Source organism: Onychostoma macrolepis, chromosome 09 (assembly GCF_012432095.1).
Source record: "Onychostoma macrolepis isolate SWU-2019 chromosome 09, ASM1243209v1, whole genome shotgun sequence".
Taxonomy (NCBI): domain Eukaryota; kingdom Metazoa; phylum Chordata; class Actinopteri; order Cypriniformes; family Cyprinidae; genus Onychostoma; species Onychostoma macrolepis.
In genome coordinates, this window is record NC_081163.1 from 21128085 (window position 1) to 21272263 (window position 144179).

General features: G+C 36.8%; 9 protein-coding genes and 1 long non-coding RNA gene across 21 annotated transcripts; 5 read left to right on the forward strand and 5 right to left on the reverse strand.

Moving 5' to 3' along the window:
- Positions 1-5189: 5189 nt before the first annotated feature.
- On the forward strand, positions 5190-11564 carry cmss1 (cms1 ribosomal small subunit homolog). The gene is made up of 9 exons (XM_058786916.1): positions 5190-5310; positions 6916-7049; positions 8469-8546; positions 8890-9025; positions 9112-9171; positions 10353-10455; positions 10540-10688; positions 10798-10886; positions 11323-11564. The coding sequence occupies exons 1-9, from the start codon at positions 5262-5264 to the stop codon at positions 11404-11406; spliced, it is 882 nt and encodes a 293-aa protein (XP_058642899.1). The 5' UTR covers positions 5190-5261; the 3' UTR covers positions 11407-11564.
- Positions 11565-11774: 210 nt separating this feature from the next.
- tmem30c (transmembrane protein 30C) lies at positions 11775-17368 on the forward strand. Its single transcript, XM_058786915.1, has 7 exons — positions 11775-12194; positions 13768-13884; positions 14859-14966; positions 15142-15232; positions 15858-16007; positions 16088-16300; positions 16821-17368. The coding sequence occupies exons 1-7, from the start codon at positions 11997-11999 to the stop codon at positions 17006-17008; spliced, it is 1065 nt and encodes a 354-aa protein (XP_058642898.1). The 5' UTR covers positions 11775-11996; the 3' UTR covers positions 17009-17368.
- Positions 17369-17523: 155 nt separating this feature from the next.
- Positions 17524-36802, reverse strand: dcbld2 (discoidin, CUB and LCCL domain containing 2). Of its 2 annotated transcripts, XM_058786914.1 has the most exons (15): positions 35949-36794; positions 33746-33970; positions 33011-33148; positions 30628-30679; positions 30464-30536; positions 26393-26526; positions 25255-25295; positions 24859-25074; positions 24648-24772; positions 23542-23689; positions 23332-23460; positions 22512-22605; positions 21879-21925; positions 21686-21799; positions 17524-21596 (listed from the first exon to the last, which is right to left on the reverse strand). In XM_058786914.1, the coding sequence occupies exons 1-15, from the start codon at positions 36052-36054 to the stop codon at positions 21223-21225; spliced, it is 2016 nt and encodes a 671-aa protein (XP_058642897.1). In that variant the 5' UTR covers positions 36055-36794; the 3' UTR covers positions 17524-21222. The 2 variants fall into 2 exon arrangements, with proteins under 2 accessions (XP_058642897.1, XP_058642896.1); XM_058786913.1 differs by having other exon boundaries at positions 23332-23689; positions 35949-36802.
- A 3422-nt stretch (positions 36803-40224) lies between these two features.
- jagn1a (jagunal homolog 1a) lies at positions 40225-63910 on the forward strand. Its single transcript, XM_058786058.1, has 7 exons — positions 40225-40358; positions 40453-40589; positions 41153-41230; positions 43851-43933; positions 48024-48136; positions 63099-63204; positions 63304-63910. The coding sequence occupies exons 5-7, from the start codon at positions 48028-48030 to the stop codon at positions 63764-63766; spliced, it is 678 nt and encodes a 225-aa protein (XP_058642041.1). The 5' UTR covers positions 40225-40358; positions 40453-40589; positions 41153-41230; positions 43851-43933; positions 48024-48027; the 3' UTR covers positions 63767-63910.
- On the forward strand, positions 58470-61748 carry col8a1a (collagen, type VIII, alpha 1a). Its single transcript, XM_058786057.1, has 2 exons — positions 58470-58725; positions 58817-61748. Exons 1-2 carry the CDS (start codon positions 58509-58511, stop codon positions 60739-60741), a joined length of 2142 nt encoding a protein of 713 aa, XP_058642040.1. The 5' UTR covers positions 58470-58508; the 3' UTR covers positions 60742-61748.
- Positions 63911-64806: 896 nt separating the features above from the next.
- Positions 64807-74974, forward strand: tfg (trafficking from ER to golgi regulator). 2 transcript variants are annotated; one of them, XM_058786184.1, is made up of 8 exons: positions 64807-64963; positions 66556-66743; positions 66946-67029; positions 70071-70217; positions 70733-70882; positions 71131-71286; positions 72735-72818; positions 74116-74974. In XM_058786184.1, the coding sequence occupies exons 2-8, from the start codon at positions 66560-66562 to the stop codon at positions 74499-74501; spliced, it is 1191 nt and encodes a 396-aa protein (XP_058642167.1). In that variant the 5' UTR covers positions 64807-64963; positions 66556-66559; the 3' UTR covers positions 74502-74974. The 2 variants fall into 2 exon arrangements, with proteins under 2 accessions (XP_058642167.1, XP_058642168.1); XM_058786185.1 differs by having other exon boundaries at positions 64816-64963; positions 66559-66743.
- A 137-nt stretch (positions 74975-75111) lies between these two features.
- LOC131546552 (target of Nesh-SH3) lies at positions 75112-95053 on the reverse strand. 4 transcript variants are annotated; one of them, XM_058786179.1, is made up of 22 exons: positions 95006-95053; positions 89542-89721; positions 89402-89470; positions 88937-89069; positions 87862-88043; positions 87668-87702; positions 87538-87583; positions 87370-87447; positions 84913-86118; positions 83950-84024; positions 83287-83454; positions 82055-82126; positions 80668-80709; positions 80426-80551; positions 80163-80252; positions 79840-80049; positions 78759-78864; positions 78497-78576; positions 76992-77021; positions 76730-76888; positions 76532-76654; positions 75112-76442 (listed from the first exon to the last, which is right to left on the reverse strand). In XM_058786179.1, the coding sequence occupies exons 2-22, from the start codon at positions 89705-89707 to the stop codon at positions 76327-76329; spliced, it is 3312 nt and encodes a 1103-aa protein (XP_058642162.1). In that variant the 5' UTR covers positions 89708-89721; positions 95006-95053; the 3' UTR covers positions 75112-76326. The 4 variants fall into 4 exon arrangements, with proteins under 4 accessions (XP_058642162.1, XP_058642161.1, XP_058642160.1 ...); XM_058786178.1 differs by lacking the exon at positions 95006-95053 and adding an exon at positions 92744-92998 and having other exon boundaries at positions 84913-86106; XM_058786177.1 differs by lacking the exon at positions 95006-95053 and adding an exon at positions 92744-92998.
- Positions 95054-99139: 4086 nt separating this feature from the next.
- On the reverse strand, positions 99140-128753 carry impg2a (interphotoreceptor matrix proteoglycan 2a). Of its 5 annotated transcripts, none has more exons than XM_058786172.1 (22): positions 126394-127298; positions 126088-126291; positions 122989-123155; positions 122824-122849; positions 122647-122673; positions 122455-122495; positions 120710-120840; positions 120384-120548; positions 115768-115826; positions 115401-115421; positions 115008-115198; positions 114868-114926; positions 114471-114576; positions 113144-114180; positions 112063-112282; positions 111724-111934; positions 111330-111518; positions 109488-109886; positions 108855-109056; positions 108629-108708; positions 108455-108539; positions 99140-100703 (listed from the first exon to the last, which is right to left on the reverse strand). In XM_058786172.1, the coding sequence occupies exons 1-21, from the start codon at positions 126470-126472 to the stop codon at positions 108497-108499; spliced, it is 3657 nt and encodes a 1218-aa protein (XP_058642155.1). In that variant the 5' UTR covers positions 126473-127298; the 3' UTR covers positions 99140-100703; positions 108455-108496. The 5 variants fall into 5 exon arrangements, with proteins under 5 accessions (XP_058642155.1, XP_058642156.1, XP_058642154.1 ...); XM_058786173.1 differs by lacking the exons at positions 99140-100703; positions 126394-127298 and adding exons at positions 107380-108271; positions 128617-128753; XM_058786171.1 differs by lacking the exon at positions 99140-100703 and adding an exon at positions 107380-108271 and having other exon boundaries at positions 126394-126525.
- Positions 128754-128935: 182 nt separating this feature from the next.
- senp7 (SUMO specific peptidase 7) lies at positions 128936-139688 on the reverse strand. Of its 3 annotated transcripts, none has more exons than XM_058786182.1 (21): positions 139541-139688; positions 138263-138374; positions 138054-138152; positions 137553-137626; positions 135694-136255; positions 135038-135326; positions 134656-134789; positions 134342-134416; positions 133725-133758; positions 133331-133528; positions 132942-133189; positions 132485-132621; positions 131954-132070; positions 131178-131297; positions 130980-131072; positions 130568-130731; positions 130413-130453; positions 130217-130260; positions 129741-129809; positions 129358-129508; positions 128936-129260 (listed from the first exon to the last, which is right to left on the reverse strand). In XM_058786182.1, the coding sequence occupies exons 2-21, from the start codon at positions 138371-138373 to the stop codon at positions 129081-129083; spliced, it is 2940 nt and encodes a 979-aa protein (XP_058642165.1). In that variant the 5' UTR covers position 138374; positions 139541-139688; the 3' UTR covers positions 128936-129080. The 3 variants fall into 3 exon arrangements, with proteins under 3 accessions (XP_058642165.1, XP_058642164.1, XP_058642166.1); XM_058786181.1 differs by lacking the exon at positions 139541-139688 and adding an exon at positions 138695-138848; XM_058786183.1 differs by lacking the exons at positions 137553-137626; positions 138054-138152; positions 138263-138374; positions 139541-139688 and adding an exon at positions 136358-136515.
- Positions 139689-141281: 1593 nt separating this feature from the next.
- On the reverse strand, positions 141282-143624 carry LOC131547200 (uncharacterized). Its single transcript, XR_009272869.1, has 3 exons — positions 143450-143624; positions 142457-142549; positions 141282-141878 (listed from the first exon to the last, which is right to left on the reverse strand). It is a non-coding gene; the product is annotated as an uncharacterized LOC131547200 (long non-coding RNA).
- Between the last annotated feature and the right edge of the window lie 555 nt (positions 143625-144179).

Sequence of the window (144179 nt, forward strand, 5' to 3'; positions counted from 1 at the left end):
CGGAACCTAACACTTATACCCCATAATCAGCACCTCCGTGTCAACCAATCGCTTATAGCCGCACAAATTGCCACCATTTGAGCTCCCACACAGTCTATATTGCAGATGCGTTTGAGTGTGTGTTTGCGTGTGTATCAACGCACACTGCCTCGCCACAATAGAGAGGTCAAATTCTCGGAAAAAAAGACGAGCAAAATAAGCGAGGATGATTAGAAAGAGAGATTAGATTGTTGCCTTTCAAAGCCGCATTAAATCACCTTTCTTCTTTCAAATGGGGACCCAGTAAATTGCCCTCTAATCTTCAAATCATCATCACAGGGAGGAGGACAAGCGGTGACAATGACAATTCAAAAAATGCAGAGGAGATTCTGTGCCTCGTGAACGCAATTGCGGCCGTTGTTTCCTACTTTTCTGCAGCGCTCAAATCTCCAGCCACAATAAACTCTTATCATTTCCAAGTGAGAAGCGCTGACCTGGATTTGTCAGCACTGCGTTTGAGTAAGGACTCTCAGCTCTGAACATAAACCGCATTCTTTTGTGCTGCTTAAATTGGGGCTCTCAACGCTCTGTTAGATACTCTAGCATGACCTATTCCTGTTATTTCTCAACCTTTGACGAAAAAACCCCTCTGCACCATCCGCTTGCAACTTCCAGCCAACTTAACAGCCCTGTCTCTCATAATGTTACATATGGCGCACATATATAAGAGATGCATCATATGCCATGCTGATATTAAATAGGCCACTGCAATGTAAAGTTCACATCCACACTGGGAGATGTATTTGTTATGCATATTTAGCCCATACTGAAACACAGATTGGTGCCATACCATGGAATGTATTAAATGAGATGCCTGGATTGAAGGAAGGGCCTGCTTGGGGCACAGAACAGTTAATATTAGCAGAAGAATAGCATGGCACCAACAAGGTTAATAGTATTCTTAAAGGAATAGTCTACCCAAAAATAGTCCTAAAAATTCTAGCATCACCTACTCACCCTCATGTTGTTCCATACAAGTATGACCTTCTCTCATCTGCGGAACACAAAAGAAGTTATTTTGTGGAACGTTGGGAACCAAACAACATTTGAGCTTCAGATCATAAATAGTCAAGGAAGGCACATTTCCGTTTACACCTGGTGTTTTAATTTGTCCACTTTCGACCACTTCTGTCCTCATTTTTTTAGGAGCGGGTAAATGCATGGCTTTTTCAGATCTTTTGATCTAATGGACGAAATACGCTTGCACAATTTACAAATGAACGCAAAGACAGAAAAAATAAGGAGAGCAGCAGCTTTCTATTCTGCTCTGATAGCCACAAAACCATGCCAAATGCTGTGGATGCATGTTAGAAATCAGGACTGGAGAAGAACATTGTGCTTCCTACATTTTTTCATCTTCAAACCAAACTTGCCATTTCAGCGTTTTCCATAATGTTTACATGTTAGGTAAGGCTGGCCACACACTAGACGATTTTCAAATCTTGAACGATTTTAAAACCATGGCAGACCACAGACATGAAGACAGTTCAACCGATTTTTAGTCTTATAATCCTCTGAACGCACACACTAGATGATTCGAGCGGACCGTGAGACCACACACTTGTCAATTGCAGGAACGATTTCACAGTGACACTTGAACAAACGTGACTAGAGAAGAAAAACAAATAGAGGACAATCAATGTTGTCATCTGGCTCTCCTGACACGCGTTCTGTTTCACAGTGACAAACAAAGTATAGAAAAGAATATGGGTGATGTTCTCTGCTTTCATGGCATGTTTGTGGCTGCCAAGTTTCAGCTGTAGAAGCATATCAACATCCAGAAGGTGACACTTGCTCGCTCTCATCGGCTACCATGGGTATCACGTCAGAGGCAGCCCGATCAAGAGGTGTAAATATCAAACATGTTTGATATTTACGATTGGAGTTCGGGGACGCTCCGTCTCGATCGGGACCAGATAAATAATTGTAAGGACACCATACAATAGAGGAATTTTTGGACAAAAAAATCATTTGCGACAAGCCTTGAATCGGGCCACAGCCCCCGATCGTTCGGGGATGCAAATCGGCCTTAAAATCGTCCAGCCTAAGTAGGTAGAGAGCAGAGACAGTCTTTTGTGGCTGTTCGAAGACATTTGACCACATAAGTATTTCTAAAGCAGTCCGGTCAAATGTAAGTGGTCAAAAGTGGACAAGCATATTTACGGTGCGTTCCAAACGGGATATATCGCCCTTCGAAGGGCACGTCGGAGTGAAAACAATCATGGCCGCCATATTGAAGGGTCGTTCCAAACCGAAGCGCTCAAAACTGGCCACTTCAAAGGAACCTTCAGAATGAAGGATTTCGAAGGGTACAACTGATGGACACTTCGGGCTCCCATGATCCTTTGCGCAGATTCTTTGCATGATGACGGCACCTCTGTGTGGGCACGGGATGATGACGCAGAAGGGCACTTCAAGAAACAGTTGTTTGGTCCCCTACACCCTTCAACCCTTTGAAGGGATTGGGGCATACACTATAAAAAGTGAAAGTTGACTTAACTTAAAAAAAATTAGGAAACCCGTTGCCTTAAGATTATAAAGTACATAATTTTTTTTTTTTTTGAAAATTTTGAAAAGTTAAGTCAACTTATCACTTTTTACAGTGTAGGGATGAGCCCTTCCGAATGGAATACAGGGTTAGTGTTGTTCTCTTGCAATCAGATCGATGAAAACACATCTTAATACCAGGCGTAAATGGGGCCTGAGACATTTCTCAAAATATCTTTAGAATTATGATGATGGCAGAAGTTTCACTTTGGATGAACTATCCCTTTAAGAAACCTGCAGGCTTTTTGGTGAAATTAGTTTTAACTGCTAACTGAGGTTTAGAGTAAAAATAAAAAATCAATCAATAAAAAAGTCAGTAAAAAAATGTGACGGTGTGTATATATATAAAACGTGGGGTCAGCAAAAACGTGACAGTAAAGACATTTATAATGGTTCAAAAGATTGTGATTTTAAATAAATGTTATTATTTTGAACTTTATATTCATCAAAGAATCCTGAAAAAATGTATCACTGTTTCTATAAAAATATTAAGCATTAACTGTTTTTTTTAACATTAATAATACGAAATGTTTCTTGAGTACCAAATAAGAATGATTACTTAAGGATCATGTGACACTGAAGACTGGAAATTCAGTGATGACTGTTATTTTTAACAATAATTGTTATTTACAATTATTTTTAATTGTGATAATATTTCACAATATTACTGTTTCTACTGAATTTATGATCAAATATGATCTTATTTAAAAAATATATATATTAAAAAGTCTTCACTACTCCAAAACTATATAATAGTTATATAATAATAGCTGTAAATATAAAAATATGCTTTTTGCAGCCATATGATTTAGTTTTGGGGGACAGTGGGTCATACTAACCAGCCAAGCCTTGAGCTCTTGGTTACAATAAACAGCTTATTTGCACTAATATTTTGTTTCACTACACTGGTGTAGCGGTCATATTATGCCTGAAATGTCAGTTACTTAGCTCATATATTTATAGAATTGTCGCAGGGAAAGAAATATCACACAAGCAAGAGCATTGTTGTACTGTAAACCTACGTTTAAATGAATCATGCACGTTCAAAGCCCACAATGGGGTGATCTATGAACTATAAGCATTGTGCTCTTGATCAAAGCACTCCACCTCAGGTTACTCCAGAGGGACTGACCCTGTAATAAGGTTAGGTACTGCAAGTCAGTTTGGATCAAAGCATCAGCAAAATTACAAATTGTAACATGCCAGTGACTACAATCTGCACTCAGTTTTAAGAATTTATTTGATTGCTGCATTACTCCATTGCGTTCCCGTGGGCCTTAAGTGTTGTTACCCGAAGGATAGCTCTTAATAACATGGAAAATCTACTGAAACAATGAATCCCATAATGCACTGAACGCATTCCACACTCCATCAGTCTTTTGACCACCACGGCTCGAATCCAACACAGCTTCACAGTCTATTTCAGAGCATGTTGCCATGACGAGAACCTACTTGTTACTAAGGATCACTCAGGGAGAGAAGAAAAGGAGGAAGAAAGAAAGAAAGAAAGAAAGAAGACAATGAGAGAGAATGGTTGTAATTAAGGGCAAATTACAATGTTGAGGGTCTTTTTCTCTCTTTCCTTTTTGTGTGTGAGTGTGCATGTAAATGTGTATTTAAAGGTTGCACTTGAAAGTCCAAGGCTGTAAAATATTCCTCCTTGTTTCATGGACCAAGTTGAAATTGCATAATCTTAATTCAATCACATAAAATGCAGCTGCACAACTGCAGTTCATGATAAGAACTTGGTCTTTACTGTAAAATTCAGAGAATCTTCAGCAGTATTTGGGACAACAGCATTAAAACAAACTGCTAGGCAACCTTCTCTCTGTTGCCAACTGCTCTTGAATAATTAGATATGGCTTTAGAGGATTTCTCTGCAAAATCATTTCCATCTTTGGTCAACTACAAGTGATCTCTGTGTTAGATGAACAGCCTGTGAAGTTGCTTTCAGTGCTGTACGCTGAAGGGAAACAGATTTTTAATTCATGTTTGTGATGAATAAATAATTGCGCGCGCGTTCTTGTGTGTGTGTGTGTGTGTGTGTGTGTGTCTGCGCGTGTGCGCTTGGAATGGCATGGAATGAGAAAGGAGGAATAGAGTTATGACCAGTCAAACAAGTGAGAGGGAAAGTGGAACAAACGAACGCACACACACACACACATTTTAAATGATCCTTCACCGTCCAACATTCACACACACATACTCTGAGTGAGTGAGCGAGCGAGCGAGAGAGAGAGAGTAAACACCCTGCATAGCGATAATTATAATTTTATAGGACTTAGCGCCGCCTAGTGGTTCAGACTTAGTTAATCTGAATACCGCATGTAATGAAACTACACGAAAATAAATAAATAATGAAAAAAACAAAAAAAAGACAATGTCTCACTTACTTTTAGACATACTTTGGGTTGAAAATTAAAATCCCAAATTAAGTCAACAATCAATCAAATAACTGAAATATAATAAATAATAAAGTACATATTTAGTAGTACTCGAATGTATTTTGTTTTTTGCTTCAAATTATATAAAAGTCGTATTATGAAAACCATTTTATTTGACGGTCGTTTTTTTCTTTTTCAATACTCTTGTTTTTGTCGGTAGATTCGCGAAGTTTTTCTACCTAGGCGAATCTGCTGTGCGCAAACTCCAGGCATGCGATTGCAGTTTGAGACATGGCTGATGATTTGGGAGACGAGTGGTGGACGCAGGGTGACAATTCAGGTAGCAAACATGTTCATTATGTGAAACTACATAGTCTTGTTTATTTCAGCTATACTTTGTAGCGTACTATTTGTATCATGTATTTTTTTGCTCTGCGTGTGTCGGTTTTAAACTGCCTGCTGTGCCAGTGCACACTTTGTAGTGCTGTAAAGCATTCTCCCTAACAGGGTTCTGTTAGATCTTTAAAAATTCAGCTGTAACTTACATGAAACTCCTGTCAGTAAACGAGCACCATTTGGAACTTGGTTAGTTGTGTATTCACAGATCTGTGGCTAAACATCTCTTACTAGATCCAGACTACTCAAAACACGTGTTTACCCTGCTCACAGAGCATCTTGGGATATGTAGTTTTCTTCCATGTAAATAATTGCAGTTCCTAATTTTTGTATTTTAGTTCCAGAACTGGGTAGATTACAAAGTATAGTCTGTTACTAATTCCAAATTGCGTGACAAAAATTGTAGTTAGTAATGTAATCTGTTGCATTACACACTTCAGACTACTTTTTGATTACTTTTGACCAAACTCATTTATCACATGGATTTAAACAGTATAATCTTGTACCATATTCATATAAAAATACAAAGATTAAGCAAATATATTTCATTGTTATTAACTGCATGAAGTGCATTAAACATTACATTACATCAAAGTTTCCCAAAATGAGGTTTGTAAGTTTAACGAAAAGCTAATAATGTTAAATTAAAATAAATCATTTTAAAATAACAGAAATCAAAACGCGTGCTAAAAAAAAATAAAAAAAATTTTTTATTTGTTTAATACCTCCATTTGACCATTAACCAATGTCCTGTAAACATACCAATATGGTACTTGTTTATTAAAATATTTATTTTAAAATCTCAGGTGGGGCTTCAAGTAAATATATTAGTTGAAATAGGTTCATATGACCAAGTTTGGGAATACCTGCATTGCATGAAAATAAGAAATAATGTGAATTTGTGCATTTTAACAAAGGCTAATGATACATGGGGCAACATTTTGAGCAATTTTTCCATACAACGTTTTCTGAGCAATGTTGCTTGGGCACTTTCCCATTGAGAATGGGTAACAAATTTCAATCTTGGTTGTGGGCCCTGTGTCTCACCTGGTTGCCCGTTGATGGCAAAAGCCTTCCAAAGACAAAGTAATACATGGTTAAAAAAACCTACTGAGTGATAATTTAAATAAAAAGTAACGTGTTTATCAGTTCTTGATACAATGTTTAAACACTTCTTAAACCTGAAATGCTTTTTGTAAGTCCAGTCGTCAAATGCTGTGTAGCCACCTGACTAATGACTGGACTTTGTGTTAATATCCACAAAACTGGAAGACTTTCTGAGTGTTTATAAGCATTAGGCTATTTTAGAAAGGAACATTTAAAAGATGTTTAAAAGAGGAATTAGGGAGAATCAATAAATTATAAATAATTTGTTATTTTATGAATAATATGTAATCAATAAAAAGTAACTATTGTCTGATTATGAGTATTTTAAAATGTAATTTAATCTAATTACAAGTACTTCATTTTTGGAACCTGATTACATAACCCAGCTCTGGTTAGTTCTTATATTAATTTGGTGTTATTTGCAAACGTTGATTTCTCACAGGTGTGTCAGAGGTAGAGGAGGACACACAGCCACTTGCAGAAGAACAACCAAAGAAATCTACGTCAAAGAAAAGGAAGGGTGAAAAACAGGTTCAAGACAACACCAAGAAAAAGAAGAGGAAGAAAACGGTTAAGGTAATGCAAACAAATTTACTGGTGGTGTTGATTGTGAAGCCATTCAAAATATTTTCTGTCATTTTCTGTTCATGTCAGTCTCCTTGTGCTTGCATTTTATATTTTGTTTTTAATTTGACTGTCACTTGCAATTGTAGTTTTTTCGCTTATTATAGCTGTTAAGTACACTTATTTTCAGATAAGTTTGTAATGTTTTGATTACCTCTTAGTTGGTTGGTATAGTAGTTTATGGCTAATAACCCCTTTAACCTTTTAACTTTTAAAAAAATCCTAATAGGAAAAATGAATGGGAAAATTCCAGAATCAAGACCACTGAAAAAGTGTGGCTTAACCAGTGGCGTTGGTTTGGGGTAGACAGAGCTTTCTATTTTGTTGTTGACAGATATGTAAATAATAATCATTTATACTACGGGGCCGTTGAATGCTTGAATCTGATTGGCTGCTGAACGTTCTGAGGTGTGCAATTATTTTCAGGGAAACGCGCGGTGAACGTAGTTCCAGGCAGCTCTTGACCGCATTACATGACCATATAAGTCCTCCAAATGATTTCTGTTATTTCAAAGGTCTTACAACAGCAAAATAACCGAAACCCACAACGACACTGGCCAAACAAATAAATATAGTAAACAAAAAATGTCATGTCCATGTTTTTGCCACAAAATTACGCTTTATTATGTACGGAAAGCACATACTCTATCTCTCCCACTCTCTCTCCCTCACAGACCGCACATACAGTTACAGTTTGCACACATCTTTGAAATGCCTCTCGGGCATCCAAGTGCAGCTCCTATCTCTTTGAATGGGGAAACATCAAATTCTCTAAAACGAAAAAACGATTTTTCTAATAATTCAACGGCCTGTCGTCAGATATTCCTTACATATTTTTTGCAGTTCTGTTTAGTGATACTAAACAGAGTTACAGAAATGACACATGAGTTAAAGATTCAAAATTCAAGCTTGCTTAAAATGGTTTTGCTTGTAGGCTGAAAATGGAGCATATTGCCAAATGAAAAGTCTCAAAAATGTTCAAATAAAAAGTGCTCACTTTGTCAAGCACTTAAGCTCTATGCAGATGACCAACCACAACAAAATGGACAAGCTGACCAATTAGAGCAGACTGGGTATTTTAGAAAGGCAGGCTTTAAAGAAACAGAAACTGAGAAAAACAATGTGTTTTTTTTTTTTACTTTAAATCATGTAAATGTATTCTATCAGACCCCAAAAATAAAATTATGAAGTTGTAAATGAGCATAACATGGCACTTCAAACCATGTAGAAACCTCGACTTTGTTAGTCATTTTTTCTTGGGTTCAGGCATTTAAGTTTTTCATCAAAGAAATGTCTTGGAGACAAAAGGTCTTGTGAACAAAAACAGAACCAGGGCATCTTTAAGTAAAGAGTGTCTTCCTTTCCCTGCAGAAAGAATGTTTCATCACACAGGAGGGATCAGAGGAAAAGGGCGATAAGGAGTCCAACAAAAACAAGAAGAGAAGAAAGGTAAGAATTATGATTCACATGTCAGTTAATGTTACTGTAGATGTCAAACTCTTTTGCCCAGTTCAGTATGCTGCTTCACAATAGTTTTTACTTTATGCTTGACAAAAAGACATGATAAAAAGAGCAATCTTTCTTCAGAAATGCTTTGATTTCACTAAACATAATTTGACTACTCATTTCTCATTTTGGTTAACATTTACTATGTAGAGAAACTCGCCTCTTAAATTATATTTGAGGACAAAGCTTATCTGAATTCATTCATTCCTTTTCTAGTCACTGTCTCTGCCCCTGATGTATGTGCTGTAAAACATGCTATTGTTGCATAATTCTCCTTTGTCTTTAGAAGAAGAAAACTATCACAGATGTGCTGACGAGCTCCGAGCCTGTGCCGGGCACTCCAGCTGACCTTATGAGCCTTTTGAAGAGTCACCACAGCCAGACCCGCTCTGTTATTGAGCAGGAGGAACTGGCGCTAAGCGGTGAGTCGATTAATGCATGTTTATGTGTGGTTTCATTTGAATCTGAATAAGGAAGTTGATTTTGTTTGTCGTCTTTTCTGTTTCAGAGTCTTGTTTCCTCAGCTCTAATGACCTTACACATAGCTTGTCTTCCTACCTCAAAGAAGGTGAAATGCCTTTTTATGCACTGTTTCAGTTTCTGTCCGCCCTCCAAAAAAAAAAAAAAAAAAAGATGTCCAACCAGGAGCATCTTGACTGTCATTTTGAATATGCACAGAGATTTCCTTATTGCAGAATTGACATTAAACATTTAAAAGTTTGGAGTCAGTGTTTTTGACTTACAAGACTGCATTTATTTGATTAAAAATACAGTAGAACACAAATATTGTTAAAAATAATAATAATAATAATAATGATGTTTTAAATGTAATTTATTCCTGTATTGACAGCTGAATTTTCATCAGATAATACTCCAGTCCTCCACGTCATATGATCCTTCAGAAATCATTGTAATATGCTGATTTGGAGCTCAAGGAACATTTTGGTAACACTTTATTTTAAGGTGTCCGTTACACGTTACATGTACTTACTATTATAATAACAGTTAATTATGCATAATTACATGCAAATAACCCTAACCATATATTAAGTACATTTAGGTAATTCATATTACTCAGTACTTAAATGTATAATTAAACTGTAACAAGGACACCTTAAAATAAAGTGTAATCAACATGTCATGTTGTAGATGGGATAGTTCACACAAAACTGAAAATTCTGTCATTGTTTACTCACTCTGTTGAACACAAAAGAAGATATTTTGATGAATGTTTTCAAACTGTTTCTGGTTAGCCATTGAATTCCATAGATTTTTTTTCTCAGCTTCTTTTATGTTCAGCTGACGAAAGAGACTCAGACAGGTTTGGGGCATCTTGATTGTGAGTAAATCATGACAGATTTTTCAGTTTTGAATGAACTATGCATTTAATATTTTTGTGGAAACTGATCAATTTTTTCAGGATTCGTTCATGAATAGCAAGTTCAGATGAACAGCATTTATTTATTTTACTGTCATTTATGATCAATTTAATTTATTCTTACTGAATAAAAGTAATTATTTCTTTTAGAAGAATCTGTCTGACCCCAAATTTTTAAATGATATTGTACAGACAACTCAGAGGGCTTTCTTGCATTATTTTTTGTAAAATGAGTCATTTTTTATTTATTTTTTGGTAATTAACACATTAATCAACAACTATAATATTAATATGACATTTGTTTTCTTATATGTTTGGCTTAAGATTTAAAAAAAAAAAAAATTTAAACATTTTTACTTAATATTTTTCAGTTTGTCCAAAGTGGGCAAAAATACAGAAGCAGCACACCCAGACCCGGTCAGTGGTGTTGCTCATCATTTGCGGATCTGCTCTAAGGACGATTGATCTCATTAAGTGAGTCTCAGATGTCCTGTTTTGAATAATACAGCGTTGCCTTCTCAACTGTTAGACTTTTTCCCCCCTCTCTTTGTGTTTAAGGCAGCTGATAGCTTTCAAAGGACAAGCTAAAGTGCTGAAGCTGTTCGCAAAACACATCAAGGTGGATGAACAGATAAAGTTACTGAGTAAAGGTGTGACCCATATTGCTGTTGGAACTCCTGGGAGAATTTGTGCTCTGTTAGAGAAAGGTTTGCTTTGATGCACATTTCTTGAAAATCTGTTATTTTAACCAACTTTTACAAGTTGTTTTTTATTTTTTATTATTGCTTGACTTGACTTGTGATCCATGTGCTCTAGAGGGTTTGACTACACAAGGACTAAGATATCTGGTTCTGGACTGGAACTACCGAGACCAGAAGCACAGGAGAATGGTGGATATACCAGAGGTAACATTGAAATGTGCTGCTTTCAGATGGGACTGACTTGTTTATAATTGAATTACAAAGATATTTTTAAAGAATTGTAATCCTGATAGCAATGAATGATCTAATAATGTAATGAGATCTAATGTAGATTTTGCCAAAATTATGGTTGATGGTGACAACACTGAATACAGTTTCTGTCCGGTGTCATCGTGTTTCTTGTTGAAACGGGACATATTGAATGACTTGGACTTTTGTCTTTTTTTTTGTCTTTTTTTTTTAAACACAAGGAAAAAATATGTTTTGCTTTTTGCTGTTGTTAGTCATGTGCAGAAGAATATACTTTTTTGTCAGTTTTCCAGGAAAAGAAAGACTTAACATTAAAATGTTCATATCTGAAAAACTAAACGTTTGCTAGAATTACTAAAATTGCTAGAATTATTTTTTGTTGTCATTTCAGGTGAAAGGAGACTTACTGAAAATGATGGACCATGGTCTAATTCAGAGCTGCAGGGAAGGAACAGTTAAAATAGGACTCTTTTAAACAGATACTCTGTTCTCTGTTATTTACGCATTCATGTTCATTTACTTGTTCAACGTGTAATAGAGCTATTACAATGTATTGTAGTTCCATATGTCTGCTGCAAGAAAAAATATTGTGTGAATGTTTTTTATGACTATAAATAAAAAAAAAAAAAATCAGATTGTTCAAAAACATATGTCCTTTTTTTTTTTTTGTCTTGTACACCAGGAGCCCCTCCCATGATAGACTGTTGATACTTTATTCAGGATACAAGCCTGCTGCTTATTGCAATACACAAACTCAGGCACAAAGCACACACACATTCACCCAGATGCTGCTCCCACACATTAAGGCAGAGTCCAGGAATGAGGAGAGACTCCGTTCTGATGGAAAAGAATGTGTGGAGTGCTGGGGAAGTTTAACAGTCAGAGCTAAGGACAGGGAGAGCAGCTCTGTGTGTGTATAAGGAGTGGTCGTAGTTAATAAGTAACAGTCACTTCAGGTTCAAAGGTTCAGTCACACTGGGAACTGGGAAAACTTCCTTCGGTGGCAGTTGAAGAAAACACTTGCTTATTTGAAGTTGTTTTATTAGTAGTTCTAGAGAATCTGAGATGGGAAAGAAGCAGACAGGTACAGGGCCACTGTCGAGGCGTCCGGATAACTCAGCGTTTAAACAGCAGAGGTTACCCGCCTGGTCTCCATCTCTCACGGCACAGACCGTGCTGCCAACCTTCTACATCCTCTCTCTCGTGTGCTTGTTACTGGGCATATGGCTCCTCATCACTGTTAAGAACACATACGAACTGAAGGTTAGACATGTTTTTATCATCTGCCAGTTTGCAAGACAGCAGGAAGTGGAGAAATAGACCAGGAAGATGTGTTCCTTTGTGGAAAACAACTCGACGCAACACACAAATCCATCAGAAGAGTGAAATAAGTGTGTTCTTAACATGTGTTGGTCAAGTTATTTTGCTATTTTTACTTGTAATAGACCTAACATATGTAATTTGATACATTTAACATCTTGGTTTCGATACTATTATATTTTTCATCAAGGCTGGTGGTCAAAATCCAAACTGTTCATATGGTTTTATACACTGATAAAGACCAAAGCGAGTTTGCAACTGAAATAATTTGATTTAGTTGTTTAATTTAAGTAGCTGACTCACTACAATGGACCATGATTCATTTGTATTGTTATTAGCACTGCTTGCTAGGGAAGCCATATGTAGAGACCAGGTCTGCGTTTCCCAAAAGCATCGTAAGCGTAAGCTGATCGTAGCTCCATTGGTTTCAGTGCGTCTATGATGTATTTAAGCTTACAATGCTTTTGGGAAACAGCCCAGAATTTCATAGCTTTGGGGTGAACTTTTTTTAAACAATCTTTATAAAAATACAAAAGATAACAAGAAATAGCCTATATATATATATATGTGTGTGTGTGTGTGTATATATATATATATATATATATATATATATATATATATATATATATATATACAGTCATGGCCAAAAATATCGGCACCCTTGGTAAATATGATCAAAGACGGCTGTGAAAATGAATCTGCATTGTTAATCCTTTTGATCTTTTTTTAAAAAAATTCACAAAAATCTAACCTTTCATTGGATAAGAATTTAAAATGGGGGGAAATATCATTATGAAATAAATGTTTTTCTCTAATACACGTTGGCCACAATTAACGGCACCCTTTTATTCAATACTTTTTGAGACCTCCATTTGCCAGTTTAACAGCTCTAAATTTTCTCCTATAATGCCTGATGAGGTTAGAGAACACCTGACAAGAGATCAGAGACCATTCCTTCATCCAGAATCACTCCAGACCCTTTAGATTCCCAGCTCCATGTTGGTGCTTCTTCTCTTCAGTTCACCCCATTCCAACGTGTATTTGAGAAAAACATTTATTTCATAATGATATTTCCCCCCATTTTAAATTTTTATTATCCAATGAAAGGTTATATTTTTGTGATTTTTTTAAATAAAAGATCAAAAGGATTAACAATGCAAATTCATTTTCACAGCCTTCTTTCATCATATTTACCAAGAGTGCTTATATTTTTGGCCATGACTGTATATATATATTGTATATATATATATATATATATATATATATATATATTACTTTTTATATCAAAATTGTTACACTGGTGAAAATAGGAAACCAACTCAATTGAAACCAGTAGTTGTTTTATTGAGAAATAATGTTGTTTTTACACTTTATTCCTGATGTGAAATATCCTAAGTTATAGAATGACCGAGGGCCACAGCTCAACATGCTGGAGTATGTGCTGCCACGACTTCAACCAGTCACATTTTACATTCATATTGTTTTTTTGTTTTGTTTTGTTTTTTTTGCTGCATAGGTGGACTACACCAATGCTGGAACATGTGAACGGTGCTTCAATTTGAGGAAGCATGCCATCGACTCCAGAACAGCCTGCACATGCTCAGTCAGCTTCTACGTTCCAGAAACCTTTCCGGTGGGTCTGACTGTATACAATACCTTTCAAAAGTTTTGGGTCAAGATTTTTTTTTAAAGAAATTAATACTTTTATTCAGCAAAGATAAACTTAATTTTCAAAAGTGAAAATAAAGACATCTATGCAACTAAACAGTTTTATTTAAAAAAAATAAATAAAACTGACTTTCTATTCATGAAATCATTCTGAAAAAAACAAACAAACATGTATCATGGTTTCCACAAAAATATTAAGCAGCACAACTGTTTTAACATTTATAATAATGTGTCTTGAGCACCAAAGCAGCACAATAGAATGATTTCTGAAGGATCGTGAAACACTGAAGACTGGAGTAATGGTGCTGAAAATTCAGCTTTGTCATCAGACGAATAAATTATATATTTTTAAATATCTTAAAATAGAAAACAGTTATTTAAAATTGTAATAATATTTCACAATATTAAATATATTTTATAAATAACTTTAAAAAATAATAATAATCTTACAGACCCCCAAATTTTGAAAGGTATATTGTTTGTAAAATAAAAAACGCATATAGGCCTACAAGTTACTATGAGATCTTGTCTGAGCAAAGCTAAACAGGCCTAAAATTTCATAACATAAGAAAGTGCGACAGATTTTTTTCTAGCAATCTGCCTAGTACAGTCCCACGGCTAAAAGCACGATTCACATAAATTCATGTAACACATTGTTTTATTATTGAATACAAAAGCTCTTAAATAAGAGCTGTATTCTGCCCAATAGATGTCCATTATAATTTTCGTATAAACGATTTCCAGCAATGGCAATTTTCTATCTTCAGTTTTTAGACCATTTAAAACACAGCTTTTTATAAAAAAAGAGAAGACGTCCTAGATTAAAGCCATTAAAAAAGTCTGTTGCCTAATTTAAACGAGACAACCTTGTGAACCTCATAATTTGTCATCAGCATGTTTCCTTTCAACGTGATGTAGTTCGCGCGCTGTCTCCCGCAGGGCGATGTGTTCTTTTACTACGGTCTGAGGAACTTTCATCAGAACCTGCGGAGGTACATGGACTCCCGCGATGATGCACAGATGGTGGGGAGGAAGAACAACCTGAAGGTGCTCGACGTCTCTTTCACTTTAACTCCCCTTCTGTTTGCACTCCTTTTTCACGCTCTTTCCTCATCCCTCCCACTCACTGATTAAAATAACGTCTGTCTTTATTTGATCTCTCACTACGCTTCACATTAGTAGCGCTGTTATCACATTCAAGATGTTGTTATTGCTCACGTAGGCACCGAGTTCATACTGCTCTCCGTTCGATTACTATGCAGACGGAATACCCATTGCCCCCTGCGGTGCCGTGGCCAACAGCATGTTCAATGGTAAAACCCATGTTACAATTATGCCGATATCATGCCGTCCGTTTTAATCGCTGTTTGTGCTTATACAGACACCTTCAACACTTCTCACGTTATCACAGTTTATTCGCTATAGTTTAGAAAATGGTAATAAAATATGACAAGAACTCATGAGTTAAACTTGATATTGTCAGATAACTTTGATAGAAGTAATGAATTAGGTTGAATAGCTGTCATCTGTTAAATTTAAGCACACAATTAGATAATATTACCAATTTAGGTCAACAATTACCAAGCAATGCTTAATTTTATTCAGTCTGTGGTGTAAAAAGGTCACATTTGCAATTAAAGAAAGTACACTTAAGCAAAACATGGTCAGGTTAGATGTCTGAATAATTTTTGGTCCCAAATTATTATCACTTTTACTGGTAGTCCACTGTATGAAGAATTTTTGAGTATAATATGTCACAGTTTATTTTGCTATCCTCACTTACATCAATGAAATATAGTGTCCTGCACCCACTAGTAAAAAAATAAATAAAACTTATATCTGGTGTCTGAATAATTTTTGGTTTGACTATATATATATATATATATATATATATATATATATATATATATATATTTATATATATATATATTTTTTTAGACTCATTAACAGTGATGTACAATCCAACGGATGTGTTAGAAATACAAGTTCCACTCTACAGGAAGGGTATTGCTTGGTATACAGACAAAAACGTCAAGTTCCGTAACCCTCCGACCAACAACACATTCACTCTCCAACAAGCCTTTGAAGGTAGGCTACACACCATACACCACACTTGTATGAACATATGTGTCCGTTTTTCTCATTGTTGTCTCTCTGTTTGTTCTCAGGCACGACTAGGCCTTTGTATTGGCAGCGTCCGGTTTATGAGCTGGATGACACAGACTCCAACAACAATGGCTTTATAAATGACGACTTGATTGTTTGGATGAGAGAGGCGGCCTTCCCTAATTTTAAAAAGCTTTATGGGGTTCTCAATCGTGCTCAAGGGCCTTTCACTGAAGGCCTGCCTGCCGGCAACTATACCCTCTCTATAAATTACAGTATCCTTGCTTGATGGAGAACAGAATTGGTTGTAAATGGAAGGAAATTGTTCAGCAGCACTGACAGGCTTTCAGTTTGGTGACAAAACCTATTTAAACAGCTGACAAATTTACATTTATTTTTTGCTTAAAGGGATGGTTCCTCAAAAAATTACAATTCTGTTATCATTTACTCACTTTCATATAATTTGAATCCTCTATGACTTATTTTACTCTGAAAAACACAAAATGTTTTGAAGTATATTGTTATGGTAACCAAACAGTTTTGGTGACCATTGACTTCTAATGCATGAAAAACAAAAAAAACAAAAACGGAGACATTTCTCAAAATATCTTCTTTACATATTGCAGAGAAAGTAAGTCACACATGGTTGGAACAACAAGAGTAAGTAAATGATGACAGGATTTTTTTTTTTTGGGTGAACTATCTCTTTAGGAGATTATGTTTATCAGTTAGGCTACATTTGTTTGTTTGTTTTTTCCCCCTGTAACTAGGTTTTGCCTTGACCAATAACTCCAGATTTTCCAGTCGAGCCCTTTAGAGGTCGGAAGGAGCTGGTGATCTCAATGGTGACCTGGTTTGGTGGGCAGAATTACTTCCTGCCCATAGCATACCTGGTGACCAGTGGACTGATCTTGGTGACGGCTGTTGTACTCACAACGGTGTATGTGAAAGTGGGCAAAAAGGGCAAGAACATGGAGGAATAAACCAAAAGATGGAAATGTCCATCAGAAAACAATGACGTAATCACTGCACTTAAGAGTCATTATTAGGCACACTGAGAGCAGTTAAAATGTATTATTTAAGTTAACTTTATATCAGCTTTTCTAATTTTGACTATAAATTGTTTACCAAAACCTATTTGATACGATTTTATAATAATATTTATTGTCTGATATACAGTGGAAAATATAGAGTGAAAATCTAGGATTCAAAATAGCGATCAAGTGTGTGATTTGTGATCATTTTTTACTAAAATTGATATATAATCTGTAATGGAAACAAACAAACCTGTATTAAAGCAGAACATTGCAAAATAGAAATATTTTCACAAGTGGACTTTTGAACCCCACTGTATGCTACATGATTATATCCTGATGAAATGTAAAAACTGGCCTGTATTTCCAGACAGGAAATGAGTAATGGATAATTATAATTTCCAGCTGTCTTGAATCATTGCACTGGGGTCTTTTCTCACATTTGACATATTCTAAGTTTGGAATAGCATACTACTAATTTATCTATGCTGTATGCATATTGTGCATAGTATGCAAATTTATTTTCTACAGTACATACCCATATGACTTTCAATGTGTAAAACGTGCAGTAGACAAAGGGCACACTTGATTGATCTATTACAGTGCGACGAATGAGGCAACAGCAACTGTATACTGTTTAAAAACCATTTATTAAAATAAATTAAACCATAATAGTCAGCATAAAGTATGTCCTGAATATATGCAGTAAGGAGTGTACCAGTAATGTGTCCTAAGTGCCAGCAGGGGGCGTCTTTGACAATTTACGAAATCTTGACCTGTGTTTACTGAATTCTGAATTTACAACACACAACAGTGCGTGGTATTTTTCATTTAAAAGTTGCAGAAGAATACACTAGTTTACACACTTGGCCTATGTATTTGTTATGCGCCAAATAGTTTACAAAGTGACCCTTTTGTCAGTATGTCAGTTTGGTATAATGCAGTGTCACTTAGTCAGGCGCTAGAATACTACTTGCAGGACATTTTAGGACTTTTGTCAGTCTAAATTGTTTATGATTGTTTAATAATTGTTTATGATAAATTTGTTTAGTAGATGACATATCAAAGTGTGACAAGTGTTTTATAATTTTCATAATTATTACACGTGCATTATATCCATATATTAATTGAGGGACTACATGGAATTTGTACTTTAAAAACAATTTGTCACTGCAAAACTATTTGAATGAAGTTCAATATAGTTTGTATTTAAAATATTGAAAAATAATTTATGTCTTTGTGTACAAAATATAATTTTCAGCGGACATCTTTATATACATTTTAAAATGAAATTTTGATGTTGAAAAAAAAAGACATTTTGAAGCTCAAATCTGTTAATATGCTTTGGGATTTCAGCTGCTTGGGTCATATTAATAATGTGTGTTTATATTTTGATATATTAATGTGAATAGTAAAGGAGTAAAAATAAAAAATAGCACTGCTGAATAAATTTGAAGTCTAGGATACAAAACTATTAATTAATCCAGCTGCCTGATTTTTGTAATTACATTTTATTTTAATAAAATTCAATTTGACATTTTAAAATTGTTTTTCTTTACAATCAATCTACAGTACCAATCATTATTTAGAGACAGATGTACAGTGAACGGCAGACACACATGAACACACACACACACACACACACACAGGCTTGTGGATACAGTGCACATAAACACATTACATAGAACTCTTATAAGATTTCAAGAACTACAAGCAGACATGCACATACACAACTGAATCTGGTACACTTTTAAACACACAAAGACACTGAAACATACAGGCATGTCCATAGCACCACCACTGTGGACATTGCTTTAAGCCAGTAAACTAATGCAAGTACCGAAATATGACTTATAATGTTGTAGTAAATGACAAACATAACAGTGTACTATTTTGACTTTGAACATGCAACATCCTGGTATCCAAAATCCATAGCGTGAGGCAATGTTTGGTCTGATAACATTAAATCAAATGGATAATATGCTTGGATTGATTATCCATCAGGTTGTTTGGTCTTCAAGTCAACAATAAAAAAAAGATATATAGAGAACTTGGCACAGAGTGAATCCTGTTATAGGCAAGAATGTCGGCATCCTGTGTTTTGCTCTTTAACCTTTGACCGCTAAAAGGGTCACATTTGGTAAAGTATCCATTAGGACAGTGTAACTATGGAAGCAGTGCATGCTTGGTAGCTTAAACTCGACCTGTTAGTGGTTTGGGAGTATTAACACAAGACACATCAGCAGGAAAAATAAAATGGATTTTTGCGTGGCACAGGTTTTGACGTGCATGACTAATAATATATTTGGCATGAATGTCTATGTTCAGTCATGCACAGAGGACTTTTCCATGGAAATTGAAAATGCAGCACCAGCACCATTGCTGTACCATTATTTTTAAGAAAGGCCTTGCTAGTTCCTGTGCTGAATAAATGTTTGTCAGTCCATCCTACTTAAATTTATTCAGACTTGACTGAACAATGCACACAACCATCATCTGTTCCAAAACCTTGTGAGCTACCTAGCAACACGGCATTTTACGGCATCAAATGTTCTCCCCCAAAAAGCAGACTGCATTGCAATGAGTTCAGTGAAAAAATTCATCCAAGTGGAGACAAATACTTTGATGATTATAAATAACCACGTCATTCAATAATGAAAACTATAGTCTAACTAGTTAAATATACGTAAAAACTGACAGTTTTGCCCAATATTTCTGTAAAATGTATTTTTGTGCTTAGGTGCTGAGGTGTTAGCTTAGCAACATGCTAACCATTAGCTAGTAACATACTAGCTGGATAAGACTATAGGACTTTTCAAATCTGAACAGATTTTAAACACTAGGCATCATATATTTACTAACTTCGGTTAGAAAGGAAAAACTGGGCATCCCTGGCAGTCTGTGGTCGTCGTACATTATGATTTTATGTGAAATCAGTCACCTCAAATCTGCAGACTGACTGAATTTCAGCAACTAGCATGGATTTGTCCAGACTGTAAATTGGGGCAAAAATCAAGACAAAAGTTTTGTATTCAAGCTTTAAGTCAGTGACTAATGATACGGTGCATCGATGCAACACAGGAAAAAAAATTATATATATTTTTATATATCTATAAGATATACTAGAACACTTGTTTGACTGTTATAAACTGAATTTTAGATTTTTTCCCCCAGTACAAGTACAGTACATTGTTTCAACAACTGAGTACCTAATTTAGAATTTAGAACACTAGATTTGCACAGAAGACTGAAAGACTTTCTTGACTGTTGTCATGGTTTAAATCATTGCACAAGCCAATGATGAGTTGTCATTAGGTGACTTGATTTTTTTGTTGAAGATACAAAATTTGCCATTTTCAGAGTTCAATTATTGTATTTTGGCTGCATTTGTGAGTTGAATAAAAAAAAAAATTAAAACAGGCACATAATATCGTATTATTTATAGATCAATCGCAGGCCCTTAATCTATTAAACTGTAACCAGATCGAAAACATTGTATCTCTGGCTAAGAAAACCAATGTCAGATGTGCACCCCTATAAGTTGGTATGCTGCATTGTTAAGGGCCTTAAGGCAGCTGTTTATGTAGGCAGTATAGATAGAAAGTTAACTCACCAGGTTTTGGAACAGAACTAGAGAAACCAGCACAGGCTTGTGTTGCTATGTCACAAAGAAGGCACCTATGTAACAGCAGAATACAATACAACAGTGCAAAATGACAGTGAATCACAGTGTTATGAGAGTGTTTGTCTATTCATTTGAAATGCGATCATTTGTTATTCTGCGTGAGGGCGGTTTTGTTGAAAATATCTTTGCCTAAAGGGAAAAATGTGCCTTACAACGAGCGATCGAGACGAATACATCTCCGCTCTCAGAAAAATGCACAGATATCTAAGGACTCACAGTTTGATAGCAGAGCACAGTCACATATATGCACTCGTACACACACATTTAGACGTATGAACACACAAAACACCCACAAAACACAGTAGTGTAACGAGATCTCTGCTGTTCTCTCTCTCCTGACATTCCTGTGTGTTATTTCAGTGATAGGACTTGCGCGGCATACAATTTGAGACGGCACATACTGATCTGATCTGCAGATTTCTGGGAAAGGTAGTGTTCAGCCGTGGGCTTCCAAAAGGGTCCGCTCTTCTGCGATTGGTCAGTCTTTTTTCTGACACGGTGCATTGTGGGTATTCTGTGGCACTTGGTACAACTGTCCCTCTGTGGGTGTGGCTTGATCAGATGTGCTCTTGGGTGTGTCATAGGCTGAGCTTGCTGATTGGCTGCTGTCTGTCCGAGCCACTAAACCACGCCCCCTGAATGGTAGAGTGCCTCCTGATAGGTGGTTAGCCCTGTCAATCATGATTGGCGTGGCGTATTCAATGCCAGATGCAGGAAGGGGCTCAGCGTAAGCATGGTAATGTTCAGGGGGAATAGGAGCATCATACTCAGGGACATCAGCTTCTTCGGGCTTAAACGTTGACCTTTGTCCAAGAGAGGCCATAGTACCGGTGACAAGTGGTTGGGCGTATTCTACACAGATAGGAAAGGCAGAAAATAGATTGTTCAAGTGTTTGTTGGAGAACATAAAACTAATTTGAACAGTTTGTTTGTATGTGTACCTGCAGGCTCCACCTGGGGTCTCTGGTGGTCCACTCTTGCCGTGGAACTGTAACGAACACAGTCTTCTCCATCCAACTTAGAGGGCAGCAACTGTTTCATACTCTTCCACCACACTAAAGCACAGATTCACGCACATTTAATAATTTATGTAGGAGGAAATGCAAAAGAGTAAACAACTGACAACAGACGCACCTGTGCGCTCCCAGTGTGGAAGGTCATAAGTCACCTCTGGGCTTTTTCTGTAGGTTTGAATACAGATGGTGAACATAATTTATCATCTCCAATGGCTTGTCCTTTAAACCTATTTGCATTAAAGGTCTTTGCACACTGAGTCTGAAATCCTCATCTGAAATTTTCGGACGTTAAAAAATAAATATGACCTCAAGTTGTGTCAATCACTTTTACACACTGCCTCCAAAACTTTCGTCCGTCATAAAATACAATTCGGACCAGGTTCGATTTTCTGCGTTTTTGCATCTGTTCCAAGCATTTTGATAGGAAAGGATGACGAATACGAAAAAAAAAAAACACATACAAAAATTTCAGACTCTGTGTGCAAGGACCTTTAGTTTAAATTTTCATGATTAACATGGTTTTAATATTAGGCTAAAATACAGTAGTCAACTTTTGAAGTGGATCAAAACCTTTCATTAAAGTTGTTGTAAAACCAAAACAATACCAGTTCTTGTCTTAGGGCAATTTTGATGAACTTTTTTGATCCACTTCAAATGTTGACTACTGTATTATAGCGTAATGATCTATTGGTGATTTTTTCAACTATTTAGATAAAATAATTTGTTGAGATATCGAAATGTTTTTACTGACCTGTTCTTCCACAGCCACGAGCACACCATGACTAACACAGGCGTTGTCAGAACAACCACCAATACTGGAACCAACACTGCCACCAGCGCCACCTCTGTCACATTTACACAACACATTGATAACATTAATCTAGTGTCAATTAATACTGTTTTGTCTAAATAAATAAAAAAATTAAACACTAAATTCAAAATGCTGCAAATAATACTACTACTAATAATAATACATACTGTATTCAGTACTAAACAGTAATGAAAGATGGATTAAACTAAATAAAATTTGGCTATTTCACCCAATTTTTATAATAATTGTTAACTTAGCAACATGCTAAAATGAGAATCAACTAGAATCAACAGGAAATCCTAAATGAGTGCACTTCATATGAGAATCAAATGAAAAGAGAGTTTGCTGCCTACATAAAACATCTTAAAATAAGTAATTTATGAGGTTGCATTTCACAAACAATGCTGCCTGAGGGGCCGTTCACACAGAATATGATTTTGCCTTCCAGTGCACTGCTTTTTCACTGTTTTTTATGTAAACGTGCAAGACAGAAGTGCTTGACCACTGCATTCACTGCTTGCTTATGACAGGATTCTAATAACCCTGTGGTCAAGTTAAAAGTAGTTTAACTTAAAAAAAAAAAATCTCTAGGCCATGAGATTTTTGTCATTCCATTGCTCTGCATTTTTAAACAAAAAAGTGCAATCTGTGTGAATGAATGGCCCTTAAGAAAGTAGATGCCTACATAGACAGGAAGGCAGCTCACTAAGGTTTATAACAAAGCTCATATGCTAAATAACTGAATGAAGTATGTTCTTACCATCATGAGAGTGCGGAGGCATAGTAGTGTTTCGAATGTTGGGTGTGTGTGTTGTCCTCTCCTGTAGGGGGGGCACTGTGCTTTTTTTGCGAGGGGGAGGAGGGGCTGGATGGAAGATTCTTGGCCTCGCTAACCAACAGAAAGAGATCCAATCAAGCTTAGCATAGCTAATTAGCCGAATCAGAGTCCGAATTCTCTGATTAGTCTCACCTGCATGAGGTTGGCAGCCCAGTAGCTCCATTTTAAGGGCGATCCTCTGGTGCCACTGCAAGGGACATATTCGGATGAAGCGTGCTTCAATTGGAGGAATAAAGTTGTTCCGCACTTCCTGGAGATAGTTGGTGTTGCCTTGGAAAATCTGTTACAGAGACACAAGGACACATTGCCTTGGCAACAAAGAACATTTGGCCTCAGGTCCATCTTATTTACGCCTAATCAATGCACTTCTCGTTAAGCTCCCTGACAGTCGATGGACATTCATTATTAATGACCACAGAGTGCACTTTAATTTCAGGCTCCTTAAACCCCAGAAATGTAAAACCCTTTATCCTGGAAATATACAAACCGTGATGTCATTCTGCAGCAGTTCCAATACCACCGCCAAATACCCACCAAACACAAAAGAACAACAGACAACAAAACATATGCTCTGCTTCAAAACCTACAGAGCTGGATATGCTAGTCAATGTATGGTGCCTTTCAAGATGTCTTGTTTTGGCCTAAATCAGTTGCGATAAATAAAATTTTATAAAATTGCATAGAATATAAATGCATAAAATAAAATTTCAGGAAAAAAAAGAAAAAAAAAGATGGCGGATAAATCCGTGTATCATTCGTTCATGCGTTTTTGAATGTTCCAAAAAACGAAAAACTTTAAAATTTTCGTTTTTAGTTCAGGGGAAGAAAAATGAATAAACAGCGAATAAATATTCGATTTCTAAATTTAAGCTGAATTCTCGTTTTTTTGAAAAATTTAAAAAACTTTTTCTCATTTTTCTACTTTCAATATTAAATCAAAAAACAAATGAACTAATAATACACGGATTCGGATAGGGCAAAAGAAATTGTAAACCTAGATTTCATTTAATACTTGAAATAAATTGGAAAATAAAATTGAATCCAAACCTTTACCCAATATTTGCATTTTTAGGTACTACGTCTTAGCATCAGGTTAACATCAAACATTATCTTTTGAAATTATTATTATTTTGAAAGGTTGCTTCCAATGTAGAGCATTCCAGATCAGTCATTTATAAAGTTAAGCTAGGCAGAGCTAAGCAGAGCTAGGCAAACACGATACAAACAATCCTCCATACCTTATTTTTATCTGATCCAACTTCTTGATAGGGTTTCCACTGCTGTCCATCATGGCTATATAACACCTCATAGGCTGAAACGTAAAACTGATATTCTTGGAGGGTGGAGCCAGTGGTGGTAATACCTGAGAAGCAGAGTCGAATGACTGACCAATCAAGATACAGACGCAAACACACTGATCCTTCTTTCTCTCTCACACACAAACTCTACCTGTTATTTTTTTCTCCTTCTTTAAGTCCACTTGAATCCATTCTTTTGTGTCGCTGTTGGCTGCTGCCCACGGACGTCCTGGTGTTTTGAGGCGAGCCCCTGTGGGGCCCCAGACAGTGGGCTCCTTTCCGTGACCGCCCCATTCCCACTCTGAGGAGGCTGTGATCTGAGAGTCACTGACCACCCCCGACTCCAAACCCAAAGTGCCATAGCAACCTTGAAAGAGAGAAAATGAAAGCTTCTATTATTAGATCATCAAGGTGCTGGACATTTCTGTAGAAATGTCTTTATTAAATCTTCAAGTTATTTTAACAGATTGTTCTAACACTTTGGACAAAAATCATTCTATAATATACTACACAACAGACAAGTCTGATGCATTACTGATTCACTCACCACTAGTCTTGAAAGTAAAGAGGCTTGGGGAGAGATTTCCACTGTAATAGGGAGAGAGATGCAGAGCTATCATTCTGTCTACCAATCAATCAGTTTATTACATAGAAGAAGAAAAAAAACTCAACCAAAGAGCGGAATCAAATCTAACTAGATTTGCATTTCCAGAATGAAATACCAGTGCTTGCAAGGCAGCAAAATGCTTTAATAAGTTTTGGGCTTTGATTCTGAGTAACTGAAATTCTGAGATGTTTTGCACACAGCATGCATCTAGTTTTCCACCAGCTGTGCATGAGAATCATCACACAATGCAAGATCATCTTCACGGTGTAGACAATCATAGATGGCTGCAAATAAATGCATCCAGTATGCAAATGTTAAGCTGTTGCTTAAGCTGTGTTCACGTCATGTCGGAATTACCATAATTACCAGATGACAATTTAGAGCAGTTCAGGTCCTCTGACTCAGAAAGTATTCGTTTCTATGGCAACACACAATTCATAATGAAAAGACAGATCCATGTGCTGCTTTGTTGTTTATGACAGTACTTAATTCACTACATTAATTCACCTCTGTACGCTCTTGCCAAATACTGAAGAACAAAAAAACAACTATAATAACTATAATATATTTAAGTCAAAGCTTTGATAAAATTTACTTTCCAACTTGTAATTACAAGTTCAAGAAAAATAGAGATGGTTTTTACTTGTTGGAAAGCTTGCAATTAGACTAATTCCATACTTGCTAAAAAATAGTATGTATGACAAAATATAGATATAAAAATATATATTTAAAATTTCTGATACGCTGTCAACCTTCCTAATAACATTTAATTAAAAAATTTTTTATAAAAAATAATATACATTTTAAAAAATACCCCCACACACACAGAGATAGATAGACATACAGACAGACAGATAGATATTGTAGAAAGGGGGTTCTCCTTGCAATATTTGGAGGGTTCTTGGCAAAAAAAAAAAAATTGGAAAACCACTGCATTACACAGTTAAATGCAATTAATTTTGCAGAAAAGAGGAATTTAAGAGGAATTTCAATACTGCACTGCCTTGCAAGCCCTGTAATCAAATGAAATAGATTTTCCCATGAAGAAAGCAAGCAAGAATGCAAATGGGTTACTCACGGCACAGATGTCACATTGTTGGCCAGTGAGCTTTCGTAGTGTGGGATGCCTTTGCTGCTGACCACACTGATTTGCCCCCCCAGAGTGTTGGAGACCACACCCGCATGAACACCGGCCAGACAGAGAGGAGAAGACTGCAGAAAGAGACGTGAGACGTGAGACATTAAGACAGCTGACACTGACTCACTCACCTAAAACCCACAAGCTGTGACTTGGCATGATGAGGTCACATCCTTGAAGCAGAATTGCAGTGGTATCATTTATGCCACTGTGATAAAGAATGATGGATGATTCATTAGACTAAATTCTTCCAGGGTTTAGACTGAGACGGACACACACATAGAGTTCTCACAGGCCACATGCACATTGCAAATTTTCGGGAAACACAAATGGGTCTACAACACTATTCCAAAGTTTGGGCTCAGTAAGATTAAGTATTAAAAATAAAATAAATAAAAAATGTATACTTTTATTCAGCAAGGGCACATTAGATATCAGTAATGTTACAGAAAATTTCTATTTTAAATAAGTGCCTTTTTTCCAAAAAGCAAAAAAAAAAACAAAAAAAAAAAACAGCACAATTGTTTTCACAAATTGAATTAGTAATTGGCCCTGTAATTAACTGCAGCCTTGGTAAGCATAAGAGACTTGTTTTAAAAAATCTTACTGAATGGTAGTTTATTTGTGGGAATGAATCTCTTAAATGATCTTTTAGTGTCGTGTACAGTCACTCAGGATATAGTGATAACCATAGCAACATGAGTTGTTTTTCAAGAAACTAACATTAGCTACCAGAAATGTATTATTATTATCCTGTAATTCTTGGTAAACTACAGCTGACAGACGTCCACCATTTAATTTGCTCATTAAAGGGACAATTCAGCCAAAACGGTCATCCTTTAATCACCCTCATGTTGCTCCAAACCTGTATGACTTTATTTCTGCTGCATGTGGAACAAAAATGTCTAGAATATATCGAATGTCAAAAGGGTCCAAAAAGAAAAAAAAATTGTATACACTTTTTCAAAAATATCATCTTTTTTTCTGAGGAGAGAGTAGGTCATGCAGGTTACGTTTGACTCAAGGGTGAGAAAATGATGACTGATATGCTTCTGCCTTTTTTCTGCTCTACTTTTGAACCTTTTTTTAACCAACTGAAAAATTGGCTGTGAATTCTTAGTGAATTCAGTTGTCATTCAAATAAATAACCAAATCTGTTTGCGTCCGCTAAAAGAATCAGATGCAACTTGGTTTTGGTTCATTTTCAATTGTGAATGTTGACTATACAATGCTATTCTGCATGCATTCTGTGGACTACTCATGAAGAATAGCGATAAAGCTTGCCAGAAAATACAACTCATTTAGCAGTTTATGAGGTGACAGGAAATGTACCACATTTGCCATCTGCCGTGGCAGCACATAAAGAACGAAACGCAAGTATCATTTACACACCTAATGTGCATCCTACCCTCTATTTTGTTGAATTAGGGCCTTAAAAAGCTCCTTGTCTTTCTTAATAAGTTCCCTAATGTGTCCAAGAGCTGCACAATTAATCAAATAAACAAACCAAGATTATGTTTACAACAGAAACGTCTTCTGTGCATGTGAAAGCAATATAATCAGATGCATTTAAATCAGTCTTATAAGCCTGTCAGCAAGAAAAACAGTCCTAATAAACAAGTTTTAAACAATCTGATCCACAGATGCGTGTTTTACGGTGCGCTTATATTTGCGGTGGCACTCGAATGCACATCATGCTGAAATCACGACTTCCAAACTCGTAAGTAGGAACTTCCCAGAAGGACTCAGGAGAAAATAACAACCACATCTAACTGCAATGTGTACATGGCCAGAGCCACTTGCTGCCCAACACTGGAATAATAGTAAAATTGCTAGTTTAAAAAGAAAAAATGACAGTTCTGATTAAACATACACACACAGTTGGGACTCCAAACCAAAAAGAGACCACAAGCACTAGACAAACTCTCAACACCCACACACACTAGGCGAACTCTCAACACCCACACACAACGACACCGCAAACATACACCACTTCCTCTGGGCAAAATAAAACACCGCTCTTGCCACAAAAAACGCGTGCACACACACATTCATATAAAGGCGTCATATGGGCCCCACACTAATTCTGAGGGTGTATCTGAGCTGAGAAACAAGACTGTTGTCAGCTGGTCTGCATTAGAAAACCATTCAGCCAAACCTGATCTAACATCTCCCAGAGAAACACGCTGTCATACACACATAAAAACACGCACACATACATCCAAACACACAGACACGCATACCAACACACCCCTAGGAGACCAAGAGCTCTAAAACTGACACGCAGAATCATTTACAATGACTCAACTTCAGAAGAACGTCTGCTTCACGCTCTGTCTTTCCCTCAAACTCATATTCATACACCCTAAAGTTTGGAACTTTAAGACAACAGCCTATTGTGTTCAAACAGACAAAATGAAATCATCCAAAGTTTTAAATTAAGCAGGAAGCATTAAAGCAGTAATGAGGTCATCAGCAATGACCTAATGTATAGCTAAGACAGCGTGCGGACGCGTTAAAAGAAATGTACAGCGGACAGCATCTGTGACATGCTTTTCATCACCATGGACTATCATTTTGACCCATACCTTAATCCGTAAAAACTAGTACTGTGAAACGCATCCAAAATAAAAGTTTTTGTTTACATAATATATGTGTGTGTACTGTGTATATTTATTATGTATATACAAATACACACACATGCATGTATATATTTTAGAAAAATGTTCTTTTATACATTAAATATTTTTATTTATAATATAAATTACATTAATATATATATATATATATATATATATATATGTATAGACGTAAATATTTTCAAAATATACACTGTGTGTATTTATATATACATAATAAGCATACACAGAACACACACATATATTATGCAAACAAAAACTTTTATTTTGGATGCGATTAATCGCTTGACAGTACTAGTAAAAACATTAGTTGATGCACGTACACACTTTGAAAACACAACCAAACAGTTAAACAACACGTATTAAAAATATGATAGCTGTGTGATATAATCATTTATTTGTGAACCTGTGCAATTTCAAGAGCCTGACAGTTTTCTTTGTTTCTTAATAACCAACTTTCTAAAAAGATGCAATTCATTGAAAAAAATGATTTCTAAGTGAATGCCTCTTCTCTTGTATTACATCAACACATACTCCTTACGGAATGAAGGACAGTTTTTATAAACATTTCTTTAGAATGTAAAGACTTCAGATGGAAATTTCAAACATGAAGCCCTAAGAGAATATTTTTCTTTGAAGAGCTGAATCACCGCAGTTAAAGAGGATAAACAAATCATATAATGCAGAAGCAACAGCGCCCGCATTTCTTGTGTCCCTGAGCGGTGTCTGGTTTGTCCGAGTTAGATCTTTTCAGTGATCTCAATGTGGTCACAGTGGTTCTCAAGTTGAGAGCTCACTGGAGAAGAAGATAATCAGTGAATAACGACTTAAATGCCAGTCAGATTCTTCGTACAGGGTAAAAAGACTTGAAATATACAAGTCATACTGACCACTTTTAAGATGCTTTTGCTTCGTTTTTGAAGCTTCAATGTAACTGCATGGAATAGAGCAACTAAAGTATTAATCACTCAAACCACTATTATGCACCATGTTTGTATATTCTTTCATTCTTTTATTATTCATGTTTGTAGCTCTAAATAAATCCTCGTCCAACACAGAATGAGTTGTGAGGAATATTATCCCTTAGAATGTCACTTGGGACCTTTGGCATAACTCATGTCAACATACTACAATTTGGGACACGTTAATTCTAATTTCGAATTCTATTTAGAAATTTATACACTAACATTTGCATAAAAACCAAAGCATACCTTGAACTTAACGCATTAGTAACAATGTCTCCTTTAGCATTCTTTAAATAAAGTCATATAAAGTTTGAAACAACATGAGGGTGAGTGAATAATAACAGACTTTTCATTTATGACTAAACTAATGCTTCAATCTAACATCCACTCAATAGTGGCATACTTACATCTCTGTAGCCATGCGGTATGGTTCCCGAAACCTCTCCGAAATCAGTCAGACATCCAGCAGGACAGAATTTACTGCAAATGCAGGACGGGAATATGACACACAGACACACATATACTCAAGAACATGAAAACACACACCCCCGACAGCTGTAAATGTGAGTACCTGAACTCTGCTTCACTGAAGTGCTCTCCTTTTTCCAGACAGGTGATGAGGTCTGAAGGATGAGAAAAGAGACACACATTTTCTTTGAACCCTCTTGAAATATATTTACCTCTGTCAGATAAAGCAGCACATCTGATGGTTGCCATGGTGACACTATTGATTAACTTCATCCTTCCCCACAAAGATAATACCCAGGCATGTATGTGTGTGTGTGTGTGTGTGTGTTTTATGCGCACTGGCCATTCAATAAGTGGTGTAACAGACTGGTGTATTGCGTTTCATTTTTGTGGATAAAAGCCTCCATCTGAATGAACAGATCAATACCAACTAGATTTACATCCGTTACTTTTTCCCTTAGCAAATGTGAGTGGTGCTCACCCGTGCAAAACTTCCTGCCGCAATGCTGGAATGTGTATGACCGTGTGTGCGCATTTCTGGTTCAAGGTATTTTGTGGTGTTATTGTACCCATTACTCACACCCACAGCATGGATTCATCTGTCTCTTTCCTGACTCATGGGAAATATGATCTCTCTCTCACACACACACACACACACACACACACACACACACAGTCTCGCAGTACTGGGGTAAACAGGTGTAGCTCCCACATGGCAGAGTGAACTCCTGACCTCAGACTGCTCCAGAGGTCAAAGGCCAAATGTCATTGTTAAGACACATCAAACACAGAAGTGCACAGCTGTGATTCCACAGATTTGGAGGCTCAGGATGTGCCATGCTGTACAGAGCACCTTCACAAATGTGCTTACACTGCAGTTTGAAACTTTCCTGCAGCATTTGACATTATTACAAAAATAACTAGTACTTTTTCTTATGATTTGGGCATTAGAACTAGTAATTTGAACAAACCTCTAACACCGTGTCTACACCAGACACGAGCAGCTATATTATATGCACGCAGATACATTTTTCATGTTAGTTTCACAGTAGAAAAAGAAATGGAAAATCTATGTAATTTAAATCTATGTAAGAAACCATGTCATTTGAGTAACCAGACATAACTACAACTAAAAAAGAAATGCAAATGTATTAATAATAAACTTGTAGTTTATTTAGAGGGACATTAGATAGTTTTCGAACTCTGGACTCGCTACATTAAACTGTACTGTAAGTCTTTTGGTTACTTTTGCATTATTAAAACATTTGACAGTCAATTATATGAATTATTTAACAGATATATCACAAAATAACTGCTTAACTACATTTTACTGTTGAAGATGCTGTCATTTTAAGTGTTACTACACAGTGATGCAGAGGTCAGGTGATACAAGCTTTCAGAGAAAATTCAAGTTCACAAGGATGTGAACACTTTTTACAAGCTGTAACCTTGTAATTATGCTACTTTTAAACGCCATGAACACACGTATGCATTCATAAGTGTCAAAACTGAAGTATACTTTAGGCGTCTCTAAGTATTTAACAAAGCCACGTTTATGTTATGGACATGGATGATCATTTTTGATCATGCAGCGTATTTAGCACAGGTATGCTAGTACTTAATTGCTATTATTAATAAACTTCAAGTTATTTTTGAAATAGTCACACTGATTTTTACTGTAAAGCTGGTTGAAAGTGCTGTAAATAACCTTGACTTGACCTTCTAAGCAATCTGACTTGCAATGTAAATCCAACAGACATTGAAGGAGTGGCCCGAGCTACAACTTGGGACAAGAATATAGATTTGGTCAATAAGGGATCACCTAGCAATAGCCCACAACCCTCTAGCAACATGGAACTTTCACACAGGAAAGCGTTAACATTTCCAAGAAAGTGGGAAATATCCAGTTGCTTAGATGCATTTTGAACTCTGTGACATCTTTGTACTGTATGACACAAGAAACAACAGCTATTACATAATTTCCTCTCATTTTAAATGAATTTAAACTATTGACTCATCTGTTAAATTAACTGCCTGTCATGCATAAGCTCTCTGGACGCACCCTGGAACCAGGAAAAACCCTAACACCCTTATAGTCAGAAACAAACTTCTGAAATAATCTTTGTAATCAGGTTCACGTCGTCCCTCAGTCTCATCTGAACAAACACACACAGTTGTCATAGCAGCTCCTTTATGCATCTTGAGACACATCCAAGCCTGCTTCAACACTAATTCATACAAACACGAGCTTTCACACATACAGGACAATTAGTACACGACTGTTTAAAAGTTGTTCCGTGAAATCAATACTTTTGTTCAGGAAGGATGTGTTAAATTGATCAAAAGTGACATTTATAAAGACATTTATAATGTCACAGATGCTGTTCTTTTGAACTTTCCATTCACAGATTCCACAAAAAAAATAAATTAATTAAACGGCTGTTTTCAACTCTGATAATAGTGAGAAGTGTTTCTTGACTGCTTACCTGTGTGCTGACTTTTGGTGTAGGAGAGGAAGAGGCCACGACCGTTGTTGTGTGGTCCACTCATGAACTGCACTGTGACCTGATGCCCCTCCGACTGTATGACAGCGTCTCTCCATTCTTTCCCTCCACAAAACTTCACTGCAGAAAGAGAAATGGAAATCATTTTAAATTCGTTTCCATTTACTCATAGCACTCTGTACATTAGTGGGTGGTTTTGCTGCCATTACATCGACCCTGTTTACACCTGGTATTATAGTCAGCATAAAACAGAAATTGCAATGTCTCATCTTCTCATTGTGACATATATACAAGTAAACAACATATATTTACTTTATTGTTATTATTACATTAAGGTAATTGCCAGTGTGAAATCTGTGAATTGCTCAAAAATTTCATAATGTTTGTTACTCTTATTTTTAATTTGAAATTATTTATAGTTTTTACGGTATTGTATAAGGGATAATAACTGCTCTCATACAATGACAATAAAGACATTTCATTCAATTCAACACTGCAGTATAGTGACTTTCACTTTTCACAGTTTTTGGCAACTTTTGGACAACAAATTTTATTAATACCAGGTATAAATAAGGCTATAGATTACAAAAGTTTTGAAAAGAAAAACTTAGCTACTTAAAGTAGCTTTTCCTCAATTTATATTAGAAGTACAAATGTGACCGAAGACTAGAAAAAAAAACCCAACAAATGCACATTGTGTTCAGAAGTGTTTCTCACCAATTTCCATTCGCCCTGGTCCGTGGCCATTATAGAATCGCAAGTAAGAAACTTGGCAGTTGTTTGTGTCTATGTCAAGATCCGCAATGCGCACAAGGATTGTGTGTCCGGTGGTCACGCTGATCTCCCATTCACACACAGAGTTTGAGGGATAGGACAGAGGGTACCCCAGAGACGCCAGGCTCCCACTGCCCACACCCAGCACTGTGTGTCCACAGCCGTCCCCTGAAAAACATTCAGAAGTGATCATACATTTAACAAGATAACAGCATGGAATTCTTTGTTAGTTTACTGGAAAGTACAGTCTAATCTGGATGCGGTACAATCAACATAATTTGATGATAATTGCATGACCCACTAAGGCAGGGATTCTAAACTCTGACCCTCGAGGTCCACTTTCCTGCAGAGATGATCTCCAATCTTGACCAAACTCACATGCCTGTAACTTTCTAGTGATCCTGAAGACCTTGATTAGCTTGTTCAGTTGTGTTTGATTAGAGTTGCATCTAAACTGGAAAATGGACCTCAAGGGCCAGAGTTGAGAACCCCAGCACTAAGGTTTCATAAACAAAGTGCCCAAATTTTGTCTTAATTATGCACAGAATGTTTTGTCACTTAAAACTAAAATTTCATTTGGTGAAATAATGTTTTGCTTGAAAGTTGTGCAAAAGAGCTCCTTGTTGAATCTTTGGAGGAGGAGAAAGAGAGAGAGAGAGAGAGAGAGAGAGAGATGAGATGAGATGAGATGAGATCGCATTGCATTGCAGCTGCTTGCGCTGCCTGTCACGCGTTTACACACCGAATGAAACTCAGCTTGCGCTGTTGTTACGTAATCCTTGCTGGACAATATTCAGACCCCCGGAGCAAAAACAACAGCCCCATCCACACACACACACACACACACCTCTAGTCTCAATGTTTCCCCTAGCTTTACTACACCCACACAAACCTTACATTTCCAAAGTTTTATGCACATAAAGTATTGTCAACTATTTCAGATAACATTCGGTATGAGAAACTGGTGTTAGTTTTCACTCGTTTCACTGAATTTCTCTCATGAATGAATTTCTCTTTTATTCAGCAAGGATGCGGTAAACTGATCAGCAAAGACATTTATAATGTTACAAAAAGATTTCTATTTCAATGCTGTGCTTGTGAACGTTCTATTCTGAAATGATCACAATTTCTTAAAAAATTAAGCAGCATAACTGTTTTTAAGGTTAATTGATTATAATAAAAATGGTTTCTCAAGCACCAAATCAGGATATTAGAATGATTTCTGAAAGATGAAGTCACACCGAAGACTATTTCAGACAACTGAGGCTAGTTGTCACATGTTTTCCTGACTACATTTCTCAAGGTAGGTATAAACTTAGAATCCAGTTTCTGTATAAACAAATACCTGAAAGTCTCGACTACAATTTTTTTGTTGTTGTTGAAAATTTCCATCATTACTGCCCAAGAATAATGACACTTGAACTTAAACCTTTTGTGACAACATGCCCATATAACAATGATACTGGAACTTTTATTATTTGCTTGGAGGATAAAATTTATATTATAAAACGGTCCTTGCAACTCCGTTCTGTGTCGTGCCTAATGTGAGTGATGTCTTTACCTCATGTGAGTGTGCATAATTTATATGATATTTCTCAAAACTGCTGTTTCCTTATGTGTAAAACTACGTATTGTGTTAAGCTCAGATTGCTTGAGAAGGACTATATCTGCAATAAGTGTGCTGTTAGTTTCTCTGTTTAAATGCAACAGCTTGACACTGGACAGCACATGAACTCACTACATATTTGGGAAAGCAGCGGGGGCAGCGCGTTGCGTCATCACGTACTTCTGTTGCTCCAGCTGTAGCACAGCAACAATGTAAGTATACAACACACACTCCGTTCCTGAGCGGAGCTGTTTACCCAGTGAACTAATTACAGGTTCAGCTCTAGCTACGTGTATTAGTTAGTTAGTTACTGGTGTCCTGGTCAAACAAACGATGTGGGATGTAATGAACCGAGCCCGGATTTGAGCCAACAAACTTTCAATTGCCAGTCTGGCTCTTTAACCGCTACACCACACCACACCACACCACCCCAAGAGTTTGTTGTGAAACCGCAATCAGTCCTAAACCCAAGGGTGGTGAAGCAGTTTAGGAGAAGTTTAGCAACTCCTAAAACTTTAACCCCCTCTGAAGATCACGTACCCTTCTGCGCCCGCGAGCTTCTGGCACCGAGGAGTAAGATGAAGCCGATCAGGATGAAGACCGCAGCCCCTCCGGTCCCTCTGCCCACCATTACCGACGCGTCCATCCCAGCAGCCTGCAGTCCGAATGCATAATGCAGAAGTGTCCTGATCCAGTCCCGAGTCACAGTCCTGATAAGTGCGCGCCAGCGAGTGTGTGTGTTCAGTATCAGGATGGTTTTACTGACGCTTCCTGAACTCTGGAGCGGCGCACCGTTGGAACAAACACGGTCTCTTCATTCCCCGATCTATTACACGACTTCCTCAACTTCCGCTCCTCCCACCACACAGCGGCCCCTAGATGGGAATTCTGTGGTATTCCATACATTGTTGTGGATAAGGAGAAATCAGTGATTTGTTTTTGCTTTACGGGAAGACACGTTTGGAACAAAATGTCAACATGACGGGAAGAAACACGAGTGAAAATATATGTTTTATAGGCTATTAAGACTGTAAAAGCTGTGTATAATAATGACATTTAATACATTTTCTTCTTCTTCTTCTGAGGACGAACAGACTACAGAACTGCAAATAGGCTATTTATTGTAAATATAACTGTCACCTCAGTCATACATGAACATATTATGAATATAACACAGCTATTTTGTTTTTCTGGTTGACATATAATATTTGTATGATATAAGATGATAAAAAAAACTCATCAGACTCTGTGTGGCCTTGTTGAACTCGTGACTGAAGGTGAAGGCTGACTTTGAATTAGCTGTTTTTTGAATGAGTTTGTATTTGTTAGAAATCTAATGGATACATAACAATAAATATGTAGCCTAATCTGTTAGAAATATAGAATTTTTTTCTTTCAAAGGTAGCTATACTTCTGTTTAATGCAGGTCTGTTGAAGCACTGAACTCAGTCACTTGGCTGGTAGCTTTATAATGTCCAATTTCTCAAAGAACCACAGAAAGATGACTTACTGGAAGCTCACATCTGTGAATATGAAATTTTATTAAAATAATTATAAGATCAATTATATATGAAGTCAGTGGTTTGGAGGTTTTATGTCACATTCTCTTGCAGATGAAAACATGTAGATGTTAGAGTTTAACTGAGTGAAAAGCATATTTTACACAAGCTTTCAGTTTCTACGAATCAAAGAGCCTTTGGGTAGTTTTAATACATCCACATGAACTTTTATTGTTATCACAAGCATAAATTTAGTGCAAAGTTACTTTCCACTTTAATATAAAAACTGTCAACCACAGCACAGATGCCATAAAGAAGCGTATTTTTCTACAAAGACGAGTTAAAAATGTAAGCAAAACTGCCATAATTTCTTCTGGGTATTTGCTGACGATTCATATTTGTATTGGCCTATAATAATAGGCTAATAATAATAAACAGGACTTCTATTTTGATGTAAATCATATTTTTTCTCTTTTAGATGCCTCAGACAAACTAAGTTTGTTCACTTTGGTCAAAATATCTAAGAAGGGTTTAGGTTTTGTATGTTTTTCTCAGATTCCTCTCTCTCTCTCAATTCAATTCAATTCAATATGTGCTTTATTGACATGACAATTGTTACAATGTATTGCCAAAGCATAGTGTTTACATTAAATATAGAACAAATATGTATTTAAAGAAAAAAAAAAATCTCTCTTTCTCTTTCTCTCTCTCTCTCTCTCTCTCTCTCTCACTCACTCACTCACTCATTGTTTGTTGCTATATCTAATTTCCTTTCTTTCTGTCCTTGGGATAGCTCAGTGGTGAATCACAGTCCTTCAGCCAAGGCTGTTATCTTTTATCTTACAACAAGGGCTGCTCTGCACGTCCACGTTCTCTGTGTGCGGGACATCGGAAATAGCAGAGAATCATAAGTTCTAACGCTATGGCTCCACCTAGTGGTAAAGCACTCCTTGTCGTCTTGTTAAATTATTAAAAGAACACGACTGCCACACGGTGGAAATACGAGGTAATGCAATGCTCAATGCCCTAAAATTACTTATTATTTATTTATTTATTTATTGCTAATTAGAACACACGCAGTTATGAATATCGTTAAATAAACAAATCTAAAAAACACACGATATTGATAATAACATGCAGTATTGATAATAATAGTAAGTTCATTAGCATCAAATTATCATAGAATGAAGGATCATGCAATACTGGAGACTACAGTAAATGGCTGCTAAAAATTCAGCTTTCGCTGAATAAATAACATTTTATAATATTAAAATAGAAAAGAGTTTGAATCTAATTAATCTGATGCAATAATATTTTTAAGTGTGGCTTAAGTGTCCAAATATACTTTTTGGGGCACTGTATCAAAGATAAATCTTACACAGCACCAATCACATACATTGATAGATAGGTGCTATAATCTTTGTGCTGTTCAATAGTCTGTTGGAGGCATACTGTTGGACTAAAAAGCTTGTTTTTGAGTCTCTCTGTTCTTTTAAGTCTGATTTTGGGTTCATGTGGGTCAGAGATGTCTGCTGTGAAGTTGAAAAAAGCACAGACATGTCACATTATTCTGTCCTGCCATGTATGTCAAACACAGATGAACACACTTCACATCTCATTTTTTCTTTTGTTCTTTACATAATTTTTTTTATTTCTCTTTGTCTAGCATACTAGACATTTCTGACTTCACACTTCAGTAGCTCCAAAAAAAGTACCATGGCACTTTTACATAACGTTTTGGAAGTCATGCTGTATTTATACCATGGTATTCTACGAAGGATCTTATTAGTATCATGTATATTTATTGTTGGATTCTGAAAATGAACCTGCCAATTAATCCAAATTGTTCTATAGTCTTTCTTCAACTGTTTAAATTGACTTGGTCTGGATTTGGACATTGACTTGTTGATCTTTTGTCTGGGTCTTAGAATATCTCAAGCTTGGTCTGGATCTCTCTGATATGTGTAATACCATATATTACATGTTACTCAAAGGGACTTTAAAGATAACGTGTTACTACCACAATACACTTTTCTTTTTTTTTAGCCTTTAAGCACAAGACTTGATAAACTGCTTTCGGATCTGTTTAAGGCACTCCACCTCATTAGCTAAGAAGAGACAGAGTGAATCTCCTCTGCCTCCCTGACCTCTGAGAGTCGACATTGATCATCAGCACCACGGTGGCCAATTCAGACAGTCTATCAAAACAAAGAGCTCAGCAGAGCAGCGCAGAAGATGTAGATCACACCGTCTGTGTTTCAACACTGGGAGACATGAGCACATCAGTCACAATACTCAAAGCTTTGAGCGTTTCATCAAATAGAAGACAGAGGGACCCAGAATATTTAATGGGCTCCTGCTGTGTTTAATACAGTTCACTTTTTGCCCACCTTTACATATTTTAGTAATATTCTAGATGACAGTTTGCCTTTTAAACCCTCTATTAATCATTTAGTTTAAAAAATGAGTGAGGTTTCTATTTTAAAAATAGGTCCCAGCAACAAGGAATTTTGTGCTAATTTACACTACTGCTTCTTCATTACTGATGCTTGACACAGTTTATTAGTTTTGTTACGATTTATCTCTGGACAGGTTTAACTCATCTTAATAACAGTATGCAGAGGTCGATTGACCATTTTGGCTGTTTAATCGCTACATATTTATTTATGAAGCACTAATTGCAGTTCACATCTTACAATACTAATTTTCAGTGCAGTTTATATTGCAACTTACAATACCCTACATTATGAGCTTTCAATGCATACGTACGCCTGCTGAGTTTGGAAGGAAATAGCCAAACCCTTTCTTTTTGAAACAGATTTTAAAAAACATTTAATAGTTAATAGTTTTGACATTTTTTAATGCAGGCTATAGACATTTGAATGTCATTTAAATGTTAATCATGTTTTTTTGTTGTTGTTGGTGTGCTTTGTTAATAGTTCTTATGTTTAACAGTGCTATTTTAGACCCATTTGTGTGTGTGTGTGTGTGTGTGTGTGTGTGTGAAAATGCATGAAATGTATGCTAATGTATAGGCAATGTGTAAAAAGTTTTCCATGATAGCAGTGCTGAACAGAACATTGAATCTAGATTTCCATTTGGTTACTGTAGGCTATAAACAATTCACTTTCAATTTCAGCACTTTAAAAAAAATTCAAATAGATTTTGCAAGTAATTTTATTAATATTAATAATAATAGGCTGTAAAAACTACACAAACAAACAAACACGAGAGACCAAATGAAGCGTCATCTGCTATTTATCGATTACTTCACACCGAAGTTGAACCGCCAAACGAGAACGAATCAGTAAAAATGAATCAGTAGAACGAATCCGACTCTTCATAGGAAAACCGCTTCATTAGAATGAAAGAGAGAGAAACGTTTGGAATCAACCAATTCACTTGAAATAAACTGACTTTTCGACTCTATATGAGAGAAAGGAGTGTTTGGGTGAGCGCGTTTAATAATTCCACTAATTAGCCATTAAAACAGTTTGGTCGCAGACAGTAAGTTACACTGGTTTGATCTTTAATTTCTCTTGAAGATTTTCCCTCGCAGATTTAGCAGCGGTTTCGAGTTGGTCGAAATGTGATTTTGCCCCTCAGGCCATGTCATGAGGGACGAAATGAAATGCATCAGCCGCCAGCCCCAGCCAACCAATTCCCCGACTCTATACACACGGTGAGGGCAAGGGATAAACGGTTTTTTTTTCCACTGCACATATAGAGAACACATACAGTAGCCTATATAGGACACTATACATCTCCTGGAACATTCTATGATGATATTTTTCTTTTCTAACTGTATGTGTGAGGTATATGGAACAGAATTTACTCCCAAGGTCACGGCACAGTTGTGATTGTGTGTGTGTCCCACCTGTATGTGTGCCTGTCACTCACAGCTAAAAATGACTCCTCAACTGTCACTCACTCACAGAGTGTGGTCCAGTGGTCCATCTCATAAGTTCATGTGTCACAGTATCTTCCAGTCCTCTTGAGGAGAATATTTATTGATTCTGTCTGTTCTGGAGGACAAACTACTGCATGAGTTCAGAAGATGTCTAAAACCGTTCTGTAGATATTAATCTAACTCAGATGGTATAAATAAGACACCCCGCATGTAGTTAGATGCCATAGTTAATATATGAATCAAAAGTGTGTAAAATTATTTAGTCTTATGCAGACTGTTTGTGACCGATTTTACAGAATAACAGTTTGATTTTTCCCCCACTAATCGACATGCAGGATTGATGGAGAAATGTCAAAATGAAATACCTGAACTGAAGATCTGCTCAGAAAATGGGACAAACTTTCTAAAACCAGGTATGTGGAGCAAATCTAAGAAATTCTTAGAAAAAAAAGAGAAAAAAGTGGTGATTATTTAGTTTTGCTTATGGGCTGATGGGAAAACCAGTATTAAAACATTGTAGAATAATCTGGAAACATACTTCAAGTACTGTACATGTATCTGTGGATTTACATGTTGAGTTGAGATATAGACCATTTGTGACCCTGGACCACAAAACCGGTCAGATTTATACATCATCTGAATAAATAAGCATTCCATTGATGTATGGTTTGTTAGGATCGGACAATATTTGGATGAGATACAACTATTTGAAAATCTGGAATCCGAGAGTGCAAAAAAAATCACGATACTGAGAAAAACGCCTTTAAAGTTGCTCAAATGAAGTCCTTAGCAATGCATATTACTAATCAAAAATTAAGTATTGATAAATTCAAGGTAGGAAATTTACAAAATATACTAATGGAACATGATCTTTACTTAATGTCCTAATGATGTTTGGCATAAAAGAAAAATCGATAATTTTGACAATGTATTGTTGGCTATTACTACAAATATACCCGTTCTAGTTATGACTGGTTTTGTGGTCCAGGGTCACATTTACTCAGAATGCCTGTCCTGCTTGAACATCTATGCTGAAATTCCTAATACGAATTCTGTATAGACTTGGATGAAGGAGATAGACTTTTTGAAGTCCCCTTGGTCCATCTGGTTTCTCCCCTTCTCTCTTTCTCTGTGTGATCTCCATCAGTACTCTCTCATTCCTACTTCATGTGTATTTTCCTTTCCAGCAAGCATGGATTCCCACTGTAAACGCAGCCCTCTGAAGACACATGTCTTCCTTGATTCCCTCAACCCTAACTCACATATACACATCTATACACACACGTCCCTTCATTCCAATAAACAGTATGCCTGTTTAACCTTAAGGTCAGAGTCTCCACCTGTCAGTCACTTTCACTGTGGAAGCATTTGTTTAATTTGTGGGGAGATTTAGTTGGATTCAGACTTGCTGGGTTGCAGAAGAGAAGAGTTTGACCACCACGCCGTAACATTTCCTTCACAGCTGAAGTCTAAGCAGATCACAGAGAGGAACTTTATATTATATTATATTATATATTATGTAAAATGTATGAACAAAATATCAAACCAAAGTGGTGTGAGAAAACACATTTTCTCAGAACTTAATTTTTCACTCTTGTTTGTCAACCACAATGTGTCCTGTATCATTTGAAATGTAAAATTTGTTTTATAGTTGATAAATTTGCTGAAAGTAGTTTGCTTAAATGTGTATTTGAGTGTGAAACGGGAATTATGATTGAGAGAGCACTTGTTTGGTGGTCTATGGTTTATAGAGGTCACAGAGGTTATGTCTGACTGTTTATAGGGATGTGCATATATAAAAGTGTGTATCCAATAGCCGTTTTCAGGGTGATTAAATTAAAGGCTGAAAAAATAACTAAACTGTACAAAAAGGTCAAAGGTTGTTTCTCTGCAGCACAGTATATCCTCTTTAGTCTCACAGAGTCAGACTAGTTGCCCGGCAACATTGCTCAAAAAGTTGCCCCGTGTATCATCAGCCAAAGTCTGGTCATGACTGGAAAATGACCAACTGGAGTTTATTTTGTTTTTATGTTACATTACCACTGTGTCTACATGTTTTCATCCAGTGTGGGGTAATATGAAATAGATTATACTACAATACTGTGACACACATAAAGGCGAGACAAAATCTTCTAAACATGTATTGTTTCATATATAACTGACAAAATTTCCTTTAGTTTTATAGCTCTTACTGCTCTTAATGTACAGTATGTCCACAGTTGTCTCTTTTGTGTTTGTTTTTTGTGTTTTCATTAAGTTTATGAGAGAAAGTTGATATATGCTGTAAATGAAATATAACTGAGAACTCTTTGAAAGGGCAACATCTGAGCAAATATTTTTTTCTGGGCAACATTCTCAAGAACTAGAGACAAAGATAACACTTAGCCCAGTCATATAAACACACTAACAAAGATGGCTGATAAGACCAAACACATGCCACTGTCCTTTATATTCTTTACACACACACACACACACACACACACACACACACTTGTAAACTAGTTCCGGTATCACTATGTTTGTAACAGGTTCTGTATTTTGATTTGAGGTTATATTGCTATTGCAGTCCAGTATTTTGGTGAAATGTTCTGTCAATCACTAATCTTTGACTGTATAATAATCCCACAGATAGGGTGATTGTGTGTATGTGTGCATGTTTGTTCCAGGTAAACATGCTAGACATTCTCCACATTTCTGCACCTCAGTGTTACTCACAATCTTCCTTCTTTTCCAAGTGACCATGTTTATTATCCACTGTGTGTGTGTGTGTGGCACGTGGCTTGGTGGTTGTGTGTATGTGTAAATTAAAATGATTAACAAGTGTGTCATTGAAAATACAATTGTTTATAGAAACATATCATTTACTAAACTACAGTCATTTGTTACAATAAAAATATTCTATTTTCGAAACTACATATAACGGTTTAATTAGGTCACATATTTATTTATGTACTTTTAAAATTCCTGAAATGGTAGACATGCATATTTTATTTTTAGTTGATGTTTTTTGTTTATTTTATGTTTTTTTTTCAGGGTCGCCATCCTAGATCGCATCATGTTATTGGACCAACCGGACCATTCTGTTTAATTTCCTACTTTCTGCAGTAAAGATTAAGGTAAAGTTAGATTAAATTAATCAAGACATACATGCAGATATATTAATACAGTACCATTCAGTTCAAGTGCCATTCAAGTTTTGTGTCAGTGAGATTTTGTTTTCTGAAAGACATTAATACTTTTAATGATGAAAAGTGACAACTTATACATTGTTACAAAAAAAATGAAAAGAAGAATAAACATTACCATTTCCACAAAAATATTAAGCTGCATTAATTTTCAGAATTAATCATAATAATAAGAAATGATTCTTCAGCGCTAAATCAGCCTATTAGAATGATTTCTGAGGAATCATGTGACACTGAAAACTGGAGTAATGGCTGCTGGGTTTTTTTTTTTTCAAAAATATAAGACTAAAGAGACTTAGCAGTATGTAGAGTCCGGTCCATATATATTTGGACACAGGCACAATTTTTATTATTTTAGCTGCTGATTAAAACATTCAAGTTACAGTTATATAATGAATATGGGCTTAAAGTGCACACGCTGAGCTTTAATCTGAGGGCATTCTCATCACAAATCTTTTGGAAAGGTTAAGGAATTATAGCTCTTTAATATGTACCTTCCCCCTTTTTCAAGGGACCATAAGTAATTGGACAGTTGGCTCAAAAGCCATTTCATGGATAGATGTGGGCTATTCCTTCATTATTTCTCCATCAATTGAGCAGGTAAAAGGTCTGAAGTTGATTCTAAGTGTGCCATTTGCATTTGGAAGCTGTTGCTGTGAACCCACATCATGCGGACAAAGGATCTCTCCATACAGGTGAAACAGACGATTGGAAACAAATCCATCAGAGAGATAGCAGGAACATTAAGAGTGCCCAAATCAACAGTTTGGTACATTCTGAGAAAAAAATAATGCACTGGTGATCTCAGCAACATAAAAAGGCCTAGACGTCCATGGAGGACAACAGTGGTGGATGATTGGAGGATCCTCTCTATGGTAAAGAAAAACCCTTTCACAACATCCAGTCAAGTGAAGAACACTCTCCAGGAGGTAGACGTGTCACTGTCAAAGTCTACAATCAAGAGAAGCAAATACAGAGGGTTCACCCTAAGGTGCAAACAAGGCCAGATTAGACTTTGCCAAAAAACATATAAAACAGCCACACCACTTCTGGAAAAGCATTCTTTGGATGGCTGAAATTAAGATCAACCTGTACCAGAATGACGGGAAGAAAAAAGTATGGAGAAGGCTTGGAACAGCTCATGATCCAAAGCATACAACATCACCTGTGAAACATGATGGAGCAGTGTGATGGCATGAGCGTGCATGGCTTCCAGTGGCACTGGGTTACTGGTGTTTAGTGATGATGTGACAGAAGACAGAAGCAGCCGGAAGAATTTATATACTCTCTGCCCAGATTCAGTCAACTGGAGCAAAGTTGATTGGGTGGCGCTTCATAGTACAAATGGACAATGACCCAAAACATACAGCAAAAGCAACCCAGGAGTTTTTGAAGGTAAAAAAGTGGAATATTCTGCATATCATACAAAATAGAAAAGACATTTTTATTTTGCAGCATTTAAAATCAGTTTGCAAACCTGTTCATAAATATTAGACCTATAAAAGACAGTCACCACTCCTCTCCAGGAATTTGCTTTATGTCACTTTCTCACCCATAAGTCTTAAACTGGGTGTTTCTGCATATTCAGAGTTACTCCCTGTCTACACTGAGAACCTAGAATGCTCTCATTGTCTTCAACAAAGCTGTGTATCACAAACTTGCATTATAGACAGCTTTGTTCATCATAAAAACAAAGGTTCGTTGATAAACCTTATTCCTTAAAAACATTTTTGAGTTCTTCAGTTGGTTCTTTTGAGATTCTTGATGTTACATTATGAGTTCTTCTGATCAGTGATTGGGTTGTGTGTTCTTTAAAGCGTAGGCCATACTGTACGTAAAGCAAAGTGTTAGGACTACCTGCTGGACGGAATGGCGTAAACTTTAAAAGGCTTTCTTTAGACTGTAACTTTTACTTTTAAGCATGTAATGGGAGTGTTCTAGTGTGAAAACTGACCCTGAAAAAAAAGAAAAACATTCTGAGCACATTTAAAAGTCAAATGGGTTAGTTAAGAGTTCATGAAGGTAAAACTCCCCTGTCACGTCAAAATGCCAGATCTGTCACACGCTTACCAAAACAGTGAATCAGAAGAGCTGAGCAAACATTTCACATTTTAAATCTGACATCAATCCTGTACTCAGAGACCATAACACCCCTCTGCACAGACATAATATACACATGTACAACTAGACAGACGACAAGGAGCCCAAGGTGTACAGGTATAGTTCAGCGTGGGAGAGGTCATTCATGTTGTTGGAAATGGCTATAGGGTGTGAAACTACAGCAGAGTGTTCTAGCTATAGTTTTGAGCCATATTTAACATCCACAGCCAAAAGGTAACACCATATAGTTTTTACCTCAGCTGCTTCTTCTAACATACATGAAAATGCATCACTGACAATGTTTTGCAAGGTCGATGAACATTAGTGGAAGCTAAATATAATATCCCTGGATCTATGCTTTAAAATAATGACTTCTGTGATTTGTTTTGTTCCGTAGAAAATTATTTTAGCAGAAGACGTTTTAAGCTGTTAAAATGTTATTATGCATTATTTTAATGTAAGATTGTATAATATAAGTATACATAAATATACTATAGATTATATTGGCATATCAGTTTTCATACTAAAATGTGACCCTGGACGACAAAACCAGTCTTAAGTGTCAATTTTTCGAAATTGAGATTTATACATCATCTGAAAGCTGAATAAATAAGATTTCCATTGATGTATGGTTTGTTAGGATCAGATCATATTTGGCTGAGATACAACTATTTGAACATCTGGAATCTGGAATATTTTCTCAAAATACTGAGAAAATCGCCTTTAAAGTTGTCCAAATGAAGTTCTTAGCAATGCATATTACTAATCAAAAATTAGGTTTTGATATATTTACGGTAAGAAATTTACAAAATATCTTCATGGAACATGATGTTTACTCAATATCCTAATGATTTTTGGCATAAAAGAAAAATGGATAATTTTGACCCATACCATGTATTTTTATACCCCAGTGACTTAAGACTGGTTTTGTGGTCCAGGGTCACAAATTATATACACTACTGTTCAAAAGTTTGGGGTCAGTAAAAACAGTAATACTGTGAAATATTATTACAATTTAAAATAACTATTTTATTATATTTTTATAAAATATAATTTATTCCTGTCTTCGGTGTCACACGATCCTTCAGAAATCTTTCTAATATGCTGATTTGGTTCTCAAGAAATATTTCTTACTTCTTAATCAGTAAGTGTGCTGCTTAATATTTTTATGGGGACAGTGAAACATTATATGTTTAGGATTCTTCGATGAATAGAAAGTTCAAAATAATAGCTTTTATTTTAAGTAGAAATCTTTTGTGACTTTTAAACAACGTATAATAAATATTAAATATATTACATTATGTTTTTAATGAAAAAACATAATATTTGAGAGATTGGTGTTTTGTCTTTAGGTAGCTGTCATTTATTCTATATTCACTTGTTGATACTGAATACCTCTGGCAGTGTTGCAACTTCACATATTGCAGCTTTTGTCTGTATTTGGGGAGGCGTGTGGGGTCGGGGCCCTTATAGAGAGGGGTTTGCCTGTCCACACTAAATGAAGCTTGGCAGCCATTTCCACGGTTCCCTGAGAACCGTCAGGCCACACACACACATGCATGCAAACACAAAGTCACAAGCTTAGGAGGTGTGTGTTGCTTTTAACATGAACATGTTATTTGCCTTTCTGATTTTCTTTGTCAAAATATATTCTGATGACTTTGTCATTTATCTTGTGTCGAGCAAAATGGCTCCAGCACTATTAGTAATAGGTTTTCACACATGTGTGAGCACAGACACATAGACAGTAATGTCTCGGAGGCAAAGGTGACAGACTGTCAGCCATCAGCTGCAAAATTACCGCCATGTGGTTTATTTTTGCTCCATTTTAGGGCCACTGTATTAAAGCTTCTTTTTTTTTTAATGCAGAAATGCCAATAGTCATAATGACTGTTCTGATTATAGCATCTGACTTTTGCAGGACGATGATGTCACCTTCCCCACGAACGGTTCACGGTGCTGGAATGTTACAGGCTGTTGACCGAGGCAAAGGATTGTGGGTATTGTGTACGGAGGAACATGGAGGTGTAAGGGGTGAGCCATCTGCCTCACACACTCACAGTAAACTCCTACAGCTAAACACACAAGCCACCCACCCACTGCACACACACTCACACACAGCAGGTCAAACACGATGGCACCGGCAATACTGTATGCATGACATTTAGACAAGTTCACACACACACACACACACACACAGACACACACACAGAGTCAGATAGTTTTGCGATAACTTACTGACAAGAAGGTATGCTGGTTCTAAACTGAATGTATGTCCACTGCGAGATAGACAGACAGTGTGTGTGTGTGCGTGGTGGGAGACAGTAACACAGTAATGTGAAGTACACTGCACACATGCACAAATACACACAGTCACACAGACACATTATTACAACATTAATCCTCCACAGTGACCTTTTCTTGTAGCTCTTTCAGACACAACACACACAAAACATCATTTGTGTGTGTTAGCTCTTTAGTATTTGGTATTGGGTTGGGTTAATTTAAATAAAACTTCCAGTTCTTGGGTTCATACAGAGTAACAAATAATAAACATATAAATCCAATGAACTAATTATGGATATATCGGTGTTGGAAAAATTAAAACAATTTGTTTGAGTTTGAAACTCTTCTCTGTTACAGGGTGATCATTTAAAGTATAATGTACAGAGACAACCAGAGATATTTTGTCTTTTTGTTTATTTATTTAGTTTTTTTTATATGGACTTCCATATACCATGTGCAGAATTTGAATTAGATTTGTTTCCCTTTCTTCTTCTTGTTTCAATGTTTCAGTGTTTTTCAAATGTGTAAAAAGTTTCTTATTCTCACAAAGATTAATCAAAAACACAGTAAAACAATAATATTGTAAAATACTGTTGCTATTTAAAATAATGTTTTCTATTTTAATTTTTATTAATTATTTATCCAGTTTCCAGTGTCACATGATCCTTCAGAAATCATTCTAATATGCTGATTTGATGCTCAATAAATATTTCTTAAAAATGTTATTTAAAATTAAAGGTTCCAAAAGGGGGTTTCCACAGTGATGCCATAGAACAACCATTTTTGGTTCTCCGAAGAACCTTCAGTGAATAGTTCTTAAAGAACCAATTTTTCTTAGTGTGAAGAACCCTTTTCCACAATAAAGAACCTTTTGTGCAATTGAAAGGTTCCATGGATGTTAAAGGTTCTTCATGGAACTATAGATACCAATAAAGAACTTTTATTTTTAAGAGTGTATGTGAAAACCATGATACATTTGTTTCAGGATTCTCTGATGAATAGAAAGTTCAAAAGAACAACATTTATTTCAAACAGAAATTTATTGTAACAATGTAAAAAAATTAATATTTTCTGTCACTTTTGATGCACTCTTCCTGTATTAAAAAAGTTTGTTTTTGTATGCTAATGCAATTTTCACTTTCTTTTTTCTTGAAGTCTGGATCTGGAAGACACTGTGATTGCAGATTTAGGATGATCAATAAACTGAAGTCATTTTGACAATATTCAAAGATAGCAAGTGGATCCCAAAAGCATTAAAATGGATTATTTTTGTAGCTGTACAACCCACAAAGCTAGTATCTAATCTGATGACAACATGTGTTCAGTGCAATATGAAGTTATTTCAGAGAAACAGACTTTTGTTGCCTGCTGTCAGACTGAAACTTTTAAATCAACCTCTGGGACCCCTAAATCTTACCGGTGACAGGTTTAGGTATCCATGGCGATGGCTTTACAAGTCCCCGAAGGAACAGCCAATCAGCCGCAGGTCTCCACAGCAAGAACAGATTCCGGTCAGGTCAGCATCCTAGAACCAAGGGGGGCTTCAGACCTCACACACACTCATTCAAACACACACTTCCATGCACACACACTGAAAATGTTCCGATGCATGATTAGTAGTTCATTACATTTTTTTTTCCCCAGTAAAAAAAGGGCCTGAACCACCTGGGCTAGAGTGATTTTGATGATGTGTGTGGTGTTGGTACATTTACAAGAATGATTTGAGATACTTTTGATTTGCCCTTTGTGGGTTGGAGTCCCATGATAGGTTTCCGTGGTAATGATTGCATGCTTTCTGCATTCCGAGGCCTTAATACAGAACAACAACAGCTGTGGGAATGTAGCAATTTTACAGCCATTGTCGACTATACAACCTACGAAGACCCTGTCACCTAGACAACCTGGCTTACCAACACGTTTAACATCGCTAATCGTAAACTGTACAAATATTTACAGATAAGTATGACGATTGGCAACCTACCTTTTAAGAATGTTAAAGATTTTTTTGTTTTGTTTTTTATAATTGAACATTATGCTTAATAACATGTTTTTAGCATAGCAAGGAATCTTAATTTATTCTTTAAAATATTTAATTAAACAATATAATTATTTGTCAGTGCAGTGTTATATTATTGATATACTAGTAGAGTTTTTAGTAATATTTTGAATGTTTTTATTATTATATTTTCACTTTTCACTTTTTAGTCATTCTGTTATATGCCTTTGTTACTGTTTAGGTTTAATGTGTTTGGTAACACTTTACAATAAGATTCTATTAGTTAACTTTAATGCATTAATGAACAATAGTTAACAATGAGCAATACATTTCTTTCAGTATTTATTAATATTTATTAATGTTAGTTAATACAAATGCAACTGTTTATTGTTACTTCGTGTTAGCTTAGGTCCAATAAATGATATTAACAGATACAACTTTTTAAATAATGTATTAGTAAATTTTGAAATGAGCGAACTAATACTAATATATGGTGTAAAAGTAAGTTTCGTTGTTAATTCATTCGAACTAATGTAGTTAATTAATGTTAACAAATGGAACCTTATTGTTTGTTTTTATTTCAGTCTTAGTTTTTATTTATTTCTAGTTAGTAATTTTAGTCACATAAGAGTTCTGACAGATACTTCTTTCAGCAAAATATGTATTTAATAATAACAATAAGGCTACAACAGTAGTAATAAGGGATAGTGCAAATTTCTTGTACAGTATGTGCAAACATACTTGGTAATAAACTGACTTCTGACTTCTGCTAACAACCGATACTTCACATCTGAGAAACTTTTAATTTTATTCATGTCAGTATTAATTCCCTTTCCAAAACTCTTTCCTGGGGGGGAACCCTGCAACAGATGCCAGGACAGTGTGTGCGACTAGCAAACATGCTGACAGCTAATTGGGTTTTGTGCCTTTGTGAAAAAGTGTGTGAATGCGCACAGTATTAGGGAGAGTCCTATCCTTAGGGTGCTATTTTAGCTAAGTGGTTGTGATAAAACTTTAAGATCATTAGCTTGGGTAAACACAAGATTTGTAATCAAGTTTGATTTTGAAGTCATCCACTTGAACATTGATTTCTGAAAGGGTTGTAAATGATCTGTATATCTGATCTTCTGCATGTGCGCAATGTCAGCACTTCATAACACACTTCCCTGTGGGTTTGCTTCATACAGCTGTTCGCTGCAAAGGTTAATGACGTGTTGGTCGAACACATTCTTGGCACTGAATGAATGGAAAAGCAGGTGTGAATGAAATACCGAATGAGTAATTACATTCGATTTTGTTATAACAGACTGAAGAAGGTTTGGAAGACCTTCTCGTTTCACATGGTGGCGTCTCAATGGACACACTCTACCCCCACTTCGGTCCGCAAAGCCCCGTAATTGACTGTTCATTAACACAGGGTTGAGGGTAATATCAGCCTGTTTTCCACACTGATTACCAAAGGCTAAGCACACTGATTGTACCTGTCCCCATAGCGACCCTATACTCCTCTTCTCAAACTAATATGCTTGTGCTGTTATGTCCCAAACTTTCAGATCTCATATCTGCTTTAATGAGCTCTGTTCACTTGAGATTGCGTACAGCATAAATCCAATATCAATTTTAATGATAAATCACAATAATATGAAACCATTTTCCTTTTTTCTATTTAGGCACTATACATAAAATCAGAATTAAAAATTAATAAATAAATGAAAGACTGTATAAAGACACAGTGTTAGTGGTCAGTATAGTTTTTTTGTAATTAATACTTTTATTCAGCAAGGATGCATTAAATCGATGAAAAGACATTTATAAAGTTAAAAAAGATTTCTATTTCTAATAATGCTGTTCTTTTGAACTTTCTATTCATGAAAGAATCCTGAAAAAAATGCATCACGGTTTCTGCAAAAATAGTAAGCTGTTTTAAACATTGATTATAACATAAAAAACTGATCATTTCTTGAGCACCAAATCAGCATATTAGAATGATTTCTGAAGAATCATGTGACACTGAACAATACTATTTTTGATTGAATAAATGCAACTTTAGTGAGCATAAAAGAGGCTTTCAAAAATGTATTAAAAGTATTACCGAATCCCAAACTTCTAAACGCTACATTATATAAACGCATATTATATAAAATATTCAATAAGTCTAAATATAACTTCAGATTCATTTTTGTGGATTACTACTATTGATTTACCAAACTCAATATTTAACTCAACTTATCTCAAGTGGAAATGTTTTTTGAGTCAAGAGTATCATAACCTTCCAGTTCTAACCCTAACAGTGCAGCCCTACCTCAATTGAGAATGTGGTGACTAATCAGTGAACAGGAAAGCCTATAGACATCTTGCACCATAGTACGGGTGTAGCTGCCCATCACTAGACAGCGATTTTGGAAAATCAAACAAATCTCAGTGTCTACCCCGAAAACACTGCACCTTTATACTGTCACATATTCATCCATACTGTAGCAATCTCTCTCTGTCGACCTCTCTTCTCCCTCCCCTGCTCTCTGACTCCACCCTGCCTTGGATAAAAGGTGGCTGTCTGCAGACTGTTTCTTGTTTAAGTCCAGTTCGCATTGGTCAGTTGGTCAAGGTGTGTGTTTCAGGGTCTTTCTGAGTGTGAGCTTGAGAATCGTTGAGATTATCTCCTCCTACGGCCGTTCAAAGGAAAGGTAAGGAAATGCATTTATATATTCATTATTTCAGTCATCTGTACCTTCTTGTCTTGATGCTTGTTGCACCCTGTAATTTGAAAACTGTTGCAAAAATGATGATCAAGCAGACAAGTAATGACAAATGGGGAAATTGTTGTTTAATGAGTAAAGATATGCAAGCAAGATATCAGTGTCAGGTAGTGAGTGTTGAAACTTTCAGGCGCAGATATTAAATTGTGCTTCATTTTTGAAGGTGATATACTAGTTATCTTTGGGCTCTTATCTCTGTGTCTGACAAATGAATCTGATTAATTTTACTGCAGAAAATGTGATGTGTATATATATAAAGCAAAAACAATCTTTTAGCTTGTTATCATTTATGGGTGGTTAATATACAATGTATAAAACACTCATAAATGTGTGTATAGTGTACATTTATAACTTTATATCCATATTTTATTTATCAAACGTATTACAGAAATACTGAGAAGAAATGCATCTTATTGCTTTATTAAGTTTGGTGGGCAGTTAAGATAATGTGTGAGCTCCCTCTCCTGGTGGCAGCCATATGGAGTCTTTGCATACATGTGTGATTGTGATAGTGGGCACTCTCAATTGTGAGAGGAATACAAATTAGAGGCACAATGGGTTGTGACTTCAGCAGGTTTCAACATAAATAAACTGACAATCTAACAGTTTCAGCATGTAATAGTAATGCTGTGAGTGATTTTTGGCACCTTTATTAAGTTCTATTGAAGTTAGCAATAGGTTGATGGCAGATTAATCAGCTAATATTTGGCCAGTAACCATTCGTACATGCCTGTTACGTGTTAGCACTCCTTCTGTCAGTAGTTTTATCGACAGCATAACGTTTTTTCTTATTACTGAACGGACCAATCAGAATTGCTGTGTTGCTTGCTTACAGCTGAAATGAAATTCCTTCAATGCTAATTCCAAAGTACTTGCTTCGGATATGTGTACTAATACAATCACGTTTAAATATGAAGCTCCTCCAATAATAATAATAAAACCTTCAAAAACATCCTGCATTATGGAACTTTTTTTAAACAAATTTCTGTATTGCCCTGATTGTTCAAGTTCTCTGCGATGCTGTATTATTGTTGGAGATTAACACTTGCGAATAATACTAAAAAGAAAAAAAAAATGAAGTTGCTTCTCTCTGCAAATATAACCAATCATTGTCGGAGGGAACCATTAAAGCCAATCAGCTTTCACTATCACTTTAGTGTGTCATCAAACCTACATGTGAGACAACAGGTGAAGAGAAACGTTGAATAAAGGATCACATAACGTGTGAAACTGAAAGACAGGGGCATAAATTAATTTGCCACGAATTTATCTACACTTAGGTAAGTGGATGATAGACGGAGCGGGGCTCTCAATTCAATCATAAATGTTATTAATGGTCATATTATGTGTATGGTATGGAGCAGCATGATTTTTTGAGAGATCTGAAGGTGTTATTAATTATACTGACCGTCAGGATTTCTGTACATGAATAGAATAATAGAATATTATTCAATATTTCAATCTTTTTACAAATCTATTTACAGTTCTAATATATTAAATCTAGTAGTGATAAATTCTTTCTCTTCTACAGACATTCTTCTCTCTCCACACATGCACTTTGAGGCTAGCAGACCCTTGCTGTGTTTCTCACTCTTATTAACGCTCAGCTGTTAAAATGCTTCTAAGTGACCCAACAGATGCTTAGAGAGAATGAGGACCCTGTTTTACCTCAAAAAGGCCTGTTTGTTTCACAGCTGGGCTGGGAATATAGTGCGCCTGCCTGCTACGTCATACAGTAGATAAAATGAGACATTAACTGCTTACATCACAAGGCCATATTCTGTAGGTTGTCTGGAATATGACTTCTTTAAGCACCTTTTGATTGGTCTGCAACAACACAAGCATGTTAGTACAGTCTCTGTCTCATCTGTCTGGATTCCCAGAATTCAGTACGGTTTCATACATAGCTGTGCTAGTTTCTTGTCTCTCATATAAATACACAGTCTTAATCCTCTCACATATTACAATGATTGAATGTAAATCAACATTTCGTGTACTGAAAAAAAAAGAAGAAAAAAAGCCAAGTCGTTCAACAGATAGTGTGCAATATATTGGCTTACTGCATCATGGCCTCTTGAAATCCTCCCTTGGTTTGCAGCAAAAATCGCCCCTCTCCTTTCTTCCCATAGAGAGCCAGAATAAAAGTGTTGTCATTGATGATTTATGTGTTTCTTTGTGAACGCAGCGCTCTGTAAAGATAGGAGAAAAGGGTGTGAGAGACTGAATGAAATGAAAGACAGAAGGGAAGAATGAGGGACTAGGCGGACAAGAGCAAGGAAGAATTTCTGTAAACACTGCTGGCCATCTGGGCCTCAGTGAGGGGCTGAATGTGAGTGTTTAACTAGACTTATTTGCTGAGGTGTTCATGCATTCAGTCACTGAAGCGATGGGATTCCAGAAGAACATTTCACAAATAGCACGGAGGACTTTCATTTTTACTGGGTTCAGAGGCCACGTTTAAAAGTATAGGCTAAATTTAGATGCCACAGAGTTGGCGTCTCATTTCTTCAGAGTTATATAACATCAAATGAAAAAGATTGAAGACTGTGTGATTATGGAAGGTGATGTTAACATTGAAACTGATATTATACTATTAATCAATATACATTAATGTTCAAAAGTTTAGATTGGTAAGATTTTATTTTATTATTTATTTATTGAACAAAGTCTTTTATCTTCACCAAGGCTGTATTACTCCAGTCTTCACTGTCACATGATCCTTCAGAAATCATTCTAATATACTTGCGCTCGACAAATTCTTATGAATCTTGAAAATGGTTTTACTGCTTAATATTTTTATGGAAACCTTAATACTTTTTTTTCAATGGAGAGCATTTTTTAAATAAAAGTCTTGAAAAAACAAACAAACAAAAAAAACACGACTAACAATGAATGTCTTTACAGTAACTTTTTATGAATTTAATGCACCCTTGCTGAATAAAATGAATTTAAAAAATCACATTGACCCCTAACCTTTGAACGGTAGTGTAATCTATTGCAAAACACTATAAACTAAAACCAAGAGTTATGATAAATATGTGCCGTATTTAGCTTATGATATGCCATAAAATAATTAAGGTATCACAGGAATATTTCATATTAACCTTTGTTGATAATTTCATTTAAATATGGACATTCACATATACATCTCCAAATTCCTGCTTTTAGAGTATATGTTTAGACCATCAAAAAAATAAATAAATAAAATCACTTATCTGTTTATTTCTTTCCGATTATGTCTTCCATTATAATTATGACAATATGTTGTTATAATCATCACTGGTATATTTATGTTGTTCTAGTCATTGCAGTAGCTAATCAAAATGCTAATGTTAGTGCTTATGTTACTGAGTGCCTTTCCTCCTCATCACATTGTACTTGTTTACTGATTTGATTGTGCTTTTGCTTCTTTTTTTTTTGTGAGTGAATGAGACTCTGTCCAACCTTTTTAAAAATTGGAAGTCCAAAAAAAAGGCCTGGGAGAGAATGTGAGAGAGTGAAGAAGAGAAAAGAGGCCAGTTGACAGGGTGAAAAGGTCTACATCAGTGTTTTTCTTCTCAGATTTTGTTGCTGATTTGAAATATGTTATTTTAAAGGGCAAGCAGTTTTTGAGATTTGGGACTTCCCCGTTCAGGTAGATAGGACTTGGATGCCCAAAATAGATATGGCCGCTGAGTGAAGAAACTTTCTTGAAAGGGACTTTGTCTTACATTCACCTTTTTATTCTTTATCTTCTCTTCTGCATTTTCATTTTTCTCTTGAACATAAGAAAACTGTTAGTTACATTCGTGTTTGCATTTGAGAATATGTGTGTGATTTGATTAATATGCTCTTATAGTTGTAGCCAACAATAAATGTGTGTAGTGGGATAAAACTCTATGCCTTATACCACATAATTTGATAAATGTTGTCATTACACTTTATTAATGTGAAATGGAAATACATTACACTTAATTAATTAGTTAATGGCACATATACTGTACATGTTAATGGTTTTTTTAACAAGCTTTTGATGTATAGTGGACATTATTATTAGCGTTACATGATGCTAAATCAGATTAAAAATGATTTATGATAGTGTACAGCTCATCCTGATCGGTCTTTGACCAGAAACTATATCATTACATTTCAAAGTCTCAAAGAGCGGAAAACCTAGATGGCCCATAGCATATCTGTGTGATTCTCAGGAGCCTGAGAAAAAGCCAAAGGTCAGCTCCATCACTTCCGTCATTTTGAGGCAATCTTTGATTCATTCACATCTTGCTGGTATTGTTTTTTATTTTGAGTTTTTTAATAAAAAAAATGAAGCATCAATATGATATGAAAACTTATTTTGTCATATAACTAGAGACAAGCAAAACATTAAATGGAAATATAACAACATAAGCACACTTGGACACCCACTGTTTACTGTCTGGGATTTCTGCAGTGTGAAAGGTAAATTACTGAACGTTCCTTTCTTAGAACTTCACTAGAGATCCTTAGAAGTGGGAAATTCCAATAAACAGGTTGCTTCCTGTCCTTTGACTTGCTTTTACAGTTTAAAAGCAAGGTCATGTTTAAGAGAATAGGTTAAATTTAGATAACTGAGAAAGTCATGTCTAATCTCAAATCAAACATTTGAAGAAGGTATGAGATGATTGCATAATTATAGAAGGTGATGTTAACATTGAAATGTATTATTATATTATTAATTATACACTAAGTTTAAAAATCTGGAGTCGGTATAGGATTTGTAATGTTTTTTGAAAGAGGTCTCTTTTGTTCTTAGACATTTCCACTTATATACATATTTTAAACTAAATGGCCTGGGTCTGTGGATTTGGAAATGATCATAAAATAGGTATGATTAAATTTCAAGGTAAAACTGTTGTTGATGTTTTTTGTTTTGTTTTTAGCTAAAATAATATTAAAATGATAATGAATAGTTGCATAATCTTCCTTTGTGAAGGAAAAATTGTATTGTGCTTGTATGTGATCTCTCAGTAGGCACTTTGGTAGTGTTTTGGTAGTTTAATGTCTTAACATGGTATACAATATTTTTTGTTTGTTATGTTTTTTTTACATAGTAGACAACAGGGTGTGCTGCAGAGATTATAATTAATTGATACAGCTAGCAATATATATTATACTTTACTTATTAGGTCCTTTTACTAAGTTGTTAATGGTCATATAGTTTTTATTTAGTTATATTTAAATTATTTGTTGATGGATTGAGATACATTTAAATAATTTATGCTTAATTAACAGCTAATTGGATGATTGGATGAACACTTATTGATGTATTACTACATTGGATAATTCATTGATAACCTAACCATTGATTGAATTATTAATTGCTTTATTTTTTTATTTGTTTCCACAGGCCATGGCCATGGCTTCTTTCCTAGTAGCTTTGGTGCAATTGGCTCTATTGCCATCAGCGTTTGGAGGTGCATATTATGGACACAAACCACATCCTCAACAACATCAACCCTTACCACAGATGCCTCACATGGGCATGGGAAAGGATATGTCACACATGCCATATCCACACTACAGAAAAGACCTACCAATGCACCTAAACAAAGGCAAAGATATCAAAGGTATGAAAACTTGTGTATCTTAGCACTTATAGTCACATTATATATGGTATACATGGCATTGTAGTACTGACCCTGCCTTTCCCGTACAAAGGTGAGACCATTCCCAGAGGTGAGCAGGGTGTTCAAGGAGAGACTGGACCGCAAGGGCCCCCTGGTCCACCTGGGCACCAAGGACCTCCTGGGCCTCAAGGTATTGGTATACAAGGCCCTCTTGGAAGGCCAGGACCTTCCGGTCCTCCAGGATTTCCAGGAGTTGGTAAGCCAGGAATGCCAGGTATGCCCGGGAAGCCAGGAGGTATTGGGCAGCCTGGACAGCAAGGTGAACAGGGACCCAGAGGTGAAGACGGACAACCAGGCATGACTGGGCCACACGGCCCTCCTGGACCCCCCGGCCTGCCAGGAATAGGAAAGCCTGGTGGACAAGGATTACCAGGACAGCCAGGGGCAAAGGGAGAGCCAGGACATAAAGGTTTTCCTGGTCTCCCAGGGTTACCTGGGCCTAAAGGAGACAGAGGAATTGGACAACCAGGCCCACAAGGGCCAAAAGGGCCAATTGGGCCACCTGGTCCTCCAGGGCTGGCAGGATTACCAGGGGTCGGTAAGCCTGGTCTTCCTGGTGTAGCAGGTCCACCTGGTATACCAGGAAAACCTGGAGAGCCTGGGGAGCCAGGTCCAGAGGGTCCACCTGGTGGACAAGGCCTACAAGGACCACAAGGAGCCCCTGGTATTGGAGTTCCAGGAGAAAAAGGATTACCAGGACAGCCAGGTGCACCTGGACACAAAGGATTACAAGGACCACCAGGGTTGCCTGGGAAACCTGGATTACCTGGATTTGGCAAACCTGGATACCCTGGCCCAAAGGGTGACAAAGGGATGGGAGGGCTTCCTGGTCCTCAGGGACCAAAAGGAGACAAAGGTTACGCTGGTCAACCAGGCATGACGGGTCCCACTGGTCAAACTGGTCCTCCGGGCCCTCCAGGACCAATGGGGGCACCGGGAGGAATTGGTTCCCCAGGACTAAAAGGAGAAGGAGGTGCAGAAGGAACCAAGGGAGATCCTGGACCTATGGGGCAGCCAGGTCCTCCAGGATTTCCTGGTCAACCAGGCCTCCGAGGTGAAGATGGAGAACCTGGGCCAAGAGGACAACCAGGATCCATAGGACCCAAAGGAGACGGAGGAAGCAGAGGTCTACCTGGTCCCCCAGGTCCATTGGGCTTGCCTGGTCTTAAAGGAGAACCTGGTCAGACTGGCCCTGAAGGACCACAGGGTCCTAAAGGTATTCCAGGACTTGCAGGGCCAGGAGGACCAATTGGGTCTCCTGGACCTTTTGGGCCAAAGGGAGAAGTTGGTCCACCAGGTCAAGCTGGTCCGCCTGGTGAAGGCATTGCTGGAATCCCTGGTACTGTTGGTCCAGCAGGTCCACCTGGCCCAAATGGATCCCCAGGTCGGCCAGGAATCCCAGGTCCACCGGGACCTCCTGGACCCCCAGGCCCCCCTCCTTCTCCTGACCTGATGGGTGTTCTTCCTGAGATGGGCCCTGCCATAGATGGTATAAAAACTGGTGGGTACAAGAAAGGGAAGTATGCTGGTGGGGGTGATATAATGGGTGCCAATGGTCTGGAGATGCCTGCTTTCACTGCCCAGTTGACCACACCATTCCCTCCAGTTGGCACGCCAATAGTGCTTGACAAATTACTGTATAATGGGCGTCAGAATTATAACCCTCAGACCGGTGTGTTCACCTGTGACCTCCCAGGCATCTACTATTTTGCCTATCATGTGCACTGCAAGGGTGCCAATGTATGGGTTGGGCTCTACAGGAATGGGGAGCCACTTATGTATACATATGATGAGTACAAGAAGGGATACCTGGATCAAGCATCTGGGAGTGCTGTGATTCCATTACAACCAGGAGACACAGTTTATTTACAGTTACCATCTGACCAGGCAGCTGGATTTTATGCAGGACAGTATGTCCACTCTTCCTTCTCTGGCTTTTTACTGTACCCAATGTAGACCGCAAGAATAAGTGAAAGAATTTTAAGGAGAAAGAGGGGAAGAACAAACTGACATTAAAACGTTTGACTTTTAAAAAATGTCAGTATTTTCACAGGGAAAAAAGAAGACTCATGGAAACAGCTCCTTTAAACACAACCAGACAATATCAATCTACAGACTGTATGAGTATATGCAATGATAAATTACAGAATACTGTGTCTGTAAAGATACAACCTGCACAAAGACTCTCACAGATTGTAGTTAGAACATTCAGTTACACACCACATTTAAATAGATTTTTGAAAAGATTGTTTTTGTAACGTATTTATGTATTTGTTTAATTGGTGGTATCCAACATGAGTATACATGCTTTACAATGTTTAGAACACTATTTTTAATGACATTTGCATGATAACTAATGTATTCGCTTTGAATGAGATGAGAAAAGCCATTCAGTTTTTCCAAAATATCACATATCATGTTTCTCTTTCTTTATCAATGATTTAAAAAAAATGTTAAAGGTTTTGCACACTTGTAATATTATGACACAACCTCTGTGTGAACTGCAACCAAAGTATGAATTTGTTTGTGTGTCTGTCTGTGTGTGTGTGTGTGTGTGTGTGTGTGTGTGTGTGTGTGTGTGTGTGTGTGTGTACACGAGCATGAGAGAGCATGTGTGTGTGCTAGATTTTATTTTAGCCAAACTCCCCGCCCCCCAAAAATATTAGTTTTAAACTTTAAATATTAATTTGTCTGAAAACCACTTCTGTTTCTGTAATGAACTTGCATCAAAATTATATAGTTTTACTCACAATACTTTAAATCTCATGATCATCAATCACATCACATCACTTCCTTTGTTTCCACCCTATTCTGAATTCAACTGCTGGCTTTTCAACTGTTGGATGAAATTTTACCCTTTTTTGACTACTGATTGTATAATAACCTTTGTTTTTATGTCTGTTACTTTCAGTGACGGTGCAAAAATGGTCTAATCCAATGAAAATCCGTTTGAGTACCTCCCACCCCCATTTATTTTCATTTGTTTGTGACTTTTTCTTTGAATTTTTTAATAAAGATGATTTACATCCATAACTGTATATGTCCATCAAATTCTTGTACTCTAATTTTGTTTCAATGACATGAAATAAAATCGTATTACCATGTATGAAAATAGGTAATAGGTAAAGATTATAGTTCTAGGTGATCTCTTGCAGTTAATCTCTACACCTAAACTCTATGCTCATTTATTAGTCATTTAAAAATGTGACACAGTTTCTATTGTGAATAATAGGCCTACTATTCAATTGTTGTGGTAACTTCGTCTCTTAGTCATCAAAAAGAGAGTGAGAGAAAAAAGATTGTAAAATATTCTTTGGTGTGAAGTAGATCTGTAACTGTATTTACAGTGAATGACTAACCCAATAAAATTGCTAATGCATTAGATGTTATGGGGGGTGGGGGGAGACGGGACGGACTGGCTAAATTGGCTCATGAACTGTCATTTTATTATGCTTACGTTCTATGATAAGCTAGCTCCCTGGACATGTCCTAATTAATATTCATAAGCCTAGCCTTCACCATAGTATGATGGATTCGTCAGCTGTTACATCCTCTTCTTTCAGGGAATCAGAATTGTCAGGAACCTATTCAATATTCATCCGGCTCAGTACTCGGTGATGCTGAGGATGCGCAGACCGGGATGCTGCGCTGTCAAATCACATTGGAGGGGCGGAGAGATTCTTTACTGCCCTGTTTGTGCGCATGAGCAACATATTATTGCCTTCATTGATAAAAATCCTTTGTGTTAACATTTCCTCATCTAATCTCATTGTCGCTTTCGGCGCGTTTCATCACTTCATACGGTAAGTCGTTTATTAAAAGGCGCATCGCATGAAATAACTGCTTTGAATTTACAGTGATCGTCTGTCAGTTCAAACAGTCAAATTATCCTTCATCCGGAAACCGGTCGCAAGATGTGCCTATATGGTCTTAAATATACCTTCTTTTTTTTTCTTCATTATTGTAAATAGACATTTTATCGTTATGCTTCACCGTTTATGTTTATAAACGTAAAAATTCACACGCTTTGCTTGGGCTATAGCCTATATGTCCGGTTTCATTTTTAATGTAAGGTAGCGCAGATGTTCAGATATTACAGGACTATGTCATTTATCTATACTGGGACCCTGTCTTAGATGTTTCAGTAGTTATTGTGTTGCTTGATGCATTACATTTTGGATAGGGCCTACTTCATTTTAGCATTTTTGAGATATTTCTAAATATGCTCTGTACATTAAAAGTTGCAATTTGCAAAATTAATATGTCATGTATTAATGGATCTGTGAATAGCATATATTTACATGTTGTTACAGTCATCTGGAAATCGGCAATGGCATCACGTGCAGGCCCAAGAGCTGCAGGGACTGATGGGAGTGATTTTAAACATAGAGAGAAAGTGGCTTCTCACTATCAGATGAGGTAACTAACCCTTACACTCTCACAGCAATATAACATAACCAATACCTGCATATACGTATATATCAGAATATGTATCTGAACTTTGAATATGTCTTTCAGTGCTTCATTGAAATCAGAGATAAAGAAGCTCACCTTAGTGCATTTCTTCATATGGCTACTGGTGGCGGCTCAGATGGCTGTTAGTCATCTCAATCTGGTGTCACATGATCTGGTGGCCATGCCCTATCAGTGGGAGTATCCATACCTTTTGAGTCTCCTGCCCTCGTTTATTGGAGCCCTGTCCATGCCGAAGAACAACATCAGCTATCTGGTGATCTCCATGATCAGTGCTGGTTTGTTCTCAGTGGCACCCTTGATTTTTGGTGCAATGGAAATGTTTCCACTAGCCCAGCAGCTGTACCGACACGGAAAAGCTTACCGGTTTATCTTTGGTTTCTCGGCCGTATCTGTGATGTATCTACTCATGGTGATCGCTATTCAGGTGCACGCGTGGCAAATCTACTACAGCAAGAAGCTTCTAGATGCCTGGTTCAACTCAACACAAGAGAAGAAGAAGAAATAAACATGCTGTTGTATACTTGGATTTATCCACCCACTTTTTCTGTCTCAGTTGTTACTGTACAATGCATGCAATTATTGTAAATGTTTAAATATTTGCAATTGAAATATAAATCTACATTTGTAAGCTAACAAAGCTTACTTAATATCTGGATTATGTTACAATTATGTTTACCTTTTTTTGTTTTGCCATGTTATTTAATACCTTAAATTATGTTTGATTAAGAATACAGAGCCATTAACATCACTTTGTATTACTTTATAATAAAATAAAAATAAATAAAATATTTATTTAAATATTTCCTTGTAATGTATTTCAAACTGTTCATTTAAAAAAAAAAAAAAATCTAGCATCGTAGTCTTTTTAGCTTGCAATATCAATGGGAATTTACACTTTCTTTTTATTATTTTGGTTGTAAATTGTTTTGATTTTGCTATTCTCCAGAAATCTACTTCTGACACAGCACTTTCAAACATTATTTTTATAAACGAGGAGATGCTACATGGTGAGACGAAAGAGAAATCTAGAATAATTGACCTTATGTGAATAGAGGCTTCAATTACAAATTTATAAAGCTTCATGTAATTGATCTTTTTTTTTTTTTTTTTTTTAAACTCTTGTAAAAACTGTAGATTATTTGTGGTAAATATGATGATCCCTCTAGAAAAGAAAAAAAGAAAAAAATGCTTGCTTACCCAAACACAATTGAAAAAAAAAAAAAAACAGACTACAGAGGAACAATTCAGAGGCTCACCTGAAAAAAAGAAAATAATAATAAATAAAAAACTGATTAGACCCCATTATATCTTTGGCAAACAGTATGGTTAAATTCATATTAAACGCATTGTCACAGTCATATCACTTTAACAAGAATCAGTTAAATTGATAAAATCATTGAAACTTCAGTCAGTTTTATGTGTTTAAATGAACAGATTAATTTAATATTAAATACGCTTTTTTTTTTTTTTTTTTTTTGGTTAACAAAATTTAGTCAGACGCCATACAGGCCACCTCATGATGAGTAGTAATTAAATTTCCAAGACAGTCTAAGCAGTGTCCGGATAGCGCGCATGCGCGGTTGTGGTTTTGCCACGTACAGGTCGCTGTGAGGCGTTTTCGATCATCAGTCAGTCAGGCGTCGTTCAGCTAAAGTCCAGGACACACAGACTGCTGCTGGGATTGACACGTCCGAACCACCAGGTAGAGACGCGGGGCTTCTCCTACAAACATTTACATACTTTTATATAGTCGCTTTAGAGTTTTTAGGGCACCTCAGGAAATGAACCATTAGTGTTTAGCCGGTTGTCAAGCAAACTAGCATTAGCTTAGCTTAGCCTGTGAAACTAGGGCAAGCTAAAAAAAAACAAGAGACGTTTTGTACAAAAGTCAGTGTTTTTGAACAACTATATGGCGTAGTTAAATAATCGTATTTAAAACACGGGAATAATTGTTGCTGTAATAAAACTGAGATTTGATCGCAGTATTTCCTTATTTTACGCCGGGAGAATTGTCACGTTCAGAGCTTTATTTTGCAGGAAGTTGCTGCATCATCAGGTGAACGAGGCCTGATGAGATGATTTAAATGAATCAATCTTTGGCAAGACGTTTAAACGTCATGCTGGTGCGATGATGGGAAGTGGCTTTGTGTGTGTTGTGATCCAGAAACCACTTTCTTTTGCTTTTCTAAACGATGTTTAATAAGAATATAAGAGTTAGCTGATGGCTGATGACTCTTCATATGAAAGACAAATTCATACAAAGTGTTAAAATGGTAATTTCCTTTATAGTTTTGAAATTTTCTTGATCCGGTCAAGAAGTTCAGTCACGGCTGTCATTAATTTCCATATGAGATACATAACGAACATGTCTGTCTACATGCTACAGAGTACCAGGATGAATGATGGGTAAACTAATCAGAGTAAGAGTCAAGATTCTCATGATAAGATTGTCCCCCATTGATCACACTCACTCAGACTGTTTGTATTGTGATCTAAACCCCAAAATGTTTCTCCCAATAATCATGCTCGAGGCCAAAGTCTGAGTTAAGAATGATTGTAGGCCATCTGCATGTGCCAAATCATCTTATATCTCATGACCCTTAGACTTTTATAGAATGTCCCTGTACTGTACAGTAGCACTGGTTCAGATATAACCTCATAGATGAGACATTAGACTATGGGTTTCCAAATGAGGCACAAGTCATTCACTGACATTTTTATCTTCATAACAAAAGCAGGGGAGTTCGTGGCGAGTGAAGACACTCGTCGAGTAACAAATATCAGATTTCATGGTTAACTGTTGTGTAGCGAGTGGAATTCTGTGCTTCTGATAGAAGAACTTATTAATTGTGCCTTCACAGATCATGTCATTGGTTTTACTCTGGTCTGTTAGCTCTGCATATGCCTACATTTAATGTAGTTATCACTGCTGCGGCTCTGATAGTGTGTTTGGTTTCAGTTTGTTCCTGTACTATCAAATGACGTTTGATGGGCATGTGATGTATTAAATAGTGATAAATGTTCTGCTTTTTTAATAAACTTCCTAATAGTAAAAGTGTAATATTGGCTGTAGAAACTGGACCTTTTTTTTTTTTCTGCAATGGATTTTGAGTATTGTTCATTTCATTTCAATTTTAATCTCAATTTTAAGTGTTTCTTTTGCCATTGTACTAAACTGGACCATAAGCTCTTTAGCCAATGGCATATGTCTTAGCTGATGAAAAGCATATTTTTGATTAATCTATAAATATATTAGACACAGTGTTTTAAATAAAATTGTACTTTTTTTCTCAGCAGTATGAATGGCCAGCTGGACTTGAGTGGGAAGCTGATTATTAAAGCTCAGCTGGGCGATGATATCCGCCGTATCCCCATCCACAATGAAGACATCACCTACGACGAGCTCCTGCTGATGATGCAGCGAGTCTTCCGTGGGCAGCTACAGAGCAGTGATGAAGTTGCCATCAAATATAAGGATGAAGGTCAGTTATATTTAACCATTTTTTTTTTAAAGATCTGTACACCTATAGATGTTCTTAATAAACTTTCTTGGTAGGTGTGTAGTATCGGAGGTTTTAGTATTGATCTCATACTCTACTGCTTTTACATGTGGTACAGTTTTATTTTTGGGTTAACTGCAGCTCTGCAAGTACTGCATTCATTCATTTTTCTGCTCTCTTCCAGATGATGACCTTATCACCATCTTTGACAGTTCTGATTTGTCCTTTGCAATCCAGTGCAGTAGAATATTGAAGCTCACTCTTTTTGGTAAGAAATCAGCACTGCTTAAGGGTTTTTGTTTATCCTGATGTTAAGGAATATATCTGCACATAAGACACCAGGGAGGAGCATGAAAGGAATGTGTTGTATCTCTTTGTAAAGCACAGTTTATGTGCAGCAGTATTTAAATACTCAATTATGTAATGCATAAGAAGTTAATCCGTGTAAAAAAAATAGTCCCACTTTAAAAATGCAATGTAGAACAACATAGTTTAGGTGCTGTGCTTTAAAAGCTGAAATGTGAAGCACAGCCCACTTGCCTATTAGGTTTCACTTGTAAATTTATTACTGTTGTTTTTCCCTCAGTTTGCAAAATACACAAGTTATTTTCTGTTATAAATGACAACAGGCCACAGATACAGGCACAGCAACACTGTTCTCGTCAGTGCTAATCATGCCTAGAGTTAAGGTCAGTGAGCATGTGTAGGTTTATCTTACCTGCAGGAAGATCATATTCCAAAAACGCTTCAGTGCTCATAGTGTCCCTTTACAGAATAACAGAAAGGTTCACAGGACTATAAGAACCAAGCCGCTCATGTGAGCTACATACCTTTTTATAGTTGCAGCTCTAAAATTTTTATCAGGTAGAATGTTGTCAGAGCCTATAGTTGTTTTATGCTCTTTAAATGGTGTTTTACATACTAAAATAAAAGAGGCATATCAAGTTAAAGCTTCTTGATTTCTCAATGTGTCTTTGTGACCCAGAAAACAGTGTTGTTCTGTAACCTTTGGGTTAAAAAGGACTCTCTGTTAAGAACATAATCCCACATCGCATGGGCGGTGTAATATTGCGGAGTTAAGCTCTTTTAATCTTAAAAATGCTGAACTTGGTAATATTTCATCCAACCAGGAGATGTCGTTTTTCTCTTGTGGGATAAACACAGCTGCAGCTTTTAATGTCCAGCAGAGGGCACAATATAACAAGATTTGAACTGATAATGAATCCATGTGTTTGGCTTTGTAAGGTTATCAGCAGGGGTTTGAATTTAGATTTTGGAGCCAGTGGAACATTAAAATCTGGTGGTGACCTCTTCAAGTGTGATTTTGGTGTCCAAATATTTGTTGGGCCACTAATATGGTTTAACAGAACATGGATTTTAAACATATCTCGGATGTTAACACACATAATGCACTACTCCAAACAGAAAGGATATTTGTTCTCTAAGAACATAAATTGTGACCAGTGGTCTTGGATATTTGAACATAAAGCAGTGAGGGGCCTCATGACGATTTAAGATAAAACAAGCATTAAAATAAGACCACTAAAAATATTGATATTTTGTATGTTGTTATTATATTTTGTATATTAATTCATCCCCCGAAAACCTGGATTAATGAGGAAGTGTTGTTTTCAGACCTGAAAAGTCATGTAAATATATTACTAAATTCTTTAAATTATTAAAAAAATATACATTTAAGTATTCATACCAAGCTCTCAAATATTTTATTGGCTGGAAATTGCAAAAATTAAATAAAAATCATTATCAAAATAAATCACGAATGGCTGTATGTTCGGAGAATGACTGTAAATTAATTGGTTAAAAAATGAGTGGGAACACTGAAGAACATTCAGCTCCTGAAACCTTTTTTAATTTACAGAAACTGAATGGCCATAGATTAAAAATAAGTTTTGAAAGCAAAACTACGGCCTTTGAATAAGTATTGTTGTGGACAACCGAGGGCACTTGGAGTCAAAAATTTTGAGAACCACTGACTGAAGAGAAAGTTCACCCAAAACTTTACAGTTAAGGTCAGTGGGATCCAGTGCTTCCAATTTTTCAAAATATCATCTTTTGTGTTCTGCACAAAATAAAGTTATGCAGGTTTGGAACAACCTGGTGATGAGTAAGTATTAATGATAACAATTTTCATTTTTGGGTGAACTCTTCCTTTAAGATGGATTAGGTCATTTTACAGACTTAAAGTCTGCTCTCAATCACGTGAGCTGTGCTGAAAAGCCACTCTCTTTAACTGGTACATGGCACAAACAAATATTCTCAAGAGGGGAAAATCGGACCCGGTTACTTGCCAGTAACGTCATGCTCTGTTCTAGCAAAGTTTGGCTCACGCCGGTACATCTGCACTGCTGTGTCAGTGCCAGTTCTCATCATGTGTCGACTACTCTTCAAATGTGTCATCATAAATGCTGTAGATTTGGGCTGCTTGATTCATACACTATTTTACACCGTGATTTATTTATCAAGTCTAGCCAAAATCAAAGGTTGCAGCCTACGTGGGTTTAACTAAATCCACTTTTTATGCTCCTATTCAAGACAATGAAAGCTGATTTAAGTACCAACTCAAAATACATGTGTTTCTTTTCCTAATAAAAAATAAATTAATAACTTTTGGTCAAGTCTGCACTCTGCACTCTCCAATGCCTTCATGCTCCAGCCAGATGATGTCATGTCTTGACCTTGTGTCAGCAAATGTAGCCCTGCCCTTGGTTGGATGCTTTAACTAGTTAAAGAAGGGAAGAAGGGAACCTATTTTCTTTTGGGAAGAAGATATTAAGAGTTCAAATGTGCTGGTTCATGGTTGTATAATATCACGTGCGTGTATGCATCCCAAACGTGTGACTGGCGCCCAGAGACTGGGTTGGACGCCTGCTAGAGCTCGTGTGATCTCTGAAGAGTCTGGAAGGGTTCAAGCGGCTGCCGGTCTCACACATATGGACTCAGGAAAGAACATTCCAGACAATCCACAGTGCCAAACCTCTGGATTACCTCATCATATAGACATAGTCTGGCTATCTAAATTATCTAATTTTGTTGTTCATTTGTTGACATCCTGACCTGGCGAAAAGCTGCATGAAATGACAAAATCATAGCAAATTAGAACATGTTTGATGTTTAATATGTTACGACTGGGTTTTGGATAAAAGAAAACATGACGAAAATAGAAAGAAAGCAGTCAATGAAATGTCTGGCAGCTGGTTAGGATAAAAACTAACATGGACAGATGCATTTTGACTAGTTTGAACAAAGTGTTAGACAGTACTGTCAAAAATAATGTTTGTGTTTTTGCAGTGAATGGGCAGCCTCGGCCACTGGAGTCGTCTCAGGTGAAGCACCTGCGTAGAGAACTGATCCATTTGAGGAATAAAGTCAACAGCCTGCTGGACAGCCTGGAGCCCCCCTCAGAGTCTGTCCTAGAGAGCACCAACCCAGAAACCGGTACATGAACTCTCCCAGAGTGATTCTCATGTTCTTCATGTCCAGTACTGTAGCCAAAGCATTTGAAGCACATAAAGGCTTATTTAGTTAAAAAAGGTAGACAACATAAAGGGTTAGTTCAGTAAAAATGTTGTCATTTACACATCCTTGTATCATTCCGAACCCACAAGACTTTATTCCTACAGTGGAACACCAAAGGAGATCTTTTGGTAAATGTTCGTGCTGTTCTTTACCAGACAGTGAAAAGTGAATGCCAAATTTCAAAAAGGAACTCAAAAATAGTCAATGTGTCAATAAGACATATTTTTATTTATTGAAAAGGCTGATTTTTAAGCTGTAAAGTGATAATTTGGCATCAAAATGCACACATTTGAATGAATGCATCCACATGTATTGCATGGGTTTGGAACAGAATGAGGATGATGACAGAATTTTAATTTACCTCGTAAATGTTCCTTGAGAGGTGAAGACAGGCGATACTAAAGCTGTCTTGTTCTGATGTCTCTGGATGACAGAATGTGTGAATGAGGCAGTAGATTCAACAATGAAGCAGGCCCCTCCGGTCAGTGCTGCTAGCATGTCTGCGTTCGACCCCCTGAAGAACCAGGAAGAGGTCAACAAGAATGTTATTTCAGCATTCGGCCTGTCTGAGGAACCTGCCCAAGGTACCATTTACATGTACAGACTTCATAGTGGTTAGTTGTGGCTTTTTAATCTTTTTTCAGAAATAACATTGATCGTTGCGATAAATTACTTGATTAAAGACATAGATCGTACTTTTTAATGGTTTTAAAGCCTCGTGCTGCATTAATACAGATTTCATTTGATGTGCTGTCACAGGTGTGTTTACCTGCTATCTCATCCATCCAGATTTTTGATCTGGAACCACCTGATTTTCCCTTTACTGTTTCAGTTCCAGCTGTAGCCGCCACCGCCGCTGCAGAGGACCGCTCTGCAACTCCAGACAGTATTGCCTCTTCATCCTCTGCAGCGCCCCCTTCTGCTGTGGCTCCCCAGGCTCCTCCAGCATACTCAGGGGTCCAACAACCTCACTCTGCTACTATGGATGGTAAATCTACCACTTTTAAAAGTTGTACCGAAAGTCTGAAATGGGACTTGTTGTAGAGTGTGATCTCGAATGACGTGGCTTATACGTAAAGCCCACTAACAAACACGCCTGACCCTGACTAATCATACAACTTGAAAACAGTCTATAGAGACTGGCCAGGCGATTTAGAGAGTAGCGGTTTTGCACATCCTTATTGCAGATGTTTCCTTCTGATGCTTACGGGAAAGAGTCCAGCGAAAGAAAGATGAACAAGGAATCATGTGGCTCAGAAGTCTTTGTAGTGAATTCAGAGCATGATGTTATTCTCCACTTGGCCATTGAAATATCTCCCCTCATTTTGTTTCCAAAAAAACGCCCACATCAGTCCAGTGGACTTGAGAAATGCAGGACGAGTCTCGATTTGGCAGGTCATGCTGCTTTGGCAGGAAGGTTACACACCTGTAGTTACACATGTTCTCTCACACTCGTACACAAACCCACACAAAACGTATTTGTTTGCAGTAAAAAAAAATCACCATGCAGATGTTGTCTTCTAACTGAGGCTCTTGGGAAGGTGTACAGCGGAAGAAAAATGAACCAGAATGGCCTTCGAGTCGAGAGCGTAATGTTATTCTCCACCCGTCCGTTGGATTTGTTTTCCCCCTCACTCTTTCCAAAGAAGTTCTTCCACATAGACGCGGCGCACATGAGAAATTGAGCAGAGCTATTCTGGATTTGGCAGATTGTGTGGATGGTCTCCATGGTTGCATAGAGTTATGGAGCTGTGATGCTTTTCTCTGCTTTATTGTTCCCATCATCTGCTGCACAGGGACACACACACACATGCAGCCTTTTCTCATTAGTTTCTTGGTGCGATACACACAAACATTTATGAACTTTGGATAATCTGTCTGTGTGCTTTGTCTCAGCAAAGTCACTGTTATCTTTACCCATTGTGATTTGCACAATGGTCTAAAACGATTTGGAGCTTTTTAAGTCTACTTAATTTGGATTCCAAATAAAATGAGTTGGTCAGTCCAATCAGGAGCTGTGCTCTTACGATGGTAAGGCTGTCACCAACTGCCAGCGTTTGGATGATCTATCAGCTGCTCAATTTTATGTGGCTATCCTATTTGTATGTTTTCAATCAGCCTCTCTGTATTGACTCTTTATTTGTTGATATTCCAGAGTAACGTGCCAGATATCCCACATTAAAATATGTTCCGACACAGAGTGAGAGAGATCAGTTCTTATTATTTATGGCCCTCTGGTGTCCCAGATTTTTCTCAAACGTTTGATGATGAAATCAAGTAACAGTGGGATATCCTCGCTAGGATCCATAAGCCGCTTGCTGGTGTCCTGGATTTTTATGGGAATTCCCTCCCTTAACGGTGTGAATCTTAATCCTGGACAACAACATGAATTTATGTTGTCTTAATCACAGAAAACATGTTTATTGTTTTATACAGGTCAGATGTATCAGCAGTATCAGGCTCCAGGTGGATACCCTCCACCAGCTGGACCCCAGCAGCAGTACGGGATGCAGTACCCTGGTAATTCTTTAAAACATCTGCTAATGACGCCTTCATGAATTAGCTCTGTTCCTAACAAATTTGATGCAGTCGTTTGCAAACAGCTATTCAAATTAGTGTGATGCTGGATTTTCTATGTATACATTAATACAATGTAAATAAAATAAAATGTGAAATGTATAGTAATTATATACTGCCATTTAAAAGTTTGGGATCAATATGATTATTAATGTTTTTTTAAAGATGTTTGTTCTGCTCATCAAAAATACAGTAAAACAGTAATATTGTGAAATATTATTACGATTTACAATAAAGGTTTTCTATGTTAATATACTGTAAAATATAACTTATTCATGTGATGCAAAGCTGAATTTTCATCCATTCCTCCAGTGTTCAGTGTCACATGATCCTTAAGAAACCATTCTGATTTATTAACAGTGTGCTGATTCATTATCGATGTTGGAAACAGTGATGCTGCTTAATATTTTTTGGAACCTGTGATACTTTTTTTTCTGGATTCTTAGCACTTATTCAAATTATAAGTCTTTACCATCACTTTTTATTCATTTAACACATCCTTGCACATTAATTTCTTTCAAAAAAAAGAAAAAAATGACCAAACATTTGAACGGTAGTGTATATTATTACAAAATATTTATTTTCTAAATAAATGCTGTTCTTTTATTTATTTATTTTTTTACATTTTATTCATCAAACAATCCTGAAAAAAGTATCACAGTTTCCAATAAAAATATTAAACAGCAAACACACACACACCTTTCCTTGCCCGAAGGCATGTATATTAGCAAAGACTATAGAATACCCAAGACATGTCATTCGTATAGTTTTGAACGGGGAAAAATGCAACGCTCAATATGGCCACTCAATCGCAGGAAGCCCCGCCTTCTGAATGAAAGAGCCAACCACTAATCGGTAAAGTCAGCGCGTCACTGCAGCTGCCGTTAGAAATCCCAGTTGCTATAGAAACAGTCAGCGCTCTGAGACGTGCGTTTAGGACTGCTAGCCTGAAAAATAAGCTTTTTAATGCTATTTGAGCAAAAGAAACAACATTTATGATAGAGTTGTCGTCAGATTTCTTTGGTGATTTCAAATATGAAATTCAATCGTAAGCTTAGTGAACAGTTTTGGAGAATTTGATGTTTTCCCCTTACAAAGAGATAGGAGCTGCACTTGGATGCCCGAGAGGCGTTTCAAAGATGGCCGCCGAGTGACATGACTTGTCTTAAAGAGACTTTGATATTAGCAAGCTTTAACATTGTTTATTTTTAAATGAATTATTTTGAATCCTCTTTTTCAGCTGGATATACTCCTCAGTCTGGTGTTACTCAGGCTCCGCCGCCTCAGCAGCAGTTCCAGAATTACCCCGCCCCTACCTCTCAGGCTGCTGGTGCTCCTGGCTCCGCCCCAGGGTTTTCCGGCCAATCACAGCCTCCTGCTCCCCAAGGACCCACCCAGTACCCGCCTGGAGCATTTCCGCCTCAAAACTACACATCCCAGGCCTCTCAGCAGCCAGCTAACTACAGCCTGCCTCCAACCTCCCAGGCCACAGGGGGTTATCAGCCCCGTCCTGGATACACCCCGCCGCCTGGTGCCACCCCTCCCCCCGGGGCTGCCAACCCCTATGCCCGAAACCGCCCCCCTTTTGGCCAGGGCTACACCCAGCCGGGCCCTGGGTATCGGTAAAAGGCCTTTAGTGTCCCCACAGCACCTCGCTACAAGTTTTCTCTGTCTCCAACACATCAGCCCCCGAAATCTGTGTTTGACATTCTAATATTGTGTTTGTGTTTGTTTGTGCTTTGCGTGATTGAATGAATGCGTGTGAGAATGAGACTTTGAGGTTGTATGTGTGTGTTTGCACACATGGGAGACCAAGTGGTGTGGGAGTGGACAGCTGTGTGTGTGTGTGCGCATTTTATTTTATCATGGTCTCCTCATTGGTGTTATTTTGTCATAAACCACGAGTCTGTTTGAACACTAGAAAATGATCATAATCAAAGTAAGTGATATTTGTTTAGTTTTCTTTACTTGTTTTCTTTACTTTTTCCCAATGTCCTGGTTTTTACTAACCCCTGACTGGCCCTCTGCAGTGAGGCCTGTCATTTCTGTATAAACTGTAACATTGTTTTCAGGAGGTGAATAAAGACTTTGAGACTGAATGATGGGATCGTTGTTCATTTGTTCATGGAATTAATATTCATCTCTGATTTAGGTCTTTCTTTAACTGATTTGGATTGCATAAACAACATGAAAACTTGCATCTTTTCATGTCAGATTCAGAAACAATTTTAAACTGTAGCCACCAAAAAAAAAAAAAAAAGAGATCATAAAATAAACTGCTTGTGCTTTTATTGGTAAAGCAGATTCATTATAAACCTTATAAAATATATCAAAGTTTCAATGTAAAAACATGTTACATAAAATCTGGCATTTAAAAGCTTGCTCTGGAAATCATGAGTCACTGAACTTCTGTACAAAACAATAGACTTCCTTGTTAAAGAGATGTTGCATTTCTGACATTCATACATAGTATAATTACAACAATTACTTGAAAAGCTGCATGTCTTGAACAATAGTTTATATGACCTAGTGTTTAAATTCTTTGTTTAGCATTGCGCTTGAGCTGTTAAAGGAATGTTTCAGGCTTAGTACACTCAGCATGTTGTTAACAGCATCTGTGATATATATTGATGATAACAGGAAAAATCATTCAAATCTATTTGGAAAAAAATAAAGCACCTCCAATGAAAGTCGATGGGGCAAAGCATTGCACCCAGATAAACGTTAAAATACAAAGTATTTCATAAAGCCAAAAGCTTTAATTAGGATATTCACATGAGACAGTGTACAGCTGTACACTGTCCAATTTTTCAACTACAATGACCATATAAAGCCAGTAAACCTGGTAACTTTTGCACAATACTTGCAAGGTCCAAAAAAAGGACTGTTGACAGAGAAAAATCCACCTTTAGGAATTGGCAGTGCATAATCAAAAGTTCATCATCCCACCAAAAGTTTTTTAGTAAAAAGTATCGAAGAATAAAAAAATTTATTATAAATATATATTTATATAAAATAAATATATATTTATATTACAAAAATTATATTTGTATAATAGAAAAATAATTTTCTGTTATGACAATGTTATAGATGCTGTCTACACAAAACCTGTTTTGAACCTGGAACATTCCTTTAAGTTGGCCGTGGTCATTTTTCTTTCAGTGGCATTTTGATAAATAATATACACATTCATTTTGCCTTTAAGGGAGCCTGCTTCCCTATATTCTCTAAAGTTAAACTTCTTAATCTCAACAATAACATTCATTCAGCTCTCTTTGACGTTTGCTGCACTACAGTATATAAATAATTCTATATGTGCCCGATACCCGAAAATACAGATACATATTCCACAGAAATCATTCTCTCAACACAAACATCCCATAAAAAGGCTGTTCTCCCTTGGCAGCGGATGCTTCTTATCCGTCACGTCTTCCATCTGCTCCCCGGGGTCCTACCACTTCCCAGGAATGGGTATCCCACACTCATACCAGGCCACGTAGTTGATCATGGAATTTCCTCCGATGTCCCCAAACCTGACAGGCTCTTGACGCATGGCCCGGTAAAAGCCTTGATAAGACAGGAGAAATTGTCATATCTCGCGTACTAGTGTTAGATTACTGTGTTTTTGTTAAATAAAACATGTTTTTATTAGAAACCTTTTCTGGGTGGTAACTGATCTGGTGGAAGGGGACCACCGGTTCGTCCGTCCAGGAACGAGTCAACAAATTGGCAGTGATCCTCTCCATACCCAGTTTGATCTCCTATGCTGTAGAACTTCCCTGGAGAAAGAAAGAACTAAAAAAGTGACTAAATGGCAGAAATATCTGTTGAGTCTGTAAATGGTTAATACGGACCTTTGAGAGAGTCACTCAGGTAGATCTTGTATCTAAGAGAGTTGCACAACTGGATACCCACAAACTTGCGGTACCAGGTCCGCTTTATGAACTGCTGCCCATTGCACTCGGAGTACGAGTCAGACTTGAATGGAAACGATGACCAGATGGCATTTTTACCTACAAGAGCCAATATAAATTAGACACACATGCACAGTTGGTATAGGCACATTGCGTCTTTCTATTTTTAATATTGTATGCTTGAGGTGACTGGCGCTCTTACCGGTTTGGATCTCACTCACACGAGGATCAGCTGCAATGCAGAAGAACATGATGTCACTGGAACTTAATGCATTGTTGATGTGACATTTTGGGGTCAGTAAGATCTTGTTTCTGTTTTTGAAAGAAGTCTCTTACGCTCACCAAGGCTGCATTTTTTTTTCTTTGATCAAAAACAGTAAAAACCAACTATTTGGATATACTGTCAAATGTAATTTTCAGCAGCCATTAATCCAGTCAGTTCAGTGTGTCACATGATCCTTAAGAAATCATTTTGAAGTGCTCAAGAAACATTTTGTATTATTATAAAAGTTGAAAATAGTTTGCTCCTTAATATTTTTGTGGAAATTGTGATACATATTTTTTCAGGATTCGTTGACAAATAGAAAAAAAACCTTTAATGCATCATTGATGAATGAAAGTATTGATCTCTTTCAAAAACAAAAATCTTACTGACCCTAAACTTTTGAACATTCCCAGACAGCAAGCAGTGTCGGCCCAGATCCGGCCCACATCTGGCCCGCATGAATTTCACACGGGCCAGATGTGGACTGGATTTGGGCCAAAACTATGTTGCTGTCTGGGTAGTGTATATGCAAATATACCATTTTATCATACCTACTATGAAACTATACATACATAAATTAGGCTGATCCAAACATAGCTGTCAAAGGTAAACATAAGCCAGACAATATGGCATTCAGGTAATTATTATTACAATCAACACCTGAATATAACGAAACAGCATGGTTTTTCGACTTAAGTTATTAAAAATCCAAAGCCCCAAGAAATTCCCCTGAGTTTTCCTCACTATCACGATGTACAATTTTCCAGAGCTTGTGTCAGATATCCTCATGGTTATTATTATTTTCTGGCAGTCTATCAGGGCCCCTTTACGTACAGTAAATAAGTGCAATGGACCCAGAAGAGTGAACACATTGGAACTATTAGTTGAACATTAGGCACATTACTCTCACTGCTGACAGTAATGCTTATATGCTAATTATACATATACATTACAGCAAACATTCATCGCCAATTACACACACCTGTGAGCTTGATGTCTCATTCTTAAGTTACCTTGGCCTGCATGACTCTTCTATCACATGAGTGCCAGTTTCTTTAAACTGCTCAGTGATGTCAAACATAATCAGTTTTCACGCAACTTGTGACTAATCGCAATGCTTTCGAATGTTTTGAAGCACGAATGAGATTTAAGTGAATAATGATTTATGTTTAGGTCTGTTTTTCACACAAGGCTCTTGTATGGATGTAAAGATGAATTTAGACATAGTGCAAAAACTCTAAAAGTAAAAACCATTAAAGCTTCTCTTGTTGATACAATTGGCCCAGTGACACTTCTGGAACAAACAGAGCTCAGATTCACTGGATGAGCCAAATGATTTCACAATGACCTCAGACCAGATTGTGGTTTCAGATCTGGGACTTTTAGCTGAGACTCTGACACATATTCATAATGAATTCATTTAACATTTCTTCTCCGCTTACCTGACTCAGTACTGAAGGTGACCGGCTCGCTGGCTGGGCCAGAACCCAGCTCATTCTTGGGTGTAACTTTGAACTCATAACTACAAGACAAAATAGAGTCGATCATTCTGAATCAATGTTATGTTGATCAGACAACCAAACAAGTGTATTTTCTTGTAACAAAGATTAAGTGGAACGTTACGGCTTCATAACAGCATTAAACGATACACTATTTAATAAGTTGTCTGTAAGGGCAGGACTATGAGTTAGTGTGTCTTCATACCTGCTCTCTGGTTTCAGGTTCTCCACAGCTGTGTGTGTTTGATTTGTTGTTTGGACAGACACCTCCTCTCCATGCGGACCCTTGGTGGAGGAAACTACCTCATATTCTATTGATAAAACAGAAACATAATTTGTTGTTTAAAGTTTTTAATGGAGCATCAAAGGAGATTCCCAGAATGTCTGAGCTGCTTTATTCTTCAATGGACTACATTAATGGTGTTTTTCAAGTAAACAAGTACTGTAAGCAAGTATAAGTAAATAAATAAATAAAAACATTATTCTAATTATTAAAGAATATAATTATAATAATAATAATGTTTCTTGAGCACCAAATAAGCATATTAGAATGATTTCTGAAGGACCATGTGACACTAAAGACTGGAGCAATGGCTGCTGAAAATTCAGCTTTGCATCACAGGAAAACATTACATAAAATATATTCAGAGAGAAAATATTTATTTCACAATATCACTGTTTCTACTTTATGTAGCCTTAGTGAGAATACGAATCTTCTTTCAAAAACTTTAAAATATCAAACTTTTGAACAGTAGTCTATCTCCTTAATTCCATGGAAGAAAGTAATATAGGTTTGGAATGAGCAAATAATGGCAATTTTCATTTTTGTATCTCATATATCTTGTTAAATCCAACTAAAGTAAGTTTAACCAAAGTCCACTCAAGGCAAGCCAGTTCACTTGGCGGCCAGCTTGGCAGCTATTTTCTATGCAGGTAATGGACATAAAGTATAACTTCTATCCGCTGGAATGGAGAAAGACTAAAAATCTGTTAAGATTTGTCAAAAGAACTTTTCAAAGCCGTATTTCAAATTAGCAATAAAGTCTGACAACAATGGTATCATAAATTTAGCTTCTTAAGCTCAAACCAACGCTAAAAACCAATATTTTTCAGGCTTGCCCAGCTGATGCACATTCCAGAGGTAAAAAACAGACTTCACATCCATCAGAAAGGCAGTTGGCTCTTTTAACTTTCTTTCCAACAGCTACCATATTGGGCATTGCAACTTTTCCCATTCATTTTTCAAGCTGTCATCACCTCCTTCAGTAATCAAATGCTCTGTCTACCTGTGGTCTCATTATCCGTTTTGTCCCAGTCAAGGATGATGAAGGAGGGGCATCCTTCCACTGTGACCACAGTAAGGTTGGATGGAGGGGTCTTGGGTGGGCCAGTGACATTCAAGTATCCGATCTCCTCATCAGGAAAGGAGCTGAGTGAGTGAGTGACAGAGCATGGCTCCTCCGGACGTTTGTCGGTTCTATAGATCACGTGAGGTGCTGCAAATAGAGGACAGCCAAACAGAGGTCCAACATTCGTCAAAAGACTGTGAATCATAAATCAGACACAACTGTAGGTCCAAAATATGAATGCTTTTAGCCCATATTCTTACCTATGAAACGCTTCTTCCCCGTGGCATCCACCTCAGAGAGGGGATGAGATCTGAATACAGAGGAGTTGTCACCGGTGTCAAAACGACTCCCTAAGATTCAAAGGCAAACATGAAACCAGAAATTCAAGACTCCAACTGCTCCAATTGTTAGACACACTCATTCTCAACAGATTCTCTTGCATGTTTCCAGTTTCTAATTTCAGCATTTAGTGTGTTGTATTCATAGTTCTTATACAAATGACATAACTCGCATTAGAGCATACCCTCAAAAACAGAATGTGGTGTTGTTGTCAATGATGGCCGTTGTTTGGCTGGTCTTTGGGTAGTGGGTGGAGCTAGAGGTTTTAAATCTGGTACTGGGTCCATCTGCTTCAGATCAATAATGTTGTCTAAAATTTAACATGGAAAATGTTTCATAAATGTTTCATTGGCAAGAAACACATGCATGTCCAACAAGACTGTCGCCATGTGGACTTTGATATCTTTATCTGTTATGTGTCCTCACCCTTTTCTTTAGTCTCTGAGACCTGGTTCAGCTTTGTATTCACTGTAAAAGAAGGCGGCAGGTTAGTAGGAGATACAGGGTAATTGTTTGTGGTTAATCAAGGAGTCACTGAAAAGTTTGACCATAATAAAAAAAAAACATTAAAACCCAAATTATATTATGCTGTAGCTGAGATTAATTTTAATAATAAAGACAGCTGGAGCTGCTATGGCCTGCTAAAAAGTTCAAAGTAAGACTTTTTTCTTTGTGCTGATCCTTTTAATTTTGTTTTCACTTTAAAAATCAGATCAGCATAAAGAAACAGCTATTTCACATTATTATAAATCTCCAAGGCCAAAAAAAACACTGCACACTGACTATCATTTAGAAGTGAAGGTAAAGTATGCTCTGCATAACATTCACATGGTTGGAATTAAAAAATAATGCATGACATCAGGTTAATGTCCGCACTGTCAGAGTATTGTGGGAGCCAAATGGGATCTTTTAATACCGTCCAGACTCTTAGGACTGCGGCTTCTCCAAGAACAGCTCTGAGGGACCAATGCTTTGATGGAGTGCAGAACTACGCAGCTATAATTCTGGATATTCACTCAAAATAGAAGTGCGGGATAATATTGACCAAAGCCTGTCAATGAATCAATTTCCAAATGTAATTATTTCCAACAGCCATCTCTCTAATGGTCTATTATTCCAATATGCGATTTGCAAAACATTCCAGATAATTTTTAGCAACCTAATTTAGTATGAATAGAAGGTTTTTAAGAAAAGTTGGATGAAGAACAGTTTCACATTTTCCTTAAGTAATCATATGTCTGCCAAATGTGTTTAAGCAAGCTTTCTAATATGAGTCGGATTGGATGGATGGGATGAGCAATTCTGGAAGGATTCTCTATTATTCTGTTTCAGTGTTGTTTGGTTGGGAGAGGCTGATGGAGCAAGTGAGAGAGGGTCCTTGGTTCTCATCAGTGGCTGGCTAAGTTTATCAATGGCTGATCTGTCATGCTTTTCCAAAGAATCATGAGCTCTGAAAATCCATCATGACATGAACAGCACGTAAATATTTTCTTTGGCCCAGAATGGTCATGAAATCCAGCTGCAAGGGAATCGTTCTTTAGACAGGAGATGTTTTCTACCAAACGGGGACATCTATCTCAGACATCATGTTAAAACTGTATCCAAACTAACACTGTGCAAAATTGGATTCAAAGTTTTCTGGGACAGGGACCACAAAATCACTCAATAAACTAAAGAACACAACACCAGGCTTTACAACTACAGTAACATCACATGGATTGTGATGGAAATATGATACTGCAACCCCCTTATGAGATAAAACTGAGATAACCTCTAATAAATGCATTCAAAATCCATGATGGAGTTGCTTTACCAAGTTGCTCTCTGGTTCTCTTTGGAAATTTGGACCCCAAAAGTCGTTGATGTTGCAACTCACCATGGGGCACTGTTATGATAGAAAAATCATGTCATTAAATGTGAACATTGACAAAAAAACAGAAACAACGATATAAATACAAGAATGTTTGTATTTGATATTTGACAGATATTAGAGAAAGAGACCAGATAAAAAGTTGAACTGTACAGTTTGAGCTGTAATATCAGGTGTCACAGGAGTCATCAGCTGTGCAGAATTAAATGACAGTGTGAAGAGGATAAGATGGGAAACAGACTTTTGGCAGAAAGAGGTAGACTGTATGTGTTTGTCTTTTCCCTGCAGATAATACATGAATCTTGTCAAAAGGGTCGAAGAGTTCCTTAAATAAATGAATATAAAATCCACCCAAGAAACCATGTGCAAAGAAGAATGTCCATATACAGTACTGTACACAAGCCAATGCAATCAACCAAACACACTCATAAAAGTTTTTTATATAAAAAAAAGCATAATTAAGTTTTTGTCATGTCTAACAATGCCAGGTGATCTGAGAATGCTATATAAACATAATAATGAAAGCAGGGACTGTTTAGAATCTATAGAAAACAGAATTGTTTTGATTCTCTCTGATTATGTCAGATTCATAAAAACATACTGTTTGTTCTTACATTGCAACTAAAAAAGGTAATGTCCAACCATTTTATTTACTTCTTCTTGTCAAAAGTTTATTTTGGACCCGTATTAAGAATAAGACTAAGGCTTGTTTCACTCCACATATGTGATCTATCCATATTTATATAGCTGGCCATATTAACAGGCGTCAGAATTCACACTGTGCATATAAGTAAGTAGAGTAAAAAGTAATATATAAACAAATAAATATGGCTTAATTACTTAAATGCCCATACTTAAAATATATACACAGTGCAGTAACCTAAAAATCTGTCTTATCTTTTCTCTTTAGAAACATTGCAGTGTACACTACAGCTGAACTTACAAGCTTCTGCTTATTCATGTGGTGTGAAACAGCCCTAGTGCTACGCATTTATGAATTTGCACATTTAAAATGCCTAATAAAACAGTTAGACAAAATGAATGACAGAATGAATGAATAAATGAAAGTAAGGATGGCTGGATACATTATTGGAAGCATTAAAGGAAAGCTGAACAGTCAAAAGCCCCTCTTAAAAGAAAAATTATGTCTGTGTCAGTGTGAAGAACTCAAATACCTCTTATACCCTTTTTCTTGTTGCCAGTTGAGTTACGATACCCAGGAGGTGGCCCGAAAAACTTTGTTTGGTGAACTGGAGGGACACGACTGTGAAAGCTCAATCTCTGTGTAGCATTTCGTGCCAAGAGGCGGGACACAGAAGAAGAGTTGCGGAAGATACCTCTGCCTAGATAAACACAAACACAGTCAGCAATGGGAAGGAGACGATGATTAAAGATTATGGCAACAGATCTGTTGACTGACTGGATGGGGATGAGTCTGGGAAGCTCACAAAAGAGCACCAGCTATCCAGAAACAGAAGCCAACAGACCTGGATGAGAAGATGGTGGAAATGGTGTGCGTAGCATTATGACAGTGCAAGTGTTGGACATTAAGACTGGATGAAGTAGTCAGACACTTGAGGTGAATGAATGGCACAGTAATGTGAGAGCTGGTGCTGTTGGTGATGGTTTAAAGACAATTGGGGGCAGTGGTGGGGCTCTTTCAGTGATGGTCAGGTGGAAATGGCATTGCCCAGCAGGATGACGTTTGGAAGTGGTGGTGATGTTTGGTGGTGACAATCACGACGCTACTGTGTACAATGAAGATTTATGTGGTTAATACGGACAGGTGACAAACAGCACATTTAGGAGAAAAAAAAAACTGGAGCTGATATCATTACCCTCATTCCCATTGGCCACCTCATTTGTAAGTGTTGGCTGTGACAGTAGCTGTTCGTCCTTTGGCTGGGAAATAGCTGACATACAGAGGCAGAACATATTGTAATGATAGTGATGTCAGAAGATCCCTGCCCAATAGCTTTTAGTCTGTCTAGATTATCCATGAATGTTAAAGGAATATCTGGCACCAGTTATTTAAAAAATGGCATAACAATGAATGAAAAACATCACAGAACGTCTTAAACCGGGGTTGTCCAATCCTGCTTCTAGAGAGACGTCCTGCAAAATTTAGCTCCAACCTGCCCCAACACACTTGCCTGGAAATTTCTTGCAATCCAGATTTGTTGGTTCAGGTGTGTTTAATTAGGATTGGAGCTAAACTCTGCAGGATAGCAGCCCTCCAGGAAAAGGACTTGACACTTCTGTCTTAAAGGGATAGATAACGGAAAAATGAAAATGACCTCATGGTTTATTCACCCTCAAGCCATCCTAGGTGTATATGACTTCATTCTTTCAGACGAATACAACCATAGTCATTTGCTGGAATGCTACTCTCTTGTGAACGTGCATACGACAGTTAGCGGATGCTATAGATTAGGGTTTATAAAGTTTTAAATATGGATATTTTTCTCACACAAATGCATCGACTCGCTTTAGAAGGACTTTATTAATCCCCCAGAGCTGTGTGGAGTACTTTTTTATAATGGACGGATGCACTTTATCGGACTTCAAAATCTCTGCCATTATAAAATTAGGAAGAGCCAGGAAAGTTTTTATATAACTCTGATTGTATTCGTCTGAAAGAATAAAGTCATATACATCTGGCTTGACTATGAGCAAATCATGAGGTAATTTACATTTTTGGGTGAACTATCCTTTAAAAGGGATACACTTTAGGTTGTTGGATTGCTTCAAATTACTGAAACTAGCCTGTTTCTAAATCATATGTCTAGGGGAGAAGTTACCCGCTGGTCGACTTGGATGACTCGTCCCCACTGTTACCTTCTCCGCCACAGGTGAGTTTTGAACGGCATCGGATTTGGTGAAAGCTGTTTGAGGTGTGAGGTTTAGTAGGTTTTTTGGGGTACCTGGCAACCATTCTTCAGGGGTAGGTTGTCGATTTTCAACTTGGGAGTCCGTTTTTGGGTTGTATTTAGAAGTGCTAGCCTGCTGTTTAGTGGTGCTGGAATGCTTTGTTGTGGTGCTGGGTCTGGGCTGGTACCAAAAGGTTATGGGTGGATTTATAGGATGTGGAGTCAGTTCCTGTATGTTCTCAGTAAGAGGTGGATTTTTAGTTGTGGGAATATGGGATGTAGAATATTCTTCAGGGATGGATGGATTAGTGCTAAATACTGGATGTTTGCTAACATCGGTTTTCAGCTGTGATACTAAGACATCTGTTTGTTGGTCTGTTACTAAGACAGTGTTTGTTAAAGTAGTGGGTGAAGTCAAAGCTGTGTTTGTCAGTGAATGACTATTTGTGGAACAATCCTGTGTTGTTGGTGGTGGTTTGGTGTTTGGCTGTTCAGAATGTGCGATTGTGCTGGACTGGAAGTGAGAAGTGGTTTCTGGAAAATAAGTGTGAGTGGTTGGAATTTTGGACGTGCCTCGTGAACGTTGGGTTGTGCTCAGTCGATGCAGCTTGGTGCTGGGCTGAATTTTTCTTGTATGGAGACTGTCTTGAGTTATGGTGTCTTGTTTCTTAGATGGGTGAGGATGTTCCTGGACAGTGCTTGTGGTGCGTTGTTGGGTTTGTTGAATTGGTGGTTTGGTTGTAGGTGGATTAGGGGAAGATGTTTCACTAAACCGGTGTGGCGCTGTATTCAGAAGCAGTTTGGCTGTGTTTGGTTGATCTTTGACTGAGATTTGCATTTTGCTGGTATATTGTTGGATTGTAGTGGATGGTTGTTGGGTTGTGCTGGTTTGTTGTTGGGTTCTGGAAGGTTGTGGCTGAGATGTTGTAGGTTGTTGTGGGGTTATGGTAGTATGTTGCTCTGTGAGAAGATCTGCTTGGGTTGTACTGGGATGACTGGTGGGCTTTAGAGGTCGAACTGTGCTTGAGGTCATTGGCGTGGGCAGAATGATAGATGTGTGAGAGGAAGGAAGGGCCTCGGTTGAGGTAGGTGGATTGTCAGGAACTGTTGTGGGATTTTCTTCCCCTGTTGATGAAACTGTATAAAAACACATTTTCTATCACAGACATTCAATGAAAATGACACACACAGGAAAAGAACAGAAATAAAAATTAGTTGATAATGAGACACGTAGCTCTCCTGTCACAGAAGTTAATGGGACATTTTTAGGTTTTAATAAAATGTTTTAGCAGGAATTATTTTGTTTTGAAGAAAAGTGATCATTAGATGAATTTCAAATGTTTCATAAATGTATGTTTTTTCCTCCAACAGTTCCTGCAGCTTGTGCGTATGTCAGAAAATTCACATCTGGCACATGGAATTATGATACACATGAAGGACATTTATTTGGAATTTATCTTGAAAATGACTGTGACAGGGGACCTACTATGAGCGGTTCAATTTAAAACAGTTTAGGTCACAGACTTAAAACAGAAGAATTGTTTAGTCTGTTTTACATAGACGGATAATTAATTTGAGTAAAAGCAGGTGTACTTGATTTGTTTAGTGTTTAAAGATGTCTAAACATTTAAAGCTGGAAACTTAGCAAAAAATAAATTGTCATTTTAGTTATAATGTCAATTCAGGCTCTCTAAGAAAACCAGGTGTGTGTGGTCGTAAAAAAAAACGATTAATTGTTTTCTATCTAGAGATAAGTAGAAATGTGGCTTATTCACATGCAAGAAGTGTTCTGAAAATATATGAGAGAAAAATAGTTCAAAGTTTACAGACCAAGAGACAAACTACTGTGGCATACTTATACTTTTTTTGTAGTTTGCATATGTATACGGTATATATATCTCCATTTTCTTAATTTAAATGTATTTTTTTAGCAAATTTTAGACATTTTTACAACAAATCAATAAGAATGCAAAATTTACATTTACATTTATGCATTTAGCAGACGCTTTTATCCAAAGCGACTTACACTGCATTCAAGTAACAGTTTTTACATTTTATCAGCTCTTGCTTTCCCTGGGAATCGAACCCATGATCTTGGCGTTGCTAGCGCCATGCTCTACTATTTGAGCTACAGGAAAGCTGTAAAATAACCACATTTCATTTCGAGATGACTGGAGGTCAACATATTAAAATATGTATGTTGCTAATGTGGCAGCAAAGGCAGCATACAAGTTTTTCAAATGTTGCATATTGTTTTACATACCACTTAAAAAAATAGTAAGCAGTATGCAGTGAATACTGTTCAGTATGCGGTGTGTGTTATGCTTGCATTCCATTCTGCTAATGTAATATTTTACTTGGCTTCAAAGGTGAGAGAATGTCATTTACCTGATGTTTTGCTTGGCTTTGGAAGGCTCGGGTATTTGAATAGAGGAGCTGCTCTGGTCTGGTTAATGTTGTTTAAGACTAGAAAGTGGCAGGAAAAGTCATTACATATCTTATATTCATTACTACTATCAGTGACTGTGTTTAGGAAGGAAAAAGATGTTTTTTTACCTGGCACTGGTGGCAAGAATGATTGCTGGCTTGCTAAGACTGGCTTCTGTTTAGAAAGCAATTTCCAAATTAAAAAAAAGATAAAGCGAGATAACAAAAGTGTTGTCCTTGAACTCAGTTATTTACTTACCTTAGGCTTCACCTGGTTCAGTTCCTTAAATGGCTCTATTATTTGAAAAATCAATTAGTTACAGTATGTTTCATTTAAATATCAGTTTTGTGTCAGATATTCATTCTAAACATCCATAGGAGAAATCAAAAACACACAAGACAATTGTTAACTAATGGCTCGTTGCAAAATGGATGATTTGTAGTGGGACACACCAGCTGGGTTATGGACAACCGGTGGACTCCAGACTCCACTGTTTGTGTCGGTGTCTGCTCGGACCGCAAACTCATACAGAGCATCTGGTTTGAGGTTGTCGATGACTGTGCTGGTGGATGGACAGGTCTGGTAGTTCCAGGTATTGCTGGGTTCCTTCTCTCTGTAGCGCACTGTGAACTGTCTGAGAGGAGACAAAACAGCAAAGTAGAATCTATAAACTTTAACTAGGTTTAAAATGGCAGTCAAATCATGAAAAATAGATCTCTGGTTTGAATAACTCACACTTGTAGGTATTATGTCAGCATGATATGGCACTAATGAGCTAAACTCAGATATTATTTATGTATACAGATGCCCCTGCTTACCCTTTTTTTCATTTTTCCAGCATGTCTCTCTCCTTCTGGCATTTATAAGGGTTTTATGGGTCAGAGGGATCATATTAGTTGTTTTGAAGAGGGCTGAGGTCAAGCTTTCCACTAACGTGTCCAAGGACAGTGTGTGTGGGTCACATTGTGCCTACACTGTAGGGACCACATGTCCCCACAAGGACAGTAAAAACTGAAATTAGCTGCATTGCAGCAAGCATCCAACAGTCTCTATGAGCAAAATGACTTCATAAGGATGTCTTAACAAAAATATAAACATGCAGGAGATAGAAAACGTCATTAGTTTAGAAAAAAATATGAAAAATCCCAATAATGATATAAAATAAATGTGTGTATTCGTCTGTGCATACATACACACCCAAATTCAAGTATCTAGCACACTTTTTTCCACCCAAACATCTGTTAATTTTATTACTGTGTTTTACGGTTTCCTTTTCTTTTTTACTTTTTCTAATACTGTTTAGTTTATTAAAGTCTGTTTTTTTGCCCATAAATGTGTGTGATCAGAGTGTCTGGTTGTTTCTGGAACACATGGGCATCTGCACACATGATCCTGTACCTGCTCTGTGTCTTCTGTCAGTGTAATAATTGCACATCTTGAGAGAAGTTCAACAACAAACTGATTCAATCCAGATTAACACCCACACGGTACATGGATATGCACACATAGACGCTCAAGGACACATACCCTTCATCAAAACAGTCTTCCAGAACGGTATCCATGAAGGGGCTGGTCAGTAGTGTCCCCCAGGACAGCAGCACTGAGGACTCTGTTACCGAGCCGATCACAACGTTCAGTGGCTTGTCTAGATCCACTTTTCCTGGAAGTCACAAGTCAGTAATCAGCTAAAATCCATTACGCAGGTCTCACTCAGAAACTGCTAGTAAATTTCACAAGTAATTACAAAGAAATGGCAAGTACACACTGAAATTTTCAAGCAGAAAGACTTTAATAGTATTTTCTAGTGAAACATAGTCTTCAAGATAGATTCCCATCCATAAAAAAATCATATTTTACAGTCTACTGAAGGCCAACATCTTTCTGAACTGTTATGCAACGGCATTCTTTTTAAGTGTGGTTCAAGTGTTCAAATACTTCTTGGGATCAGTGTATACACAGATCTAATTTCATCTGTGGCACCATGTTGCTTACCTGCACACTTTTTCTTAGGTTCCTCAGGAATCTTCGACTGTACCGCAATCAGATATTTGGGCTCAGCATCTAGAAAACAGAGAGGAAACTGTTAAATAAACAACAACTCTATGAAAGAAGGCTAGAAATAAAGACAATACCTATCTCAGTCTCATAGGGTTGTCCATCCTCGGGTAGCTGGATAAATTGTTTGGAGAACATGCTGCTGCCATAGCCCAAGATATATCCCTCCAGTCTGGTGTCCACATGGGGCCGGATGAACTTCAGTACAATGGTGTCTCCAACAGCGCTGATACGCACCCTCATGTTTTGTTTTTGCTCTGGAATTCAAATACACAGGAAAAATGATCTCAGATTCGCTTCAATCCCTTACATTTACATCATGACTTCAGCTAGGGATATTAGAAGTCATGTGACTGTATCTACAACGTTTTTGCCAAGAGATTTGGAATAACAATCAGTCCAGTGTCATATTTTCCTTTCTGACAGCTACACTTCTACAGTCTAAACGAAAGTGGTTTGGTCATGCACCCATGCACTGGCCAGTATCACAAACATCACGTTCTACGACTATGACAACAAAACACAAACATATAAAAGAATCCCAGTGCGAGACCCCTGTGGTTTGTTTCTCATAAATGTGTGCGTTTGCCGTTTCTGAAGAATGAATGGTGAAACAGCGTCCTATGCCAGAGAAAGTTGTTTCTGCTTGAGGGAAACCCCTGGCATTGAGCTCAGAGCTCTGGAGCACACAAACAGCCCATTTATTACATCAGAGCTGGTTTCTGTATGACTCCCAGAGGAATCAGCAGATAAACTGCTGTGTTGCAGAGATATATCACAAATCATGTGTGGATGTAACGTGAGAAAACACTTGTTGCATGTGTGTTTATTTACGGTTAAACATAGTCACCCTCTGAATCTGACACTTTGAGAATAATGATTTCTCCCAGACAGCAGTGAGATAGATTGATTGATTGATAAACAACCGAAGACATGTCCTGCTTCTCGCATTTTTCTCCTTTAGAGTTTCAGAAGAGATCTGCAATCAAAAGTCTGAGATTTCAGTATGAGCTTAAATCATTACATTCTTACAAAACCAAATTATCAGAGCTACAGTACAATTCAAAGGTTGTTCACTTTATGTTCACCAAGACTGCATTTATTTGATACTGTGAAACATTACTGTCATTTTAAATAACTGTTTAGTGCTTTAATATATTTTACTTGAAATACTGCCATTGCGCCAGTTTTCAGTGTCACATGATCCATCAGAAATCATTCTAATATGCTGATTTGGTGCTCAAGACACATTTCTTATTATTAGCAATGTTGACAATTCTTCTGCTTAATATTTTTGTGGAAATCATGAAATATGTCTCGGGATTTTGTTATCAATAGAATTTCGAAAGAATTTTCAGCTTTTTTATTTATTTATTTTATTTTATTTTTTTAATGATCTAATGGAAATTTAAAGTGTTTACTGTCACTTTTGAGAAGTTTAATGCATCTTTTCTGAATAAAACGATTAATTAAAAAACAAAACGAAAAAAAAAACATTGAACCTAAACTTTGGAATAGTGTTTTTTGTTTGTTTGTTTGTTTGTTTGTTTTTTGAAGATGTAAGTGATCCACATTCATTTTTATAACTTTATACTTCTACTGTATATCAACAGTTGTCTCTATTTTTATTTAAGGAATTTCAGAAGAAACATCTGAGACAAAGTTAACAAAATGAAATGGCTTTGCTGCTCATTTTGCTTCCATAAAATGATGTATTTCTGAGTACATCAGGATATTGTGAAATTCAATGGATAATGGAAAGTGGGTGTTCCACACTAGAATGGAGAAAAAATTTAATGCAAGATCTTATTGTCTCAATTGTGGACTTAGCCAGTCCCGCATCCATTGCCTGCACACATATCTGAGAAAGAGAGAGAGAGACTTTAAGTTTTTAAACTGAGATGTGGAGGACAAAGTTGAAGTTTATATTCAAATTCAAGTTGGTTTGAGAAAGGCAATAGTAACTTGCCTTTAATAATTAATGCCTAAATAACAAAAAAAGAATAGCCCAACTAGGCCTACTTGTAGACATCCAAGTTGTTTCAGAGGTGGCAAAATATATTTTGTTGAAAGTTACAAAATACAAACTCATTTTCCTTTAACAAAACACTATGAGACCAAGAATGTGTATTAAAGTGTGTAAATTTTTAATTTACATCGACTTGAAACATGTTTGAGAACTGCTCTAAGTCTCCTGAGCTATGAAGCAGCAGAGAACCTCTGAGAAATACATTTTTCCTCTGGGAGAGTGTGTGCAACACATGACAATGAAGAACTGATAAACAGTGGTTTCCATGAAAACTAGGGATTTAGAGATGTTCAGTGACCGAACAGATGGGTGGCCTGGGATAAATTAGTCAAGGCTGAGGTGTGTTACAATAAGACAGTGTCATAGGCACTTCATAGGCACATTGCTTGGCAGTTGTGGAGTTGATGCTTACTTCTTTCAGTATATGATTTATGTCAGTTTGCTCAACAAGGGTCTGCTCTTACATGCACCTTACACGTGACACAGGAGAAGGGGAGTGGTGAGGCCAAAACAAATCCAGGCACAGGCACATTAAGTACAGGCTCAGTGTGTGAAGTCATATTTGATATTGCACACTAAAGCAAAATAAAAGTAAACTAAATTAATCCACATTCAACCAACGCCCATGCACTCAGCTTTCATCCACTCAAATATTTCTAACAATCTCACTTCAGTGATTCAAGCTTTAACAGGAAACAGATAATAAACACACACAAACAGACCTGCCTCCTGATGTGACCTTGTTTTAGCTGCCAATGAAGTCATCAACACACACAATATTTGTTTTGCAATTTCAACAGAATCCATTAATGACATCCAATAAAAATACATTTTAATGACCTGCAAGGCTTTCAAAATATTCGTTGTTGATATAGTACAAACTATTTACTGTGTAATCATAAACATCATTAATGAATTCTTCAAAATGGTCACAATTACAGCAAATCATTGCACTATCCCAACCCCAAAAAGAAAACAGATATATATTATGTATATCTGTATATACAGATTGACAACAGCTGAGCTTGCATCCTTTAACCGGCACCATGCATCCACAGCATACCAGACTAATGACTTCAGTAGTATTGCATTACAATAGGCATACTGCATGCAGGAATTTCCTTCTGCATAGAATTCATTGCATAAATTGGAACTACAGCTAGAAAGAGCTAAAAAGAGCTGTAAAGTGATATATAGGCAGTCAAATTTGCTTGTCTAGAATCTAAGATTGAATTGCTTTGTGTTGGTACCTTTCATGGTGGTTGCGGAGGTCAGTCTCAGCAGCAAGATCTCGCTGAGGAAGAGGAGGAGGAGGAAGGCTCGCATGTTGTCCTTTTTTCTCAGAGAAAACAATACAGAGCTCATATAGTCCACTCAAACCTCTTCTATCTAAACTTCTACAATTGTTCTTTCTTGAATCATGTGTTTTCTCCTTGTCCTTTAAAGTGACCTCAGATCAGGTGTCAGTGCACACTGTGTGTGAGAGAAACTGTGTGGTATGGTTTTGTGTGTTTGGAAATGGGTGTGTGATTGTACGAACATCTATACTGGATTATTAACAAGAGGGAGGGACCCTATGATGTCACACTGTAGTTGTTAAACCTTTAGCTTATCTCTGTCTCTCTCTCTCTCTCTCTGTCTCTCTCTCTCTCGCTACACCATTTCAGCACACTTTATTTCTTCTTAAGCTGCATCTTTTCTTCTGCCTCACTTCAGTGTTTGGGATCAGCTTCATTACACTGATTAAAAAATGATTTTGTGGTGAAGTAAATACTACAGAAAAACAAATGTAATTTCTACATTAATTTAGTTCAGGCAAGAATTTAAATAAAAGAGTAAAAGCTACAAATAAAAGCTTGTAGAATTTAAAGTTTGAACTTATAAGTATATTTCACTTGGAATTGTTTGTTATTTTTACAAATGTTGTTATAAGTAAATATCAACGTCATGATCCCGTTGTTCCCATCATGCACTTGGGCATGAATAATTAATAAGGTCATTTTAGTTTTTTTGCTGTTTTCGAGATGTATTTACACTGTTTTGTGGTTGCTTTTGTTGTTAGGTTAAGTAACTTGCTGTTTTATGACATCTGGAGTTAATTTTTTACTCAAAATGACCCATTCACTATTCAAACTACTCAAACACTATTCACTGATTGTCACCGTCATTGTGTATCATGTGCCAAGTATTCAGGTCTCTATGTTCATTCAGTTAATATCTATATTACCTTAAAATGAATAACACGCTGTCTACTTGCTTGTAACTTAACTATGTGCTTTATAGGCTTTTTCTTTTTCAGTGCTATGTTGTTTGAGTAAAGTTTACAAACCGTAACTGAATGAAATGTACTTGAGTATTGTAGGGTAAACTTAAAATAATTAAATAGAAATTATTCAAACTACCTGGCCACGTTAAATTTACTTATTTCCTTTACTAATTTTAGATAACTTAGTTCAGTAGATTTTACTTAATTCCTTATTTAAATTTTACTTAAAAAATATAACTTTTTTTTTCAGTGTAAATCACTGTAATAATATCACAAAGCAGTATTTGGGGCCCTCATTATCACTGAAAAAAAAGATTTTTTTTGAAGCTAAGTGGTTGCAAACAATTTATTTTAGCTACATTTAAATAAAAAACTGAAAGTTAGTCAACTAAATTCGTTTATTTAAATGTAGCTAAAATAATTGATTGCAACCACTTAAATTAAAAAATGTAGTAAATTCAATGAATCATCTTTTTCATTGAGAAGGAAAAATAAATTTGTGGTGTTTATATAATTTACATTAACAACATAAGCAACTCCATGATAAACTCCATGATATTACAACTAAATGAAATAAATCATTTTCAACAAGGTTTTCAAAAAACTACATAAAATGTACTTGTTTTGTTAATGAATCCAAATAATAAATAAATACAGGATGTCAAAATTTAACCAAGATCAACAATGACATAATTACACACACACTTTTTTTAAAAACTATTTTCTCAACAGATCTCATTAGTCACAAATACCAAGAAATGTGAATTACTTTGACTAAATACACATGGTTCAATTCATATTAGAAATATGAAACCCTATGCAAGAATACAATTAAAAACTCGCTAAAAAAATCAACCTTCAGATTTGACAAGAATGAAGAAATTCAAGCAGATTAAACAAAGTACTGTTTAGTTACTGAGGATAATTGTTGTTGAGAGAAAACTAATGCATCATATTGCCTTGCCTTTTTTATCCTTTCCCAGCACAGTGTGGCTGTTCAAACTATAATGTAATACCATATGTTATCCATTTCTCAGACTAAATCTATTTAACCACAGCTAAAGGAAAAAAACATGAAGAAATGTTTGAAGACTGATTGGAATCCATTCATTAATAATGAACATGTTCAAAATGTACAAAAGCATGTTATTTATAGCATCTATATCAGTGTTCCAGGTTTCTGACTAAACATAATTGTTTCCAGTTGATTACCAGAAAATTATTTTTTATATTTGTTTGTACTTACGGTCAACTGTCTAGAAGACCTTTGAACATGCCATTGTGTCTCAGGAGTCTCCTGTCTCCTATTAGCCCTTTAATAATAAATTATGGGTCAGACAAACTTCAAATCAGTTGACAAATCATTGTGACTAAACAAATGATTATGAACTACTGGAGTTAAGATGAAAAGATATAACTACTGAGATCTTTGCAGTCAGATTGGAAAAGCAATGAGATGTTGACACCAGGTTATAAATTCAAGGTCAGTGGCTTATTTACCAAATGTAACAGTTTAAGAATTGTCCACTGAAAAACCTGTACTTACAACACTGATAAAAGTTTGGGGTTGGTCAAATTTTTCAATCTGATCAAAAACACAGTCAAACAGGAGCATTTCCAAATATTATTACATTTTAAAATAACTGCTTTGTATTTGAAATTTGAATTGGGAAAAGCTGAATTCTCAACATCATTAATCCAGTCTTCAGTGTCACATGATCCTTCAGAATTCATTCCAACATGCTGATTTGTTTGTAAAGTGACTATTATAGTTATTAAAACAATATGAAATGATTTGACAGAGAATTGTCATACTGTATACAGCATAGAAGTCTAGCGTTTTTATGATTTGCACGTTATAACAGGTAGGTCTATTATAAACAGTACTTGGAATGCATGACAGCATTTGACTATTTTACGTAGTTACTGCTGTTTCTGTCTGTAGTGACCAGGAGTTTGATTTTTTTTTCCCCACTCCTCTCTCTTGGAGGTGTTTCAGGATAAATAATTGAAAATTCAGCGCAGATGTTTCATTACAAAAATGCCAACTACATCACAAACAGACACACAAAACCCCAGCCTTCAGCATCAGAAGACCATGAATATGAATGATATATTTGTGAATTTTGCTCTGTATATACACAGCAAAATCAGGCCAGGGACTTTCAGTCGCTAAATCGTATGTGTGACAGGTCACCGGATGGATCTTTCCTCATTGTTTTCAGGACTGGCGTGTCTCTGCTGTTGGCAGTAGTCACATGTTTAAGAGTCGTGTTTTTGAGATGTCAGGGAAACAGGGATCACCACTCTTCTTTTCTCTGTCTGTTTTCTATTTGCTCTCTGTCGTTGTTTGTTTGACATCTCAGTGTCTAAGGCAGATGTACAGCACTGCATCTTTCAGACTCTAATCGAGAAGTTGCATTCATGATGGAAACTGAATGCACTCATCCGCTCTGGGCAGAAAGGATCCTGATCATGGGCCCCCTGGCAGCGGGACAAAATTCTGTTAATGAATCATACTGCTGATGGCAGTTTTTCCTTGGGCACAGTGATAAAGCAATATGCCAAGAGGTGTCTAAGGGATGGATTAATATTAGTCATCTATAAATTTCCAAGGTAGTTGGATCTCTGTACTGCCAGTATAAATCTGAGCTCCAGCAGGTCAGGTATGGCATTACCACATGAGACATAGATTTGGCTAGTGATTACCCAACCTGGAGATTTAGATTTTAAACTTGTCTTTGTAACCAGTCTTAATTTGTCATTCAAATTGGTACAAATTATCATAGTGTAATATCTTTGGCGATGCTTCCTACTTGTGCTTCTATCCTCTTCCATTGTCGGCTGCCTCCAGTTAGTGTAGCTGTATAAAAATAGTCTGTGATGCTATATGAAATTTCAAATTGTTTTCCCCCCTGTATTATGTAGTGAAGATGAAAGAGTTAATATGTTTTATTTATGTCACATGATCATGGTGGAGGGTCACATGATTACGTGGGAATGGAGAAATCAGTCAGCTGTTCAATGAAAGATGCTAGGGAGAGGGGGTGAGCAGGGTTAATCTTTGTTGACTATATAAATCAATGAAATATGTGAACCTGGACCACAAAACCAGTCATAAGTGTCAATTTTTAAAAAAATAAAAAACATAAAAAAATAAATAAGCTTTCCATTGATGTATGGTTTGTTAGGATCGGAAAATATTTGGCTGAGATACAACTATTTGAAAATCTGGAATCTGAGGGTGCAAAAAAATCTAAATACTGAGAAAATCACCTTTAAAGTTGTCTAAATTAAGTTCTTAGCTATGCATATTACTGATCAAAAATTAAGTTTTGATATATTTACGGTAGGAAATTCACTAAATATCTTCATGGAACATGATCTTTACTTAATATCCTAATGATTTTTGGCATAAAATAAAAATGGATAATTTTGACCCATACAATGTATTTTTGGCTATTGCTACAAATATACCCCAGCGACTTAAGACTGGTTTTGTGGTCCAGGGTCACATATCTGTGCAATAGTAAAAATGTAGAAAGAAAGTACTTTCTGCCTTACCAATATTTATTTTTTGCAACACAAATGCATAGATTCCTTGACTTAGTCTATCAGCGGTTTTAAGTCGAGACCATAGGCTGTAAAGGTCGAGACAAAGTAGCCGCTATATATTATCATCATAATCATACACATACTGGTTTGTTGCACACATACTTTAAGTACCTCAAGGCTCAGTACTAGGGCCGTTACTTTTCACGCTTTACATGTTACCCTTGGGAGATATTATCAGGAGACATGGTGTTAGCTTTCACTGTTATGCTGATGATACTCAGCTCTATATTTCTTCGCTGCCTGGTGAAACACACCAAATTGAGAAACAAATGGAATGCATAGTCGATATAAAAAACTGGATGACGAGTAACTTACTGCTAAATTCCGAAAAAACAGAGGTGATAATTGTCAGACCTAAAAACCCCACATGTAATAACCTAGAACACTAACACTTGACGGCTGCTCTGTCAATTCTTCTTCATCAGTCAGGAACCTAGGTGTGATGTTTGATAGCAATCTTTCATTTGAAAGACATGTTTCTAGCATCTGTAAAACTGCGTTTTTCCATCTCAAAAAGATATCTAAATTGCGACCTATGCTCTCAACGTCAAATGCAGAAATGTTAATTCATGCGTTTATGACCTCAAGGTTAGACTATTGTAATGCTTTATTGGGTGGTTGTTCTGCACGCTTGATCAACAAACTACAGTCGGTCCAAAATGCAGCAGCTAGAGTCCTTACTAGAACCAGGAAATATGACCATATTAGCCCGGTTCTGTCAACACTGCACTGGCTCCCTATCAAACATCGGATAGATTTTAAAATCTTGTTAATTACTTATAAAGCCCTGAATGGCTTAGATCCTCAGTACTTGAGCGAGCTCTTATATCATTATAGTCCTCCACGTCCACTGCGTTCTCAAAACTCTGGCCATTTGATAATACCTAGAATATCAAAATCGACTGCAGGTGGCAGATCCTTTTCCTATTTAGCGCCCAAACTCTGGAACAATCTACCTAACACTGTTCGGGAGGCAGACACACTCTGTCAGTTTAAATCTAGATTAAAGACACATTTCTTTAACCTGGTTTACACATAACACACTAATACGCTTCTATTATTCAAATCCGTTAAAGGATTGTTAGGCTGCATTAATTAGATCAACCGGAACCGGGAACACTCCCCATAACACACGATGTACTCGTTACATCGTAAGAAGAATGGCATCTACACTAATATTTGTCTGTTTCTTTCTTATTCTGTTTCTCAGTCCATGTCCAGATCAGATGGTGGATCGGCCCTGATCGTCAGCGGTGGCCGGGACACCGGGATGAGCCCCGGGGACATATCCCCAGTGAAGACCTCGACTTAAAATACAATAAAACTAAAATAAAACAAAATAGATAAAAATATAATAAAATACCTAACTACATAATACTATTATTGTTAGAAATTGAAACAATATAAAAATAGAAATATAATACATTTATACATTTAAAATTTTAATTAAAACAATAATATACAAATATGAAAAATGAATAAATACATTTTAAAATAATAAATAGTATGATATAAATATATACAACAGAAATATATTAATTGAATTAAACTATAAATTAAAATGATAATAAACAAACAAATATATATTATAAACATAGACAGAGAAACAATAAATGCATTAAACTATACATTACAATTATAGCAAATTAATAAATCATATAAATGAAAAACTTCAAATGATGAATAAAACACAAATATAACAAATACATTAAATTATAAATTAAAATGCCCCATCGGGACAAGACCACGGAATCAGATAAGCGTTTTGCACAATCTGACATGGCTGGGGTTGGAATTGAACTGCGGGGTTTCGTCTGGTCTGAGCCTGGTTTCTCCCAAGGTTTTTTTTTCTCCATTCTGTCACAGAGAGAGTTTTGGTTCCTTGCCGCTGTCGCCTCTGGCTTGCTCAGTTGGGGACACTTAATTTCTAGCGATTATCGTCAATTTGATTTATTTAAACTAAACTGAGCTAAACAATGACATCTCTGAATTCAATAATGAAATGCCATTAACTGAAAATTGAGCGTTTAATCTTATCATTATACATTACTGACACTCTATCCTCCAATTTGATACTGTTAAGTGCTTTGACACAATCTGTATTGTTAAAAGTGCGATATAAACAAAGGTGACTTGACTTGACATAATTTTACCTTTGACTATACTGTTAACTACACTGTTATTCTTTTTTAAGCAGCTAATGATGCAAAATTCTTGCATTTTCACAAATATGCAAAAGCTTACTTTTACTGCTTAAAAATAAGGTAAAAACCTAAATTTCACATTCTGCAGGTTTCATCAATGTGCCAGTAGGTGGCGACAAGTGACTGTCTTTATGAGTGAATTACTGAATCATTCGCTCATTTGTTCAAAACATTGAATCAAGAACATACTTAACTACTGACTTCCTGCATCTGAATATAACTACTTCTATATTATATAGTACGTGAAAAACAGTATGTGAGCCAAGTAGTAAGGTGGATGACCTGATGGATACTTTACTGTCCAATGAGGCCATGTGAGAGGATTTGATGGCAGTGAAGTGACACTAATTGAGGCTGTTGATCACATCTCAGTGAAAACATGGCAAATGTAGTAAACAAATTTCACTCATAGGCAACTACACACATTCATATACAGCTTTTTAACAGTCATGCAAGTTTCAAACAAATTTATTACCTACTATACAATATACAATTTCGGACACAGCAACAGTCTTTATGAGTGAGTCACTGAATAAAGAAATTATTAAAGAAATACATACTCGGAGAATGAATATGCATTTAAGGATGCAGCCACTGTCTTTATGAGTGAGTCGTTGAATAATTTACTAAAACGATTCGTTCAAAAACACAACACTGACTAATTCAGGAACTAAACTGTATGTCTTTATGAATGAGTCATTAACTTTGGCTTCATTTGCAACAATTTCTTATTTTCAGAGCAAAAATTGATGAAGTAACTGGGTATTTTGTGTCCTTCCTGTTCATTGAACCGTCACATGAAAACATGTTCCTTTTTTGTAAGTCACTTTGGACAAAAATGCCTGCTAAATGCATAAATGTAAATGCAAACAATATCATGTGCTGTTGGTTTGAATATAAATATGTTTAAATAATATTCAAAATAAAGTATAATATGAATTATCAGGGACACATTTCTAGTTTAGTCAATGAAGGGGTGCTTAAGTCACCTAATGGGGCCATGGTTATTAAGCCTCTGGCATGTGTAATGTTTTGGTACAGATGATTGTGTGTGCTTTGCTCCGCAGCTGTGATTGGCTCAAAGGGAGAGTCGTGTTGAACCACATGAACTTCACGCACATTTTCCTGCAGAAGAAATTTTGGTCACGACACAAATATAAACAGACACGCATACCAATTAACAAACAGATGAAGTCACAAGCAGAAAAAAGACAAAGGTGTGGACAAAATGTGCTCGGATAAAATACTAAGTGCTTGACGCCTTACACAAAGGACTAAATTGTCCACAAAGTTCATTGGTGGCCCTTGACATCAGCGATCAGTGGTGTTAAATGTGCAAATTTTTATGTGTTTGTGTTTCTTCAGAGGAAGAAAAAGTGACTAAATGCAGCTGTTGGCAGCATATGATTGTGTGTGGGGAACTGATGAATTCTACTCAGGAGGGTGATTCATTATAAACATTGCCAGAAAAGTCGAAACACACTGAATCATTAGGACTGTAACACTGACAAATAATGTACAAATGTGCCCTGCAGCAGGACGTTTATCAAATTTATCACTAGATGCACCAAGACTGTGTCCAACATTTCAAACACAAAGTATGTCTCAGATCTAGCATATTAGACTTTCACATTCTGTCATGGTCGCATTCTGATTATGTTGCTGTTATTTTATTAAGCAAATCCACTAAGTAGAATCAGATATAGGCCCTGGCTGGCATAAAAATGTTTCTATGCAACAAATAATAACCATGCGGAATCTGAGCTGCGCGGTGACATGATGAACAGGTGTTTTGCGCCGTAACTAACACAATCCCCGCATTCTAATATGCCTGTTTCTCTCCATTGCTGTACTGTCCGAAAAGTAGTACGTCAAAAATTAACAGCATAGTAAGCAAAGAGCACCTGAATGAACTACTTCCAATAGACCCTGAAGTATACCTTACTATTACATAAGACCTAAAGTCGTCGTTAAATGTAACGGGGCTGACGTCGTAGTTCAAAAGACAATTTCGATATGGCGCCATTGTCCGTTAAATTTATATAAAACAATATACTTTACTGGTTTAAAAAACACCTAACCAGATTGAAAAAAACCCAACAACAACATTAAAGCCTTAAATTACAAAAAATTAAAGTGATAGTCACTTTCAAAACACTACTTTTTCTGAAGCATGGAAAACTTTCACTTAATCACTAGTGGTTCAAAACTTAAGCGCGCGAAAATTCCCCACGTCACGTGATTTCAGAAAACGAGACTATCCACCTTATTTTTCCGTAAGAGTGGGCAAGGCCATTTGTAAATTTGTCTGGCTTCCAGTGTCATCCGTTTCCAGTTCTTTGTACCCTACAGTGGCTAATGGACCGGAGGTCTCACACATTTAAAGAAAACGGCTCACTTCTGCTTTGAAAAATAAGGTGGATATTTTGTCAGACTGATTAGAACATTGGTTTCGAAACCTTACAAAATTTGGCTATATGGGCCATTCTACAGAATTTGTGCAAACTGATGTCCCACAACCAAAAAACACATTTAAAAAGCATTTAAGTATTCAAATCTTAATGTTTATTAAGATTCTTCTATTATCTATTGAAACCCACAATAATATTTAAAATATTAGTAAGCTTAATATATATAAACTTTGGACCAATTCTGTAGAATGGCTCATAATAGTCAGGACTTGGCAAACTAGGCCAATTAGGAACAAAGAACACAAAAGCACTACATGTTAATAAAAACATTGATTACATAGCATTTTGGCTTCATAATTTTTGGAAAAAAAGTTACATGTTTTTCATGTTTTTAGCATTCTACCAAAATAGTGACATGTTTAACTACATGGAACACATACTGGTCAAGCTCAGTCACTTAAAAAAATAATAATTATGGGTATATTGTTCAGACACTCACTGTGGATGAATTCCACCCTGTTAGGGACATATATACAGTGGTGTGAAAAAGTGTTGTCCCCCTTCCTGATTTTTACATTTTTTTGCATGTTTGTCACACTTTAATGTTTCAGATCATCAAACAAATTTAAATATTAATCAAAGATAACACAAGTAAACACAACATGCAGTTTTTAAAAGTTTTTTATTATGAAGGGAAAACAAAACCCAAACCCACAAGGCCCTGTGTGAAAAAGTGCTTGCCCCCTCCTATTAAATCATGAAAGAACTGAGATTAACCACATTATTTTAGAAAGCGGAGTTAAATTTCACCAGCCAAACCCAGGCCTGATTACTGCCAGACATGTTAAATCAAGAAATCACTTAAATAGAATCTGTCTGACAAAGTGAAGCATGCTTAAAGAGCAACACATTATTCCGCGATCTTAAGAAATTCATAAACAGATGAGAAACAAAATAGTTTACATGTATCAGTCTGGAAAGGGTTATAAAGCCATTTCTAAGGCTTTGGGACTCCATCAAACCATGGTCAGAGCCATTATCCACAAATGGAGAAAACTTGGAACAGTGGTGAACCTTCCCAGGAGTGGCCGGCCTACCAACATTACTCCAAGAGCACAAAGACGACTCATCCAGAAGGTCATAAAAGAACCCAGAACAACATCTAAAGAGCTGCAGGCCTCATGTGCCTCAACTAAGGTCAGTGTTCTTTCAATAATAAGAAAGAGACTGGGCAAAAACAGCATCCATGGGAGAGTTCCAAGGCAAAAGCCATTGCTGACCAAAAAGAACACAAAAGCTCGTCTCACATTTGCCAAAAAATATCTTGATTATCCCCAAGACTTTGGGCAAATATTCTGTGGACTGATGTGACAAAAGTTGAACTTTTTGGAAGGTGTGTGTCCCGTTACATCTGGTGTAAAACCAACACAGCATTTAATAAAAAGAACATCATACCAACAGTCAAACATTGTGGTGGTAGTGTGATGGTCTGAGGCTGCTTTGCAGCTTCAGAACCTGGATGACTTGCCATAATTGATGGAACCATGAATTCTGCACTCTATCAGAAAATCCTGAAGGAGAATGTCCGGCCATCAGTTTGTGACCTCAAGCTCAAGCGAACCTGAGTTCTGCAGCAGGACAATGATTCCAAACACAGCAGCAAGTCCACCTCTGAATGTCTCAAGAAAAACAAAATTAAGGTTTTGGAGTGGCCAAATCAAAGTCTGGACTTAAATCCAATTGAAATGCTGTGGCATGACCTTAAACAGTCCATTCATGCTCGAAAACCCTCCAATGTGGCTGAATTAAAACAATTCTGCAAAGAAGAGTGGGCCAAAATTCCTCCACAGCGATGTGAAAGACTTATTGCCAGTTACCGCAAACGCTTGATTGCAGTTGTTGCTGCAAAGGGTGGCACAACCAGTTATTAGGTTTAGAGGGCAAGCACTTTTTCACACAGGGCCATGCGGGTTTGGATTTTGTTTTCCCTTCATAATAAAAAAACTTCATTTAAAAACTGCATGTTGTGTTTACTTGTGTTATCTTTGATTAATATTTAAATTAGTTTGATTATCTGAAACATTAAAGTGTGACAAACGTGCAAAAAAATTAAAAATCAGGAAGGGGTCCAACACTTTTTCACACCACTGTACATTGTTATCACAAAATTTTAATAATGTAAATGTTAAACAATAATGAGCAATAATAAGTTAGTATATTTCCCTTATGCCATAATGGTATTTTTTTATTCTTGAAACAAAACTTTAAGAACCTTTTAAGAACAGGTACTTTTTTGTGCCCATTTTTGTTTTATGAAACAGCCATACACACACACACACACACACACACACACACACACACACACAACCGCTCAAAAGTTTTAGATCAGTAAGATTTTCAATGTTTTTAAAAGAAGTCTCTTCTGCTCACCAAGGCTTCGTTTATTTGATCAAAAATACAGCAAAAACAGTAATATTGTGAAACATTTTTACAATTTAAAGTAACTTTTCTATTTGAATACATTTTAAAATGCAGTTTATTTCTGTTGGCAAAGCTGAATTTTCAGCATCATTACTCCAGTCTTCAGTGTCACATGATCCTTCAGAAATCATTCTAATATGCTGATTTGCTTCTCAAGAAACATTTATTATTATTATCAATGTTGAAAACAGTTTTGTACCATTTTTTTTCCCAGGATTATTTGATGAATATAGAGTTCAAATGACCAGCATTTATCTGAAATAGAAAGCTTTTGTAACATTATCACTACCGTTCAAAAGTTTTGAGGTCAGTAAGAATTTCTTTCTTTCTTTTTTTGGAAAGAAATGAATGCTTAAAGTGACAGTATAGACATTTACAATGTTGCAAAAGCTTTCTATTTCAGATAAATGCTTTTCTTTTGAACTTTCAATTCATCAAATAATCCTGAAAAGAACAAAACAAATTGATCAACAAATCAGCATATTAGAATGATTTCTGGAGGATCATGTAGCACTGAAGACTGTAGTAATGATGCTGAAAATTCAGGTTTGTCAACGCAGAAATAAATTGCATTTTAAAATGTATTCAAATAGAAAACAGTTATTTTAAACTGTAAAAATATTTCACAATATTACTGTTTTTTGATCAAATAAATGACGAAGCCTTGGTGAGCAGAAGAGACTTCTTTTAAAAACATTAAAATTCTTGTTGATCTAAAACATTTGAGCGGTAGTGTGCATATATACAATTGTATTCATGTGCATTACCACTCAAAAGTTTTATGGAGGTAGATTAATTTGCAGTATACAATAAATACAATTTATTCTATTAGAATTTCCACCCTGTTAATTTAAATTAAATTAGCTGTAGTTTTTTGAGTGATCAACATTTAGCTCTCTAACCTTCTACAGATGAACATAACTTTTATAACCATGTCTGATATGTTTGTGTTTTTTTGATCGGTCAAACATTCTCCATAATATAGCCTAACAGGGTGGAACTTTAAGAGTGTGACAAGTAGGAGAACATTTCAAAAACGTAAAAGAAAAAAAGTTAGGAGTGAGAGCTGACACAATTACCTCCATTTGTAAAGTTGAATTCCAGCGGAAAAAATAAACAATATCACTTCCTGAAAATGATTTCAGTGGAATTGTAGTCTACACTGTAAAAAGTGATAAGTTGACTTAACTTAAAAAAAATTGAAGAAACCTGTTGCCTTAAAATTTTTTAAGTAAATGATAATTAAAAAAAATAAGTTAAGTAAATTGTCAAGTTCACTTAACTTTTTTATTTTTATTTACTTAATAATTTTAAGGCAAAGGGTTTCCTCAATTTTTTAAAGTTAAGTCACCTTATCACTTTTTACAGTGTATTTTGGAAGGTGAGGGAGTACATACTAACAAGGTGGAAGATGACTTAAGAGACACAGTAAATAAAGAAAATTGTAAAAAAAAAAAAAATTATATATATATATATATATATATATATATATATATATATATATATATATATATATATATATATATATATATAGTTTCACATGATTTATATGTATGATTAGATGAAGTTTAGCCTAGTCCATAACATAATTTAAAAATATTTTGAAGTTTTTATCATTCATTGGTTTATATTTCTAGTGGAAGTTGCTTACTTTGCACTGAGGACATGATAAAACTGAACACATGTATCAATAAAAAGGTGTGTAAAAAAATTTAATAATATTTTAATGTCTATTATCTCCGTTTAAGTGATAAAGTAGACCTAATATGTATAATTTAAGCAATTTCTTATAAATATGTGACTATTTTAGAGAAAATATGAGTAAGTAAATCATAGAGACAGAAAAGTCACTGTATAACAGGAATGACCCATTAAATGATATTATTTGTAGATTAAATTTAAAGTCCGCTGAACCGGAAGTTGCTTTACACTTGGAACTGTGTTCCCGTTGCATTTAAAAACAGCGCTTCAAAAAACTGAATCATTTTGAGATGCAACTGCTTCGAAAAGCTTCGTTTCTCCTATATCACTACTTACAAGAACTGTAGCATCTACAGAGTGCAAACACTGTCTCATAGTCATAGCCAATGCAGCACCTAAAATAGAGTAGCATGGGGATTTTACACCAGTCATTTTATCATCTGTTTTGCGATGCATTGATCACTTTGATATATTAAAAACACAAACACCGCTCCCTAGAGGTTAAACTGTGAAGTGTAACTGCAACTTGTTATTCAGTTACACTTGAAATGTCGACAGAATCATTGGACCATCAGTTCTTTCACTATTGACATTGTAGAGAGAAAAACACCCCTTTCTTTGTGGCTCAGGCACTTAGCCTGGTTCTGATTGTAGTAATTTCTCATGCTCCCTCTACTTAAAACACTAGCAAACAAATAACGGATAATTGTGTCTTTCATATGTTACACATTACCACATTGGTCTCCATTCGTTTCTCATAATATCAACAAAAAGTAGTAAGTGACTCTGGAGATCTTTCCATTATCATTAAATGATCAATACAACCAAACTTGAAACTCTATCATAGATTAAATCACACTCATGTCATTCCAAACCCACAGGCACATATGGAGTCTGTCTCAGTTGTAGGCCTCACTATGTTGCAGGCTATAACACATATTAAAGCCATTTACATTTTTATGCTATAAACTGGAAAACACAGTCACATATCACACTTTCAGCACAGGCTGTAGGTAATGCTCTGTAATCTGGCTGTAATCTCTGTTTTGACTAACTGTAGTGAGCTCTCTATTCTCTTTAATTAGCTCAGATACATGGAAGACCATCAGCCCAAAACACATTGTATTGCTCAAACACCGCACACTGCAATAACACACACAGGCAAACATGCAATACAAACCATACATAACTGCCAACAATTTCTTAGCACCTGTAATAAAAGTTTATTTCTCACAAAAACTCAAAGGCATCATTCACACAAATTTGACAATTCTGCCAAACCATTTCCTCACTTAATTAACGACGTAAGTAAATGATGACAGTATTTTCAGTTTTTACTGTAGGTGAACTATACCCTTTAACTGATACAATTTTAAATACAGTAAATAATGTAAAAAAAAAAAAAAATACATACAAATGTCCATTATTGCAACGATGTGACGTACACTCATTAAAAAGATAAATAGGAGAAATTTATTTTATTTTTTATATATTTTTCTACTTATTTAAAATGTGTCTTTTTGATTTTGGTCAACATTCAAGTATGTAGAAGCTGTACTTGTATAACTATTACCTACATAGAAAATAGCTGCCCGGATGCTTCCAAAATGGCCACCAAGTGAGCTTACTTGTCTTAAAAATAATTTAAATTAGCAGTCTGATTTGTCTTAATACAGAAGAGCTTGAAACCTCTGATAAGCAGTGAAACTATAAAAGGTAATGTACTAAGAGGGTAATACAAGATTAATGACCTGTGATTCAAGTAACTTTCAGGATTAATGCATCAGGGATGTTTTTCTTTGAACACCAAAGATTGATTGTCTGAGAGACGGGCCACAGATAAGATTAGAAGGCACTAACAAAACATTTCAATCAATGACAAGGATATTGTGTGACCAAGATCCCGTTCTGACAGAAAATTGTCTTTAACCAAAAAACAAAAACAAAAGGAACAAAAATAGCCTTTTCTTTCTTGAATCTTATTTTAAGAAGTATCCATAGGTAGCAATTTTAATTTACGATGGCAAAGTTTCGGAGAGGCTGAAGAGAAACTGCTCTGGAATCACTAAGATGCCATTTCCCGAAAGACAACGCAAGTTTCTGGAAGAGGAACATATGACGCAAATCAATACAATCACTGTATTTAGAATAATAGTTTAAAAAATATAATAAAAGTCTGAAAAGCCCTAAAGATCCATTGATGTTTACACTAGATGCAACACTGGAGACACAAAACATATTGTTACATTGTAACATGCTGTTCTTATAACATTGTTTACTAACCTTTACTGTTTTGTACTCAGCAGGCTATTGGACATTGGACAGCTATTGACTATTGGAGGAACTTTCTCTTTGATTATCCATTGCTCTGACAAAATAAAAATAAAATGACATGGGGGTGAAAATAAGCAAAGCTATAGGTTATTAATAAGGCATCTTTAAAAAAAAAATACTCACATTTGATGCTGCTTCAAAAAATCTGCAAACTGACGATCTCTTGTGTAGAGTTCAAGGATGCGGATGCGATCTTGAATATCCTATGGAATGGACAGGAAGAGAAATTCCCAGAGACATGCATCACACACTCGCTTACACACATTTCTCACACAAAATTTCACCTGCTCACCTGAAGTGGTGTATACAAAGTAATTTGTTGTAAACATAGGCATGCACGGACCCGTACCTCCTTGGTGAGTTCACTGTTTTCATAAATATGCCGTATCTCTTCGCTGCTGAACTCTGTGGATGCCTCGGCACTGGTGCTGCTGTGGACTGGGGGCTCGGGGTACCGCTGGTAGTAATGGCTGTAGCCTGTAGTTAAATCGCTCTCGAACATGGGGTTATACTTAGTGGCCCTGTCCAGAAATGGCGGACTGTCCTCTCTCCTGCATATAAATATGTAAATACAGCTGCGTTCAGAATAATAGCAGTGTGTTTAAAAAAGCGAGTAAAGATCTAAATCTTTATAATAACTTTTACTTCAATACACACAAATGCATTGGGAACATTGCGCATTCTATTCTAAATCAAAACATGGAAGAAAAATCTGTTAGCAAATCTGTTATTACTTTACAGAAATTGAAGAAAAGAAATATTAGGCTGTTCAAAAAATATAGCAGTGTCTGCATTTTTCTTTACAAAGTCAAACATTTACTGTATAAACAGAAAAATGCTTGAAGATTTAGCTTTCTTGTGAATGACTGAACTAACATTTAGTCGTAAAGCCACGGTTTCTGAGAACTGCTTCACAACTGTGTTGCATGGAGTCTGGCAGCTGTGAACAGCTATTCCAGCCCAGGACGATTGCACTACATACCACAATTCCTCTGCATTTCTTGGTTTTGCCTCAGAAACAGCATTTTTGATGTCACCCCAAACGTTTTCTATTGGATTCAGGTCTGGAGATTGGGCTGGCCACTCCATAACGTTAATCTTGTTAGTCTGGAACCAAGATGCTGCTCGCTTACTGATGTGTTTGGGGTTGTTTTCTTGTTGAAACACCCATTTCAAGGGCATTTCCTCTTCGGCATAAGGCAACATAACCTCTTTAAGTATTTTAATGTACTCAAACTGATCCATGATCCCTGGAATGCGATAAATAGGTCCAACATGTAGTATGAGAAACATTCCCATATCATGATGCTTCACTGTCTTCACAGTGTACTGTGGCTTGAATTCAGTGTTTGGGGGTCGTCTGAAAAACTGTCTGCGGCCCCTAGACCCAAAAAGAACAATCTTGCTTCATCAGTCCACAAAATATTGCGCCATTTCTCTTTAGTCCAGTCAATGTGTTCTTTGGCAAATTGTGACTTCTTCATTTTTTTCAACAATGGGACTTTGCGGGGGCTTCTTGCCGATAGCTTAGCTTCACATAGGCGTCTACTAATTGTTACAGTACTCACAGGTAACTTTAAACTTTCTTTGATCACCCTGGAGCTGATCATTGGCTGAGTCTTTGCCATTTTGGCTATTCTTCGATCCATTCGAATGGTAGTTTTCCGTTTTCTTCCACATCTTTTTGGTTTTGGTTGCTATTTTAAAGCATTTGATATCATTTTAGCTGAGCAGCCTATCATTTTCTGCACTACTTTATATGTTTTCCCCTCTCTAATCAACTTTTTAATCAAAGTACGCTATTCTTTTGAACAATGTCTGGAACGACCCATTTCACTCCGATTTTCAGAGAGAAATGCACAGTACAACATTTGCTGCCTTCATCCTTAAATAAGGGCCACTTGTTTGACACCAGTTTTTTCACAGAATGATTTACCTCTCTAATTAAACTCCACACTGCTATTATTTTGAACACACCGTTTTCAATTAATGATTCAATTACACAGAATCAACAGCATGCATGTCATGTTGGTTTTCTATCACTCTACCACACCTACTAGTAAAATATTTGCCATGTAGAAATATAATTTCTACCAAAAACAGTGATTGATCTGGTAAGTGATGTTGGACTGCTATTATTTTGAACACAACTGTACACACAAAAAAGTTTGCAACAGACATCCTCATGGTTAAGAAGCCATGACTTAAAGAGTCAAGGGATCAAAGACCAGCACTGATGAATAAATGAGGTGCTGCACATGAAGTAATTAAAAAGATTTGAGTAATAAACGAGCATTTAATGAAAATGTAACTGACTCATAAGGGACAGTTCTTATAAATATTTGTTTTAGCAATTATTTACATGCCAAAGCTGCTCAGGCAAAATATTTATATATAATGTAATAATTCAATAGATTTGACCCGGGTTAGTGTGTAATGCAAAATTTAAACCTTAGTTTTATTTTTAAATACTTGTTTCTAAACAATTTGCATGTTCTCATTCATCACTGTTACAATTTAATGGTTACATTTTTGATTGAATTATAAAGTTTTCATAATAATTTGTATTGGTTTTAGTTATATAGCACCTTTCCAGAAGCTCAAGGCTGTTTTACTTTACTCAAGGTCAAATTCTAATCAAGGGTTTGTGTCAGGTGATTAGCTCTGAAGGCTTGGACTTTGAGGTAAATCTTTCATGAACTGGAGTTCCCTTACATAAGACAAAGTCCGTATTAGAAAGAGTATTATAATGCACAGTAAAAGTACGCGAGTTGGGATGAAGCCGTGATTTACCAGATTGACTGTGATACAGTATGTGTCTTACCGTACTGGATCCTCCGTCTCATCCTTGTCATATTGGTCTCTCAGAGTTTTTGCTAGGAAGAAGATTACTCCTGACGCCACCAGAAGGAACCCGGCAACAGATGCTATGGCAATGCCAACTACGAGTGGCTCAGAAACATATTCTTCACAATGTTCTCCTCTGTACCACCAGTTTTCCCCAACACGGCATCTACAGTGCAGACAAACATACAAACAAACTTAAAACACTTAAGACAAAGCCAGTCTAGCAGCTACTTACTTTAAAATGAATGAATATGCCATTCTCCAGGTAGAACAGAATTCAATGTACCGGATTTGATTTGTAATTAATTTTCTTAAAATGTGCACATATGCATTCAAAATTTCTTGAATATCATATAATCAAATAAACAAACCTGCAGATGGCTCCTTGACCTGGAATGACATCACATTTCCCATCATTCAAGCAGAAGTCATGCTGAAGGTCACAGATGCTTTGGCAGGGTAGTCCGTCCACGCTGAAGTAACCAGCATTACACACACATTCAGCTTCACCTGACCATTGGTTCACTGTACATTCAGCAAACTCATTACATGCTTGAAACTTGCACGGGTCTGCCTGTTCCCCTAAAACAAACATACATATACCCACATAGATTAGCCACAGCATTAAGGTGGCATATGATGAGGTACCTAAATACATAATATATAGGATGTAGGACCAAACTGGATAAGGTTTTATGATGTTGTCTGACCTGATTCGACATCCAACGAATATTTGTCAATGGCGAGGTTCATGGTCTGGTAAGCTGTGTTGCAGAAATCCTCTAGAATGAGGTAAACAGCGATATTGACTCCACGAGGAACAGGCTGCCCAAACTTCATACGGCTGTTCACCACAATACTTCCATTCCTGAAGTTCAAGATCTCCAGATTCTCAAAGTGACTGAGGTTTGACTGCAGATATGGCACAAGCTGAGGGACATACAATAACAATAATTAGTTAATGAACTCAGGAAACATAAATGGTATATCACAGAACTCTTCAATTTCAGTCCTGGAGGGCCAGTGCCCTGCAGACTATATCAACGATCCCAATCTAACCAACCAGTCCATAATTTGCAAGCAATTCTGATAAGATCAAACACCTTAATAAGGTTGTTTGTTTGTGTTTGGCACAACAGGACTCGAGTTGAAGAGCCCTTGTATATAAAGTGGTTCCCAACCTAGGTCCTGGAGTACCCCCAACATGTTTGAAGTCACTCTTATCTGACACACTCATTTCAGGTCTCAGAGTCTCTACTAATGAGCTGATGCATAAATTTAGGTGAGTTTGATTAGGGAAACATACAAAATGTGCAGAGCTGGGAGTACTCCATGACCAGGGTTGGGAACCACTGGCATATATTATAAAACATTGTAGGGGTTCTCACCTCTGGTCCTCGAGGTCCACTTTCCTGCAGAGTTTAGCTCCAGCCTTGATCAAACTGGAAAGTAGACCTCGAGGGCTGGAGCTGAATTAGTGAATAATCTAATCTGGATCAGGGATGTCCATTCCTGCTTCTGGAGGGTCACCTTCCATCAGAGTTTAGCTCGAACACACATGCCTGTAAGTTTCTAGTGATCCTGAAGACCTTGTTTAGCTAGTTCAGGTGTATTTGTGGCTTGAGCCAAACTCTGCAGGAAGGTGGCCCTCCAGTAATAGGATTGGACACTCCTGATTTGGATTGATGAGGATTTGACAGGATACATGGTTGAAGAGGAATAACAAGTTATGGTAGGATAAGGAAGAGGAAAAACAATAGGAGCAAATGTACTTTAAAGGAGGTACACTACCAGTTCAAGGAACCGTTGCTCCAAGGCTTTGTACTCTGCAGAGCTCTTATTAAACAGATCCTCAGAGAATATCATGTTAGTAACACGAAGACTGAAAAACACTATCAAAGACCGCCCAGGGTTAGTTGGCAAGGCTATGCTGGAAACTTCATCGCCCTGAATGACACCAGAGATGCCACTACCCTCTTCCTCTTTGTAATGGATCACATCTAGAGATGTAGTCATGACTTTTGAATTTAAGGTATGCACCAACTCCACCTCCGCTGGGGTAATAGTGGTGATGAGGGAGAAGGGTGATTCGTTCTCAGTTGAAAAAGGAGTTGGGTAGACCGGGCTTGCTGGTTCATTGGTGACCAATAGGATCTCATCCTCTGTTAGAACTTCCTCTGAAAACTGTATTGCTGAAACATCCGTTAGTACAAAATCAACCTCCTGTGCCACTGTGATACTGTCAACAGATTCTTCCTGTTCCTCTTTGTCACCCTCCTCTGATTCTTCCTTTATGATCACAGCAACTTCAGTTTCCTCATCCTTTCGTGTTTTTGTTAAAACAGTTTCTTCCTCGTTGTCTTCCTCTGTCCTCTCTTCTTCTGCAGGTAGTATAATGTCTTCCTCGGGTTTTAGGGTAGATTCTGCTTCAGCCACTTTGACTGGCGGCATTGTGGGCACTTCGCTACCAACCCATAGATTTCCATCTTCTCCAGCTTTAACAGTAATCAGTTCAGGGGTTTCCTCAGGCAAGATCTGGTCCTCTTCAACCACTGTTGTAATTGTGGAGAATTCATAGTCCTCAATCTGTGGCGTGTCTACATCAATCAAAACCTCTTGCTCACCTTCTGTCTCTCCAACTGGCTCTTGAGCCCTAGTAAGTACAGTTACCCAATCGTCTTCTGCACCAGATCCAGAGGCGGGATTAAAATCATCAATTGTCAAGCCACTGTCTTGCTTGGCATCAATAATGGGACCTACAGCTTCACTATCCACAGCAAGAGTCTGGTTAGGAAGAAACTGTGACACCAAGTCCTTGTCTTGAAGGTCTGAAAGTAAGAATAAACAAGCATAGTGAGTCTTGAGTCTTCCACCACCATGTTGGTGTAAATGTTGGTGTCCAATCCTGGTCCTGGAGGGCCACTGTCCTGCAGAATTTAGAAACATTCCAGTGTGTCAGAATGTTGGAACACAACTCTGCAAGATGCTATCCCTCCAGGAGTAGGATTGTACAACCCTGCCATAAATCATTGTACATGTGAATGTTGGTCCTTATCCTCCGAGGAACTACAATTAGCATGGTCTATATAAGGTATGATAACATCCTGCTCTCCCATACCTTCTTCTTCTGACATTGTAGAATCCAAAAGGTCACCAACAGTAAAGACCTCCTTCATCATCTCTCCAGGCAGCTCAGATAGTATTTCTACTGCTAAAATATCATCCTACACAATAATAAAAATAAAACAGTTGATTCCCAGACTTTTTTGAAGTTATTGGTGGTGCTTGCTAGGGTAGTCATCAATCTTACTGTTCCTGTTTTTCAATTCTTAGAGTTAGGGTTTTGGTGAAATTGTTAAACATTAAACTTTGGTACAAAACTCGCCCACATTTCTTGGTCTCTGTGTCAAGAATACTATCTCAAATTGTGCACCTTGTTGAGTATATATGTAAATATCTAGTTGGTATACTGTAGTTGGTGACTTCACTGCCACAGTGACAGAAATGTAATTCACCTTGTGGTCAGGGTCAAGAGATTCTTCTGCAGGATGGGTTTCCTCTGGAGATGCTTCCACTGACAAGAGAACATTACACCATGACAGACTGCTGAGATGTACTGTTGAGGACTAGTAGCTACAAGCAGATAGAGCAGTACCATGTAGAGCCTCAGTGATGTCGGGGTGGATGTCAATAATGGTGTACTGAACAGTGGGCCCTTCTGAGTAACTAAAGGTGCCCTCTACCATGTTGGATTGAAGATGAATGAAGTCCAGTGTCTCACTGCTGATCTCTTCACTGCTGGTCTGGAGGGACACAACATATTCCACCAATACTGCCTTATCACCACTGCAGAGAGAAGACAACATCTGCACTTACAATGGATGCCTATGGGTTTGGATATAACTTTGCACAGAAAAAATTAACAAGTGACGATCACAATAGTCTCACATATAGTAATGCCTATAATGACTATAAACATGATTCTTGCTTGTTTATTCTAACTCAAAGAACTAACCTGCATTCATGCACGCAATCAAGTCTAATTTACCTTGCGGGATCCATCTGTGGCCTACAGGAAAGATAAAGTTCATATTTTTAGCACAATTACCACTGCAGCAGGTCATAGGCTAATGCTGCATATTGTCTAATTATTCATTAACTATGGCATGTTCCAATCTGACAACCAGGAAGTGTTTCTTGTACATTTTATATAGTGTATCTATTACTTTATTATTTAAAATATAAAACAATTATTTATATTAAAAAAACAAAAACAAACATTTAGCTTGAACTGCATGCTTGACCTATCATTTTTAAAATGCTACTTGTTTTCGTATGTTGTAATCAAATGCAGTGATATTCATACAATATTTAAATGCAAGTATAATAACAAAATTAAACATGCACTAACACACCTGATGTTCAATACCGATACACTCTTGAATTCTGTCAGTTTCTTCAAAGCAGCTGAAATCTGTATGAAATGACAAACACAGGCAACACAAAACCAAAATGATACAGTAATTAAGGTTGGTACAGAACAACCATTATACAGTGGGGGAAAAAAAAAAATTAGTTGATCCCCTGCTGTTTTTGTACGTTTCCCACTGACAAAGAAATGATCAGTCTATAATTGTAATGGTAGGTTTATCTGAACAGTGAGACAGAATAATAACAAAAAAAAAATCAAGAAAGTTATAAATAGATTTCCATTTTAATGAGTCAAATAAGTATTTGACCCCTTCGCAAAACATGACTTGGTGGCAAAACCCTTGTTGGCAATCACAGAGGTCAGACGTTTCTTGTAGTTGGCCACCAGGTTTCCACACATCTCAGGAGGGATTTTGTCCCACTCCTCTTTGGAGATCCTCTCCAAGTCATTAAGGTTTCGAGGCTGACATTTGGCAACTCGAACCTTCAGCTCCCTCCACAAATTTTCTACGGGATTAAGGTCTGGAGACTGGCTAGGCCACTCCAGGACCTTAATGTGCTGCTTCTTGAGCCACTCCTTTGTTGCCTTGGCCGTGTGTTTTGGGTCATTGTCATGCTGGAATACCCATCCGACCCATTTTCAATGCCCTGGCTGGCTTCAATGCCCTGGCCCTGACGGTACATGGCCCCGCCCATTGTCTCTTTGATGTGGTGCAGTTGTCCTGTCTCCTTAGCAGAAAAACACCCCCAAAGCATAATGTTTCCACCTCCATGTTTGACGGTGGGGATGGTGTTCTTGGTGTCATAGGCAGCATTTCTCCTCCTCCTCCAAAGAGCTCGATTTTGGTCTCATCTGACCACAACACTTTCACCCAGTTCTCCTCTGAATCATTGGCAAACTTCAGACGGGCCTGTACATGTGCTTTCTTGAGCAGGGGGACCTTGCGGGCTCTGCAGGATTTCAGTCCTACACGGCGTCGTGTGTTACCAATTGATTTCTTGGTGACTATGGTCCCAGCTGCCTTGAGATCATTGACAAGATCCTCCCATGAAGTTCTCAAGGGAGATTGACAGTTATTTTGTGTTTCTTCCATTTGCGAATAATCGCACCAACTGTTGTCACCTTCTCACCAAGCTGCTTGGCGATGGTCTTGTAGCCCATTCCAGCCTTGTGTAGGTCTACAATCTTGTCCCTGACATCCTTGAAAAGGTCTTTGGTCTTGACCATGGTGGAGAGTTTGGAATCTGATCAGGGTTTATACAGAGATTCTTAAATTGAATTTACTACCTTTTTACCACCTATTTTACTACCATCACAATATTTTTACTACCAACACGGCTTCAAACTTCAACTGTAGCAGTGTTAAGTGTTAAGTAAAGTGACAAGTAAAGACATGAAATATCTTTCCAAAATGAATTAATAACATATTTAATCACAATTTAATGAGGCAATTATAACTTAATTTCAACACTGGGAGGAGAGATAGAGAACCGGAGAGATAGAGAACCAGAGAGAGCGAGAAGAGAGAGAAAGAGAAAGAGATTGAGAGAGCATAAACAATTAATTGAATTAACAACAAACATAAAAGTTGCTAAGGCAGGATCACAAGTGCCTCAGCTGTGCGGCCTTTTCTTGATCAATTTTTCCACTTGGAGAAGTTCTGCTTTTTTGTCCTTGTGCCTTCTTCGAAGAGAGTTGGACTATCTAGTGATCAATAAAACTGTAAGACAAACTAATAGGCAAAAATGTCAAGATAGCTTATTAAACTGTTCTCAATGCTTTAACTGCTACAAAACCATGGCAACACAAACCAACAAAAACATCCTCACATAGCCAATTACAAAAACGGGAAGAGTGTATTGTAGAAGAGCCACACTGTTTGGATGTATACTTCATTTAGGGCACATTGGGAGGACACTTTGTATAAGATCACTAACGTTAACGTGGTTCAACCCACAGGAGCAAAATTAAGACCTGCTCCAAACAGTAGCAGCCTGGCAAAAAAAAGGACAAATGACGTTGAAGGTGAATTTAAGGAAAGAGTTTTCCTAAAGACTGATAAGATTCACTATGAACTCGCACTTCTCTCCCCCTGCTTTCTCACCGCTGTCTCCTGTGCACGCTCCCCAGCTACCCCGCAGCAGCGTCTGTCACCATGGTAACGGCTTCAGCCTAGACCACAGCAGAAACTTCGCTGGGAAATGTAGCTTCTGTGAATCTTTAAACCGAGCGTCCTCCAGCCAGAGGTCCGAAAACTTGCACTTGCCCATATTTACTTGGTAAACTCGCGCGGAGCAGAGGTTTACCGCCAAGCTTGAACCGCCTAACGTACACATCGCGTGACGTCATTCCGTTCACTCACGTCCGACCTTTCTTTTCTCTGTCTTTGGGTCCGACTCAAAATAAAAATAAATTCATGGAAGTTTAGTAAGGAAATAGGCCTGCACACGCAAGTTACCCTAATTGAAAACCATATAGACCCAGTTAGATGGGGCTTCGAAAATTTACTACCTCGTCAGATGACGTTTACTACTTTTTACTACTTTTTACTGGCCTTAATTTGGCATAATTTAATTTACTACCTTTTACTACTTTTTACAACCCCGCGGAAACCCTGCTGATTGATTGATTGCTTCTGTGGACAGGTGTCTTTTATACAGGTAACAAGCTGATATTAGGAGCACTCCTTTAAAGGGGTGGTTTACTGTTTTTTTTTTCTTGGCTTGATTGTGTTTATGGGGTGCAGTCTAACATGTGTTCATGCTTTGTTTTTTCAAAAACGCATTATTTTTCATATAATTTACCTTTATTCCACACCGCTCTGTCCCTTCTCTGACAAACGCCTCGATTACTTCCTGTTTTTATGAAGCCCCTCCCTCAGAAATACGTGATGGGCTCTGATTGGTTAGCTGGCTCAGTGTGTTGTGATTCACTAAACCGCCGAGCGTACGTCTAAATGTCCCGCCCCTCAGCTCAGCAGCATCCGCCAAAAGGTTGTATTGTAAACAATGTTGTCGTCTATATTTCTTATCAATTTGAGCCCAATTGAGACGCAGAGGATATTAGTGAAGAGGATCGCGCAAAACCTGTGCAAGCACGGCTCTTAATGGTATGTTTGTTTGTTTGTTGTCTCATACTTTTAGATACGCTGTTATTATGCTACTGCTTATGTTAGCTTTTAATATACAGTTTTATTCTGATTAAAGCTTTAATACAATATGGCAACTGCACACGAGTCCATGTATAACGCTTCTCATTGCTATGTGCTGATCTGACGATCTGAGAGAGAGAGAGAGAGAGAGAGATGCAGAGCAGGGGACGCGAGGAACAGTATTAAGAACGGCTGCTTTAGAACATTGATTTTGAAACTTGTGAATCCATTAGAATTGTTAGAAGACAGAATCGCGATTCATATATGAATAGATTTTTACATGCAACCCTAGTTTTCTCTTCCTCTTCTCTAAAGCAGCACAGCATGGCCTCGCCCCCTTCGTTACATGTTCCCGAGGGCGGGGTTTATCTGGGTCAGTGACGTATCAGACCCGGGAAGTAGTTCGTTGTAGTCCCTTACCAGCCGTTTTTGTAGGCATTAAACTTCCAGAATTTTAAAAGACGATATCTCTGTTTGCATTGAACTTTCAGCGCTGCAACTTTGCAGATATTGTTTATGCTCAAACAGCAACATTACACACTAACTAACGTTAAAAAAGTGAAATTGCAATCAACCACCCCTTTAAAGGTGGGATAAGCGATTTCTGGTAGCCAATGTTTATATTTGAAATCACCAAAACAAACACGCCCCTATTTTGATAGATCTGCCCCACACATATGTACGCAAACCAGGCAACGATAGTTTTGTGAAACAAAGCAAAGCCAATGTTACTCACCAATCGAGAACAAACTAAGCAACCTTGGCGTCCGATCGCATGCCTTCCCGCTCCTTCAGTTCTCTCCAGCTCTGAAAAGCTGATCCGATATTTACACGGGTCCTACTTCTTGCCTTTGCTGTCTACCAGTGTAGACATATTTTAGCTGGTGCGGCACAGCGCAACACGACAACTGTAAGCCTTCTTTTGTTCCGCAGATGTTTTTCTCTTTTGTTTTTTATCCGCCATCTCTATCTTTCTGTCATCGCTCGGCTCGGCTAATGTCCGTCATGTGCACTGCACGCTCTCTCCCCCATATCATGAGTAGACACGCCCCTTACTGCTGATTGGCTACAAGTTTGTTTTGGTACTCGGCCCCAACTCGTTTTCTAAAGCGTTTTTGAAAAAATACATACCCCACCTTTAAGAGTGCTCCTAATCTCAGCTCCTTACCTGTATAAAGGACACCTGGGAGCCAGAAATCTTGCTGATTGACAGGGGATCAAATACTTATTTGACTCATTAAAATGCAAATCAATGTATAACTTTTCTAGATTTTTTTGTTGTTATTCTGTCTCTCACTGTTCAAATAAACCTACCATTAAAATTATAGACTGATCATTTCTTTGTCAGTGGGCAAACGTTCAAAATCAGCAGGGGATCAAATAATTTCCCCCCCCACTGTACATAACATTTGTGTAAAAACTAAAGCAAGTATGTGGGTGTGTTGTACCTTCTCTGTGATCTTGTGAGTGAGTCTGCCATGCTCACTGCTGGTGGAGTTGAACAGCTCTTCACTCCATGGTTCTCCAGTCAAAAACATAGCCAGCTCCACCCTCTGCTCAACCAGAGGACGTGAAGGCAAAGCAGCTGCTTCCTGCTCTATCTCATTAGTGATCTACCACAGACAACACACACAAACTTTGTTTAGCAGGTGTTCAGCATCCATAATTCAGTTATATGTATATTTTTGCATGTATCATGATTCATGAGTGCATCAGATTAGATCCAGACTTTATATCAGTATGAACAGTATGTTTCAGCCTGCCAAACATCTACCTCAGTATCCATCTCCATTGTCATGACAGCAGATGGTGCTTCTGCAGTAACTTCCTTCACTCTCTCTGAGACAACCTCATCTGGAACCGCCGTGGTCACCACCACAGTGGTCTCTGCTGGAAGCTCATCACCTACCAAGGTTTGAAGATAATTTTTTGTCTCTTGGGGTGCAGGCAAATGTTATAAGATCTTTTTAAGCTTGTTTAAGATTATTTCAAGTTAATTTATTTCCAATTACAAATCTGAATTGCACACATTAAGTTTGCATCAAAATAGCCCTGTAGAACCCCTAGAAGAAAATTCATAAGCATTATTTTGCATTATTCAGACCACAGTTTTGGGCTTGTTTAGACATTCAGTAGTTTCAAATGAAATGCAAACCAATCCCTACAAGCCAAGTATCATATCCTTTTTACTTTACAACCATTAGCAGAGACGCAAACAGGTAAGGGGGAAAAAAGGTGAGAACATTACACGGATCGGGGACATGTTCCACACAGAATTTCTTTCAAAGATATTTGCTTTAAATGCTCATTTGTAGTTACTTTAAGGTTTTTTTTTTTTTTTTTATATTTGTGACCCTGAACCACAAAACCAGTCATAAGGGTCAAATTTCTTTTTGGAAATTGAGATTTATACATCAACTGAAAGCTGAATAAATAAGCTTTGTTAGGATAGGACAATATTTGGCCGAGATACAAATATTTGAAAATCTGGAATCTGAGGGTGTAAAAAAATCAAAATATTGAGAAAATCGCCTTTAAAGTTGTCCAAATGAAGGCCTTAGCAATGCATATTACTAATCAAAAATTAAGTTTTGATACATTTACAGAAGGCAATTTACAAAATATCTTCATGGAACATGATCTTTACTTAATATCCTAATGCTTTTGGCATAAAAAAAATCAATAATTTTGACCCGTGCAATGTATTGTTGGCTATTGCTACAAATACGCACGTGCTACTTATGACTGGTTTTATGGTCCAGGGTCACTTTTTTTATTACCTTATATGTCCAAAACTGTAATTTTTCTCAAGCAAAAAAAATAAAAATAAATTTTTACATCTTGTCACAACATTTTACAAAAATCAAGATTGAGTATATTTAGTCAAAATCCCATGTTATAAAAGATGAAGTGCTACACAGGGTATTTAAGACAATAATGGCTGATTAGACGGCAATGCTGACCCAAAATGCAAAATGTTTGCCCTCTCTCTCTTCACTGTTCCCACATCTCTGACCTCAAATACATAAAATATTACCCTTTTTAAACATAGTTTTTGAAGGAAAGTGGAAAGAAAATACTATACAAAACTTATTATACAACCAGGGGCCAGTTGCATAAACTTAGCCACCATGTTAAGACTGTGTTTTAAGAACTAGTTTGACGAACTAGCAGTTGCCAAGGGGTAATCAGTTTTACTTTTCCAATACAAACAAGATCAATCTACCTTTTCATAACTACATTTAAAAAGTTATGACCAGTCTTGAAGAAAAAAAATAAATAAATGAATAACTTTTTAAGACTAGTCTAAACAGTTCATGCAACCGGCCCCAGTACTTTAATTTATTCAAATTTCTATTCTGCCACAGAAAATGTGCATCAGTAACTCATTCTACAGCAGCTAGTTGCTACTACATCTACAGCTTCACAGTTTTCATGAGATTTGATCAAGAAGATTTTGGAAGGGTTTTATACATTTATGTGAGAAACTGTCAGCAACAGCAATCATAATAAACAGACCTGGTGGCACATGGTCTTGCTCTTGGGAAGACTGCTCAGGTCTGAATAAAATAAATATAAATGAAAAAGGGCAGTCATAAATGATACAAAAAACTTCAAACGTAAGAGTTAACTATTCAACCACACACACAATTTCTCTAATGCATAGTACATTTAATGAAAAAATAAAGAACAGGTATAAAGGGTGTATACCTGCATACTGAGTATGTAGGTGTATTACTGAGAAGAAAGAGGAAGACAAATGGTGAGGAGAAAAACAGACTCAGTAAGACTATTACAATAAATAAATGGCTGAGGGGAAGGGGTTATTTGTAAAGGGATGGGGAGGGGAGGGGAGGGGTGAAACAGGTTTTTAAAATGTTATCGCACCTTTTCAGCCCCTTCTGCGCAAGTCTCTGTAATGGACCATAAAGATTCAAAAGACAGATGTCAGCTATGCTCATGCACCAGTCACCAATGATACTCTATCCATACCAAAAGTATCAGCTAACATAATTAGTACAACGTTAATGATACAGGTCTTATGCTACATACTCTGTGGATAAGTGCGAAGTGTTCTTCTGATTGGCTAAATGCAGCGCCAATCTCCTGTATAGAGAGTCTTTCTGTCTGGCACTGGCTCATCCAGCTCTTGTATTCCTCCTGATCGGGGAGGCGATCCAAGAAGATTTTGAAAGCCTCCCACACAATTTCCTGACATGCTGATGTAAAAACAACAACAACATTGTATTAGTGCAACAAATCACACCAGAACAGTAAGTAATACAACCGGACTGCTCTTTTTTTTTGCGCGAGTAACAGTAACGTTCTCGTCTGAATAAATGAACATGTCTTTCGTCTCAAAAGTTTAAAGCTCAGCTATCAGTGTTACAGTTGAAATCAGACCAGAAGAGGAGTCAAGACTGAGTCCACATGCTCCTGAGTCCATGACTAGACTCAACCCTCTTCTAAGGGGGAAGTCGTGGCCTAATGGTTAGAGAGTCGGACTCGTAATCCAAAAGGTTGCGAGTTCGAGTCTCGGGCCAGCAGGGATTGTAGGTGGGGGGAGTGAATGTCCAGCGCTCTCTCCACCCTCAATACCATGACTGAGGTGCCTTGAGCAAGGCACCGAACCCCCAACTGCTCCCCGGGCGCCGCAGCATAAATGGCTGCCCACTGCTCCGGGTGTGTGTTCACAGTGTGTGTGTGTGTTCACTGCTGTGTGTGTGCACGTTGGATGGGTTAAATGCAGAGCACAAATTCCGAGTATGGGTCACCATACTTGGCCGTATGTCACTTCACTTCACTTCACTAAACTCAGCCTTAACTTTGACTCGACCCTGCTGTGGTCTCGGTCTTGACAGGACAGGATTTCACAGGATTGACCACTTAAGTGAAGATTGGACACTTGGCTCTACAACCAGCATTTTTGAGCTTCCCACAACAAACATACGGCTCGTAAAAGACCAATAGTCTGCTGTTGTTACAAATTACTTATGGAATTACCTCATTTTTGACAGACACCATATTAATACTGTGATAGTCTTCAAAGAGAAAATGGTAATTAATCATTACCACCGTATATGTCAAAGCACCATGGATTTACCATCTGATACATCACTGCAACACAGTATTTAGCCCAAGTTTTGCAAGAATGTTGAAACTGGAATTATGTGCCACAGCTGTTTGATACACATTGGTGCATTTTCTTGACAGAGACAGCAACTTTTAGTCCAGATGACATTGTGGTGCAATCACAAACTCTACTTTTACAATTAGTGTATCAATGGTGTGCTTAGACAAGTTCGCTCACACCCTCGATTTCAGTCATGGATATAAAGGCCATATCATAACCTTACTGGCCCCAATCCAATGTGTTAGCTGACTTTTAACCCCACCATACTGCCCTCTAATTTGTTAAGGGAGAAATCACAGGTGAACTGTGAAAGATTGTCTTGAGGTCTTTCAACATTAACCCGAGACCTCAGAGTGGATCTGTCTGCCAAAGGCTAATGAGATCTCATCGTTACATACTCAGCTGTCAGCTGTACAGAACAGCTTGCACGAGTTGATTATTATTTAATGGAAATCTTTGTAGATTCTAGACGTTGAGGTTTTAACATAAATGTGGATTTGATTCGAATCTTGTTACTTGGGTCAAGACTTGGGTTATGGTCTATAATGTGGTCTTTTTACAATGTGCTAATGGTGATAATTATTTTAACCACAGGTCAGCAAAAGAAGAGAATCTGCAAGAATTTCATGATTCACCATAGTTTTTAATATATCTAGCAATATATATGGTTTCTGCCATTTGTCCTGGCTCTTACCTATTAATAAAATCCTAAAATTCTTCTTCACACATCTCCTTCTTGCGGCACTAGTTATTTCTTGGCCAGCTTACAGCAGTGAGCCTTAGTCTCATTCCTTTTAGCTATCAGAACACTTTTTCAGCCAGTACTTCATTAGCTAGAATCCAGATTCACTCATTGGCTTTGAATACTTGGGTCATTCCTGTTATGCAGTATTTTTTGAGTTCTGTAACTGTTAAAAATGAACATGCTTTGTTGTAATGTAAGAAAGAATGTCTATAAAAGGGTATATCAGACTCTCAGAAATATTATCTGGTTGAGCTCAGGCATTTAAACTTTATTAATTATAGCTTGAGACAAAAATAGCATGAGATAAATCAACAATTCCAAAGCTAATGATGGCTCATGTTTGAATATAATTCCTAGTAGAATAATGTCATTATAGGGTCTATCTTAGTTAGTAAAAGGGCTATTACCAAAAAGACTAACAGGATGTAAAAATGAATTCTAACCAAAGTATTGAAAATATTTAAAATTCACCCGTGTGTCCACGTAATTGTGCTTTTGTGACAAAACTGTGTATTAATATTATGTATGTAATCTTTAATTAAAAATTAAGTTTTGATACATTTACAGAAGGCAATTTACAAAATATCTTCATGGAACATGATCTTTACTTAATATCCTAATGATTTTTGGCATAAAAAAAATCAATAATTTTGACCCGTGCAATGTATTGTTGGCTATTGCTACAAATACGCACGTGCTACTTATGACTGGTTTTATGGTCCAGGGTCACTTTTTTTTTATTACCTTATATGTCCAAAACTGTAATTTTTCTCAAGCAAAAAAAATAAAAATAAATTTTTACATCTTGTCGCAACATTTTACAAAAATCAAGATTGAGTATATTTGGTCAAAATCCCATGTTATAAAAGATGAAGTGCTACGCAGGGTATTTAAGACAATAATAGTTAGTAAAAGGGCTATTACCAAAAAGACTAACAGGATGTAAAAATGAATTCTAACCAAAGTAGTGAAAATATTTAAAATTCAGTGTCCACGTAATTGTGCTTTTGTGACAAAACTGTGTATTAATATTATGTATGTAATCTTTAATTATATCTTTAAGAGACACTAAAGTTTGTGATTTTAGAATGTTCCAAAAAGGAAGAATACAAAAAGCTACTTTCAGTTCTTTGACACTGAATTCTGTATAAATGTACAGCAAATTAATGCATGTACAAGCAATACTATACACAGATTATACAATGCTATTATTATTATTAATACCAAAATATTAATACTAAAAGTATAAATAGAATTAGTAATAGTGTCTCACCTCTGAGCTGGTAGTATATGAAGTGGTTACTGACGGCTTGCTGCATTGTTTCTTGACTGCAGAGGCGTATTCCACTGGACAGAAAAACATTACGCTTATGTCTTGGCAACAGTCCATGATCTCCAGGCTTTTCCACAAACCTTTGAAACAATCTTTGTGAGCGCTTATCTGGATTTCCAAACATGGGAATCTGGTCAACTTCCCCTGAAAAAAGAAATATACAAACAAATTACTTGGTGATAACCATTAGCCATCACACTCCCACCTAATACATATATACATACATACACACACAACGACACACACCTGCAGAAATATCCAGCTGGCCTATTGCAAAAATACAGCCTAACCAACACAGGTTACAGGTCCATATGAGCTTCCACATAATGACTTCCTGTGGCTTGAAAATGAAGCTGTTGTGCGATAGTCGCCACTTCACTTCGGACGATGACACCAAACCTTCCCACACCTGTGCATACCTGTTACACAGTATCCACTGATAGTATATTGTTATTATAAAGTGCTATCCAGATTGTCAAAGATGAGCGCAGGTGTATAACTGTGGCGATCCTCTGACAGGTAGGCAGATGGAAGGGATTTTCCTTTTTTTTTTTTTCTTCTAATCTTGTTTAGTAATCCTGTAGAGCAGCTAATCAAGAAGTAACTGGAAGAACTGGAGTTAACCAAGAGTGCAAACCAAATAAATATACATGTGCTGGAAACGAGGAGTGAAGTAGAAAACCAGGAAAAGGAGATTTGCCAGATATCCATAAATCAAAATAATCTGAACCCAATATACAGTTCTCAATGGAGGCATACTGACGTGATGCTTACGTAATCACTGCTCAACTGAACACTCACCTGTAAGGTTAAGGACAGGTATTAATGGTGTGACCCTTAAAGTCTGCAACAACTGTAAATGAACTGGAATCAAGATGCTTTTTTAAGATTGAGAACAGGTATCACTACTACCTTGCACTGAAATCATGTCAAATAAACAAATGCAATATAGCAATTAGGTACAAGGTAATAAACAAGTAAATTAAAAATGGAAGTAGTGACAGATCAATTCTTCCATATTGTGACATACACCCAAATGAAACAGAAAAAAATCAAAAATGAAATCAGAAATGTTGGACAGGGCAGATCTGAATGCAAGCTTGCAGTTGAATATAAGAAAAGGGGCATGGTTTAAGTGTACTAAATGACTGGAAAAGTCTGGCATACATCCCCAGAGATTTAGATGGAGTTAAGACATTTTGATTACACTTTCTGAGGTCTAAAAAAAATTAGTAGAAAGTGAAACACATACATGGATGAATCGTTCACATTGAGGTCTATAGCTGTCCTATAGCTTGTCATTCCAGCGCTCTAAAGCGTTAGGCAAAACTATTTTTACCGTAAGCATAACCATGGAATGTTATTGTAAAAACATCTGCTATCTCGAAAGCATGTCTCAATGTTTAGCCGATCAAGGCCCTTGTTGGTGCCCAAATTTGCATTTTCAAGAGATTCACATCTGGGAACAATGGCTAACAACCGTAGCCACTGAATTAGACCTGCAAACATGCTCTTCTTTCCTGACAAGGATATCACAGAGACAGGTGTGATTTTTCAGATTGAGGGCCATTTTAGGAAATTATTAATTCTAAATAAGATTTTGTTTTAGGTGCCGTGCGTGACTTGCATGGGAAAGACTAAGACAGGATTTTGTACCCCCTGTGCTCACACACTGATTTAACTGCCACAATACAATTACCGTACAGGTGGCTTAGTGTCTGTGTCCTTAGAAATGAACCACCACAGGTACAGTAAAGAAGAAAGGTTTGTAAAAATACAGCCCAGTGCACTGTGAGGAATTTGCCCTATTGAGGTGTTTTTTTGTTTGTTTTTTTAATTACACATTGAATTGTGTTGTGTTGGAAGATTGGAGGGAATGTCCAAAAACTTTACAGAAATCACACTGGTAATTTTCTGCCAGGACTTTATCCATTTTTCCAGATTTTTTTTATTTTTACAGCCTAGCATCCTTTCATACGACTTTTTATTGTATTACTGCTACTTCTGTAGTATGTATACTTTGCACTTTCCATTTTGTGTAAAACATATACCATATCAATATCAAGTATTGAACAGTTTGATCAGACTAACAGCCTTTGTTAGTCTGATCAAACTGTTCAATATTTGACATTTCCAAATCATACTGGAAATGAAAGGTGCACAGGACAAATATAGAAGAAATAGTAATAGTATGGAAGCATGCGGTTTCCAAAAATAGGCCTGTCTCAAAGGCAGGAAATGCTACCATATATCTTCAGGTTTTACAGACCTCCTTGGTACACACACTAAAAGATTAATAATCACAGTTTACCAGCTAGTATAAACTACATTGAATAAGCAAACAAACAGAGACCATTATTGAACACAGACGGGAATGCTGGGATTACTGGAAGAAGGTGGGTGGTCTGCAAATCAGTCTAATCTCTAACTGTCTGATTAGTGTTAAACCTATACCATCCCTGCACGCACCTGGCCTTTTGATGCTCTACTTGACCACTACTAATGAATTAGCCAATCAGAACAAGGACTCATGCCACACCCGACTGCTTATCCAATCATGTATCCAGGCATGTTTCACCTACATTCATTCATCACAACCGAAGCCACTGTTAAGAGAGAGCATAAACACAGTACAAATGTCCATTTTAACAGGCTCTCCTTATTTTTGGCTTGAAAGATCAATCATTTTTTTGCCATATGACCCCTTTAAAGAAAGTTTGAGCTACTTACCTCGATAAAAACACAGACATACAGAAAAATTGGAGATTAAAAAGAGCAAAAGAATTTATCATCATTTTATCGACATTTATTTCTTTCTAAAGTTTTTCCAACAGTGTATACAAAAGCATAAAATTAATATAAAAGGATCAAAACCAGCTAAAATATAAATATATCTAGCGTCAAAATAATCACGTGAACCTAAAAGCTTAACATCACTGAATGACATTTCCATGATCTGTCCTATCTTCTAAAGATTCATGTCCCAGAGAGCCTTGCTGAAATCTGTACAGGTGTAGGATGAGGTCTCGAATCTCCTCCCGTTTACCTCGCACCTGTTGCCGTGGAAACCAGTGCTCCAATCTCAATGGCAATTCAAAGTCTACCACAGGGTCCTTAAAGATATACAAATAGCATTGCTGTCAAAATAGACTCTTGCACAGATTTGAAATTGAACTGAAAATTTGGAATAAAGAAAGGGTGTAATTGTACCTGTAAAAAACTTTCTGCGTATTGTAGCAGATAAAGGCCACAGTCACTGCTGTTGTCCTGTAGGGGGACTGTAGAGTGGGAACCTACCATGTGGTCACTACTAAAGTCACGATAACCACCTCTTTTTGTCTGCCACTCTACCTGAAGGTATCTAAAAAAACCCCATCAAAATAAATCATGTCATGAAAAGAAATTTCATTATACACATTATATATATTAATCATAAATAAAGGCTGAAATCACAGGCAAAAATATCCTGTTGCACTAGTACTTATTTACATAATACCAGTAAACAAATAATAATAATAAAGATAGCAACAACAACAGCGCTTAACATAAATGTGAGATTTAGTTGGACTGTATTAAAGTTTGCAAACACTCACTCGCGCAAGAGTTTGAAGATGCGTTCGTGAACCGACAACTTCAGGGAATCCATGATGAGAATACATGGTCTGAAAAAAATAAAGAGTAAAAATAATTCTCAAAACTCATGGTTAAAAAATGTTAGTTTGTTTTAGTAAAAAAAAAATGAAATAAAATAAATTTGTTGTGCGATACATTAGCAGTGAAATCCATAACTGCATAATATAAAATATATATATGAATAAAAAGCAACATAATTATAGAAAATAAAAAAAAAGTTATTTTTTACTTTTATAATACAAATAACAACAGAAATATCTAAAATCCATTATATAGTACTTTTATAATATTAACGTAATGTATGCAGCACAAAAGTTTTTTTTTTTTTATTGGAAAACCTAAACTATTATCTTTTCTCACACTAAATTCTCTACATTATGACAAAAATAATTCAGTTCATTTAAACACACACACACACACACACACACACACATACCTTTTACACACAATAGGTCTCTTGCAGGTATTTTCCGTACAGTTCTACAGAGGGAAAAGGTTCTGCTATAACTGTGCATGTGCAAACTATCTGTCCACATCACATTATATCAAATCAAATGCTATTCAACAAATCCAATTTTCAAATTAAAGATTTCTGAATTGTAAGACTAGTTATTAAAGTTAATTTGACTTACGGGAAGATGAAGCGACGTGCTTGACTTTATACGACTGTCATCTAGATTAAGAACAAAAGTTTGTCTAGAATCATCTACTACTCAAAAGTAGTAAGCATACGTAAATTAATAGTAAAGCATTAGAATTACAATTTTTCAAAACTGACACATCTTACCTTTGTCCTCATCACTGTTGGATCTGTTCTCTCCATGGATCTCACCCTCAGACTCACCCAAACCTTCACCTCCATCGCCCTGCACAGAGTCTCTGCCATCCCTTTTAACATACTGTGGCTCTTCTAACCCAGGAAAACAGATCACCACGAGGTACCAGTGAGCTCTGAAACAAACATCAGACATGATATAAGACACTTATAAACATGATATGATACACACTGGTATATTCAAGGCACATGAAAGCTCAAACATTTTATAATGTCCATAGACAGCACAAATTAGTGAATGAAATTACAAGAAAAATGAAACATGTAATTAAAAAGCAAAAAAACACAGCTCTAAAAACACTGGCCCTCAATAGTAAGTATGGCTTAAGTGTCCAAACACTGTATTTATATAGCTAATACTCACTCTTGATTGACAGGCACAAACAGGAAGTCTTTGTCAAAGATGTCTACATGACGCGTCCATGTCCTCACACGCTGATGCCTTCTGACCTGAGCTCTGATGGAAAAACAAAAACCACTTGTAACAATAAGCATTATCAAAGGAACGTGTATATCAGAAGGGTATATATGAATATGTGTGTGCCGTTTAACAAATACTCACGGTGTGCTTGTACTGTCCTCATTAGCGTTGTCTCTGCGTGTGAGCTGTTTATAGAAAAAACTGCTGAAAACATGAGATCTGTCTACAGATGCTTGTGGGGCCTTTTGCACCAGAAGATACCTAAAAAAAAAAACACGCATACAAAAATATCATCTCAGTTTGCAAGTTTGTCATCAATATTCAAAGAGGACTGTTCGAGACTCTTGGTAGCAAAGATATCTTTAGGGTTACAGTGATTTCAGGTTTATGCACCTAAGAACATACACTACAGTTCAAAAGTTTGGGGTCTGTAAGAATTTGTAATTTTTTTAACGCTTCTTATGCACAATAATTAGCCTATTTGTTCAAAAATAAAAACAGCAATATTGCAAAATATTATAGCAATTTAAAATAACTGTTTTCTAATTGAATATATTTTAAAATGTAATTATTCCTGTGAGGGCAAAGCTGAATATTCAGCAGCCATTACTCCAGTCTAAATTGTCACATAATCCTACAGAAATCATTCTAATAAGTAATCATTGTAAGACTTATTGACCCCAACGATTTGAATGGTAATGCATTGTTAGAAAAAGACAATGTTTAGTTGTTTTTCACATCAGAGCTTCCTATAGGCAGTTCTTGATCAGAACAAGTTGCAAACTGGATCAATCTTCATGCTGATAGTGAAAAACTCCAGAACTCCCAGTTCTTAACCCCACTCCTTCCCAAATAACTGTGACTGTAAGTCCTTCCACTGATACATTGTGTCTGAAAGCAATCCTTAGTTGTCTTACTTGAGGTAGAAGTCGATTATGACATCATTAAGAAACTCGCCACTGTCTAAACACTCCAGGTCCTCTGTCGTCACGGTGATGGCTCCTTTCGTGGGTGGAGGAGGGAACTGAATCAATCTAAACAGAGTTGAATGAAAGTAAATTATGACTGGCATTTATAATGTTCCTATTTCTATTTAAAATAAACATTGTTTTTTTATACTTCCTGTTCATCAAAAATCCTGAAAAAAAATGCATCATGGTTTCTGCAAGAATATTAACTGTTTACAGTATGATGATAATAAGGAATGTTTCTCGAGCACCAAATCAGCATATCAGAGTGATTTCTGAAGGATCACGAGACATTAAAGATTGGAGTAATGATGCTGAAAATTTGGCTTTGACATTACAGAATAAATTATATTAGAAAAAAAGTTTTTTAAATTGTAACAATATTTTGTAACTGTAACAAATTTTTACTGTATTATTGATCAAATATATGCAGCTTTGGTGATCAATAGATTTCCATCACAAACGTTAAAGGCGTTTTACCTGCGTGCCGGACCAAAGTGTCGGTATGGTGTCCATTCTGCCCCAAGTGTAGGTGCCAAGGTAACACTGTATGAACCCTGAGCTCTACTGTGGCAAAGCGTGTAAACTGGCTCCAAATGAACATCAGAATCCTGAGACTGGAAACACACATTCAATCCATAAAATTGGCAAAACAATTTGTTCTTTTTCTCCTATAATCGATAATTCTCTACCTAGTCCACCCAGATGAAACTAAGCTGGAAAACCAGATCATTCAAAAACCACCACACTGACATACAGAGGGTCTGAAAAGTGAAAATGATTCTGTATTTAATAATCTGATGTAATTACAAATAATATTATCAGCCTAATAACTTGTAACTAAATTACTAACATTAAAAGTTAACCACGGAAAAGAAATGAACTTGCAAACACGCAAAAAAAGCAAAGACACATAGATGCAATATTTTGTCTGAACCTTCACAGCAGATACAGCTGCATGTGCAGCAGTGCTGGTTTGAGGATCAGTTTCAGGCATCAAAAGCTGGAGAAGGTGTGTTTCCTGTGAGCTCTGAAGCACTTTCAGGCTGTCTGACTGTGTGAGGGGGGAGAGGAGTTCAGGGCTGCTCTGATTCGGAACCATGTCCATTAAAGATGCCAAGAGTGCACTCTCAACACCAGTTACAGGTTCAGCCAAACACAGCAACACACACGTACTGCCTTCAGCTGTAAACACATAAAACATAAGGAGAGAGAATATAGAAAGTACTGTCATTGCTTTCACAAATATTAGCAATATTAACAAATATATAACAATACATTACAGTATCTATTATCAGTAATCAAGAAAGTAGACAGGTAGCTGACCTGGACATGTGTCTGGCAGGATGACGGACAGGTCATTGCGTAATCCGTGTGCCTGGTCATCAGACAGCCAAAAGAGGACCAGAGAAGGGGGTGGGACTTTGCTGTCCTTAGCCAGGCCACACCCACTCAATAAGGGCTCATCCCATACACTGTATTTACACACATTAGGCGTCGATATAGAAATCTTCACTGAAGAATCTGAGCAAACAAAAAAGAAATGAGGTTTAAAAATGTATATTAGCTTTATCTATTTATAATATAAAGCGTTATATTAAAACAATATAATGCATATTATAATATAAAATGTATGGAATAAAGGTTATAGATTTATTTGACAGTTAAATAATAAGAATATAATATTTCTAATAATAATGTATGTTTAAAACATGTTTACCTCTCAACGAAAAGGTGATCTTGTCTGTAGTGACCTGAAGAATGGTATATTAAAAATCAGTGACACAAATAGAAAATAGAGAGAGATTCAAAAACATTCCTGATACACTTCCTGTTGTACTTTTATGTAAACCACAGCTTGAATCAGGACTTGATTCAGACATATGTGGCCCTGGACCACAAAACTGGTCATAAGGGTCAATTTTTTTGAAATTGAGATTTCTACATCATCTGAAAGCTGAATAAATAAGCTTTCCATTGTTATGATAGGACAATATTTGGTTGAGATAAAACTATTTGAAATTTTTGGAATCTGAGGGTGCAAAAAAAATCAAAATATTGAGAAAATCGCCTTTAAAGCTGTCCAAATGAAGTCCTTATAAATGCATATAACCAATCAAAAATGAAGTTTAGATATATTTAAATATCTTCATGGAACATGATCTTTACTTAGTAACCTAATGATGTTTGGCATAAAAGAAAAATCGATAATTTTGACCCGTGCAATGTATTGTTGGTTATTGCTACAAATATACCCATGCAACTTATGACTGGTTTTGTGGTCCAGGGTCACATATTTGATCACTCCAACCAAACACATCAACATATCACTCTCACCTTCATACTCTCACAATTGGCATTAACTCCACCCATGTGAAGGGAAGACAGCTGTACCTCTATCACAGCTGAACCCTGACAATGAAAACATACATATACACATCAGCGCCAGTGTCTGGCTGGAACAGCCCCCGTTAAGCTAGATGGTTTTATTACGTCAAGATAAGCTATTATAAGACACCATAAAATCAGCTATATAATATTTAGTAATTATTTAGTAAGCAAAATTAATTATTTTTGTCCAGTAGGTGGATCACCGTACCCACCTGTGTGTGAATGACACTCAAGTGTTTTTTCTGCTTGTAAACTCTTACCGATTTATCTTCTATATTCATGTCTTTTGCACCCTCCAGTGGCTGGATGTTTAGGGAAGAGGCTTCCACCTCTTTACGGTCCTCTCCTTCCTCTTCCTCTTCCTCTTCCTCTTCCTCCTCACTGGACAGAACAACTAAGCAAGGCAACAATGGAATTATTGTCTTCAAGTAACAATCATACAAAGTTAGAAAAAATGCTTTGGCATATCTGTGTTGCATGTAAACACCAAATAATGTTTGATATTTATTAGTGAAATTATATTTACCAATTACATACACTTCTGTTCAAAAGTTTGCGGTGGGTAAGATTTTTTAAAATGAAGTCTATTATGCTCACTAGGGTTGTATTTATTTGATCAAAAAACACTGAATAATCACTTACTAGGTTCAGATGGGGTGAGCTTAGAGGACTCTGTGTTGTAGCTCTGCCCCTCTGTTGTCCCAGAGGCGGGGTCTGAGTAGGGAACATGTTCACCTGAAAGGCTGTCCATACGTAATCTTTTAACCTGGATTTCCCCATCAACCCCGAATGAGAGGCGTAACACACTTCCTCTCGTTCCATCCACTTCCTGCACCACCTCTCCATTCCTAAGCAAGTGATTTTCTGTATCTTCTGAAGCATATTTTGGCCACTCTTCTGTTTCTCTCCTTTCTTTCTTATTGGGTAGATGCTATAGAATCAAATGTAGATTCAAAAATGATGATCTACAATAAAAATGAATAATATTTGAATCCTAAACAGATGTACCAAACAGAGGTTCCACATTATACATTATAGTTTGCTTTGATATACCAATAAATGATTTAATAATGCATTTAATTTGTTTTTAAAATGTATTTTAATCCTGTGATGGTAAAGCTGAATTCTCAGCATCGTTACTTCACTCTACGGTGTCACACGAGCCTTCAGAAATCATTCTAATAAGCTGATTGGTGCTCAGTTATCAATGTTGAAAACAGTTGTGCTGCTTAATATTTTTGTGGAAACCATCTGTGATACACTTTTTCAGGATTCTTGCGAAGGTGTACAGATCTTACCTCGCTACCTGATGTTTCTTCTCTCGGACTACCCCGCCTTGCTAACGATGAAGACGGGCTGCATAAAGAGTCACATCCAGAGGAAGCTGTTTCCTCGTGCTGCGGAGATCCTTCAAGAAGTAATACTTCATTCTCTTCAAAAGTAGATGGTTTGGTCTGTTTAGGCAACTGTTCACTAACCTGAACAGCCTGTGGTGAGTCACTTTCTCTGAGTGAACAGGAGTTACCTGATACTTCAGATGACTCTAATAGTTTCAGTGATGAGTTCAGTTGTTTGGATTTCGGATTTTTGATTTCTTTGTGTGGACATGATTCATTTTCAGTGGATGACTCAGTCTGATTATGGGATGGTGAATTGGCTTTTGGTCCAGTCGAGTCTGTTTCTCCTCTTTTTGTTAGACTGGTTCTCCTCTTGTCTTTGAGTGTAGCTGTTGGGGTTTGATCACTCTGCCTTTTGCTCTCTGATTGGTTTGTCTTTTGGCAAATCTGCCCGCCACATCTCAGCAATCTCTGCCCGATCTCTGTCTGAAGGACATCTTCTAAAACCACTTTGACCTGGCGCCTATAGGAAATAAGTACATACACACATTAAATATAATCACATAAAACTCAACTAAACTAATGCAAAGAATAACAAACACTGTAGCTCCTTAAACATACTTACTTTACTTGCGGATCCATAACTACTAGACAGACCGTTTAAACACATTTGGTTCATTCTGCACAGTTGTTTATTGACTTTATCTTGTTAACTAATGACACAGCAACCATTATAAGTACTGGCAGTATGGGTCAACATGCACAGATGGTGCATGAATGATAAGCAAAAGTGTTTAGTGGGGGAGTGTAGATGTGTGCCATATCATGGAAAACAGGATTTCCCTCTGCTATTTTGAAATAAAAGTCTGATATAAACTTAATAAATATAACTATATAAATACATATTCTAATATATTCTTAGAAGGCAAAACACCCTCCACAGTTTACCCAGATTGTTTAATGAAACTAAGCAGGAAAAAGTCCAACAATTACAAGCATAACACATCAAAACCTAATCAGTATTCAGCAACTTTATTACTTTAGCCAGCAAGCCTCTTTTAAGGATCACAAACAGTGAAAAATTGCTAAAACTGACTTGACTTAAACTGTAAGTGGACATCAGGGAAAATAATACAAAAATTGCCCAAAGGAGCCTGTTTTCAAGTGAATTTGTTGAAGTCAGATCACTTCAGTCTTTTAATACCATGTCAGCACAAGCTTCATGGCAAAAACAGAATAAATAACAAAAGTCATACAATTAACTAGAAGCTACCCGAGACATGTAAGATTAATACTTGACAAAAAAAATCTAAAATACATTCAGGTGATACTTTTTTAAATACATCAGTAAAACACATCTCTGAATAAAATCATTGTCTATTTATGTTAAAAAACAGTACATTCCAATAAAAAATGTTTAACAGTCATTGTAGTTTTCATATGGAATCCTAAAAACTACTGACTTGAAACACTGCAATCATGTTGAAGTATGTTAAATGTGCTTGATGCATCACTTCCTCTGTCAGGAAACAGGTGGTGGATACTCAAGAATGTAAAAAAATTCAGTTAGAAACCTCTGAAATCTGCATTTTGTTTTCCCAAATACATGCAATGTTGAGAGTTTTCACATAAACTATCACATATGCAATTCAGTTGGCCAACATCTGCGTAATTCAAAACTACATATTTCATGTAATGCAAGGCAAAGCAACCAATATTGTACTTTGGTACATGACTTGTTTATACAACTACTTAACCTAATGTTTACTATAAGTGATGAAGAACAGGCTTCGCCTTCAGAATCTGTGTTAGCACGTTACCTTTTGATCTCCTGCCATATGGTATGTTCTTGACCGCTTGATGTACCATTTGAGGCCAGCTGTGTCCAGTGGATCTAACAGTACACAAGAAAACAAAGCCAATCAGAAACTACCAAAACATTAAGAGAGCACAGGTTGAATTGTTGACAGAGGTTTTAAGTAGTCAAACAGTTCACTAGATCAGTAAAAAAAACCAACAACAGATAAACACAGATTCTATGTTAATATGTCAAATGAATTCAGTGCCTGGTGACCGTATAGTTAGGCTAATACACTATATGATTCGGTTAAAGAATGGTTTATTCTGATTACTATTATTAATAAGCATAACTATTCATTGAACGCTGGTGTATTTTATCATATGTATGCACTGTTTTATAAAAGCAATAAGGCACGAGAGAACTATAATTATAATGCCTTTGTGTTTTAAATGTAGTTCTTTACAAGAACATAAAAAGAATGTCAACAAATGCACAAACGATATGTCCACATCATATTCACCTTGGAGTGGCTCTTATGCCGATCTTTTGACATCTCTGTATCCACACGCTCATCCTCAGCTGTGGATAGTCTCCTGGGGATCTTAAGAGGACTTGCAGTCTGGGACACATTAAAAGATGTTTTTTAATCCCTTGGATTTAAGAAAAAAACATTGAAACACAGTAAACACCACTGTTCCATGTGTCATGTCATTTCATGCATGGACATACCTGACAGCTGCCACGTTTGATCTCAGGTGAGAGGGTCAGAGCTCTCCTCCGGTCCAGGGAAAAATTACAGGAGTTAGACAGAAGGCTTTTACGTTGTTTTTCATGTGGCATTCTGCAAACAGATGTTTGAAATCCCAGATAAAGCAATGAAAATGAACAAAGACAGGACAGGATCAGAACCTAAATATAGCAATGAAACCGGCCCTAAAAGACCTAAATAAGATGCATTATATCATTAGATGATTTTCACTAATAGCCTGAACCAAAATCTCAGTTACATTATCTGCTAAATATAACTGTTCGTATTTATCAATGCTTTGAAAAATCAACATTAGCACACATGCACATTAAAAGTGCTCCTAAGTGACCTGTAGCTAAATACAATGTCCTATTATACCTTCATCTGGTTCGGTTTTTATAAATTACACCTACTTTTTAATTCCCGGAGTCAGTTTAAACTGTAGAACATGGTAATTGAATATAATTCAGCTGATGAACAGAAAATGGACACATGAATATTGGGATTATATTCCTCGATTAAAAACTTCCGCCACTCACAGGAAGTCACACGCTCTTCTTCTTTGTGAAAAGCGCATTCTAGCAAGGTAGTGTGCGCCATCTAGCGTCATGAGTTAAATAGAAACTAGCGTAAAGTGCTGTTTCACTGAGGTTAAAACACAAAGCATTTAAGTAAGCGGACTCTCAAACACCACATCAGTATTTGGTTTTTAAAGAATTTATTTATTTATAACACATTGACATTATACGGAGTAAGTTCTCTGTAAAAGCTTCTTCATGTAAAGCTTTTTTATTGTGTGTTGGGATTTGGTCCCATTCAGACATTAGATCATCAGTGGGGTCAGGCACTGACAGTCAGCAATCCAATTCATTCCAAAGGCATTAAATAAGTGTCAGGTCTGGACTTTGTTCTGGTTTACATTTCCACACCAGTATAGGGGCATAAGTCATGCTGGGACAGAAAAACTATTGCACCCTCAAACTGATGTATAATATAACACAACATAAACTATAAAATCTAATACCTTTTTGCTTCATTTAATTCCTGCTTTGTTTCTTTTAAAGGTAGGGTGGACAGTTTCTGCTCTACTAGTGTCATCTAGCGGAACTACAAAAATAAAGCCAATTTCCAAACAACCTTTTTGCAGGTCACAGCTCTTAGGGATAAAAGTGAAGGCCTGTCATAACAGGTGAAAGTAGACTACATTCAATACAAGGTCCAACATATTAGGAACACTTTTTACTTGAAGTTTAACTCACCTGTCGAGAGGAAACTCCACAAATTGTCGAAATTAGGTGGTAACAAGTTTCTCCATCTTGTAAAAACACTACCAATGTTTACCCTTGTTTTACACCGTTGTCTGTCTCTGTGTATTTTGGCAAGTCTTCGAATTTTGGCTTGCATTTCTGTAACGAAATCTAAACTTCTTTTTCCACACCATCAGCTAAACATTCTATAAATATCATTCATTTATTTATTTTCTCTATTTATTTACCCACCGTCACTGCCATTTTGTCGTGAATGACTGTCAAACTGAGTGGGTACTGAGGTTGAAAAAAAGAGCACGTTTATTCACTCTCCCCACTTACATTTCCTGCCAATACTGAGAATTGAACCCATGGCTTTTTGGTTATAAGTCTGTCTCTCTAACCATTACCCAAAACTGAGGAAGCACCGAACCTCAATGGCTCCCGGGCACCGAAGCAATCTATGTTAATATATAAGAATTTTCCTTATTGTTTTTTCACAGGTTTTTTACCTGCATTTTAAATTACGCATTGTATTTTGTGTTTTCGAGTTACAGGGATACAACGGATAATGGATAACGAATAATATCCTGGAAAATTACTATATAATACCTTTTCCAGTTTTCTTACTGTGTACTAATTGATCAACAATCATAGGTACAAGCTACTAACAAGGTGCATCATAAATGAACAATGATTCAATTATTATTAGGATTATTAAATTTAACAATTGCAAACTGCAGCTAACATAATGTTAAAAGATGTGTGTACTGCTAAGCATCTTTAATTTCCTCTTTTTATGTAATTTAGATGGAAAATGCATGCCTTTTCATTGTTTGAGTCACTTATCAAAAGTTGCTAAAAGTTGTCAAATAAATATAAGAAAATAGCTAAACTTGTTGCTAGGTGCTTTTGGAAGAAAAAGTTGCTAGGGTAATCTGAAAAGTTGCTAAATTTAGCAACAAAATTGCTAAATTGGCAACACTGTGCAGAGCACAAATTCCGAGTATGAGTTACCACACTTGACCTACATGTCATGTTATCACTTAAATAACCAGAGAAAATGAAAGAAAAAAATAATAATGTCACATGGTGCCAGAAACTCGAGTTAAAACACATGCTTATTTGCAATCTTGTAAAGATATTTTGCATCACATGTGGACCCAGTAGATTATTATTATTATTATTTTATATATTTTGCACATTTATATATTGTGCTTTCTTTATGCTAGGGCCTAAATTAAATCTTACATTTGATTTTTTTGATGCACCCTAATATATACAGTATAATAGTATACATAATATATAGAGCACTGCTATCAGAATTTAAAGAGACTTTCAACCTGTATAATAAAAAATGTTTCTGGAATAAATTGCCTACCCTACCTTTAATACTGGAAATTGGCAACAAAATAATTTCCAGTCATTATTTATCCATTTTTTTCTGTTGTAATATTTCCTATCTCATGTTGTGATGATCACTATGAAACCCTGAGGATGAACTACATGATAAAAATAGATATATTCCATTTTTAAAGAAACATGTTAAGAAAATCTTTTAATTGTAGAGTTCATCTCTAACCTTGTGGAGGAATGATGTCACTGTGATTTTGTCATTAAAATACAGCTATGTGTTTATCTAACCAAAGAATATAGCTTCCTAGAGTGGACAGGTTAGTATAAATGTACCAGAGATTACAAAACATTGCTAATTTAATGTTGTGGTTTTTTTTAGGAAGAAAACAAGAGAACAAAGACTGGACCATTTTATTAGTTGTTGTTTTCATTAAAAAATTACATAATCTTATAAAGAGCGTCAGCTGTTATTGTTACTGACGGTGATATGTCTTAAGTCACTGTACAGTCAGTTAGTTGATGAGTATAAATACAAAAGCTGCAGGTAAACATCAGATCTGAACCGCCCCTGAGGCAGAGGTTGATGAACAGAACTTCACAAACTACAGCTGATGGGAAACAGAAAAAGAGAAAGAGACAAAGAAAGAGAGGAGGAGCAAGTGTTGGCACCCAAGAACAAAAGGTCACGCAGAGCAAAACTGGACTGATGTCAGATCTTTATTACAATCTGCTTTCCGCTTGTAAAACCTCTACTTTAAAAGACCAGCTTAGATGGCCTTGTTGAAACACTAGCATCCAAAACACAACAAATGCTGGTGTCCAGCAATGCTGTTTTTTCAGCCTCCATTGTGCCCAGATTTGCTTCTGCGTGACCTTTAACCTCAGGAACCACATTTCTGCAGAGCTGTCTCTGTTGATGCAGATGACCCAGCAGCACCCTCAGGCTTAGGAGCAGGCATTAATGCTGCATCTGATGCATAGCGCTCCTTTTTACCTGTAAACACAAACACGTCAGACGACTTTAATGTGACATTTGAACACAGCATCTGTACATTCCACATCGGTATAATGTGGAATGAACACCGATTCACTCTAATGTACTTCTGTACTTTGCCTCACTCAAGACAGGCTACAGAGTAATAAAACACTGACACTTTCACCTTATGTACTTTCTTTATGTTTCTGGTTTTCTGTGTGTGTGTGTGTGTGTGTGTGTGTGTGTGTGCGTACCTGTTTTTCTATTCAGGTGGGGACTTAAACCTGAATACACACAGACTCATGGGGACTCGTGTCATGGTGGGGACCTAAATTGAGGTCCCCACGGGTAAACAAGCTAATAAATCACACAGAATGAAGTTTTTGGAAAATCTAAAAATGCAGAAAGTTTCCTGTAAGGGGTAGGTTTAGGTGTAGGGTGATAGAATATACGGTCTATACAGTAGAAAAGCATTATATGCCTATGGAGAGTCCCCACAAGGTTAGCAAACCAGACGTGTGTGTGTGTGTGTGTGTGTAAGAGAGAGAGAGAGAGAGAGAGAGAGAGAGAGAGAGAAAGAAGTGAGTGTACCTCACCTTTAGCCAGACTACATGGTGTGAGCACAGGTTGTTCTGCTTGCTCTCCCTCTGTAAGGGAAGCGCGGATCTTGCGCACCACGTAGATGCTGGCTGTAGGGAAAAGTTACAAAATCATACACAAAACATCATACAAACACACAAAACAAAATTCACTATACACTAGGTGATCCTATAAGGCACAATTCTTTCATAAAAATAAAAAGAATGAGAAATTATTTTATTTTATTATTATTTTTTTTCTAAATGCAGTGTGGTGATACCATAGTACAGTGATCATATCAGGTGGTAATACTATAGTACTTTGAAATTAACCATGGTAATAATGAATGATCATTGTATTTATACCATACTATATCAAAAAAGGTCATAACCTTTTGTTAATTTTTGTTAATTAAAAATACACAACATAGCCTACACCTGAAATATAATATACATATCTGTTATGCATTACTACAGTGTTTAACGAACATTATGTTGTACATACTGTATACATTATTAATGAAACAAGCAGTGATAAGACCGTACAGTATTTGGTCCCACTTTATATTAGGTGGCCTTAACTACTATACATGTAATTTATTACTTAATTTAAATTAATCATTTGGTACAATGCACTTATTGTGTACATATACGTATATATTTTAAAAATACCTATGTAATTAAATTTATAATTACACTGTTGACCCATCCCTTACACCTTAACCCACCCTTAAACCTACCCAAACCACCAAACCTGTCCCTAACCTTACCCGTATCCCACCTCAATAGCAGCAAAAGTGTTTTGCAATACAATATGAACACAATAAGTACATTGTACTTATTTTTTATGTAAGTACATAGTAGTTAAGGCCACCTAATATAAAGTGTGACCCAGTATTTTTATATATATTATAGGTATTAATTATATTATATTATCTCGTAAACAGAAACTGAAAGGTTCGAATCATTTGTTCTAATGTTAAAGGCTTTAATTAAAGAACTACGTCTTACCTTTTATCAGAAGTCATACCATGGTGTACAGATCTTACAGTTTCTACTATATCGGTTTCGTTCCCAGAAATTTGCCTTGCAACACAAGCGTCTTTTACAGGCTATGAATGTTGTTGTTCCGGAAGCGCCCGGTCTCTTCCAGTAGTAGTTTAACCAGCTGCTGTTATGAAAATATGTTACGTATGGGTTACTGTAGCATTTCTCATCAGTCTTACAACATACTTATCGTTGATTGGCTCCTTTGCCACTTATGATGAGTTGTTCACCAATCGCTATGAAACGCGCTGAGGTGACATAACAACAGCACGGCCAATCAGGAAATCACAACGAAAAAACGCCCTTTTGTGCAAAACATTTATCTCCTTTTATCTATATAAACACTTTAGATAATATTTAATTCAATTTTTTAAAACTACTTATAGCCATAGAGAGAGTGAGATAAAAATGGCAAATTTCTGACAAGAGTAAACAAAGTGTTCAAACTTCTGTCCATTAAGTTGCATTCGTAAGACTGTTACACAAACAGACACCAGTTCAAAGTTTATATCACTGATTTATTCCGTTTAGACCTTTTATAACCTTCATGACGCATGGGAAACACGTCTTACGCCACAAGGCTCTCTCATTAATCACCCTGACTCAAGTGCTAAGAGACTCTATACCTAGACTTAATTAACTTGAACTCAAAGTTAATTAGCTGATTAACTTAAGTTAATAAGAGTGCCAGCTC

Excerpts from the sequence above, each read along its gene's own strand:
- tmem30c (XM_058786915.1), top strand. The coding sequence starts at position 11,997 with ATGGGAAAGAAGCAGACAGGTACAGGGCCACTGTCGAGGCGTCCGGAT. Across the intron at positions 12,195-13,767 it reads AGAACACATACGAACTGAAG|GTGGACTACACCAATGCTGG; the intron begins GTTAGACATGTT and ends TTTGCTGCATAG. Across the intron at positions 15,233-15,857 it reads GGCCAACAGCATGTTCAATG|ACTCATTAACAGTGATGTAC; the intron begins GTAAAACCCATG and ends ATATTTTTTTAG.
- dcbld2 (XM_058786913.1), bottom strand. The coding sequence starts at position 36,054 with ATGGACGCGTCGGTAATGGTGGGCAGAGGGACCGGAGGGGCTGCGGTC. Across the intron at positions 33,149-33,745 it reads ACCAGGGCGAATGGAAATTG|TGAAGTTTTGTGGAGGGAAA; the intron begins GTGAGAAACACT and ends CTCTTTCTGCAG. Across the intron at positions 23,690-24,647 it reads TTGGATCAGATAAAAATAAG|ATTTTCCAAGGCAACACCAA; the intron begins GTATGGAGGATT and ends TCTCTGTAACAG.
- senp7 (XM_058786182.1), bottom strand. The coding sequence starts at position 138,373 with ATGCCACATGAAAAACAACGTAAAAGCCTTCTGTCTAACTCCTGTAAT. Across the intron at positions 130,454-130,567 it reads CAACAGTGATGAGGACAAAG|ATGACAGTCGTATAAAGTCA; the intron begins GTAAGATGTGTC and ends TTCTTAATCTAG. Across the intron at positions 129,810-130,216 it reads AGACCTATTGTGTGTAAAAG|ACCATGTATTCTCATCATGG; the intron begins GTATGTGTGTGT and ends TATTTTTTTCAG.
- tfg (XM_058786184.1), top strand. The coding sequence starts at position 66,560 with ATGAATGGCCAGCTGGACTTGAGTGGGAAGCTGATTATTAAAGCTCAG. Across the intron at positions 71,287-72,734 it reads TCACTCTGCTACTATGGATG|GTCAGATGTATCAGCAGTAT; the intron begins GTAAATCTACCA and ends TGTTTTATACAG. Across the intron at positions 72,819-74,115 it reads GTACGGGATGCAGTACCCTG|CTGGATATACTCCTCAGTCT; the intron begins GTAATTCTTTAA and ends CCTCTTTTTCAG.
- jagn1a (XM_058786058.1), top strand. The coding sequence starts at position 48,028 with ATGATGTCACCTTCCCCACGAACGGTTCACGGTGCTGGAATGTTACAG. Across the intron at positions 48,137-63,098 it reads GGAACATGGAGGTGTAAGGG|TCATCTGGAAATCGGCAATG; the intron begins GTGAGCCATCTG and ends ATGTTGTTACAG. Across the intron at positions 63,205-63,303 it reads GCTTCTCACTATCAGATGAG|TGCTTCATTGAAATCAGAGA; the intron begins GTAACTAACCCT and ends TATGTCTTTCAG.
- LOC131546552 (XM_058786177.1), bottom strand. The coding sequence starts at position 92,858 with ATGAGCTCTGTATTGTTTTCTCTGAGAAAAAAGGACAACATGCGAGCC. Across the intron at positions 78,577-78,758 it reads AACCTGAAACCAGAGAGCAG|TTATGAGTTCAAAGTTACAC; the intron begins GTATGAAGACAC and ends TTTGTCTTGTAG. Across the intron at positions 76,443-76,531 it reads TCAGTTACCACCCAGAAAAG|GCTTTTACCGGGCCATGCGT; the intron begins GTTTCTAATAAA and ends TGTCTTATCAAG.
- impg2a (XM_058786172.1), bottom strand. The coding sequence starts at position 126,472 with ATGTGGAAGCTCATATGGACCTGTAACCTGTGTTGGTTAGGCTGTATT. Across the intron at positions 111,519-111,723 it reads GGTCAAGGAGCCATCTGCAG|ATGCCGTGTTGGGGAAAACT; the intron begins GTTTGTTTATTT and ends TCTGCACTGTAG. Across the intron at positions 108,709-108,854 it reads ACAGTGAACTCACCAAGGAG|GATATTCAAGATCGCATCCG; the intron begins GTACGGGTCCGT and ends TCCATTCCATAG.
- col8a1a (XM_058786057.1), top strand. The coding sequence starts at position 58,509 with ATGGCCATGGCTTCTTTCCTAGTAGCTTTGGTGCAATTGGCTCTATTG. Across the intron at positions 58,726-58,816 it reads CAAAGGCAAAGATATCAAAG|GTGAGACCATTCCCAGAGGT; the intron begins GTATGAAAACTT and ends TCCCGTACAAAG.
- cmss1 (XM_058786916.1), top strand. The coding sequence starts at position 5,262 with ATGGCTGATGATTTGGGAGACGAGTGGTGGACGCAGGGTGACAATTCA. Across the intron at positions 7,050-8,468 it reads AGAGGAAGAAAACGGTTAAG|AAAGAATGTTTCATCACACA; the intron begins GTAATGCAAACA and ends CTTTCCCTGCAG. Across the intron at positions 10,887-11,322 it reads GAATGGTGGATATACCAGAG|GTGAAAGGAGACTTACTGAA; the intron begins GTAACATTGAAA and ends TTGTCATTTCAG.